Raw genomic sequence first — 116,568 nt, 5'->3', positions numbered from 1 at the left:
AACATAGAATTTCTACCCAAAATACCAATCTTAAATTTTTCAAAAAATGTTTATTTATTTCTGAGACAGAGACAGAGCATGAGGTGGGGAGGGGTAGAGAGAGAGGGAGACACAGAATCTGAAGCAGGCTCCAGGCTCTGAGCCGTCAGCACAGAGCCCAAAGTGGGGCTCAAACTCACAAACCGTGAGATCGTGACCTGAGCCACCCAGGAGCCCCCAATCTTAAAATTTAATTTTGAACTTTAAGTGGACAGTAAAATAAATTGAAATGTCCATTAATGTTGGACTGACTGACTACATTGTGGTATATCCACACAAGGTACTATGCAGGTGTAAAAAAATTTAAAAAAAGAAACGAGAAATATCTTTATACACTGCAGGGTGTATTGAGCGGGGAAAAGATGGTAATATACTATTATTTACCCAGGAAAGAGGATATATATGTTATTTTACAAATAGAATAACATTTAAAATGATTATCTATAGGGGGGAAGAGGGAATATGGGTATAGGGACAAAGAAAATAACTTCCCTAGATGTACATTATATAGAAGTGGCTTTAGAATCATGTGAATATTTTACATTATGAAACAAAATTAAAATTTTTAAAAGTAATCCTTCAAAATTACAAGTAAAATGAAACTAAGTGAATTTAAACACTGTCCAGTTGTGCTGTAGTCCACAAGGAAGGGACTATCCCAAGTGACTTTGAAACATAGTACATCCCAGTAGATGTACCCTCAGGATTAAAAGAATTTTAAAATCATAAACTGTTTTCATGAACTCAATTGTTGGTGGGAATATTGGTTAGGATAAACCAAATAGAAATAATTAAGACAGTATCTTGGAAGGTGAATTTTTTGACATGTGGTATAGATGTAAGCCTGATAAGGTTATATAAAAATCCTGTAGTTACGAATTTGGAGGTGATAATATAAATTAACATACTTTATTACTGAAAACAAATCTCTCCTCCATCATCCATTGAAAAGGCCTATAAACAACCAACTCTGTAGCAAGAAGCACCTGTTGTACCCAGAATGTGATCTCTGCAAACCTCTTCTCATTAAAAGGAACATGGGTTCCAAAGAAAAATGGATCATCTTAGATGTGGGGCAGGAAATGTACAAGAAGCTGAAAGATCTTACATGAGAGGGCAGGGAAGTAATTAAAGTTTATAAGGGCCATATCAAAAGGACTCAGGAACCAATTTAAAAAGGCTCCCTCTGGCCAAAGACAGAAGAATTTAAATCATCAATAAAGGTAACTGTAATGGATTAAAGCATCTATAAATATTATACTCAAAAAGTTCCAACCAATCAACCAAATACATAAGCCAAAACCTCACTGTTCATCTCTGATGGCAGAAGGGAACCAACTCTTCATGTGAAAACTGGTAAATGAAGTAAACAAATCAAACATATTTATCCCATCTTTCCTATATGAGTCATGCATGCTGCACGTAATCAAATGATGAGGTACTTTTTACAGAAACTTTCCATACTTAAATATGATAATCAAATCATATGTCTGAAACTTGCTTCAAAATAGTGTGGATTGAGGGGCACCTGGGTGGCTCAGTTGATTAAGCGCCCGACTTCAGCTCAGGTCATGATCTCGCGGTTTGGGAGTTCGAGCCCCGCATCAGGCTCTGTGCTGACAGCTTGGAGCCTGGAGCCTGCTTCAGATTCTGTGTCTCCCTCTCTCTCTGTCCCTCCCCTGCTCACAGTCTCTCTCTCTCTCAAAAATAAACATTAAAATTTTTTTATAAAGTGTGGATTGAGATGAAGCACACATGGACTATAAATGAAACAAAATGGGCCATGAACTGTTGAACCCTGTTAAAGAGTATGTTAGCGAGTGTCTGGGGATTCATAATCTGTTCTCTCATTTGTACAGGTTTGAAATTTTATATAATTTTTATAGTGCATTGCAATTTTATTATATGTTTTAAGCTTGCTACACACATAGCGACACTTGGCTGGCTCAGTGTCAGCAAAATGCTGAACTATGAGCATACAGCTGATTGGCTCTCTGATACATCCAGCTGCTTTAAACTGTAATTCAAAGGCTGAAGTTTTAAGTGAAGTTTTGACAAAAGTTGGTCTTATGCTAAAGTGATCTATATGCTTATGGTTTTACAGAAAAGGAGAAAGACACTGCACTTAATGGTTCAGAGCATGCTCTCTGGAGCTGAACAGCACAAATGAGAACCGCATCATTGCCACTTACTTGCCATATGAACCTAAGCAAGTAGACCATTCTTCATTTTAAAAATGGACCATTTGCAACTCCGTGGATGGGACTGGAGGGTATTATGCTAAGTGAAATTAGTCAGAGAAAAACAAATATCATATGACTTCACTCATATGAGGACTTTAAGAGACAAAACAGATGAACATAAGGGAAGGGAAACAAAAATAATATAAAAACAGGGATGGGGACAAAACAGAAGTAGACTCATAAATATGGAGAACAAACTGAGGGTTAGTGGAGAGATTGTGGGGGGGGGGATGGGCTAAATGGATAAGGGGCATCAAGGAATCTACTCCTGAAATCATTGTTGCACTATATGCTAATTTGAATGTAAATTTAAAAAAAATAAAATAAAAATAAATGGAAATAATGGTATGGACTTTAAAGGCTGATCTGAAGATAACAGTGTAGGTAGGTATACAATCCCTCTTCCAAAATCCTTGGAACCATATGTGTTCCTGAATTTTTTTTGGAAAGAATAGGGTGTTGCACACAGTTTACTACTTAACACCTTCACTGTGCCCTGGCTTAACACCCCATAATCCCACACAGTTCTGCACAAAATATATGATTACTCACACCGAATGAGATAAAGCCTCTAAATAGCCCCATGTCAGTAAAGGTCAGGCTTTACCACCAAAGCAGATCTGGTAATAAACTTATAAAAATACCAATTAGTTTTCAGAGTTTTCTAGACTTCAAAACAGTGGATAAGGGATTATGAGCATATTTCAGTTAATTCTTTCCACAGTAACAAAGTAAGTAAGCAGTGTGTTTGCCATAATCAACATGACCACAGATTTGTGAACAGTATGTATTTTTTAAAATGAAGACTGAAATTTCAGGAGACAAATGGGCATGGCGTTGTAAAAAACTGAAAGAACACCTCTGTTCGTCACTACATGTAACAGCAACAAGAGAGCTCAATATTAAGCAAACAGCAACACCTCTTAATACCCCTTTGCTTAGTATTATTTGAAGTTTCTAAATTTAAACTTAGCTTAGTTAGAAGCAGGGCAGAATGGGGAATAAATTCTGGATAGCACCAATAGCAAATTCTGTGCCGCAATCGTGGACCACTGAAGAATTTGGGGCTTTTTTATTTGTTTTGAGAAGTATTTAGTATTAAGAAGAAAAAACCACTAATTTCCCTTCTGTCTTATTAAAAGATCTTGATTTGCTAAAGTTAGAATGGATAGATGTTAGGGCAAAAGCTTGTATTTCTAAGAATCAAAGTTGCAAAGTTCAATAGTACAAACAGTATGAACTCAGGGTAGGTAACTCAGGAAGACAGGACAACTTATTTTATCTACTATTATTTCAATACATAACTGTTTTAAGACTTTTAGAAGAATATCCCGACAGTGTGATTTTTAAAAGACTAATTATCCTTACAGTAATTTAGTGGCAAAAGGAAATTCTCAGAATTGTTTTCCAAAAACATATCTTCATTAGAAAAACTATCCTTAATACTATTAACAGTCTTCACAATATAAGTTACAATATAAGTTGGGCTTATCCTCATTTTAAAATATGTATTTTAGGGGTACTTAGGTGACTCAGTCAGCTAAGTGTCTGACTCTTGGTTTTGGCCAGGTTATGACCTCAAGGTTCAGGAGTTCAAGCCCCAAGTCAGCTCCACATGGACAGGCCTGAACCTGCTTGGGATTCTGCCTCCCCCTCTCTCTCTGCCCCTCCCCCACTCTCTCTCTCTCTCTCTCTCTCTCTCCCCCTCTCTCTGTCTCAAAATAGATAAAAATAAACTTAAAAAAAACGAACTCCAAAGTTATACAAGTTATATTATCTTCATAAAACAATACTATTAGTCATTGGCCAGTCTAAATTACGTTAACAATGAAATAAATTATTAATATTTTAAAATCTTTATTAAAATCAGATCCATGCTTATTTACATTACCTTTCATTTAGAATTAAAATATTATGTCAATCTGTAGTTTAAATCATACTTTTAGCCCTTTACAAAATATGAAATTAAAGTTGCAGTGTAAAACTGAATGAAATACGGGCGATTAGATTTTTAAAGGAAAATAAAAAATTATGATACACTAGAAAAAAATGTATATATACTAGACAAATAGTAAAACAAGATAAAGATATCTATAGTCACTTTCTTTTTTTTCTTGTGGATATTTTCTAAATACTACAAATCATATACTTTTAATACACATCTGCAGAAATTTTCAATTAAGAAATCAAATGCCAATTGAGGGATCATGCGAAAAAAAAATTCACTTAATTAACTCCAAAAACTCATGTTTCCCCAGGTCAGAAGTTATTCATATTCAGAATACTTCAAATCATAATACAGATACATTCGGTACATTCCCATATGCTAAGGAGTATACAACTGGAACTTCTCAAAAAAGAGGAAATGAAAAAGAAAGAAATGGTAGTCATCAATTTAGCTTCCCAGGAGTTGGAAAAACACCTAGTCTGTATTCAGCTGTCTACATATCAACAAGGTTCACACCTCTTCTACTCTTTTTTTATATTGTTGAAATTATTATCATTTGTAATATCTATTTTCTTTCAAGATTAGAAACATCTGATTGCAAACTATTATAAACATTACCTTACTAGAATATGGATGGAGAAGTTTTAATGACACACAGCAAAATACAGCAACCAAAATTCTATAGGTGTTCTGCCACTTAGTGGAATTTTTCAAGAAACTCATTCCCTACACCTTCTCAACTTATAAAAATGTACTGAGACATCTAAGTGTATAATAAAATACGTATGACTATTCATTATTAATTTTTGGATAAAGAACATAAGGTAATATATAGCCAAGGCTTTAAACAAATGCTTATCATTTTTGAGTTAAATAAATTGAAAACACTTTTAAAATTTTAAGTTGAATTGATTTTATTAATGTTAATAAGAATTAAGAAAAGAGAATGTTTACTACTTTGAAATTGAAAGGTATAGGTTTTATTTCAATCTTTTCTCCACAACTGAAGACTTTATTTTCTCACTAATAGATATTTTAAAAGAATAGTTTTGTAATTTCTAAACTTCTAGTTTCAAATGCTTGACAGAATTTTGCAACTTAAGTTTCCTATATTTTCTAATTCTGTACATTTTTTTATTGCTATCAGTCTTGTCATTCCTTGTCAGCCCCTGAATATTAAAAAACAAAAAAAAAAAACAAAAAAAAAAAAATCCAAGCTGACAAAAAGCTATTACACTGCTTCTTACCACTAATATATAGAAAATTAATTGTATGAGTTTGGTTCACACTGAAAGAGTATTTATTAGTGCTACAAATCAGAGATCCATGACAGAAACACTGTCTGGAATACAAAAAGAATAAAAATGAGGTCACTTGAATTGCCCTGAAAAGCATTCCAAATTCTTCAACATGGCTTGCTTGTAGCTATACTCCCAAGTTCTAGTGTTTAAAATTAAACTAAATTTTAAATGCGAGTTTTTATTCCCACCTAAAGGCAGCTAAATGACTTTGAGTAATAAAATGTATCAAAATATATCACAAATCTAAAACACAGCCTAGTTAACTTTTAAACAAAATAACATTTGAAAGAAAGCATAGCTGTTTTTAAAGCTTTTTCCACACTATTTTTGTGTTTAAATTAAGTTTTGAGAAAAAGTAAAATGATAAATTACACAGAACTGCAAAATGCCAAATTTAAATTAACTCCTATAACCTCTCTATTTTGTTATGAATATTCTGTAATATCAAACATTGATTTTTAATGTGCCAAAAAATAAGGCTTTACAAAATGTGAACAATTAATTTTTAAGAGAAAATTATGTTATTATTTTATCACTTTTGATTCATTTTATAGGGTAGTAAAACAATACTTCAAAATCACTTAAATGTCACTGATACCATCAAAAAATCATTGTAAGTAAAATTTTTCCACTATCCAATCATGTCTATATAACTAACTGAATAGGTATAGCTTTTACCAGAGAGGTAAACTTTTCACAGACTTAATTATAGAATTTGGGTGAAATAATTTCACGGGCCACAAAAATTTTTAAGTTTAAATCATTCACCCTTTAAACTTCAGACAGTGTCAGCATGACTTCTACTTAAAAAAAAAAATTAGCTCAAAATTTAGTAATTGCAGGTTTAATATTTTTTTTTACCTGAAGACTAAATGTTCATTTTCAGCAAGTAATAATTAGACATGTTGAATTGTGGAAGATTTCAAAGTTTTAGTATGTTAATACCACTCTTTAAATGTCCTTAATATATACAAACACATATAAATTAGAGAGACAATTAATTATATATTTACAATACCACATATGAACACCATATGAACACCATTCTCTTTCCCTAACCATACTGATATGAGGAAAAGTAGTTAATCTCTGTGCTTTCAAGACAAAAAAAAAAAAAAAAAAAGAAAGAAAAAAAAAGGTGCTTTAAAAAATAAATCTTTAAAGAATAGTTTCAAAAATAAAGTTCAAATATTGCACAAAATAATTTAATTGCAATTATTACTATATACTATAAAACAAATTTTTTTCAGTTTTTGAACTCTACAGTAAATTCCACTTTCTAATTCTATAAAAGAATTTATTGGAAGTCTACATTTTAGATATTAAATGTTTACATTCAGTTTGATGGGAATGTAATTTTTAGAAGTTAACTGAGTCTTTGTCTTAAAAGTTCATCTATTTGAGTCTTATACATATTTTTTACATCTTCAAGATCTAATCGAAGTTCTTCTGCCTCTTCTGCTTTCTCTCCATACATCTGCAGAATAGTGTTGTATCTCTGATCCAAATCCTACAAAAAATGTGTTCACAATTTTTAAAATAACTTCATAAAACATCTTTAATATTATATTTTTATTATAAATGAGTCACCAGTTGACCAGTAAACACATTACAATCTAAATAAAGGTATATTGTGATCTCTTATAAAAATTAAACTGATACTCCAACCCATTGGAATAAACAGCAAGTAAAGGAATTAAAAAAAGGAAAGAAAAAAACCTAAGCCAAATGGCTATCAATTTTGCCATATATCTCCACCATTCTATAATTCTCCCTATATAAAGCTTAATCTGTCTTTTCTCCCATTAACATACATGTGATCAAATTTTAGTCTTTCTGGTTCATTGCAGTTTAATTATTACCTGGCATTTACCCCACAAAAAAAGCTGAAAGAAAATATATTCTCATCTATGGCCTAACTGTGACCCCTTATGCCAAATATGCAAATTGCAATGATACACATAACATCAATGAACAAAATACTAGTAAGATCTTGTAAAAGAGCTATATTATAAATGAGCCATGGTCAAATAAAATCTAGTTATTTTCCTATATTAGGGCTACACATGATTATGAAAAATACTTTGTGTAATGTGACAAGCTAGAAGATTCTTTAAACTTCTTTACTGAAATATTAATACCAGTTTTTAAACAAATCATTAACTTATACATATGCATTTTATGTAAGCTAAAAATATGAGATTTAGTACAACTGGATAAAAATATCTTAGACTTATCCCTAAGTGAAGAATACTTACTCTTAGCTGAGTTCGAAGTTTGGGTATCTCCTTCACTTTCTCTTCAAGTTCATCATTTTGATTAGTTAATTTAACCAGCTCTTCAGCCATTATTGAGCGGGTTTTTTCTAGATTGCCAATTTCCAGCTGAGAAACATCACCAGAAACAAATTTAAATAAATATATATCTTGTCTAATAGTCCCACTAATATAAACAAATTCAATATTATTTTTGAAAAAATAGACATGTCAACAAATAACCATGAAATAACACTTTCTTAAGGAAATGGTGGCAAAAATAAGGCTTTCTGCTTTCCTCAGAGATAACCATCTACAGGGCTCACTATGAAAGAAAAAGAACTAAAGAAAATTCACTGTTTGAAATATGCAGCCCTATATTTTTCTCTAGAAAAGCAGCATGTATTTCAGTTATTCTAAATTACTACAGAAACTCAGAGAAATAAAAACATACTTTAATGCAGGCCCAGCTGTGCAGGTCATATTGAAAGAATCTATCATCACTACCAAAGAAGTTAATATGGGCCCTCAAGCATAACACACTGGGCTACCCAAATATAACATGTATTAAAATTATTCTGATTTTTCCCCCCAATTCAAACACTTCTTCTTTAATGGAGTAATACTTTCAACTACCTAAAAGTATATAATGAAAATAAAAGAGGAAAGATTTACTTCTGAGTGTATTAAGTTTAACACTGAAATCAGATACATCTCTCACTATATTCAATTTTTAAAAAGCAAGGTAAGATGGGAGGGTGCTCCTTCCCTACTCATGACGTTTCCTTTCATGTGCAGGTGTTATAGTTCTCATCTCGCTCATATTCTCTACTCCTTCCTCACAAAGGGGAGCGATTAAACTAAATGGTAAATTTGGGAAGAATAAAATGACGATGTTCAGATAAGCAACTTCCCTCTTTTTAATGTTTGGAAAAAGGTGCCTGCAGGGAGCTCTCTGCTCTCCTAGATGCTTCCAAGTCTTAGCTACAGCAAGCTACAGCACAGGGGGAGGCCCACTACAGTCCAGCACTGGCTGTGCTATGTGGAGCAGGTCAGCATTCCTAATTCTGGCAGTCCATTAGCAGGCTCATTCGGCTCTTATCCTTGGCTAATTTCTCCAGTCTGTATTATAGATATATGTGATACATTTTAAACTTCATATGCAACCATTTCACTTTATATCTCAATTTGCTTAGACTTGAGGTGGAAACGAAGGGTGCTATTTATTGGGCCCCAAAATTTCATTGACTTCAGTAGCACATTTAATTTTTCCAATACCTGTAAATGAGTAATTTCTCCTTCCCTCAGCTTTAGCTGAGACTGTAGATTTTCAATAATGCTGGATCCTGCTCCCATTCTTACAGCATCATAAAGATTGTTTCCATTTGCTGATACAGACATTGGTCCAAATGAATGATCATGAGGCTCATCCTATATTAAACGAACCATATACAGTTTTTCAGTTACTACAGACTGAGTTCCAAAACAAAATGGTTGTTAATTCTTGCTTTAAAATGTCTGTAACTTTTTCAAAGTCAGAAAATCATCTACAGTTCCTCAGTCCAATTAGAACTTCTTCAAGAATATTCACATGAGTTGCCTATGGAATGGCAAGGTCATAGTTGATAGCCAAAATGCTACCTGAATTTCCTTTACCATCATTCAGTTTATTTATTTTTTTAAATTGTATTATTTCTTTTGAGAGGGGGAGGGGGAGAGGGGGAGAGAGACAAAGACAGAGAAAGCTGGGGGAGAGCCAGAGAGAGAGAGTCCCAAAGAGCCTCCACAGTGTCAGTGTGGAGCTCACATGGGGCTCAAACCCACAAACTCTGAGATCACGACCTGAGTCAAAACTAAGAATTGGACGCTCAACCAACTGAGCCACCCAGGAATCCCATCATCGTTCAGTTTAACAACTAGGCACATGTAAGAAATAAAATACCACCTGAGACAGAAAAGATGTCTGTAGCCCTGCCATATCAACTCCACTTATTGAACTTGATCGTGACATTGTGGGAGTGCTAGAAACAGAAAATGGCTTCCGTTCCTTAGGGAGTAAAAAAAAAATTCAGATCACATTAAAGACTAAAATGGTAAAAAAAACTAGTAAACTTTTTTAGGATAAATGACAACAAAGACTCATTCTTATTTCCTCATAAAATGTTACAGATAGGATATCTGAAGTCTTTAATAAAGGCACAAATACTTAGTAACTTAAAAACTAGACAGACTTGGTCAAATCATCTAAGGAACCATTTATATTACAACATAATTTACTTTTAATGGAATGAGAATGTTTTTGTTCTAGCAAGTATATGAACTAACTTCTTCATATGATTATACATTATGTGTATAACATAACCACCAATTAAACCTAATTCTTTAGAATCAGGTTGCTAATGAGTGTTACAAACCACAAATTTTCTGGCTTATCCATTTTATTTTTTTTAATGATTATTTATTTTGACAGGGAAAGAGAGGGAGAGTGCAAGCAGGGAAGGGGCAGCGAAAGAGGGAGAGTAAGAATCTCAAGCAGGCTCTATGTTGTCCGCGCAGAGCCCAATGCAAGGCTCAAACTCACGATTGGGGTTAAGACCATGACCCAAGCCGAAATCAGGAGTCAGTCGCTCAACTGAATGAGTCACCCAGTTCCTCCCCATTTTATTTTTACTATGTATTTTTAAAATTCCAAATAAATTTGGGGCACCTGGGTGGCTCAGTTGGTTAAGCATCCGACTTTGGCTCAGGTCATGATCTCACGGTTTGAGAGTCTGAGCCCCGTGTCGGGTTCTGTGCTGACATCTCAGAGCCTGGAGCCTTCTTCAGATTCTCTCTCTCTCTCTCTCTCTCTCTCTCTCTCTCTCTCTCTCTCTCTCTCTCTCTCCTCCTCCTCCTCCTCCTCCTCCTCCTCCTCCTCCCCCACTCATGCTCTGTCTCTCTCTCTCTCTCTCTCTCTCTCAAAAACAAACATAAAAAAAAAAAAATTTGAAATAAATAAATAAATAAATAAAATTCCAAATAAATTCAAAAGGTAATCTCCATATACATGTAGGTAGTTTTAACATATCATGCTATCTATCAAGTATAGTCTAATCCTATACAGGAAACTCATTTTAAAAAATTGCTTTCATTAACCAGAAATAAAGAGAATAAACTAGTTTTATTCCCACAGTGCCTAGGGGCCTAATGAGGTATATTAGTTTCAGTGAGAGAACACAAAATTCATTTAAAAATGGGCAAGAGGTTCTGTGATTCAAATCCTAGAAATCACAGATCTCTTTGGATAAACTTAAGTTACTTTGGATCTACCCTGACAGGCTACTGAATATTAGAATTTATCACTCTATTGATGTTAGACATTAGAAATGGTATTTATAAAGTATAACTAAAATTATATAACAACGTTTAATAACAACACCACTAACTGGTTACCCCAAAAACAAAACAAAAACCAAAATTCAATACCTTTTCTTTTACTGCTTCTTGGGTGAAAACTGCTTTCTTCCTTTCTTGTTCAACTTTCATTTTCTCCATTTCTAACTGACTATTCAATAGTGTCTAATGGAGAAAAATATAGTTAGGTAATTTCTGTGAAGCTAAATCATCATTGTAAGTCAACTTTAAAGTCAAGAACATAAAACATATATTCCCATTTGTTTTACTACTAAAGACCAAGTTCCAAAAGTAGTCTTATCACCCATTTCATCATGGCATCTCATTAGTTCATTACCATCCCCAACTATTCTCGGGTGGAAGCCCTAGAAGTGAGCAAACATTGGTTTTTTTCTTTTTTTTTTTTTCTTGAGCAAACATAGTTAAATACCTTTTCTTTCCTTGTCTCTTCAAGTGTTCTTACATATTCATCTTTTAGGTTTTCTAATTCAACCTGGTACCTAGTAAGCCAGAGAGAAGTAAACAAAAAAAAGGAGATGATAGTACGGACTACTGAAAACTCACTACTTTATTAACTCTTTAATAGTAATTTCTATTTCCAGCTTGATTTCCCAACCATATTTTCCAGATGATGTGGGTTTTACATTCAGAAGCTAAGCTACTACTTCTGTGCATTTTAGTGTATTGCTGCTCTATGCTAGGATTTAATTAAAAAAAAAAAGAATTTTGAATACCACCAGTCTATAACAGGTTCAGATTCTGCAAAAGCTTCTTAGGGAGTTCTTTGAAAATGTTTATAGATGTTCAGGTATTTTATTTCATAAATCATTTTTACTTCACCACTTTTTTCTAATTAAAATCTCTAAGGAAAAAAAGAGTAAAACCACACTAATCACAGTCTTAATAAAAATTCAGAGAGATGGCTTTTATAGCTTATGGTTCCAAAGAAGCCAGACATTTATTTAGAAAGACTGGAATACTGCTAAGACCCTTGTAAAATATAAAACTATAAAAGTAACTCCAATGAGTGGTCTCCAAACTATTTTGCACTTACAGATTCCTTTAAAAAAACCGATTAATGAATCCTTCCCCTGGAAAATGCAAATACACACAGAACATGCCACACAATTTCATGAACCTATCTATGTAAAGTTCAGTGAATCCCCAAACCACCTGGCTACAATATTCTATTACTAATGATTCTGACTTGAAACACTTTAACATTCTTTTTACATGCTTTAATATGGCACAAAATACCAAGAATAACACTCAAGAAACATGCTCACCTACTATTTTCATCCTCCAGTTTTCTTAGCTTATTTTTCTCTGATTCTAGCTGGGCCTGAAATCTACTATTTTCCTGCCTTAAGAGAGAATTCTGTGACTCCATGGAAGACATTTGAATTTTGTTGGCAAGGAGTTCTTCTGTAGCTGCACGTTCTCTTTCAACTGCTGCTGCCAACAAGGTCTGGGATTCACCTGATGGTAGGGTAAAAAAGAAAAATCACATATATCAAGAGGCCAAAATATCAAGTAGATTCTGACTTCAAACTGTTAATGATTCAAGGAGCCATACTGAAATCAGTTTATTGCCAAAAGCAGGACTGCCTCCAACAAACAAAAGAACAAATCTGCTTCTATCTGCTTTATTACTTTTTCCCAAAATATTTCAATTTGTATGTGGAGTCACATATTTTAAAATATCAACAAATGGTGCTGGAGCAACTGGATATCCACAGGCAAAAAGGAAAAAAAAGGAACCTCAAACTAAACTTCTACCATAAATGAAAATTAACTCAAAATGGATCATAAACTTAAACGTAAAACAAAACTGTAAAACAATAAAAAAAAAGACTACAGGAGAAATCTTCAACATCTAGGGACAGGCAAGGAATATTTGTTAGACACCAAAAGCAGAGCCATTAAAGAAAAACAGATAAATTGGACACCTTCAAAATTTTAAACTTTTGCTTTTGCGAATAGGATAAAAAGACAAGCTACGGAGTTGGAGGGAAAAAATGCAAAACACATTATCTAAGTCTAGTGTCTAGAATATATAAAAAAAAGTCTCAAAACTCAGTAGCGAAAATAAAGAATCCAGTTAGAAAATAGGCAAGACATGAAAAGTTATTTCACTCAAGAGGCTATAGGAATGAAAAATAAGCACATGAAATATATTCAACATTAGTCATTAGGGAAATGAAAATGAAAATCACAGTCAGATATCACTACACACCTGTCTGAACCACTATTAAGAAAAAACAGGGAAAAGACAACATCCTTGCTGGCAAGGATATGGAGCGACTAGATTCCTGTCACACCTACAGCCACTTTGGAAAAACAGTTTGGCATTTTTTTAAAAAACTAAACACACAACTACCCACACAACCCAGTAAGTGAACACTTAAGCATTCACCAGAGAAATGAAAACATGTTCACTCTAAAACCTGGACAAGAATGTTCACCAGAGCTTTATTTGTGTGAAAAAATCTAGAATGAGCCCAGATATCCTTCATTAGGTAGATGGTTAAAGAAAATGTGCTACGCACATACCATGGAAACACAATGAGCAATGAAAAGACTAAATCACTGATACACACAGTAACTTAAACAAACTTCCCGGGAATTATGCTGCAAGAGAAAAAAAAAAAAGCCAATCCCAAATTGTCACACAGTATGTAATTCTATTGCTGTAACATTTTGAAATTCCATAATTTTAGACAGAGGACAGATTAGTGATTGCCAAGATTTGAGACAGGTGAGAAAGGCCACGAGGATGGCAAAGTGAGGTTTTAAAAGGACAACGTAAAGGATCTTTGTGGTGCTAGAAGTGTTCAACATCTTGAGTGCAGAGATGGGGACATGAACACACACAAATGACAAAATTGTGCAGTACTTAATACAGACACACACAAATGAGTACCATTAGAACTGGGAAAATCTGATTAAAATCAGTAGATTGTATCAAGTCAACGTAATGGTTGTGATATTATATTTTAATTTTGCAGTGTTAACATTTGGGGATGTTGGATAAAGCATGCAAAGTACCAACTGTATTATTTCTTATAACTGCAAGTGAATCTACAATTATCTCAATCAAAATTTTCAATTAAAAAAAGATTAGTGCATACAACTCAAGATTTAACCGAAAATTCTACTTCTCCCCCCCACCAAAATAGACTTAACACCATCTCTATTTTTCACTTTATATTGTTACATACTGTATCTGTGCTATTTTCTTTCTTTTTTTTTTTTTTTTTAATTTGAGAGAGATAGACTGAGAGGGGTAGATGGGCTGAGGGAGAGAGAGAGAACCTTAAGCAAGCTCCAAGCTCAGTGCAGAGCCGGTCATGGGGCTCGATCCCACAACCCTGGGATCATGACCTGAGCTAAAATCAAGAGTTGGATGCTCAACCAACTGAGCCACCCAGGTGGCCCTCTGTGCTCCTATTAAAAATACTATTTACGGGGCGCCTGGGTGGCTCAGTCGGTTAAGCGTCCGACTTCGGCTCAGGTCACGATCTGATGGTCCATGAGTTCGAGCCCCGCATCAGGCTCTGTGCTGACAGCTCTGAGCCTGGAGCCTGATTCGGATTCTGTGTCTCCCTCTCTCTCTCTACTGTCCCCCGTTCATGTTCTGTCTCTGTCTCAAAAATAAACATTTAAAAAAAAAAAATACTATTTACTACATCTGTCCCTTGGCTTTGCCTACATTCCAGCACAATACCACATACCCTCGAGTGTATGTAGACTCCAGTTTAAAAACCACAAAAATTAACAGCTTCTACTTTTCATTTATTGCAAAATAATTATTCTTTTCATGAGGTGTCATTTTCAGATGTCTTATTTTCATAACAAATGGGTCTCAATAACAATTGATGGACCCCAAAACTTACACCTACAAATTACACAACATATAAGGGTTCATTAAGTTCAGTGATTTAAGCAGATGAATCTTTTTCCAGACATCATCTCACATGGAACTCAAAAAAAAAAAAAAAGACAAAAGAGGAACTACTCTCATTACAGCAGCCTAGAGAGATACATCGAGCACCTCTCATTATAGAGCTTCCCTCTCACCATGAGAGCTAGTCCTAAGACATCTAAGGGATCTAGCAAATACTGTTTGAAAACCACTAATCTAGTTTACCCCTCATGGCTTACAAGGACACCCATTCAGGCCTGCTTTTATCACTAGACCACAGTGTCTCAAATGACAGTTATATTTAGGCACAGAATGGGACACATGAATTTTTCATGAACTTGCCAGCTTCTGGGATATCTAATATATGTATATGTATACCCATGTACATATATATGCATATGTACTAGTCTATGCTTGCAAAAACATCTTAGTATAATTTTCTTAATAACATCACAGAAGGGCAACCTGGGGCATTTCTATAAAAAAGACTCTAAAGACTCCGCATCATCTGTCTAGTAGAGTTTGATCGGGATCCTCCTTAGATCTATCTCTGCTCCTGGAATTCTACCAACAACTAGAATCCTGATTTCTACATCCTACATTATTGCAGACAAGCTAGAAAGGGGTCAGATTTAGCAAGAGACAAGGAAAAGAATGAGTGCAGCAGTCTGTAAAAATGAAAGGATGGCATGCTAGTATTTGGGACAGTATCTGACACACTGTGTAAGGGAAAACAAGTGGTTTGAAAGGGTCAATTAGGATATTAGAAAATAAATGTAAAAAAACAGAAGAGGTAAAAATCTACAACTTAGACATAAGATATAACTATCAGATCAAGAATTTCAATTTTATGCCATTATTCTAATTCTATAAACAAGCTTCTACACTGAGCTTAAGAACTAAAGAAATCAGTTACCAAGCCTATCAGAAAGATTCTTCTCTAACTTCTCCCACGATGATGTCTGGGACCCTAGAGTTGCTTGCAAATTTTCTATCTGTCGAAGCAATGGTCTTGTTGTTGATGAAACACTTTGACTCAGCTCTTGGTTTCGATTCTCTGCTTCCTGAAGTCTCTGAATGGTGAAATTCTTAAGTCATTACCACTAACAGCAATAAAAGCTCTGAAAACACTAGCAACAAACTTCATGAGAGATTTCTGGACAATATTGTTTTCCCAAGAAAAAATTATTTACATTATTTTCCAATTATTCAATCTTTAAATTAGAGTTACGAAGCATAATAGTATGTAAATAAGTGCTTCTGTATAAGGTTTTCAAACATAAAGATAGCTTTTGATTACCTGAAGGTAAAAGAGACTATCATCCAAACCTCCCAGCAATTGTCTCATCACCCAAATATTTCTAAGTATTTATAAAAACAGAAAGATCAATCTGAGTTGCATTTTCTCTCCCTTTTCCCATTCATGTTCGCTTATTGAAAATTAACAGAGTGGTCTCCTATCTACCTAACAGTAATCAAAGACTGATAATAATAAACTAGTTATAACAAACGAAAAGACAATGCTGAGAAATAAATCTATCACAAATTATTTTCCATAAAAAAACCTAGGGCTTTTCATGTTTCTTTTTTTTAAGGTGCCCCCTCTGATTTTATTCATATAAGGCACAAAACAATACAGCAAATAAATGCTAAGTATGGTAGTAATCATCTCAATTCCATGAACAGTATCCCCACCGAGCCATTTTTTATTTCTAGGAAAACACATCTTGGATTTGTGTTTAGGGAAACTGTGACAGTACCTGCTGGAGTTCACCGATCTCATGGCGCAAATAATCCTCTCTTCTGGCAGCCGCTTGCTCTGCACGTTGCAGTGCCAGCCTGAGGTCTCCCACCTGTATGAGAACCCGTACACACTAGCACAGATGGTAACAAAACATTACCCGCAACTTCCTACCTGCATACTGTGCTGTGCGCACTTGCTGTTTATGTAGAATACTTCTACTATCCAATGAGCTTTTTCACATGGTTAGCACACAACCCATTCATCAAGCAATTCTAAACTGTATATGTACCCAATATATACTCAGAAAACCACTGTTAGGCCAAAAAAAAGTATATAAATAGGTACAAGGCACAGCCACTGTACAATACAGAAGGAGAGACAATGCATCTATAAATATTCGCAATGTAAAGCAGAATGTGATAGCTATAAAAGCAAGCTGCTATTCCTAATACACAACTGCAGATGTAAACCACTACAGTGTTTCTGTAAAACATTATGAAGACATGTTTAAAGGATCATAAAATTTTTCATCTTTTTCACTTGGTCATCCTAGTCTTGAGAATTGACTCAACAAAAGCAGATATAAATATAAAAGATACTCCCCACTATGCTGTTAGCTAGACTAGCAAAAATAGACAAAACAGGAAATATTCCACATATCCACCAGTAATCTATTTTTGCAAAGTTTGATACATGAATATAATATTCCCATTAAAAATTATGATGAATGTGGGCGCCGGGGTGGTTTAGTCAGTTAAGCATCCGACTCTTGATTCTGGCCCAGGTCATGATCTCACAGTTCCATGAGACTGAGCTTGTGTCAGGCTCTGAGCTGACAGCATACATTCTCTCTCCCTCTCTGCCTCTTTCCCACATACGTGTGTGGGCATACTCTCTCTCTCTCAAAATAAATAAACTTAGAAAAAATTATGATGAATGTGAAGAATATGTAAAAATTTATAATTAAATCTTAAATGAAAAAACTAATATACATGGTATCAATTACTTAAAAATACATAGAAAGGTAAGAAGTTAATACACAAAACTGATGTTACTTACAAAAGGTGATAATTTTATAAATAGTACCACCATATGCTCTCTGTCTCCCATTCCCCTACTTTTTGTTATTATGCTAGTGTATATGCAGAGGTATATAGGTAAATTTATAGACCTGTATATTTTCTTTCATTTACAAACAGAAACACTGAAAAAACAAACCAAACACTAGTAAAATGGCTACTTATAGGCAAAGAAAGGGGACGGGGAGGAGCTAAGTTGGAAGCAAATGTTGTCTCGATATACGGTTATACAGTTCTCACTTTGGAATCATGTAAATTTTCTACATATTTATGTAAAATTAAATCAAAATTGCACTGCGCTCAATGAGGAAAGAATGATCTTTTCAATAAATGGTCCTGTGACAGCTGGACATCCATGTGCAAAAAACCTAAATGCAAGAGCTAAAACTATAAAATTCTTAGAAGGAAACAGGGGAACACCTGCATGACCTTGGACTAAGCAATGGTGTCTTAAATACGATGCCTGAAGCACAGGCAACAAAAGAAAAAATAAAGAAGATGGACTTCACCAAAATTTAAAAAACCTATACATCAAAGGACACTATTGAGAAAATGAAAGACAACCTATAAAATGGGAAAAAATATTTGCAAATCCTACCTTTGATAAAGACCTAATATGCAGAACACATAAACAACTCTCACAACTCAACAATTTAAAAATGAGCAAAGGATATGAGTGTTTGAATAAATTTCTCCAAAGAAGATGCAAAAATATATATATGGCCAGTAAGCACATAAAAAGATGCTCAACATCATTAGTCATTAAGGAAATATAAACAAATACACCACAATCAGATACCATTTCATACCCACTAAAAGGGCTATTAAAAAAAAAAAAGAAGGGGCGCCTGGGTGGCTCAGTCGGTTAAGCGGCCGACTTCGGCTCAGGTCATAATCTCACGGTCCGTGAGTTCGAGCCCTGCGTCGGGCTCTGTGCTGACAGCTCAGAGCCTGGAGCCTGTTTCAGATTCTGTGTCTCCCTCTCTCTGACCCTCCCCCGTTCATGCTCTGTCTCTCTCTGTCTCAAAAATAAACGTTAAAAAAAAAAATTATGTTTTTAAATAAAAATAAAAAAAAAAAGGTAACAAACACTGGCAAAAGATAGAAACTAAAACCCTCACATATTGCTGATGAGACTGTAAAATGGTGTAGGTGTTGTGGAAAGTCTGGCAGCTCTTCACAAAGTTATATATAGGATTACCAAACTAACCTAAGGATATATGTCAAAGAGAATTTTTTTTAATAATTTTTTTTAATGTTTATTTATTTTTGAGAAAGAGACAGAGCACAGGGAATGAAGCCATCAGAGACAGAGGGAGACACAGAATCCAAAGCAGGCTTCAGGCTCTGAGCTGTCAGCACAGAGCCCGACACGGGCCTTAAACCCACGAACTGCAAGATCATGACCTGAGCCGAAGTCAGACGCTTAACCGAATGAGCCACCCAGGTGCCCTATGTCTAAGAGAATTTAAAATAAATGTTTACACAAAAATGTGTACATGAATGTTTATAGTAGTATTATTTGTAATAACCAAAAGTGAAAATAACCCAAGTATCCATCAACTGATGATTTTGTAAGACAAAGCCTGACAAATTTTGGTTTTCCTCCCTTATCTGAACTGTATGGACTCCCCCAGTTGTTATGAATAAGCTCAGGAGTTATATGGATTCTCCTAAAATTATACACAATGTCTAGTATTTATCTGCATAGGTGCAGTAACACAGTCTGCCTTTCACAATATTCTGTAGTAAGTCTGAAATTCACCAAAAATAAGCAGTACTAGAATAACGCAGGTATCACTTTAACAATGGTTTAAAAAAAACACAATGTTAAAAAAAAATTAAAAAAAAAAAAAAGGGGGGGCGCGCCTGGGTGGCTCAGTCGGTTAAACGGCCGACTTCGGCTCAGGTCATGATCTCACGGTCCGTGGGTTCAAGCCCCACGTCCGGCTCTGTGCTGATAGCTCAGAGCCTGGAGCCTGTTTCAGATTCTGTGTCTCCTTCTTTCTCTGACCCTCCCCTGTTCATGCTGTCTCAAAAATAAATAAATGTTAAAAAAAAAATTTTAAAAAAACCAAAAAACACAAGACTGGCACAATACAGTAGTCTTAGAAAAAAGTGTCCAACAAGATTAGAAACAAAATATAACACCTGTATGTACCACTACATAAAGTTTGACTCAAACCAGCTAACGTATTCTTTAATTTGTAAAAGCACAAAGTTTTTAAAGACTAATTTAATTATTATCTCTTGCTTACTTGAATCGCTAATGTTTCTTGCTGCTGACGGGCTTCTTCTTGGGCCTTCTCTAGTGCTGCAGAAAGTTCTTCTTTGGCTTTCATTTCACGACTCAGAGCAGCTTCCTGTGCCTCGCTATCTTTTGCAGCATTGGCTTTGTGGAGATCAGTAAGTTCTCTTAAAAAATTGGATTGATAATTTTTATTTAAAATAGTTAATTACATGATCAAGTTAAGGAAGTTTGCATATAGATTTCCCTAGGAGCTACACAATAAGGGAGAGTTCACCCCATAATAAACACTGACCATAGTAAGGACTCTCTGTTGAACTTGCTCTGACCAACTACAAGTCCATATATAGCCAAGTTTATAAATATTGTTAGTGATCAAATAACAGAAGAAGTATTTCTTCAACATCCTGTTCTGATAATTGATTTTAAATGAGTTGTATATTTGTTCATTTTCTTACTTGTATGCACTATCCAGAGCAGCTTGAATACTTCGGTTCTTTTCTTCAAGTTCATCCATGTCTACCTGAAGTCGGCCAAGATCCTTCTCTTGGCGTTCTACCACAGAATTTAGTTTTTTAATGTTTTCTCTATGTTGTTTCTCAACCTCTTCTTTGCCATCAAGGACCTATAAAACAGACAAAAGTATTTTTCAATTAATAACACCATGGTAAATAATTGTATTCCAGGAATCTTGAGTGTTACAGTAATGAAGAAAAATCTTAACTATCATCTATTAAATTGCTTGACAAATTCTTCCCATGATATATCCCAATAAATTATTCTAAATGTTTTATAAACCATGGCGAATTGTTCATATAGGAAGTAATAACAATATATATATTTAGATAATAGTTAATATTCACCTGTTTTAAATGTTGCAACTCTTCTTCTAGCTCTTTAACTTTTTTGTTCAGTTTTGCAATAATATTTTCATTTTCTTTGTCTTTAGCTCTTAATTTCTTAATAATGTTAGAATTATGCAGCTGCTGTTTTGAAAGTTTTTCTCCTAGCAATGGCAAAAAAAAAAAATTTTTCAAATAATGATTCCTTAAGAATCTGGATAGTGTATTGGATCTAACCAGTGACATAAAATGATAGAGTATTTTTAAAATCACAATATTATAACCATGAACATTAAATTGATTGGGACAACCATCAATAAATGCTAAAATTACTAGATGGAAGGGTGATAGGTAACAGAATATTCTTAGCCTTAAGAAATCATTCCCACAGGCAAACCATAAGAGACTCTTACATAACAGAGAACAAACTGAGGGTTGCTAGCAGGGAGGTAAATGGGGGGAAGGGCTAAATGGGTGATGGGCATTAAGGACGGCACTTGTTGGGATGAGCACTGGGTGTTATATGTAAGTAATGAATCACTGGGTTCTACTCCTGAAACCAATACTACAATGTATGTTAACTAACTTGAATTTAAATACATAATTTTTTTAAAATTCATTCCCACATATTGCTTACGAATTACAAATGTAAAAATCTACTTGTAATACAATGGAGAAATCTGGCTATTACCATCTTAACCATTTAGTTAGTCACCAGTGATCTTTCTTACCAGAAATTTTATCTGAATCTAATCATGAGAAGGACAAATTCCTGAACATGGGGCATACTATAGGAAAATTGGCCTGGATTCTACAAAGTCTTTAAAGTCATGAAGAGAGACCTATCGCTAGACTGATGAAAGACCAAAAAGACATAATGGCCAAATGCAATATACAAACTTTGACTGGATCTTGGGGCAGGACAAATATCAGGTATAAAAGTCCTTTTTAGAGACAATGGGATGATGAAATATATGTTGGAGTATACTTCGGAATAAATACTGATTTTCTTAGGTATGGTTATGATGTTGTGCTTGTGAAGCAAAATGTACTTGCTACTGGGAAATGGAGCCTCATGAATTTAGGAGCGGACTACATATTCAATGCAATATCTAACAAAAGTCCAATGGCAAATTTCACAAAGTTTTTTAAAAATCCTAAAACTCATATGGAACCACAGAAGACCTCAAATAGCCAAAGGAATCCTGAGCAAGAACAAAGCTGAAAGTATCATATTTCCTCATTTTAAGACATGATACAAAGCTAGAGTTATCAAAACAGTATGGTACTAGCATAAAAACAGTAGACCAGGGGCGCCTGGGTGGCTCGGTCGGTTAAGCATCCGACTTCGGCTCAGGTCATGATCTCACGGTCTGTGAGTTCGAGCCCTGCATCGGTCTCTGTGCTGACAGCTCAGAGCCTGGAGCCCGTTTTGGATTCTGTATCTCCCTCTCTCTCTCTGCCCCTCCCCTGTGCATGCTCTCTGTCTCAAAAATAAATAAACGTTAAAAGAAAAAAACCAAAAACATAGTAGACCAGCAGAGCAAAACAGCCTAGAAAATCCACACAGAATTCAGAAATACATTTACAGCCAAGTGATCTTCAAAAAAGAGACCAAGAACACACTATGGGGAAAGGGAAGTCTCATCAATAAATTATACCAGGAAAACTGAATAATCATAGGCAGAATGAAATAGGACCACACACCAAATACAAAAGTCAACTCAAAATAAACACTTAATATACCTGAAAGTGTAAAATTACTAGGAAAAAAAAATAGGGAAAAAAAAACTGACATTGGTATTGGCAATGATTTTTTGGGTATGGATTCCAAAAGCACAGACTACAAAAGCAAAAATAGACAACTGGGATTACATCAAACTAAAAACTACTGCATAGCAAAGGAAACAAATCAACAGACTGAAGAGATAATCTGCAGAATGGAGGAAAATATTTGCAAGCCATGTATTTGATAAGGGATTAATATCCAAAATAAACAAAGAACTCCAATAACTCAACAGCAAAAAACAAGCCAATTAAGAAATGGGTAAAAGATGTGAGGGGCTCCTGGGTGGCTCAGTCGGTTAAGTGTCTAGCTTCAGCTCAGGTCATGATCTCATGGTTGGTGAGTTCGAGCCCCACTTTGGGTCTGTGCTGACAGCTCAGAGCCTGGAGCATGCTTTGGATTCTGTGTCTCCTTCTCTCTCTCTGCCCCTCCCCCACTCACTCTCTGTCTCTCACAAATGAATAAACATTAAAAAAAATTTTTTTTAAAAAAAGATGTGAATAGACTTTCTCAAAAGAAGACAAAGAATGGCCAATAAGTATACAAAAAGGTACTCAATATCACTAATCATCAGAAAAATGCGTATCAAAACTATATGAGATATCACCTCACAGCTGTCAGGATACCTATTATCAACAAGCAAAAGATAAGAATTGGCAAGGATGTAGTGAAAAGGGAACCTTGGTATATACTATTGGCAGAAGTGTAAACTGGTACAGCCATTATGGAAAACAGCATGGAGATTCCCAAAAAATTAAAGATAGAACTACTATATGATCCAACAGTCCCACTTCTAGGTATACATCCAAAGGAAATAAAATCAGTACCTCAGAGACATGTGCATTTCCACGTGTACTGCAACATTATTCACAAAAGTCAAGTTATGCAAATAACCTAAGTGTCCATCAATGGATAAATGGATAAAGAAAATGTGGTGTGCACAGAAATGCAAAGAATTTTAAGAGAATACTATGATGATTATATATGTGAACTGGACAACCTAGAAAAAAAATGGATAAATTCCTAGAAACAATCTCCCAGAACTAAATCAGAAAGAACAAGAAAATTTGAACAGATCGATTACTAGTAACAAAATTGAATCAGTAATCAAGACTCCTCATCTCAAACAAAAGCCCAGGACCAGATGGCTTCACAGGTGAATTCTACCATTTAAAGAAGAGTTAATACCTATTCTTCTCAAACTGGTCCACAAATAGAAAAAAACTTTTTCAAATTTATCCTATAAGACTGGTATTGCCCTGACACCAAAACCAAAGACCCTTAAAAAAAGAAAGACAACGAGAGGCCAATATCCCTGGTAAACACAGGTGTAAAAATATTCAACAAAATATTAGCAAACTGAATTCAACAATACATTAAAAGGATCATTCACCACGATCAAGTGAGATTTATTCCAAGGACACAAACGTGGTTCAATATTTGCAAATCAATCAACATGAAACATCACATTAATAAAAGGATAAAAACCATAAGTCAACTCAATAGAAGCAGAAAAAGCATTTTTATATAAAATACTGTATCTGGGCATGATAAAAATTTCAAAGTGGGCTAGAAGGGAACATAACATAATAAAGGCAACACAGAAAAAATTCTTAGCTTAACATCATATTTGATGGTAAAATAGTGCAAGCTTTTCGTCTAAGACCAGGAAGAAGACAAAGATGTGCACTCTAACCTCTTTAATATAATATTGTAGTGAAGACCAACTACAGCAAATGGACAAGAAAAATAAATAAAAGGCACCCAAAGTAGTAAGGAAGAAGTAAAATTGTCACTATTTAGAGATGATATAATACCATAGCTAGAAAAGCCTGAAGACTCCATCCAAAGAACTATTAGAATAAGTGAATTCAGTAAAATTGCAGGATACAAAATATACAGAAATCTGTTGCATTTCCATATGCTAATAATAAAATAGTAGGAAGTACAATTAAGAAATAATCCCATTTACAAGTGCACCAATAAAATAAATAAAATAAAATACTTAGGAATAAATTTAACCAAGAAAATCAAAGACCTATACTCTGATACTAATGAAAAAAATTGAAAACAACACAAATGGAGAGATATACCATGCTCATGAACTGGAAGAATTAATATTGTTAAAATGTCCATACTACCCAAAGCAATCTACAGATTCAATGCAATCCCTATCAAAATACCAAGAGCATTTTTCACACAACTAGAAACAGTAAGCCTAAAATTTTCATGGAAACACAAAGACCCCAAATAGCCAAAGCAATCTTGAGAAGGAAAAACAAAGCTTGAAGGTATCATAATCCTAGATTACAGCTACAGTAATCAAAATAGTAGGATACTGGCACAAAAACAGACACATAGATCAATAAAACAGGATAGAGAGCCCAGAAATAAACCCATACTTATACGGTCAAATAACTGATGACAAAGGAGGCAAGAATATATAATGGGGAAAAGATATTCTTTTCGTTAAGTGGTGTTGGGAAAACTGGACAGCTACATGAACAAGAATGAAACCGGACCACTTTCTTACACCATACACAAAAATAAATTCAAAATGGATTAAAGACCAAAATGTGAGATGTGAAATTATAAAACTCTTAAAAGAAAACATAGGCAGCAGGGCCCCTGGGTGGCTCAGTTGGTTAAGCATCCGACTTCGGTTAAACATCCGACTTCAGCTCAAGTCATGATCTCATGGTTTGTGGGTTCGAGTCCCACATTGGGTTCTGTGCTGACAGCTCAGAGACTGGAGCCTGCTTCGGATTCTGTGTCTCCTGCTCTCTCTGCCCCTCCCCCGCACGCACACACACACTCCCTACTCTCTCTCTCTCAAAAATAAACATTAAAAAAAATTTTTTTTTAAGAAAGAAAACACAGGCAGTAATCCCCTGAACATCAGCCTTAGAATATATTTATGAATATGTCTCCTCAGGCAAGAAAAACAAAAGCAAAAATAAACTATTGGGACTACAACAAAATAAAAACCTTTTGTACAGCAAAGGAAACCATCAACAAAACAAGAAGACAGTCTACTGAATTGAAGACATATTTTAATGACATAGCCAATAAGAGGTGAATGTCCAAAATATATAAAGAACTCATACAATTCAACCCTTCCCCCAAAAGCAATCTGATTAAAAAAATGGAAAAAGGACATGAATAAACATTTTCCCAAAGAAGACATATAGAGGGCCAACCGAAACGTAAAAAGGTCACTAACCATCACTAATCATCATTACTAATCATCAGGGAAATGCAAATGAAAACCACCTTGAGATATTACCTCACACGGCAGAATGGCTATTATCAAAAAGACAAGAAATTTTAAGTATTAAAAACTCCAGTAACATGGAGCTTCTCCAAAAATTTAAAAGCAGAAATATGATGTGTTCCAGCAATCCCCCTACAAGGTATCTACCCAAAGAAAAAGAAAACACTAATTCTAAGAAATATAATGCTCTATCTATATTGCAGCATTATTTACAACAGCCAAGATATGGAAACAATCTAAGCATACAATGATAAATGGACAAAGCAAATACGGAGTGTGTGTATATACACACATACATACAATGGAATACTACTCAGCCATAATAAAGAATGAGATCTTGCCGTTTGTGACAACATAGATAGACCTAGAAGGTATTATGCTAAGTGAAATAAATCAGAAAAAGAAAGGGATATACCATATGATTTCACTAATATGTGGAATCTAAAACACAAAACAAACAAGAAAATAAAAACACACTCTTAAATACAGAAAGAAAATGGTGGTTGCCAAAGATGACATGGGGAGAGTGTGAGGGGTGAAATAGGTGAAGAGGATTAAAAGGTGTAAATTTCCAGTGATAAAATAAGTCACAGGGATAAAAATTACAATATAGTATATATAGTCAATAATATAGTAATAATGTTGTATGGTGACTGTATTCATGGTGAGCACTGAATAATATACAGAATTTTTGAATCACTACACAGCTTGTACCCCTGGAATATAACATTGTATGCAATTATACTTCAATAAAAAATATTGTATATACAAATGTGTAATTTATTTTTGCTATCTAAAATTGTGAATATTTTCCCAATTCATTAAAAATTCTAAAAAAGAAGGGGTGTCTGGATGGCTCAGTTGGTTAAGCATCCAACTTCAGCTCTGGTCATGATCTCATGGTTTGTGGGCTCAAGCCCGACATCGGGTTCTATGCTGACAGCTCGGAGCCTGGAGCCTGCTTTAGATTCTGTGTCTCCCTCTCTCTCTGCTCCTCCCCCACTGTACTCTGTCTCTCTCTCAAAAATAAATAAACATTACAAAAATTTAAAAATTTTTCAAGAAGAAAAAAGTAGCATGCTATATATTATTTAGCCTTGAAAAAGGAAATCCTGCCATTTGTAAGAACACGGATGAACCTGGAGGCTGAAATAAGTCAGATTCAGATACTACATACATGATCTCACTCTGATGTGGAATATAAAAAAGTTGAATTTATAGAAGTACAGAGCACAATGCTAGTTACCAGGGGAAATATGGAGATAAAGGGGACCAAGTTTCAGTTACAGAGGTAAGTTCTTCAGACATAATGTAAAAAATGTAAAAAAAAAAAGAAAAAAGTTAAGTACATGAGGTGATTGATATGTTAATTAGCTTGACTGTGGTAAACATTTCACAATATATATGTTATCCAAAAAATCACATTGTGCACCTTAAATACATACAATTTTTATTAGCCAATTATACCTCAATAAAACTGAGGAAAAAAAGAATTTATGAGTGGACTCATATCTGTCACCTACATTCAAATGCTTTGGCAAAAGGGAAGTATATGTGTGTGCAGAAAGCTATGAATCAGGTGTGCCTAGATGTTAATAAATGACGAAGTGAAGTAATAATGTAATCTGCTATTTACTGTAGTGTGCTTTCAGCTTTGAGTCTTTCAGCTTTTTAGCTGTGAATTTAAAAATACCTCTGGAAGAAACAGAAGCAGTGAATAAATGATCCCATATGAAATCATTCTATTTTCAGTATAAAGAATTTCATTAAGCAAAAGAAAACATCAACCCACCCCCTCAATAAATTAATAAAACCCAAACAGTGACATCTGATAGAAATATTTTTATTTTTTTATTTTTTTAGAGAGAGAGAGAAAACAAGCAGGGGAGGGTGTGGAAGAAAGAGAATCTTAAGCAGGCTCCATGATCAACATAGAGCCCGACGCAGGACTCAATCCCACAACCCTAAGATCATGACCTGAGCTGAAATCAAGAGTCAGACACTCAACCAACTGAGCCACCCAAATGCCCCTTGATATAAATATTTAAGATAATTTTTTAAAATTATGAAACCATGCACACAGCCTTTCCCTCAATCTCTAGTGCTGTAATAAAGGCAGTTCATGACCTCAAGATGATTTGACATAATGATTATGTGATTTATCAATTCTCCATTTTCTATTGTAGTGCTTAGACTGTGTTTTACAATTATCTGAGTACTTCTATTTCCTTTTCACTGAACTGTAAGCTCCTAAAGGATAGGGAGCATGTCAAATTTATTACTATACTAAATATAGTATCTGACACACTGTTAAAAATTAGCTGAATAAATGAAAAATAAAAACTGGATAAAACTAATTTTTTGAAATGAAGTGACTGTTCCATGTTGTTTACCAGCCCTCTGGAAATCCTCTTAAGTTCAATGATTTAAGTACAGAAATGTTCATCCCACCATTTACAATATTAACATTTTAGAAATAAATGCACAATATGAGGAAAACAGTAAAATAAGTAGTGGTATATATAGCCATATAATGGACTTTAAACTTTTTTTTTTTTTTTTTTTAATTTATTTGAGGGAGAGAAAGGGGCAGAGAGAGGAGACAAAGAATCCCAAGCAGGGTTTGCACTATCAGTGTGGAACCGGATACAAGGCTCGAATTCACAAACTATGAGATCATGACCTGAGCCAAAGTGAAGAGTTGGATGCTTAACCAACTGAACCACCCAGGTGCCCCTATAAGGGACTTTAATACGGCCATTAATAATGCTAGCAAAATTATTTAGTAGCAAGGGAATTGTAAAAGAAGGAAAATTACAAATAAAGTATGTGACCTTAATTATGCTTAACAATGTATTAAAAATGCACTAAAAAAGGACTAGAAGAAATTAACAGTTTCTTGTAAAAGTCGATTAGGATGTATTTTTTCTTCCTACACCTACCAAAACTTCAAAAATTTCTGCAAGTAGCAAGTCTAATTTTACAACTAGAAAAATTTTAATTAAGAGGAGAAGAGGGGTGCCTGGGTGGCTCTGTAGGTTGAGTCTACAACTCTTGGTTTAGGCTCAGGTCATGATCTTGCAGCTTCGTGGGATGGAGTCACGCATGGGACTCTGTGCTGGCAGCATGGAACCTACTTGGGTTTTGCTTGCGCACGCGCTCTCTCTCTGCCCCTCCCCCACTTGCACTGTCTCTCTCTCTCTCTCTCTCTCTCTCAAAAATAAAATACAAATATATAAATTAAAGAGGAAAAAAATTCATTTAATCCCCTTTTCAAAAACTACCTCTTTCCTATGAAATTACAGAAAGAAATTAGTCCAGTGTCAATTTGTAATAACTTATCTAATGAAAAATATTTATTTCTATAAGCCTGCTAATAAGTTTTTTCATAGAGTACTTAATAACTGAAAAATTAAAATAATAATATAATGAAAAATTCACTATCAAATGCCCAAATAATATGATGATACCAGAGAGTACCCAAGCTAGAGACTGAGATACTATATAAACTCCAAAATAATAACCTCAAATATCTTGGTTTAAATGACAGGCTGTAAAATCTGTTAAAAACTTTTTTATGGAAGCACAAACATTTATTTTTCAGCAAGTTATTTTAGCAAGTACGTGTATGTAGTGTAAAAGGCTACATGCAAATGTCTCTGCCTCTATACATATTACTCCCCAGTTTTCCATAAATTATCACCTACCATTTCTGAGGTTTAAGCACAAAGCCTTCTTGCTTCCAATATTTTTTACTGGGAAGCAGTAGCTAATCATGTGGCAAGCATTTTTCCTGTGTTGACAGTATTTTTCATAATCAACTAAATATTTTACATACCTTCTTCCATTAACCCTCGGATCTGCTCATCTTTCTCTTTCAAAAGTTCTGAAGTTTCACTACTATTTAATCTAGTAGCAAGTTCTTCTTTTATACTTTTGATTTCCTAATTAAAAAAAAAAAAAAAAAAAAAGGAATGTGAATACCATAACGAATTACTTTCATTCTGGGCATATTTTTCAATTTTTTCCATATTCAAAGTCAATAATCAAATTCTCAATAAAGATCCTTAAGTTGTATTGTTAACCTGTGTTTACTACCTCAGTTAATTAAGTAAACAGCTTTGAAACAACATAAAAAACCTGAATTCAGAAATAAAGAGGTTTTAATATGGTAATACAAGTGAGAATAAGTTAACTTTCAATACCTTTCTTTCTTTTTTTTTTTTTTTTTTAAATTTTTTTTTTCAACGTTTATTTATTTTTGGGACAGAGAGAGACAGAGCATGAATGGGGGAGGGGTAGAGAGAGAGGGAGACATAGAATCGGAAACAGGCTCCAGGCTCTGAGCCATCAGCCCAGAGCCTGACGCGGGGCTCGAACTCACAGACCGCGAGATCGTGACCTGGCTGAAGCCGGACGCTTAACCGACTGCGCCACCCAGGCGCCCCACAATACCTTTCTTTCTTATCTCTATACACATTTTCTTCAGATCAAGTATTTTATTTGGAACATTTCAAACAATACATGTCTCCATTTTTCATTTTATTTCCATTCCTCATCTAAAACTTGCTGCACTTGCTAGTGCATTGTGAAATGAATAAAAGCATGATTATATAAGGTTCAATCTACTTTAATAAAGCAGAGATTCAGCAGAAATATGTCAAGACAGTTATCCTTTAAAACCACAATGGAGAAGTATGGTGATGTGAAAAGTGCTCTAGGATTTAAAATTTGGTTTTAAGCAATGATCTGAAACAAGAGCTAAAAACAACTAACATTAGGTATTTAAACTATGCTTTGTATCCATTATAATTTTATTTTCACAACAATCCTATGAAGGAGGTACTTTATTTAACTACACAATTAAAGACTGAATAAACTTTGAAGGTCAGAGACCTACTAAGTGATGGAGTTTAACTTGAAAACCAGGTTTATGAGTACCCAAAGCCCATACACTGAGCCATCCACAACATTACTCTGCATCTTCCAACTGTCAAAACTTGATTCATCCATCAAGGCCCAATAAGACCATCCTGCCTTCCATGAAACTTTCCTCAATTCCCCTGGTCAGAATTCATCCTCTATGATACCATTCCAAACTGCTTATTCGTCTTGATCTGTAATTTACTTCATTCTGCCTTGTACTATATAGGTGTTGACATTATCTATCTTCCATCACTAGAAAAGCAAACTCTTAAGGTTAATCCAATTTGCTTTGAATTTCCTGTGGATCCCAACTTCATATGTACTAGTACACATTAAAAAACTTAGGGTCCAAGCTTTTTCCACCTATAGTTAATAATTTGGGTCTATTTTAGATCTATAATTCAAATTATATTACAGAAAATAAACATTACATTACTTAAAATCTAATTTCTCAATTAAACTTGTCCAGATAGAATACAGTAGGGACAAGAAGAGGTAAATTGGTTAGGTAGTCTGAGGTTATTGTTAGTGTCTGAAATGAGCTAGCTAATTAAAGCAAACAAGCAAAGGAAGTATATGACTTATTTCTCCTCTTTAACAGTATACCAAAAAATAAAGACTAACATTAACACTGGTCAAGAAGACCAACCTAACTGAGAAGGGCAAATGCTGAGAGACATTATTAATAATAGTTTAGATAGAATTACTAACCTTAGTTGGTTACCAATTTCTAAAATACCCAATTGCTACAAATTATAAGAATTAGAACAATGGTTCCCAACCAGGAGTGATCTTGCTCCCAAGGGGACATTTGGCAATGTCTGCCAACATTTTTAATTATCACAACTCGAGGAATGGGGTGGTGGGTGCAGAGTGGGAGATAGGGAGATAACGCTGACAGTGGTGTCTTGTAGGTAGGGGCCCAGATAGTGGTAAACATCTCACAACGCAGAGTACAATCCCATACAACATAAAATTATGCAGCCCAAAATGTGAAACATGCTAAGAAATCCTATATTAGAATAAATCAATGTTATGTCTCACAAGACTTGCTAACCATTACAATATTTTATTTTACTTAAATGTTTATTTTGAGAGAGACAGAGCAAGCAGGGGAGGAGGAGAGAGATAGGGAGAAAGAGAATCTCAAGCAGGCCTCACACCATCAGTGTGGAGAAGGATGAGGGGCTTGAACTCACAATCCTGTGAGATCATGACCTGAGCCAAAATCAGGAGTCAGGCGTTTAACCAACTGAGCCGCTCAAGTGACCCTACAATTTTTTATTTTAAAATCACTCTGACTTGAAAAGGTACATATAGTATGTTTGAAGTGGCTGGAAAGTAACAAATGAAGGTAATAATACTTCAAAAAAAATGTATACAGTGTCATTTAGATTTTTTTAAAGTTTATTTTATTTATTTATTTAGTATGAGTGGAAGAGGTGGAGGGAGGGAGAGGGGGAGAGAATCCCAAGCTCAGCATAGAGCCTCACGTGGGGCTGGAACTCACAAACCATGCAATCACGACCTGAACAGAAACCAAGAGTCAGAGGCTTAAGCCACCCAGGCGCCCCAAGTGCCATTTAGATTTAATTGTTATTTATTTTGACAAAATTTTCATTTATGAAATTACTCTAATGATCCTTGCTATGTATCTTACAAGGACTTATAGATAAATTATACAAATATATGCTTAGTTTTTTTTTAAGCTTCAAAAATCTAAGTCTAAAGGTATTAAATAAAAGTCTATAATTTAAGTGTTAATATACTATATGGTATCCTTTTTATTTTTGAGAAAGAGAGAAAGAGTTGTTTGAGAGAGCACACAAGTGGGGGAGAGGGGCAGAGGGAGAGAATCTTAAGCAGGCTCCACGCCCAGCACAGGGCCCCCACGTGGGGCTCCATCTGATGACCCTGAGTTCATGACCTGAGCTGAAATCAAAAGTCAGAAGTTCAACCAACTGAGCCACCCAGGCGCCCCTACTGTATGGTATCCTTTAATGTTACTTCTCTTTTTTTCCATACCAAAATATTATGAATACATTCCTCAAAATCTATGTCTGTATAGAACTTAAGTAATATTATTTTTAATTTCCATTACCTTTTTAGCAGCATCTCTCTCTTTACAGGCTAGCTGAACTTTCTTTTCTGCTTCTGCAATTCTTTGAGTAAATTCATCTTTCAAGGAAGAAATGCTGCTGCTTTCTTCTTTCACTCTAAACATTTCACTAAATTAAAAATAAGAGAGGTACTTATTTACATGTTCCTAGGGTAACAAGAGGAGTTCAGCTTGCAAAAGGAAAATAACATTGTCTTCAACACATAACTCACTAAAATTGGTTAGTTTTATGCCTGTTAACATTTAAAAGAAAAATTACAGGCTTAATTTATTTTAAAACACCTCAGTGACAACCAATTAAAAATCGAAAATGTCACCCCTATTTGATGTATAAAAATAACAGTAAAATTTTTAAATTTTGAATCTGTGTTACATTTTACGAATCACCTCCTTAAAGGAAACAAATATTGTCGGGGTTTTTTTTTGATATCATAGTTTTCTTTAAATATATGTTTTAAATATCTAATACTAAAAGGGAAAAGGTTTTTTGTTTTGTTTTTGCAAAACAACTCTCTTCAAATGCCAAAGGTAATATGGTACAGATAATTTGAGGAAAAAATCTCTACATTTATAACTGAAATGCTATTCCATTTTCAATTATTGTAAACAAGTTAAATTTTAGACATTTTAGTTGAAAAAAAAATTCTTAAATAATAACCATTTGGGCCTCTACAAAACATACAATTATTCACATTTGTAAAATACTTACTCTTTCAGATTATCATAGGCTTCTTCTAGAAGTGCTTTTTCTTTACTAAGAGATAATAACTGAGCCTCCCTTTTATCCAGTTTCTCATTCAGAAATTCGACTCTCTGAATAACAAGAATACACAAAGTCAAACATTTAACTGAAAAGACCATTTTTACATGCAGGTGATGAATTGTAAAGGTAATTTAATCAATATAGTAACTAAAACAGCATTACCTCATAAAAAGACTTAGCAACAATGAGAACATAGTGGATTCAGAACAAGAACTCATACATAGCTGGTAGAAGAGTATAAATCAGTACAACCACAGAGTTGGTGGGAGTATAAATTAGTAAGCCACTTTAATAACTAGTTGAAAATCTACACACCATTGAATGCAGAAAATTATTTTAGATATACTTTAGAGGAGAAAACTCCTGCATTACTATACAAGGATATTTACAGCAGTTTGTTATAGCAAAATCTAAAAAAAGGTGTGCATGGAGACAAAGAAAAATTTTAAAAAGGTCACAGGGGCTTCAAAGCCTTTAGTAATATCCTGTATCTTCACTGGGTAATAGATACGCAAGTGTCCCTTTTTCCATATTATTCTTTAATCCAAATATGTAGCATGTAACTATTTTTAGTATGATACATTGCATTCAAAAAATAAAAACATTTAAAAAAAACTCATATGCATGTAACTTTAAAATCTCCAGGATTTATCAGTGTAAAGCTAAACAAAAAGGAATGATAACAGTATCTTACTCCTTAGGCCTTGCTGAAGCAGTGAAAAACTTGTGTATCAGGGGAGGAATGATGCTGTTTGCACTTAAAAAAAAAAAGTCTTACCTGATTGAGGTTTAGATTAATTTAGATATCACTTACCTTCTGAAAGTAGCTCAAAAATATCTTACTGATACGAAACAGTGCTGATTTCAGCAATTCAAAGTGCTATTATAACTATAGCATGGCATTTTTGTGTGTGTGAATAATATTAAACCTAGGTAACAGAATCTGGAACTTTTTTTTTTTTTACATTAAATAATTCAACACATGGCACTTACAGGACATTTCTTCAAGACATCCTATATCTCAGGAGTCTATTAAAGATGCCAAATCCAACTCAATTTCTATATCTAAAAATCATAGGAAAAATCAAAACCGTGACTTAATGTTAAAGAATTTACACCACTTTCCTTTTATATGTATTAGATAGAAGCAATTTGTCATTCCTAAGCAATGCCTTTGTTCCTTGGACATTTCCCATTCTTATTCATGTTAAGACAGCTAGCAGGGAAACATCAAAATAACATAAAAGAGAAAACAAACAAGTAATTAATAACAACAGAAAGACATCAATAATTAAAGACTAAATTTTTCATTTAGGATTTGCTACAAATAATGTGAACATGCAAAACAAATTTTGATATAAAAAACCCATATAGTGTTTATATTCGTTTCAGCACCTTTACCTGCAAAGGCTTTGAAGACGTATGTTACCATAAGCCAATCCTTTGCAAAAAGACAAATGAGCACAGCATACAAGAACTGTAAGGTGAAAGGACTCAAAAGTAACGACGCGAGGTAACCTTTTCATTCTTAGTTATGCTGAAATATCAACTTATGTTATCACAGATGTCTCAGAGGAACTTCAAGTAATTTAATATCAATAATTCAATTTTAAAATCCTAAAGGCCAAAATGCTTGCCTTTTTTAATCAGCACAAATCATTATGCAATATGGAATGTTAAAAATAAACAATAAACAATGATTTCATTTCTGAAAAGCATATCCAAAAATCCCCTTGCGGTTTCTAGATTTACCTTGCAAACATCTTCCTTCTCAGAATGTGCTTCTGGCTTACTTTCAGCAGTTTCGTGCGGCTCGGCCACTTTGTCTGAGACAGTATGTCCTTCACTTACTGGTGTAGAAGAAACCAAGATATCAGGCTGTTCACAATTAACAGGTGTTGCACTTCGTCCACTTTCTTCCATTTCTGTTTCTTCAGTGGGTATAATTAATGTTTCATTTACTTCTTCTTCAGATTTTCCTTCAACAGATTCAATTACTTTAGTCTTTGGAGTTGAAGGATTAACTATAATAGGTACTAAAGCATATCCCTTGCCTGACAGTTCATCATCTGAATTGATTTCACTTACACTACGACTATCTAACGACTGCACACTAAACGAGTCTATTCTTTCAAAAGCATCAGATGAACAGCAACTCTCAGTGAGTTTCTGGAAATCATCTAAACGATTATATTCAGGACAAGCAGATGCTGAGAGAAGCTGAAAAGATGTCTGCATCAAGTGAAGACCTGATTTTGAATCTGTAGTCTCTTGTCTCGAACTTGCTGAGCTCTCACTTATTACACTTTCATGATCTAAAACTTCAATGTCACTGGTGGTAGAAGTACCAGACGAGAAGGTACTAACTGGAGGAGAAGGTGTGTTACTCTGTCTGTCTTCATGTTTTTGTTCCTTAGGTTCCAAAGCCACGTCCTTTGTTTCTGCATTCGACATATTAGGTATGTTTTCCCTAGTTGTTTTCACATTAATTACATTTTCGGATACCTTCAAACGTACAGTTGATACCTTCGTATCAGATTCTTTATTAACAGTTTCTTCATGCTTGCCCTCAGTGTTTGGCGACGGAGTATCTACTGCCAGAGTTTCCCCTGATACACATGGAGTAGAGTCTTTCACTTTTGACTCAGTTGTTTCCGAGGTTCTTGACTGTCCAGTGGGCAAGGATTCCTGTAAAGTGCTTTTTACTTCTTCTTCTGGTCGTTGTGATTTAGCTGGTGGTTTTGATACCACTGGACTCTTCTGAATGGTCTGGACATCCGTTGGAGAGAGAAAGGCACTGAAGAAATTTTCAGATTCATCTACCACAGTTCTCCGAACTGGCTTTGTTATTGCTTTAGGAGAAGCTACAGGCTGACTCTGAGGTTCACTGTTTGATTTTAACCCCCAGGTTGAAGTATCCCATCCTCCACTGACAGGGGGATTTATTCCTTTGACAAAAAAAAAAAAAAATATATATATATATATATATACGTATATATATATATATACACACACACACATACATACATATATATATATATGTTACAAAAGAAAAAATATATTCGTTTTATGTTAATATTACAATCGTTATAAGTCAATACATAGTTTAAAAACAGGAAACCTATAGAATACGACCTATAACTTGCATCTATTAGGCTACCTGCTTATTATATGATTAATTAGTTCACTGTAGAACTTTAGGCCTTAAAGAGGAAAACTGGTACGGATCTGTCCAAACTAGGAACCAGGAACAAAGGTAAGAGATCAAAATGGGCCTGGCCTACCAGAAGCAAATATGTTACTCCCTCCCACAACAAATTAAGAAAGTAATGGTATATGTTACATAACATGCTCAGTCTAAGATACACATCTCACAACATGTTGTGATGCATCTCACAACAAGAGGCAGTACCCTCACTTACAGATCATGTGCAGTCACAGCAAACTAACCTGGCCTTCTGTTCAGTTTCTTATTAATTATTCTCGTCATAATATCAGTAATAAAACATAGTTACGAGCCGGAAAGAGGGTAACACTCAAAAACTGAACCCAGCATACTGGCAACAAATGTCCTTTTCCAAAGATCAAAGTAAACTGATGGGAACAGTAACTTCTAAAGGACACATTCATTTTCATGCACTTAATGACAAGTTCATTCTCCAAGAGTCATTATCCAAACCCACTCTATAAGAAAGTTTTGTTCCCTTCCTAAATTACAAATTATGTCAGCAATTAGAAGGTCATATGAAATTCACGGGTGCCTGGCTGGCTCAGTCACTGGAGCATGTACCTCTTGGCCTCAAGGTTGTGGGTTCAAGCTCCATGTTGGGTAGAGATTACTTAAAAATAAAATCTAGGGGCACCTGGGTGGCTCATTCAGTTGAGCATCTGACTTCGGCTTGGGTCATGATCCAGCAGTATGTGAGCTCTAGCCCCACGTGGGGCTCTGTGCTGACAGCTCAGAACCTGGAGCCTCCTTCGCATTCTGTGTCTCCTCCTCTCTCTGCCCCTCCCATGCTCAAGCTCTGTCTCTGTCTCTCAATAATAAGTAAACATTAAAAAAAATTTTTTTAATAAAATAAAATATAAAATTTTTAAAAAGTGCTATGAATTTCAAAGATGGGCATTTTTAAAGAATTATTGTGTTTTTATACCGATGGTAGTTTACACTAGGCCTTTTTAAAAACACCAAAGAGAAAATAACTATCTTCTGGGTAAAAAAGGTAATTTAGTCACAGAAACACATGATACTAAAAAACCCAATGATAAACAAAAAAATGGGCTATTTGCTAAAATATTAAAGCATTTCTTTAAAAAAAAATTTCCTTTTCTAAACTCAAAAGTGGCTGAGCAGAACCATCACAAATTCTGCGCAATTACGCAGATAGGGATGGGAGCACCTGGTTAGCTCAGTCAGTTAAGCCTCTGACTGTTCATCTCAGCTCAGGTCTTGATTTCAGGGTCTTGAGTTCAAGCGCAGTGTTGGGCTTCATGCCCAGGGTGAAGGCTACTTTAACAAAAGCAAACAAACAAACAAACAAACAAAGTTGGTGGGGCGAGAACAAGCACCTAAAAGCTCCTAAAAACTACCTAGCCCTCTACTGAAGTCTATTCTATAATATGACTTGAGAAGTATGTAGAACACTTCAGTTTGGGGGCACAGTTGTGTATCTATCGGTTCAGTATATAAAAACAATGAAAAAAGGAGAAAACCAGAAGAACAAATGAACAAGCAAGATTAAGTCCGCTAATTAGTTGAATTTAGTAGGTCTCCTTAATGAATGACAGAAGTCAAATGTCCCTCTAGAAGAAACTGAAGAATGTTTTACACAAATCCCAAGGCTATGTGATAACTCCCTCAACTGCTCCATTCTAAAGGCTGGTCACCTTCGAGGGAGGCAATGTAAAACAAAGGCAATCAATAAATACTCAGTAAGTAAATATTTCACTAATCTGTCTATTCTGGATAACCTATCTTAAAAAATTATATACATGACTCAAGCCCCAAACTTCAAAAAACGAGTATCCTTATGTTTAAAATTTATCTGCTGTCTCCTCTAGGTTTAGTAATTCAAAATGTGGGGTATCTAAGAAAAAGGAAGTTCAGCTACTCCCACAAGGTCACCACAGCATCTTGTAAAAAGTACTAAGATCCTGACACACAGGCCTGGGCCAGAAATATCTGAAAATGAAGTACCTCAAACTTAGGTCCTTTTCAAAGATGTAAAATTTAAAACAAGAAACCAGACTGAAGTAGGCAAGAATAACTTCCTTCTTTTTTGCACATAAATTCAGAGCTCCCAAATAGACAAATTTTTACCCCTCGCACTAAAATGCTCAACTGTTTCCTTAGGCTTAGAGCCAAAGCAAGATCCCTGAAAAGATCGGGCTCCAGGAAACCGAGAGAGAGACGCAGCTCTCTGAAAACACAACGTGATGCAACCCCAAACTCCTGGGCCGGGTTCCACGGGTGGTATCTCCAACATATTCCACCCCTCACCTGCGGGATGGCCCAGAGGAAGCTACCCGGCCTCGATTTCCCCTTCTGTAAAAGGGCGACAACAAGAAACCTAACTCGAGGAGGTGTCTGGGAGATGAGAAAGCCGTAAAAAAGCACATTCCGCGCTGCCGAGCACGGAGCTCTCGTTAAGCGTTGGGCACGGTGCCTCCCGTCCCTGCTGATTTCCTTCACGTCGCGGCTCCCCAGTGCCCGGAGCGCGCAGCAATCCCAGTTTTCTGGACTGCTCGTGGTTGCAGCTAGCTACGTCGAGCGAGGGCGGAGAACAAGCCCAACAAATCGCCACCCGCGCCTCCGAGGCCGGCAGGACCCGCACCCGGGGCCCCGGGCACGGAAGAACCGGGGCTGGGATCTCCCTCCGGAAAACAACAGAGACCCACTTGGAGACAAACGAGCATTCGTGGACGGGCTAGGGAGAGAAAACTCGCTCAGAACGCCGTGGGCGGGGAAGGAGCGCTGCCTACACCTCTTCGTCCGTTCGCCTGCCACAGGAGAGAAGCCTCCGCGAGCCCAGGTCCCCCGGGACCCCCCCGCCCCTCTCTCCCTTACCCGGCTCTCCGTACGGAATGGTCTCGGCCCAGGCGCTCGGCTCCTCTTCCTGGATATCCAGGACCCTGTCGATAGACTTCTGGGCCTGGGACAGGGCCTGCTTCGCGAAGCTGGAAAGCTGGGAGGCGTTGAACCAACTCATCTCCCCTCCTCAGCCGGCAGTGGCGGCGGCAGCACCAAGCGGGAAGGCGGAGGGCCAGTCCGACCAGCCTGAGGCCCCGGGAGGGGTGCTGCGGAACGGCCTCGCCCCCTTCCTCAAACGGCGGGCCCGGTCAGCGGCGGGCCATGACTCTAACAATCCCCCCCCAGCCCGGGACGTTACCCTCAGCCCTTCGCGCACAGCTGAGACGAAAAGGCTCGAGCCGCGCATGCGCGGGCTTCTTCCACGTACACAACCACCAAATCCGGGAGCCCAGAGTTCCGTCAATAGACGGAAGAAAAGGAGGAACTTAGACGTCACATCCGGTACCCGAAGCTTCCCTTTAGTTACGGAGAACGCGGAACTATTTCTGTTGATAGTGCTTATGAGCGTAAGGCGCAAATCCTAAGCCACCAGCAGCTCTGTGGCTGCTAGCAGAGGTAGCTTCTTCCGGGAGGAAAAGCTACTTTTCACGTGGCTTCCCTCCTAGAAAATAGCTCAGGTACTAAAAGCGTCTTGCCAGTAAGGATTGCAAACAGGGGCTCCTGAGTGGCTCAGTAGGTTGAGCAACCAACTTCTGTTCAGGTCATGATTTCTAGGCTAGTGGGTTCCAGACCTGCCCGGGGCGCTGTGCTGACAGTTCAGAGCCTGGAGCCCGCTTTGGATTCTGTATCTCCCTCTCTCTCTCTCTGCCCCTCCCCCGCTTGCGCTGTCTCTCAAAAATGAATAAACCGTTAAAAAAAAAAAACAAACTGCAAACAAAACTTTGGCTCTCGCCTTTCTATTAGCGCTTTGTCTCAGATATTTAATCAGTCCTGTGTTAACCTGGACCTGAGAAACCCTGGGTTTGGGTTTGCCTGAAAATACTCGACTTTGTATAAAAGGCCTGGTCCAGCCCACCTGATGACGTAAGTAAAAAGCTATCATCTGCAAGGTGTTACAAGTCTGAATTTCTGAGGCACAACTTCCCCTTCACAAGTACGCACTTCGCCCCATTCAAAACAAACCTGAAAAGCACTAAAACTATTACTCTGTTAACGTGTGTTGTGCATACTATTTAAAATACAACTTTTTCTGCATTCACTCTTCAAACATTTCGTTATGAGAAAAAATGAAACTGGTGGCCTACCTAATCCGGTCAGTGGCTAAGGGATTTAGACTCCATAATGTTAAACGCAAAATTCTGTCAACATTTGAAGCCAGATTCCATACAAAAATTCCGATTTCCAGATGACTTTGAAAAATATGGATACCGGAACTGGAGAGTGTGATGCTAAGTGAAATGAGCCATACAGAGAAAGACAGATACCATACGGTTTCACTCTTATGTGGATCCTGAGAAACTTAACAGGAACCCATGGGGGAGGGGAAGGAAAAAAAAGAGGTTAGAGTGGGAGAGAGCCAAAGCATAAGAGACTGTTGAGAACTGAGAGCAAACTGAGGGTTGATGGGGGGTGGGAGGGAGGAGAGGGTGGGTGATGGGTATTGAGGAGGGCACCTGTTGGGATGAGCACTGGGTGTTGTATGGAAACCAATTTGACAATAAATTTCATATATAAATAAAAAAAAATATATATGGATACCAACAGTGAACAGTGAGCTGAGGTACTTGCCACTTTACAAAAGTAATTTTCACTCCAATTTGCCACAAATCTATTAAACCTCTTCCATCTCCCTGCTGTGGTTATTTAGGCTTCCCGCCTACATTTTATCCCACTGCAAGCAACTATGTCCTAAAGCCATTTTTTAATTTAAAACAAAATTAAACTTTGCCCTTGAAAAGTTATTTATGATTTTCCAATAGTTTCATCTAACCAGTAAAAATTTACATGTTAAAACTCGTAATATTTAGTGATCTACACAAGTAGTACTAAGTAATTCAGGTAACTAACTTAAAACAGCTTAAACAAGTAGACTGAGAAGGAGGTTGGGGGCAGACTGGTGTTGGAATCCCTGTTCCAAGGTTCCTAATTGTACAATTTGGGATAAATGATGTAAACTTTCTAAAAGGATTGAGCTCTCTGATGGAGATATGAACACATTCTCACACAAGGCTACTCTGAGAATTATTAGAGCACCCGTGTAAAGGAGGTGCTAAATGTTAGCGCCTTCATATTCCAAAATTCAAACTTTATCTGTAACTTTCTAAATTTTTAAAAAAATGTTTATTTCTGCCAGCACAGAGCCCGATGTGGGGCTCAAACTCAGGAACCGTGAGATCATGACCTGAGCCGAAATCAGATGCTTTAAGTGACTGAGCCACCCAAGTACCCCTGAATCTGTAACTTTTTAAGTACCGATAACTATGTATCTCATTATATGATTTTATAATGAAACAAACGTTGGTATGGAGCTAAAAAGAATAAATAAAAATTTAACCTAGTGACATGTAATCATAAAGCTTTTGAATAGAACACTGCCATCTAAGTGAAAAACACATAGTGCATGTTCCCACATTGAGACACTAAAACTAATTTTTCAATACTTACACTTAATTTAGTCTAAAGGCTTAATTTTTTAGGGAAGAAAAAGGCATTTTAAGGACAATATAAAAAGATTCCATTTCATTACATTATTATGTGAGAGCAAATTAAATCAGTAGCTATTTCTTGTGGTACCATAAAAGTTTTGTATTAGTAATCCTGCTACACATTTAAAAATTATTCCAATGTACATTACTATGGAACTTACTATCCTTAATATACCTTAAAAATTTTCAGTGAGAAAAGTAGACAATATATGATTTTATTAATAAATAGTGTGAAAGCATCAGTGATAACTGTTTGAACATTAGATTCTTTTAAACATCCATGTCTTGGCTTTAATATTGTGCATATTGGCCTCTATGGCACTACAAGTAAACATGAAAATAGTTCCCATTTCCATGCACAGGTATTCAGCTATAACACCATTTACAAATTATTATGGACACGGTAACCTTTGCAATAATTAATATTCATTTGGACAACCACAATTAAATGAATATTAAATCAAGCAAGAAGTAGGCTATGTTCAATATGCTCTAGATGTCAGGTTGTAATGTTTAATGTTATTTAAAACTTTATTTTCTAATTTTCTTTAAAGGGGTATCTTTTCTATATGTGGGTGCTCAAATGAAAACTGAGGAATGCGTTCTGTGACCATAATAACAGAAGTCACACATCAGAGTGTTTGCCTCCTCCTCTAAAGAAACACATTTGCTCATTATTTCTGTCTCCAGATATCATTTGCCGTATTATTAATGAAAATGCTTACAAATACCAACCCCAAAATTCTGTCTTCAAGGTAAGTTAAAAATTTAAAAAAAGAGTGGTTCTTTATATAAAAAAGTCAAATTCTAGCAACACTAACGCTAAAAATGACATTAAATTTCTTAGCATACACGTAATATATAATATTTCCATCAGTTTTCTATTATGTGCAGATTTATTTTCCTTAAGAAGTAAAATGAAGTTTGAATAGTACAGTCTGTGGTGTGGTGACATCAGCAACTGCCAGTTCTTGCCCATCAACGAGTCCCAATTCTATAATAGAAAAAGTATAATTAACCCAAGCAAAAAAATCTCAACAGAAGCAAAACACACACACACATACAAAGTACACATTTAAGGTCTAGATAAACATCAAAATCCAATTCTCTTTAATCAAGGTGATACTATCTTTGATTTCTTTGAGTTTTTTAATATTCTACTGAAAGAACAATTCTATTATCATTTCTAAAGATATAATTATAATGAAATCATCATTTAAAGGCATTACCTAGAATAAGGATTCATTACTTTTACCAAGAGAAAAAAAGAAGAAAATGATTAGTAAATATATTCATTTAAAATAGCTTTCATTCATTTAAAATAAACCACTTGGGTGGTTCAGTTGGTTAAGCGACAGACTCTTGATTTAGTTTCAGGTCATCTCATAGTTCGTAAGTTGGAGCCCATTGGGCTCTGTGCTGACAGCACGGAGCCTGCTTCAGATTTTCTCTCTCCCTCTCTCTCTGTCCCTCCCCTGCTCATGTATTCTCTCTCTCTCAAAACAAATAAACATTTTCTTTTTTTAATCTTTAAAATACCTTTCAATGTCTTGGAGAGATTTGGCCTTGTTCGTTCTTCAATAGAAGTTACTGACTAGAAAACAAAATTATTTTAATGTAAAGCACATTAAGTGAAATTGAACTTGTAATATAATGAGAAAAAAGACTTGTAATATAGTTTTGTGAAAAACAAAAAAAACAAAACAAAAAAACAACCAAACACTGATTACCTGTAAGTAAAGTGTTCTATTTCTTCCCTCTAATGTAGCTGTGATGGCTGGAGATTTCATCTGCCTAAATTATGATAGGGAAAACAAAATAAAATTAAAAAATCAAAGATCACTTCTTAAAAAACAATTCTAGTTTTTAAAGTTTTAAAATCAGAAAAATTATTTCTACAATAAAATAAAATCCAGAATACTTACAGAGATGCACTATTGGTTAAATAATCCAAAACCTCCTGCAATTTAGCAGATGGAGAAAACTGAATATTTTGAGGAAGCTGGCTACATGCTGGGCAGTTCTCCTACACACATAAAACACAATATATAATAGTGGCATACACACCAATAATAGTCTATAAATATGAAATGAAAATCAACTTGTTTTATAATCGTATTTCCTACAAATAAATTTTCATGCTTTAAAATCTGCTTTTCATAATAGACCTGTTTTCCTAAATTATTTTGCTACACAGTATTTATTTTGGGCTACACTGCAAAAGATATATAGTAAGTAGGTTTCTGGAAGTTAAAGAATACATAGGATGTGGGCAATTTCACTCATATTTCTAACCAGTAATTAATACGTAAAAATCAAACTATGCATGATCAAACAAGTTTTCATTAGTGTAATAGTACTTACCTTTCTCTCTGCTTCAAATGTATACGTGTACAGTCCATCTACATCATTGAATACCAAGTAATTATTAAGAGGAATATATGCACTGTAATGAAAAAATGTTCATCTTTATACAATTGAGCCAAGTCAAAACACAGATTTACATAGATACTAAAAAATGAAATCCATTACCTTGTAGCTATTTTAAAAACCTCAGTGGCACACACAGCTGAAGAGGGGAGAAAATAAAGGTGCCTCAACTCAATGAAAATTAGACATTTAAAATTACAAGTTTTTTAAAAAGTCAGTTATAAATCAGAACAGATAAACTTTTAAGGCTATTGATTAAAAAACAGATATAGATTTATACACACACACACTCTTTAAAACACTGAGAAAGTAACAAATTTTGTATTTGTTTTATATAATCCGAGTAAGAGAGTAGCATTGCATGTTTTCCTTCCTCTTCTTTAGATTAATGAGCAATCTGTTACACTGATTAAAAGGAAAAGGTATATAGGGGGCCTGGGTGGCTCAGTCGGTTGAGTGTCCAGCTTCGGCTCAGGTCATGATCTCACAGCTGGTTTGTTTGAGCCCCGCGATGGGCTCTGTGCTGACAGCTCAGAGCCTGGAGCCTGCTTCGGATTCTGTGTCTCCCTCTCTCTCTGCCCCTAACCCACTCGCATTCTGTCTCTGTCTCTCTCAAAAATAAATTAACATTAAAAAATAATAATAAAATTTTTAAAAAAAAAGGAAAGGTATATAATGTCCCCTTACTACAGAGCACTTTATGACATAATTTAAAACAAAATATATACAGATCCAATAGCTTGTTCTTTTTTGCAGTTTTGTTACACCCTCCCCACCTAGGAAGATACCAAATTTCTCGAACACTAGTTTTCTGAAATCAAGCAGCTGCAAAAATGTCAATTCAATGAATCAAAACTAAAGGAGAGAAAACAAAATTAAGTACGGCCATTTTCCCCTACCTGCAATGACTGCATTTGTAGAAGCTACTGCAGGAATGATTCGTTTTACAACTCCTGAAAAATATATTGATTAAAAGACGGTCATTTCTTCTAAAAAGTGTCTTAGACTATCTGATTATTAAATATCATTTTCCACAACTTGATTTTTCAGGAGTTCAAGTCAGAAAATAGACTTAAGGTTAACAATGAAATGATCTTTCACATTCCCATCACTTTGTTGTATGTTCAGAATCTTAAACCAGTTACAGTATCAAAGAAAACTCTTTACTAAGCTTCAAATAAAAGAGACAATATAATACAGCTCACAATTAGAGTGTTTATTGTATTCCAGGTACAGTATGAAGATTAAGATACGACAGAATTTTCATAACATCCCTGTTAGTCTTATCACTCTGATTTTAAAGGTAAGGAAAATGAAGTTGAGACAAATATCCACAACTATACATCTAATAAAGTGATACGAGTGGCATATGAACCTATATCTGCTCCCAAGTGCATAATCTTAACTGCTACAGTTTACTATACTATCCTCAGTGAAGTGTGAATAAAGTATAAAGAATAATAGTTAACTAATTTTTCCTCATATAATAGTTTTAATGATTCCCCGAAACTTACAACAAACAGAAAAACTGCCCCTCATCGTCTCATTTCCCTCTATAATATGGACTATTCAAAATATTTCACTGTACTCTATTTCTATCTCATGTTTTGCATATCAGTATTCACAGATTAGGAATGAACAAAGCCCCACCCTCCACCATCTTTTTAAGTACAAAATGAATATTCCCTAACTATATCTGAATTGTTCATTTTGGAACACAAAAACTTCAGAAAAAAGTAGCCATATTATCTTGGGAGTTGAGGGAGAATTTAAAAACGTGTTCCCAGACTTTAGGTGAAGGCAGGTTTCAAAAAACTGAGAAAAAGGCCAAATAATCTAAGAAGACATGGAACAAAGACAGTGAAAAAGTTTGGAAACCTGTTTTAAAAAGTTAATTCTGGGGGCACCTGGGTGGCTCAATCAGTTAAGTGACCAACTCTTGGTTTCAGCGCAGGTCATGATCTCACGGTTTGTGAGACTGAGCCCCACATCAGGTTCTGTGCTGACAGTGTAAAGCCTGCTTGGGATCTGGTGTCTCCTCTCTCTCTGCCTCTCCCTGACTCACACGTTCTCCCCGTCACTCTCAAAATAAATAAACAGCTAAACTTAGGGTGCCTGGGTGGCTCAGCTAGTTAAGTGACTGACTCTTAGTTCCGATTCAGGTCACGATCTCATGGTTCATGAGTTCAAGCCCCACAGCAGGCTCTTTGCTGTGAGCGCAGAGCCTGCGTGGGGTTCTCTCTCTCCCCCTCTCGGCCTCTCCTGTGCTGTTTCTCTCTCATTCAAAATAAATAAACTTTTAAAAAGAAATAAATTTAAAATTAATTAATTAATTAATTTTTAAAAAGCTAACTCTGACTGTATGAATACATATAATTTCAGAGAAGGGGAAGTAGGGAGGAACTAACTTCATGATGGTTAAACTAGAAGCTCTCCAGTGAACCACACACAGCAGCATGTACTGAAAGGAAGAACAGGTAGTCGCAGTGAGGAATGTAAGACACATTGCCCAGTAAGAGCCAAAATGATAAAGACTTCTCATCGCCCACTCCTCACTTCTTGTCCCCACCCCCTTTACTTCCAATTTTGATTCTGTACTTTGTCAAGGCTCTCAATCATCAGGCTCAAAAGCACACACCAAGCCTTGCTAAATATGGAAGGATGAAAGAGGCTGCATATTGAAGAGTTTACAGTTCCTGATCGGGACAAAATTAAGTCATTTAATTCAAACTGTTGCCAAATGTGCACTATATGCCAGACACCGTTCTACGCGAGTAGCAGTGAAAACATGTATTTGCTTTTACAGAGTTTCCTTCTGCTTTCATATACTGAAGAGCTTTATAAAGAAAGTAAAACAAGGTATATGGTAGAGTTCACAATGGTGGAAGAGGTCCACTAAAGTGGATGATCAGGGATGACCTCCTCAGGAAGGTGATAATGTGAGCTGAAACCTAAAGCATGAGCAAGATCTAGCTATGCAATGACCTGGGGAAAGAGCATTTTCATAAACAGTAAGGGCAAAGGCTCCAGGGCAAGGATGTATCAAAGTGTTAAGTATGAAATATTCTTTGCATAGGAAAACAAGGCTACCATTATTTCTGAGAAATTATATGAACATTGATAGTGAATGGCTCCGAAGTCATTATCAGTTGAATGAAAGAGTAAACTGGTTAAGTTGGTACCTGAGGGATAAGCAGCCAACCTTAACGAGATCCAAAGAACATTCCTGGTATAAGAATCAGGAGTATTTAAAAAAAAAAAAAAAAAGAAAAGAAAAGAAAAAAAAAGAATTAGGAGTATTAAAGCTCCAGGGTGGGAATGAGTTGGGTGTGTTCAAGAACACAAAGCAGGGACGCCTGGGGGGCTCAGGTGAAGATCTCATGGTTCGTGGGTTCGAGCCCCATGTCAGGCTCTGTACTGATAGCTGAGAGCCAGGAGGCAGCTTCAGATTCTGTGTCTTCCTCTCTCTCTGACCCTCCCACCACATGCACTTTGTCTCTGCTTCTCAAAAATAAATAAATGTTAAAAATTTTTTTTTAAAAAGAACACAAAGCAGGTTGGAATGGTTAGAGTAGGGGGAGTACAGGAAGCACTAAGGAGCATGTAAGAATAGAATTTTTAAATGACATTACCAGGACATCAGTAAATACAAGGAAATAATCACAGAAGAGAAACAGCAGATTTTCAAAAAGATGGCAAAGCCTTTTTTCTAGTGAACTAAGTGATGAACTTGGAACAAAATTCTGGAAGGATGAACTGTGAGTACCTACATTAGGAAGCATTGATCACTAGACTGAGCATTAAGATTGTTCACCGAGTTAAGTCATGTTGGACTCAGTTACTGTGACGAGTAACTAGGTAACCCAGGGAAACATGGAAGATAGTATATCCAGGATTCGGCAGAGCAGTTGGAAAGGTCTTTCATGACATCCTTGTGAATAAGACAAAGAAATAACAAGTACTCAAGAAAGCCTGATCAAAAGAATGAGATAAACCTAAAAGGGCCTAACCAGAAGTATGATTCAAATGTCTGTTCTCAGCTACTTGAGCCTTGTTAAAAACAATTTTTTTTTTAATTTACATCCAAGTCAGTTAGCATATAGCACAATGATTTCAGTAGATTCCAGTGATTCATCCCCTATGTATAACACCCAGTGCTCATCCCAACAAGTGTCTTAATGTCCCCCCACCCACAACCCCTCCTGCAACCCTCAGTTTGTTCTCTGTATTTAAGAGTGTCTTATGTTTTGTCCCCCCTCCCTGTTATTTTTGCTTCCCTTCCCTTATGTTCATCTGTTTCGTATCTTAAAGTCCTCTTACGAGTGAAATCATATGATATTTGTCTTTCTCTAATTTCACTTAGCATAATACCCTCTACTTCCATCCACATTGCTGCAAATGGCAAGATTTCATTCTTTCTGATTGCCGAGTAATACTCCATCGTATATATATGCCACATGTGCTTTATCCATTCATCGTTGATGGACATTTGGGCTCTTTCCATACTTGGCTATTGTCAACAGTGATGCTATAAACATTGGGGTCCATGTGCCCCTTCGAAACATCACACGTGTATCCCTTGGATAAATACCTAGTAGCACAATTCATTGCTGGGTCATAGGGTAGTTCTATTTTTAACTTTTTCAGGAAACTCCATACTGTTTTCCAGAGTGGCTGCACCAGTTTGCATTCCCACAGCAGTGCAAAAGAGATCCTCTTTCTCTGCATCCTTGCCAACATCTGTTGTCTGAGTTGTTAATCTGACCCATTCTGACAGGTGTGAGGTGGTATCTCATTGTGGTTTTGATTTGTATTTCCCTGATGATGGGTAATGTGGAGGATTTAATGTGGTGTCTTTTAGCCACCTGGATGTCTTAAGTCTTGTAAAAATTTTTAACTATTTGGAAAAGAGATAGAGCATTGATTATCAAAACAACAGATGAAAAGATGCTGGAAAAAAAGAGAAAACCTGGCAGGCATAAAAGCACATATAGAGAGGTAACAGCAGGTTTAAGAATAAACTTCTAAAGGGGTGCCTGGGTGGCTCAGTAGATTAAGCACCTGACTTCAGCTCAGGTCATGATCTCATGATTCATGAGCTTGAGCCCCATGTCGGGCTCTGTGCTGACAGCTCAGAGCCTGGAGCCTACCTCAGATTCTGTGTCTCTCTCTCCCTGTCTGCTCTTCCCCTGCTCATGCTCTGTCTCTCTTTCAAAAATAAATAAACATTAAGAAAATTTTTTAAAGAATAGACTTGTAAAGACTTATACTTGAGTATTAAGATACAAAACTACCACCCCAAAAAACTGCCAAACCAGTAGTAGGAAGATGGGGCTTAGCAACTCCATGTAGGAAAACTTTCAGATTTTAGTAGACAGTAACCTTAAAGAACCAGAAGTATACCATTAACATAAATAAAAAGCAAAGAAATAACAAAAAACCCTGCTCTCCTCTAAGACTGCACCAATTATCACAAGTTTATTATAAGACCAAACCTAGAATGCTGCATTCTACCCTAGATAGTTAAGAGAAATATGGACAACTGGAACATGGTTAGAAAAAAACAACATGATGGGAACTTAACATCAGGCAACATGTCAAAGCTTTGAAGGAACTAGAAAGGCTGATGATAGTGATTTGCAGGCAATATGATAACTGTTGTCAATATGTTAAAGGCTATTACTCAAAAGGGAACTGATTTATCTATGGTGTATGCTGGGGCAATACTCAGACCAAACTAAAGATGGAGATTTCTGCTCAGTACACAAAATAATTGTCTTGACCGTCTTATCCAAATGTGCAATAGATGGTCCCAGGACGTGACACATTCCTCTTCAGTGAAAGATAAAATGAATGGTTCAAATTGGATGATGCAGGGCCTCTTCCAATTCCAGTAAGATTTTATTAAATTCCTCTAGCTAAGAAGTAGTATGGATTCTGTCAAACTCTGTTCCCTCCAACCAAATTTGGAACACCTGGAAACTATTATTTCCATGGTACTTTGAGCCGCAAATGGCTGGTACTATCTGAAATCATTTATCCATTATTTCTTTCAGAGCATTCCAACCCTTGAAAATGGGATCATCCCCAGGTTATAATTCATGACAATTCACTGACTTACCTTGAGTGAGTCTATAGGTAACACCCCTAATATTATATTGTGATGCTCTCTCGAGGGATTTTTGGAAAATCCACTGAATATGATCAGGATCATCTCCATCTAATGGAACTCCTTCTGTTAGGGGGGAAAAAAAAGAAAGAAAAGAAAAGAAAAAAAAGAAAATAAGCAGGAGAGGAAGACGGAAACATGTAAACTTAAATCAACTTGTTTTTAATGTAATTACACAAACGGATAATATAAACAAATATATATCTTACATAATTCCAGATTATGAAATTCAGTTTATTACCTCCAAAAGGCTGCTCCTTAGGCCACTGTAATATCCTTACATACTCAATACAGTGTTCTGGTAGCCTGGGCATAGATGCAATGGTGCACATGGGAAAATTAACCTGAAAGCACAGTTTACCTTTTTTAGTGGATTTTAAACAATGAATTATTTTAAAATGTAACTTCTAATTAGGACTGCTCCCTAAAAGTAGATAGTAGGTTTTAATTCATCTTAGCTTTCCTCTTATAAAAACAAAACATTTTATACCACTAATAATTCTAAAACTAAAAGAGCATCTGAATCACCTGCCTTAGATTCATCTTCCTATAACAATAGGTTTGCCCTACATGTACAAAATTTAAGCTTTGTTAGATCATGAGAAGAAAACTGCCAAGTAATTTCTCAAATATGAGCACTTCATTATGTTTGCCTATTTAAATATGATGGTATAAAACAAACCAAAACAAAAGCAAATTCACAGAGTTGAATCAATCCCAAGTAAACACTAATAAAATTCTTTCTTTTTGTTTTTTAACCTTTATTTTAAGTAGGCTCTACACCCAACATGGGGCTGGAACTCACGGCCCTGAGATCAAGAGTCACAGGCTCTGCTGACTGAGTCAGCCAGGTGCCCCTAAAATCATTTTTACTTTTAAATCAAAATTCTAACTGTTCCTTAAAGTGGGTATGTAGCTTAAAGAGGCCCATCTTTGGAAGGATCATTCTCATCCCTGGTATCTTTATTTCCCCAAAACAATCACAGGCAAAAACCAAAGAAAATACAGTATAGCTCTATCCCACATATAACTTTAGAATTGGCCTTTGATCCCTACTCTCCAAAAGAAAAAATGAATACAAAGGAATTATGAAAAGAGAATAGTATCATACTGTGATATTTGGTTCCTATGTTTCCAGAAATAGACCATAATTTCTTATCTTTCTTCTTAGCATGATTTTTAAAATATGGTTACCTGTAATTAAAAATCCTAAATACTGAACTAGATTTAATAATTAATCCTAACTCTACCCCCCAAGAGACTATAACACAAACGCAAATGCAGGTGTTTTGATTACCTGTGGAGGATACAGTTCTAGTGTGCATTCAATACAAGCAGTCATTCCAGGCAGAATCACCCTGGCATTTCCTTTAAAACCTTCTGTCCCCCCATCTATCAAAGGGACAATGGAGCTTGGATCTAATACGCCATCTTCATAATTTAGAAGAGATATCTAGGAAAATTATTTGAAGGTAGGAGAGGGGAATAACAATTAAAAAAAAAAATAACATGCTGTCAAGTAATTTCACAAGTCAATCACATTACTGAGTACTAGATTATCAAATCAAGGGATTATGATATTAGCAATTTATATTCTCACCTGAAAATTAATGACTGGCAATAAATAATGAAGCACAACTACTTGAGTGAAAATTAAAATGATTTTTCAAAAATATGATATGGTATTCTAATTTTTGGTATGTTAGAAGCAGCAGCAAGAACTTCCAAGAATCATAACAACACTAAAGTTTTTACCAGCATGCCATTTATCCATCTTCTGGCTATGATAGAGTCCAGTCCACATACAATTATATGAAATTCTATGGAAGAAAAAGCAAGTTTAGCTTTTAAAAATGCCATTGCACAAAATAATTCACACTTTCTAAGAAACAAAAAAGCCCCACCTTTTATTACAACACAAACACACACAGCTCCTAATTCTTGAGTAATCTTTACTCAGGACAACAAATAAAAATGCAGCTAATGAGATCAAGTAAGAACTACAACAGTGGCATTCTCTGTTCAGTCAACCTTACTGAAAAGCAAACACCAAGAGATGAAAACAAATGAAGAAAACAGCCATCAAATAGCTAGCAACCTTCAAATAGATAGCAATAAAATACAGGAAGAATTTAGTGAGAATTTAATTTCAAGTGGACAACTTACGTCGATAGAAAGTGTCATTAAAATCTTGAATCTTGTTGAAATGTCTGGATATAAGTAAAGGAACTTAAGCTGTTAAGTTTTTAATTTATAAAGTGAATTTAACAATGCCATAAGGAACAAATTAAAATGTATTTAACAAGACATAAGTCTTCAGTGTTCCAGGGAATGTGACAAAATGAACACAATCCTAATTCATGACAACACCTCTTTTCTAAACACTCCTCTCCTTAACTACTTAGTTCTCTCATCTCTGAACTCCCATATTATATTTATGTCTCTGTTATACTCTCTACTAGACTTCAGTTTTAATATCAAACCATACATCCTGGGAAAGCAGACTGTGTGCTTTAGCCCTAAGCACATCATTAGCCCTAAGCAAAGAGGCAATATGGATTTTAGTGAAGGAAACACGCATTACAGTTCCCACTGAGGCACACGATTACAAGACTTAGGACAAATGAACACCTTGTACACCTTGAATTTATACGAAGTTATATATCAAACATTTTCCATTAAAAATAGGAATTACTGCTGCGAAGCTAATTTTAAAAAACCAGGTTTCCAATAGCTTTTTCAGGTACTAATGTGATTTGTTATTTTGGGAGTAAGTGGGGCAGGGGAGGAGGGAGGAACAAATCCTTGTTCTTCTCTCATTTAAGTCAGTTTTCCAAGTCTCTCTCTTTTTTACCCTACAAAATTCTATCAGCAGTCTTTCCCTGTCTGGATGCTGCAAAGAGAACCCCATTCAAAAATGGCTGTTGGTGTTAATCAATCATAGTAGGTAGCATTTTAACAGCACACGTGTACAAAATATTTTAATTTTTCTAATGGAGCAATTTTCTATTTAATAATATATATTATACTTCTCTAAATTATAATCATCCATCATATATTTTTAAAAAGCAAAATAGAGAAAAACGGGACAATATAAATTATGTTTGTCCTAGATTTTTTATTCTGGACTATACATAAAGCTATAAAAAACAAATTCAATTCTAGCCCTCACCCATTCAGGCCTCTATTCCTTCTAAATGCTCGGCAAACAGGAGGCATAAACTGCAGCTAGCACAGGGAGGTCATAAGAGAACCAGAGCACACACTGGAGAAACAGCAACAGGGGGACCCAGGATCCACACTAAGAAATTCTATGCCCTAGATTTCTACAAAATACTCAAAGTTCACAGATCTAACAGTATGCATATTCTTCTTCATCCTTTTCCCTATAGGGGCCTGTATTTGCCTTTTTAAACTTTTTATTTTGAAATACTACAGATCCACAGAATGTTGCAAAGCTAGTACAAAGAGGTCCCGTATGTTTTTCATCCAGTTTCCCCTAGTGGTTACCTCTTAGAGACTATAGCATAGTATCCAAACCAAAAACACGACATTGATAAAAATGAGTATGTACAGCTGTCATTCAAACACGTGTAGATTTGTGGAACTGCCACCATAAAGACATGTGACTATTCCATCAAGGCAATGCTCTACCTTCTGCTAACCGTTTAGTCACTCCAATCCGTGTCTAATCCCTGGCAATCAGGAATTTGTTCTTCATTTCTGTAGTTTTGTCATTTGAAGAATGTTATTTAAAAAAAATTTTTTTTTCAACATTTATTTATTTTTGGGACAGAGAGAGACAGAGCATGAACGGGGGAGGGGCAGAGAGAGAGGGAGACACAGAATCGGAAACAGGCTCCAGGCTCTGAGCCATCAGCCCAGAGCCCGACACGGGGCTCGAACCCACGGACCGCGAGATCGTGACCTGGCTGAAGTCGGACGCTTAACCGACTGCGCCACCCAGGCGCCCCGAAGAATGTTATTTAAATGGAAACATACAATATATGATGTTTTGAGATTGGCATGTTTCATTCACCAGGTCTTTTTTTTTTTTTTTGAGAGAAGGTGCGCATGAGAGAGCAGGGGAGAAGCAGAGAGAGGGAGAGAGAGAATTCCAAGCAGGCTCTTTGCTGTCAGCACAGAGCCTGACGCAGGGCTTGATCTCACAAACTGCGAAATCATGAGCTGAACCGAAATCAGGAGTTGATGCTCAACCAACTGAGCCTCCAGGTGCCCCTCAGCTTACTGCCTTTGATATCCACCTAACTTGCTGCATGTTTCCTTAATTCCTTTTTATTGCTCAGTATTACTCCACGGCATGGTTATACCAGTATTAACAATTGACCTATTGACAGATGTTTGGATTGTTTCCAGTTTTTGGAGACTGCAGATAAAGATGCTATGAACATCCGAGAATAATTTTTACGTAGACCTAAGTATTTGTCTCTCTAGGGTAAATGCTGAGGAATGAAATTACTGAGTTATATGGAAAGTATATATTCACATTTTTAAGAAACAGCCTATTTTCCAGATGGCTATACCATTTTACATTTCCCACCAGCAACGTATCTGTGATCCAATTTTTCTGTAGCTTTGCCAGGATTTGATTTTATTATTTTCTCCTTTGGCTATGTCAAGTACGTAGTAATATTTCATTGGGGTCATAATTTGGATTTCTCTTATAGCTAGCAACGATGAACATACTCTCGTGTGCTTTTTGCACTATCTTCTTTAGTTAAATGTCCCTTCACATTTTTTGTCCATTTCCGAATTGCATGGTTTTTTTACTGCTGAATTTTCAGAGTTCTTTATTTATTCTGGACAAGTCCTTTGTCAGATACTTATTTCATAATTATATCCCATTCTCATAATTACATCTCATTTTCTTAACAGGGCCCTTCACAAAACAAAGTTTTTAATTTTGATATAGTTCAAATTTTTTTCTTTTATGGATCACACTTTTTTGATGTGGTCTAAGGCCTCTTCACCAAGTCCTACATCACAAAGACTTTCTCGTACACTGCCATCAAAGTTTTAGTTTTACATTGTATACTTAAACCTATGATGCATCTTGAGTTATTTTTTTCAATTTTGAGGTTTGAGTTGAGATTCATTTTTTTGCATACGGTTATCAAAAGTCTCCACAACTTGTTGAAAAGATTATCCTTTCCTCCACTAAACTAGTTTTGCACTTTTGTCAAATACCAATTGGCCGTATTTGCCTCTGGCTATTACTGGTTTCTGTGTTCTACTAATGTGTGTCTCTCTCTGCTAACACCACAAAGTCTTGATTATTGTAGCTGTATTGAGTCTTGAAATGATACAGTGATTCCTCACACTGTATTCTTTCTCAAAATTGTTTTAAGTGTCCCGTCACCTGTGCATATACATTTTAGAATCTCGTCTGTATCAACAACGACATCCAACAATACAGGATTTTGATAGAAATTGTATTAAACTTGTGTACATATGTAGGGTGACATGACACCCTTACTCTGTCAAATCACCCAATTCTAGAAAAAGGAACACCTTTCCTTTCATTTAGACCTTTGATTTCTTTCATCAGCATTTTGCAGTATTCAGCATATAAGTCACATACTTATTTTATTAGACTTATATTTCTTCCTTCTTTTGAGTGACTATAAATGGTATTCACTGTATTTTAAATTTCACTTTCTACATTTTCACTGCTAGTATAGAGAAACAGATTTGGTTTTTTTGTTTGTTTTGTATCCTGTGGCATTTCTCAAATAGCAAAGCTCACCTCCTGAATTTCTATAAAATACTGAACGTTCCCCAAACCTACAGAACACTACTTTTTTAAAAGATATTTCTTCTAAGAATGAATTTACTCCGACACACCTTCCATTTGGTTAATAATACAGTGACTGTCTATTCAGCCTGCTACTCTAGGGAGACATAAACATTAACTATAGCCAGACAAGGACTTACAGTCTAGCAAAAGAGATATGTAATTCAAACTGAAATCAAGGGCAATAATGCAAAACAAACAATGGCACTGGCTGTGAAAGCTTAATTTAAAAATTAGGGCAAAAAATATTTATATAACCTTAAAGAAAAGATTGGAAGCAATATAAAACAAAACGTCACCAGCAGATACCTCAGTAATAAACTTACTGCTGATTTTTTTTTTTTTTTTTTTTTTTGCTTATCTGTATTCTCTATGTTAAACATCTCTTTTATAATAAAAAACAAATGCTTTTGAAAGTTAACTTTTTTGTCAAAAGGATACGGAACTACATTGCAATTAGGAACTCTGTCATTAAGAAATTCTGCAGCAACTTCAGCCTTAGGTCTTCCAACATCTTTAGGCCTACAGGAAAAATTATATTTAAATTATCATTCATCATATAAATCTAGATGATCTATATAATTTACTTTCAGACATAAAAAATATTCATGGTGAGTTTATTTAGAGGATATTTAGAAGGAATACTTTTATCGAAGTACTTTTGATGAGTGATTAGGCACTCAACACTAACACCAAATGGCAACACTTGCTGATGTTCCAAATTGTATTTACAATACAACTGTAAAACTGTAAAATTCACAAGCACTGACAAGTCTAATCAAATATTTCTTAAATGAAAATAGAAAGTGTTTGTTTTTTATTTTTGTTTTTTCCATATAAAGCATAACAATGGCATGTTTCCTGGCCACTTTTCACTCTGGCATTTCCTAATGTAAAATATTATCCCACACTCAGAGCATTCCAAATCCTCCCTGAACCCCAGAACCTCAAGGTGCTACTATGGAGGTGGTGGCTGAAATATACATGAGATTTATTCTGGGGATACAAGAACCTTCATTTATCCCCTTCTTCCCATGTGTGTTGATTAAATAGTAAATTTTATGTCGCATAAGAAGTCATATGCATGTGTTCGAAGAAGAGACAATGCCAAAGCCATTATCTAAAATTGCCAATATTGCCAACATTTTTAAGAAGCTAAAAACAGAAGATCTAAAAAGGTCACTCCTAGTTAAGAACCATAGCTATAGATAGAAAAGGACACAAAGAATTCTCTCTTCTAATCTCAGTATGAATGGTATTTTCTTTCTTACTACTTCCTTATTCTCCTCAAAGACATAAATCACTCCCTCACACATACATAGTAAGAGCTTCGTTTCTACTTTTTCACAACATATTTTTCATTATACACAGAAATCTATCATACCCATTAGACTATGAACACCTGGAAGAAAGAGACCATATTCTTCTATCTTTGTATTCCTTCATATATAAGCACAGAATACTTTAAAAATAAATGAAAATTTAAAAATCAATGTTCCTAATAAAAATTACGTTTTATTATTTACTTTTTAGAAGTCTAAATTTTTCATGTTTATTTATTTTTGAGAGAGAACACAAGTGGGGGAGGGACAGAGAAAGAGAGTGAGAGAAAAAGTCCTAAGCAGACTCCATGCTGACCCCAATGCAGGGCTCAATCTCACAAACCCTAACATCATGACCTGAGCCCAAATAAAGAGTCAGACGCTTAGCTGACTGAGCCACCCAGGTGCCCCTAAAATGGGAATTTTAAAGAAAAATAATTTAACAGGCCAATTTTTTCCTCTCCAATAAAGCAGTGTGCTTTTCTTGATTCAAAACTTCTAATAAGAGTTTTATTCTGACTTTGTCCTAGAACTAGACTGTACAAATCAAGGAACCTGATTTCAGTACTGTATTCAACTACTCTGGACAGAGCTCTTTAGATAAAAGGGATAAAGGAGGCTTGATTCTTTAATGTTGTGGATTATATGCGCTTCCACAGTAGAACCCAAATAAAAAAACTCCTAGACAGTTTCTGTAGAAACTGCTAATTGACCTTTCCAGAATTAGGGGATCAGATCGCTCCACCTAAAAACTGCCCTCTGAACAAAAAGGCTTTATACAGGTTATCAACTTTGCAGGACACCCTGGCCTAATTGCTTATTCTGGAAAACAATGACCTGCCCTGAGGGCTGCTCTGAGATTAAAGGAGGTAATATAAAGACTTTAGAAAGTGTTTACTACATCTTAAGTACTCAACAAATGTTAACTACCATTATGATTTTCAATCATTATTTTAGCTACAAACTAAAGGGCATGGCCTATCATCATTAACCAACGAATTCAATGGGATCTTTCTTAGAGCATTTATGTACTAACAATGTGTCACACAGGAAGGATCCACAAAGTTTTCTGTGAAGAAGGATAATTTCAAGGGCTAAATAAATAAACAAAAAGATAAGGCCTAAAAGTTAAATGTAGAGTTCACGTCGCAATTACAGCACTTCCTTAACTTGACTTTAACCCATCCCTCAATCTCTTTAATATCTTCCACAAAGAGAGAGGTTTTATGCCTATCCAAAAATTTAATTTTACCTTCTCTGCTAACCTAACCTTATATGGCATAAAGTATTTACTTCCAGTTTTTAAAGTCATTTCTAACAATCCATTTCTGGACACTTTCTGTATTTCATGTTTGTCGAAGGTAATTATCCCTTTGTTCCTGGGTCTTCTCTCCTTAACTGTCCATTTTCTTTTTCTTTCTATTAACAAAGTTCCAACTCTTTCACAACTTCATTGCCCCAGAGTCACCATACAACTCTTGGCTTATAAATTCCCACCAATGTACGTCATTAGGGCCTAATATTCCGGCTACTATTCTCTCATGAAATCAACAGGAGGAAAAAGGCTGCACTCCACGTCTTCAGAACACAATCACCTCCCGAATCACATAAACCATTTGGAAATCTCTTAGAAAAGCACAACAAAATCATGTATTTGTTTAAAAAACTAGTTTCACCAGAATGCTCAAATTTTCTTGCAAAATTTTACCTAAAAAGGGAGTGGTAGTTATTTTTTAAATAAAATGAGTGTTACCCTCTCATAGTTTTTAAAGATGATTAAACTGTAATGTACTCAAGTTCAAGTGATTATCAGCATTTTAAACTAAGATCTTAAAACTTACCTAAATAAAAACTGCCTATTTAGATTGGAAACATCTATAGTGTCCATGTCTATAACATGAATCTGTCTAAAACCAGACAATGCCTGTGGGAATAAAAAAAATCCAATTAAGCAGAAATTTCCTCACATTTGAAATTTTAAGATTTGTTTTCATGTAGTTCTAAATTTATAAATGCTCAATAATAAATTCTACATAATTGTATTCAGTGGTTAAAGAGTCTTACAAGGTACATAAAACTCAGAGTTCTTCTAAAGGTCAAAAATGTGTAACTACTCAACTTTAAATAGTCTACAACCAAAAGAGAACAACTCGACATTTCTGTAGCGGTTTTATAATCCCGTAAACACATTTGTAAAGTTTGTTGCTTTGCTGCTGTTGCCAGCTATTTTAATTTTACTAGTCTTACTAATTAACTGAATTTGCTGTTCTTTTTCAGAATATTGTTAATATTCCTACAAGCTTTATCTTAGTTTACATAACATTAAGTATGTCGTGCTTCAGAAATAACTATTACACAGTTATATATTACCAACACACATACGTACACAGCACATGTCAAAGGAGTGTCCTTAAAGTATTGAGTCAAGAACAAGCAATCAAAAAAGCTAAGGAAAAGCAACAAATGGTTGCATTTCAATAAGGCCACATATTCTAACAGTACAACCACTGCTCAAATTTATCAGCAGAAGCAACAGAATGAAAAAACCAAGTCTCAATAATTAACCATGCTTTTCTGGTCTTGGTCAGTGAAACAGATTAAATCAGGTGTCAATAATTCTCCTACTTTTGGGCCCCTCCTTAGATAGCAAGATGTCCTCCAGGGCTGTCCATACTTGCTTTCTCATAGTCCTGTCTCACACTTATACTAAACAAGCTTTCACTACCACCACTTCACAGAAAACTGCCCTTGTCAAGGTAACCAGTGACTCCTATGTCGCTACCTCCAATGACAATTTTCAGTCTCTCTAATCGTACCCACCTGAGATATGTGACCGGGTATGGACCAATTCCTCCTCTTTAAAATACGTTCTGCACTTGGTTGCTACACTCATGAGAAATTTGAACACTAAAAACTGGTTTCCAGTTCATCTCACTCAGGAGCTTTCCCCCTACTTTACTGGCCAGAAGGTGGAGTGCCCTTGTGCTTACTTCTCGTTAGTGCTTGTGATCCCAGGCAATTCTGGAAGATAAAGCATCATCTGACAGACCTGTCAAACTTAAGAGTTTCCAAAACCAAACTCATTCATCCTTGCTCACCAACACCACTAAATCTATTCTTTTCCCAGTGTCTTCCATTTCAGTGAATGCAAACTCCATCCTCCCAGTTGCTCAGGAGAAAAAGCTTTTCATGTCATCCTTCACTCTCCTTTACTCATGTCCCCAAACTAATCCACTAGCAAACTCTGTTGACTCCAATCTCAAAACATATTCATCATCCTGACCACCTCTTACCACTCCCAATGCTACCATCTTGTTCCAAGTCATTGTCATCTCTTGCCTAGGTGACTCCAACAACCTTCTAACCAGCCTCTCAGCTTCCTGCTCTGTTCTTCCTTGAGCTTTTTTCTCTGTATATCAGACACAGTGAACCAGGTTAAAAGTCAGATCAAGTCAACTCATCTGCTTAAATCCATCCACTGACTTCCTGACGCATAGTAAGAGGCAAAGTTCTTACAGTAGCCTGTAAAGCCTTTTGTAATATTCACTCTGAGCTCCTCCACCTCCCACTACCTCTCTGATACCCTGTGGGAAAATGCTCCCCCTTTTCCACTTCTGATTTAGCTATAATGACCTCCTGGCTGTCCTAAAAAGTAACGGTCATGCTCCCACTTGACAGATTTTGCACCAAATGTTCTCTCTGCCTAAAGAATTCTTGCTCACCCCTTTGCTCAAATAACACCTTTTTGTAAACCACTTCCATTCTCTCCAGGCTATCTACCAAGCTATCAATCTTGCATTCCTCCTTTCCCCACAGCTTTTATTACCATCTGATATATTATGTATTTTACTTGTCTTTTTCCTTCCGCTAAAACATAGGCCCCACAAATACAAACACCCGTCAGTACTATTCAAGGCTGTATCTTTAGCTTCCAAAATGATGCCTGGCATATGAGGGTGAAGAGGTTAAATAACTATTGATCAATCATTACTATTAATGTCATGGCCCTTTTTTTAGAATGAGTCTTTAGGGGGCTTATAGTCAAAAAAATCAGGTATACCTCTTAGGTATTTATGTCTGAAATAAGCAAAGTAACAAGTGGTAATTGAAAAGCTTTAGTTTTCTTCTATTAAGAGGTTATTACAACAATAAATTATAAGGCATCAAAGTTGTTTGGTGACTTCCTTAGATCTAATCTCCAATTAATTTACATTTAAAATTACCATATACCACATTTGCAGGTAATAGCTTCATTAGAGAAAAAGTTAAGCATTAGGAGATTTTTGCATACAATGCCTACCAAAACCACTACCCATCCTCCATAAATCCTTCCTGTCTAGAACTCCTTGGTACTGCAATAGGGTTTTTATGTTTAAGAAAGTACCGTCATTTTGGCACCACATCACATAGTATATCATACACAATGCTATTTATTTTGTGTACGACTTGTACCTCCAATGAAATTTCAAATTCATTAGGGACATAGACCATGATGACCCACAATCCCTTCAGAACTGAGCACAGGAGTAAGTACCATGAAGCGCATTGAGTTTCTGCAGTTCCACTAGGAGTGACATTAGTGTTTTCTTAGCAAAATGTATGTGGCTGTTTACATTTAAACTGTAGCTCCAAGACCAACTTTTTAAGTCCTTCATCTGGCCAGTGAATGTGACTTTACTCATTGTCTAAGAGTTTGTTCTAGCACTTCCAATTTTCGACACACCAACGAACACCTGACATACAACACCTTTAAATCAATTCTTCCCCTCACCATTTTTGTTAAATAAGCCAATAAGGCCTTATAAAAAGCTACTTTGTGGTTATTAAAAGTCAACGAAACTCTTAAGTCACATATTATGGATTTCAAACCAGTATACAGAAATAGCTTCACTACAGAGTACCCTCTTTTAAGATGATACTGTGAAAACAAATTGACAAAAAAAAAAAAAAAAAAAGGCTTAGCTCTCTGAAATTTCATGAGTTTACTATTTTATGGCCATCACAAATTACTGTTTAAGTCCTGTAATGACCTAATGGCTCAGTGAAAAGCACACTTCACTAAGATTTAATGACCTGGATTAGGTTCCAAGCACATCACTATTCTTCAGAAAAACTTGGGCAATTCATTTACCATCTCTGAACCTCAGTGTCTCCCTATATGTAAAATGGGACAATATCCTATCCACCTAACTGGGTTATTTTGAGGAACAGAAGAAATAATTCTTTGAAATTACATGTTAAAATAGGAATTACCAGTTTTGATATTTACTTCACTGAAATTAATGACTGCTATGCAAGAGGAAGCACAAAGATTTATTTAATAAAGACCAGAGAAGAAAACAGAAGAATTTCTATCAACAACTTTACAGTTGAAAACTTTAGACTGTAAAAAGTTCCACAGTTATATCATCATTTTAATTACTATCTCTAATCTGACCTGCTAAATTTATCTAACAAAGTCTCAGGAGAAAAGATTAACAATCATAATAAAGAAATTTTCTAGTAATAGAACAGAAAAAGAAAAAGGACTAATTATCACAAGGAGGAAAAAAATACATTATATATATATATATATACATATATACATACATATATGTATAAATTACCAGATTTTTCAGGAGCTCACATCCTAAGCCGCCAGCTCCAATGACTAGAACTTTACATGTATCTAACAAAAACTGGAGAGACTGTAAAGAATGAAAAGGCATTATTAAAATCTGGTTGATAATAACCGTAAGTACCATCAATAAAGCAATCGCCATAAAAGTTTCTAATGTTTCCGTGAAAAAAGCAATTGAAGATAAAGAGCAGACTTTGTATGCAATGAATAATTTTAAATTTATGAACAAGGTAGAACCAGAAATTCTATAATCCCAATGATTTCAGCGGGTTTCAATTTTAGTGTTTTTAAATTCATTTTCATTTTATGAAATTAAAAGTTCATGTCCAACAAGAAAAACTACTATACCTAGTTAATTAAGACTCATCTTTTTTTTTTTTTAACTCTGAAAGGGGATGGAAAACAGCAAATTTACTTATTTAACTGACTTCCTAAGAAGAGAAAAGTTTGTAAAAACTTTAACAGAGGATCAAGCACTGCACAAGGTGTTTAAAGGTCTTAAAAAGGTAAGAACAACAATAATGGCATTTATAAAACAAGAGAAAACAGAAAGAAAAAAATGGACAAAACTCTTAGAAAACTGTACATGAGGAGAAATACAATTTAAAACAATCATTTGACACCAGTATCTTAAATTATCAGGCAAAAAAATAAAAGGTAGATTATCCAAAGAAATTCAAAATACTTGCAATTCTGTCCAAGACGAAAGGAGAGAAAATTTATACTGAAACCCAAGAGTCTGTACCTTAATTTTAGGAATAGCATAATATTTCTATTTCAACAACATCTCTTTATAAACACAAAGGACATAAACACTAACTATGGAGAAGATATCCTCTACCTTGTAGTAAAAAATAAGTTGTATCTAATTGAACACTTGCCTTAAGTTAAACACTCCCAGTCCAAAACTCTATTCCTCTACTATAGAGCAGTCATAATTTTTAACATACAATTATACTCAATTCTAAGATGCGCATTTCAACTAAATTTCAAAACTTAAGCAAGTACATGTATATCTCTATCAAATTTAATTCCTCAGAGTAGGGCTAAAATGGGGAATGTGTCTCAGAAGTCATTTTAAACTGTAATTTTAAGTGAAGTATAACTTAGAATCTTAATTCAGATTATAAAGTTATTTTATTCTTGAGAATTCTCAACACATTACATGAGAAATGTGAAAACTACTAAATATTTGTCATTCAAATAAAATCAGTTGCAAATATTCAATTTAGTATTTCAAGATAACTTACACAACTGTATTAGTATTTTTTAATTAAAGAGCAAATTAGAAAGAAAGCATTTTATTATTTTTGAAACATAAAACTATTAGAGGAGTTATTTAAAAATAAACGTTTCTCACTTCAGTGCTCGGTTCGAAATCAGGGTGTGTGAAGGGTCCAGATCGCTCGAGGAACTTCTTTACATGGTTCCAGCGACCTTCCCAGTCTCCAGTGTCCCCACACCCACCATCAACAGCCATTCTGCACAGAACACAGTAAATTCAGCTGCAAAGATCAGTAGGAAAAAGCCACACCTACAACTATTATGGTTTCCCCAAATGAAAAAGTAACCACACCAGACCTGCTCAAATAAAAAGGGAAGTATCAGTATGATTAGGCTTATGCTTTTAAATTTTCCCTTGGCTATTATATAGTTTATTTCAAGTTAGGAACAGCACGTTTGACGAGATGTATCATTCTACGTGCTTCTGGGATCCTAAAGCAAACCAAGATCAAATTTGGGATTTTGGTCAATTGGTGAGAAATGGGCTTTTCTACATTTGGAATTTATAAAAGATTACTGCAAACCCAAGTCTGTTCCATCAACACACTTATACCAGGAAAATGAAAAACAAAAAACAAAAAAACTCCACTTTCAGATGTGTGATGCTCCAAATCTAATTCATGTGTCATTTCCAAGTTTGAAAGGTGTGATTTAATGATTATTTCTGATGAGAGGAACTGTTACACATTTTTGTCTGAAAGAGGTCCCAATTTTCAAGAAAGAATCTCTTAACTATGAGGTGTTGTTTCCACTCAACACAAATAAAGTTTGGGGTTACAACTATACTACAGATATGCATTACTATCTAAAAACTTTTTAGAACATACAACTGAGTAGAGAGAGACTCCTCTAACAAAATACAAAATGTGTTTCCTATTCTATGCAAGATACATGTTTGGTTTTGATTATTTTTAATTTTCAAATTTCCTATAAACCCACAGTTGCTACCTTCAAATGTATTAGTAATACCCCATTTTTACGAAGGGACAAATAAGTACTGCCTAACAATAAAGCCCACAGGTTTTGATGTCACAGCTCAGCTGGGTCTGGTTCCACAACATTGTGACCTTCAGCAGATTACCTAACAGCCATAAACCTCATGTGTAGGTGGTAGCTACATCTTAAGGTCAGAACGAGGATAAAGAGATAATCCACATATAGGACTTAGTAAAATGCATGGCATATAGTAAGCATTCAAATCTTAACTGTCATTTTAAACAAAAGTGGAAAGGAAATGAAAGATGGGAAGGAATGTGAAATTAAGCTGGATATTCCAGTCCTCTTGCAATTGCAATTAAACTCTCCGAAGGAGATTCGTAGATTCTAAAGCACTGCTACCGGGAACTGGCACAGAAATTACTAACTCACCACACCCACTGCAAGAGTACGTTCCTCCCCTCCCGTGTAGGGAGATGAAACATTAAGTGGTGTGGGCCAGGGTGGAAAACATTTTGTTTAAATCTGTCTCATCAGCACAGAATTAAGTATCTGATAAAAACTTATCAGGGGAAAATAAACTCTTTGGAATCAACACTCTCCTTTTAGAACCAATTATTCTGCAAAAATGATTGAAGTGCTTACTGCAATACCTTATGCAGAAAGTTCTCATAAAAAGTTTGCAATTAATACTACTGTCTCAGTGTTTACGAAAGGCCAAACAGGCCTACGGTCCGTTTCACGTGTTTAAGAAAGATTCCCTTTTCACAAGGTCACGGCTCTGACAATTGGGGTGGAGGAGGGGTTGGGGCTCAAGGGTCCTTCCGCAAGACTTTTGGTCAAGTACCAGCCCGGCGGGCCGGTGCAGGACCTGCTGCGGTAGACCCCGGGCCCGGCGCCCGCCCGAGACTGAGACGAGGAGCGGCCCGCCAGGCCCCTGGGGCTGCGGGATGGGGGTCAGGGGATGAGGCCGCGCGGCCTGCGCTCCGGGTGCCCCCCTCCCAGCCCCCCGGGCCCGCTGCGGCTGGTCCCCTAGGCCTGGGGTCGGGGGAGGCGGGGGTCCCCGGAGAGGGCCCCGGCCTCCCGGCAGCACTAACTTCTCAGCCAGCAGCTCCTCTATTCTCCTTCTTTTCTTCTCCCTAAAAGAAAGAGAGAATAAAAGAAGGGTCAGCATCACGCTACACATTGGGCGCCGCGAGGGGATGGGGGGGCGAGGGGACGGGGCGGGGGGCTGGGGGACCCCGGGTGGCGGCGGTGACCGCCCACCGCCGCGCTCTCTCACAACCCAGCCCGGCCCGGCACGCCTGCTGAGCCCGAGTACTTACGGCTCCTCGCCATCCGCCATATTGTTCTCCGCCTCTTCCCAGGTGCCCCCACGGCGGGCGGGGCGCAGGGGCGGGACGACGCGAAGGGGCGGGGTCAACGGGGTCGAACGAAATGGGGCGGAAAGGAGCACTGGGGCGGGGCCAGAGGAAGGGGTGGGGCTGACTGCGCGGAGGCTACGATGGGTTTTAAAGCCTTTCTTGTAATTATAATCTTGATTAACTACACTTAATTACATAAATCTTACCTAGAGTGTAATGTGATGCTGAGTAAAAATATACATATAATACATTATATGTTTGTACAATTTATGTTAACAATTATATAAAATGATATATTCTATGAAAAAACTCTTTGAAAGAGCCATCTTCATACGCCTGACCTTTTCCCTGACGCAAAGCATCAGAGTAATTTTCACTTTTTACTTTTCAGGAAACATTTTTGCATAAGGGTACTCACTGTAAGAATAAAACGTATCTAAATCGGTTTATAGTGGTGGGATGGAGAGATTATTTTCTTCCTTTGTGAATATCAGTGGTAATCTTTTAATGTCACATCATTCTGTCAGATAAGAAGTTAAGCGGAAATGGAACTGAATTGAAAAACACTTTTTTGGGGGAAAATATATATATTTAGGCAAAAGAAAAGTACAAAGGAAAAAAACCACAAAATTAATGAATACTGTGGAACACCCATAATCTCATCACCTGAAGATAAACGGTAATAACATTTGGGGCTATTTTCTTCCACAGTCGGACATACACTGATAGATGGATAGATACATTTGTGTGTGTGTGCGCGCGCGCGCACGCGCACGCGTGTGTGTGCACGCACGCACATGTGTGTTTGAATGACAATACAAAAATATTATATTAAAATATACATACATGTATGTATATGTACATACATGTATGTGTATGCATATACATACATGCATGTACATATACATACATATATGTATCCTTTCTTGGAGCGGAAGGTTGGAAAAATGAGATATAGACTCAGGAATACAGTTTAAATCGTTAACTCTCAGGGTTCCTGGGTGGCTCAGTCAATTGAGCTCAGGTCATGATCTCAGGGTTGTGAGGTCCAACCCTGCCTTGGGCTGTGTGCTGACAGCTCAGAGCCTGGAGCCTGCTTGGGATTGTGTCCCCCCTCTCTCTGCTTCTTCCCTGCTTGCACTCTATTTCTCTGTCAAAAATAAATAAACATTTAAAAAATAATAAATCCTTAACTCTTCACTTATGAACTATGAGACCTTCGGCACTTCTGGGTCTTTATTTGTAAAATATTTACTTTGTAAGACTGAGAATTGGATAAAACACAATGGTTCTCAAAATATAATCTCTGATCAGGCATATTAGCATCACTTGGGAATTTGTTACAAATGCAAGTTCTCACACCCACCCCCAACCTTCTGCAAGGCCCTGAATGATTCTATTCAAAATAAAGTTTGAGAACTACTGACGTGAAATACATATAGCCTAATGGGTACTCAGTAAATGTAGCTGCTGTTAATAAATTATGATATTGTCTTCTCTTTGTCCTTTATTATTCCCCAATCAGGTTGAGTTTAATAGCATTCATTGAGCTGAAAATTAGTGCCAGGCAGTAAATGGGAGAGGACAGAGTTCACAGTCCACAGTCAGTAGCAGGAGATACCAGCCACTTTCCCAGGTCAGGTGTCTCAACATCAACCCAGAAAGCTCTTTTTTTCCCCCTCCAGACTACTCTACAGGTAGAAACCACTGAGATTAAACCAGTGCTTTTCAAAACAGGCTCATGTGGGCTGGACCCCAGCAATGCTACTTTCAGGAGATCTTTTGATTAGTGGCAGCAAGCACCACAGCCCCCTCAGATGATAGAAACCAACAGGTGCCTTGGAAATCACCTAGTCCAAACCTACCTATTTCACAGGGAGGAAGCTGAGGTCCAGGAACAGGGTGCTGCTGGATGGAGAAGAGGTCTGCAGAGGCATCTAGCCCTGCATCTGTGTGCCTTGGATCTAACACCTAGACTCCTGTGGTGGTGTTTTGGTAGATGACACCAGGCACTCCCACTGGCTCAGACTGACCAATTAGAGACAGCCAGCAATGAAAGTAACAGACATGCAACAGATTTTTTTTCTTTGGAATGGAATATATCATAAACTATTAGACTATCCACTGTGGTTTGTATACAGACAGATAAATACTCAGGTGGCCCTGTCTAGAAGCATAAGTGTGGACATAAGGGCCCCAGGAAAACCTTTACATTGAATTTGACCCCCTGAATGAAATGTGGCAAAAAGCTGCTACTAATAGCATTTCAAATAGTACCTGACATAAAGTAAGGATTCCACATGTGTCCATTTTTATTTGAAATGATTTTGACAAAGGTAGAAATGTGTAGTGGAAAAAAAATTCTCTCATCTGCAGCCGGAGAGAGAAGCATGATTAATATCTTATGAGAGAGGGAGAAGGAAATCATGGTAAATACAGTTATATCCAGCTTTTTTTGTTGATGTTTATTTATTTTTGGGACAGAGAGAGACAGAGCATGAACGGGGGAGGGTCAGAGAGAGAGGGAGACACAGAATCGGAAACAGGCTCCAGGCTCTGAGCCATCAGCCCAGAGCCTGACGCGGGGCTCGAACTCACGGACCGCGAGATCGTGACCTGGCTGAAGTCGGACGCTTAACCGACTGCGCCACCCAGGCGCCCCTGTTGATGTTTATTTTTAAACCTCTTTGGAGGTTTAAACAAACAAATTCTTTTTTTTTTTTTTTTTTAAAGTAAGCTCCATGCTTGGGGCGCCAGGGTGGCTCAGTCGGTTAAGAGTCCGACTTTGGCTCAGGTCATGGTCTCACGGTTAGTGAGTTTGAGCCCCGTGTCGTCTGTCGTCGGGCTCTGTGCTGACAGCTTAGAGCCTGGAGCCTGCTTCGGATTCTGTGCCTCCCTCGTTCTCTGCCCCCTCCCACTCGCACTGTGTCTCTTTCTCTCTCTCTCAAAAATAAATAAACCTTAAAAAATTAAAAAAATAAATAAATAAAGTAAGCTCCATGCCCAATGTGGGGGGGGGAGGGGGGAGGGGGTTGAACTAAAGACCCTGAGATTAAGAGTCACAGGCTCCACCAACTGAGTCAGCCAGGTGCCCCTAAACAAATAAATAAATATATGCTGAACAAACGTTTACTGCATATCAATTGCCTATGATCAATGAGGAATCATACTATTACTAAAAGACATGTGACAGCTTATGGTCATGCAGTCCTGAGCAGTTGGAAGGGTCTTGGTCACAGCTCCTAATGCTCACTGATCTCTCCAACAGGTGCAGGGTCCTAATGGGGCTGGTATGCTGGTCACGACCAAGATCATTTTTTCAGCTAGCCCACAGTGCTGCCTCTTGAAATTCTTAAGCCCCAGGGAATTCCTCCACACCCTCCTACTTCCTGTAACTGATCACCAAGGTCTGGCACATCTCTCCGGAGCACTCCTCTTACTGTAATATATTTAAGTTAGTTTCCACTGCATTGCAAGATCCCTGAAGGCAGGGCAAGGCTGAATTCTTCTTACCTTTTTAAAAATCCCCACAGTGTTTTTATAGTGCCTTGAAAGGACTTAAAATATCTGTTGGCATCCTACTGAAGTTTTCAAACTTTTAGTGCCCTATCAAGCCTACTCAGATACAGCCACACCAATAAAACTGCAAGATAGAGAAAAATCAGAGGATGTTCATAATAAAGCACCGAGAATAAATCAGGTTAAAGCACTATTAATACCATACATATGAATCATGGCCTGTGCTATTATTAATAACAATAGCAGTAATATCTAATTGTAAGCAATTACTGTACACTATTGGTCACTGCAGACCATTGTTTGCTTTCAAATGTGAATGACCTCCCAGCTCAAGGCTGATGTGACTCGAGTGACTGCAGTATCAGAATAGCACAGTAGTTCAATAATTTTGTCCGGAAAAGACAGAGTTGCAGAAGAGAGAGAAGTGAAAAAACAAGCCAGCCTTTCCATTCTACACGTCCTTCTTTCCCATTTTGCCAATCTGATTTCACTCAGTGACTCATGGTGAAACAGAAAGCATGAGAATTGCATTCAGATGTGCAGAGGTTAGTAACTAGTTAGTTTTCAAAAACAGCTCATCTTCAGTAACACTATAGTTGCCTTCCATTCCATTTCTCTTAGACTGGCATCTGAACAGCTGCAAAAAATTTCCTTAAAGTCTAGAACATTCTTAGGTTAAAGACTCAAAAGGGATATTTTAAAGGAGGCTGTGTGTATTCAGACTGGTAGGGAAGTCATTGCCATCTCGCTTCAGCCTGGGGACTTCCGCTGGTTTCTTTCTATCATTTCATCTCTATTTTGCACTCTGCCCCTGGCTATGCCGCGAGGCCCCACTTTTCCTGTAACCAACCTCTCAGAGCCAATCAAGAAGTAAAGAAGAGGAAAAACACCCGCCCGCTCCCAATTTCTTTCGCTCCGCTGCTCACCAACCTCAGAGCCGACTGAGCCAGAGCGGCTGTCAACTCCAACCCAGCTCAGCTGATCGGTTGCCGCCGCCGCCGCCGCCAGATTCCAGAGGGGGAAGAACAAGAAGCTGAGAGACCAGACATGGACGTGAATTTCGCTCCGCTCCGTGCCTGGGACGATTTCTTCCCTGGCTCTGACCGCTTTGCCCGGCCGGACTTCAGGGACATTTCCAAATGGAACAACCGCGTGGTGAGCAACCTGCTGTATTATCAGACCAACTACCTGGTGGTGGCTGCCATGATGATTTCCGTTGTGGGGTAAGTGGGGTCCCCCTCCGGGGCGCCGATCGAGGGCGGTACTGTGGGGCTCCGGTGCACAAGATCCCGGGATGTGGAAAAGCTCTCCACACCCAGCCTCCGCCCTGGCAAGTGCAAGCGGTCAAGCCAGTGGAAACTTGTCAGGGCGAGGCCGCAGCCGTCTTGTGGTCCCCTTTTCCATCCCGCGCCTCGGGCCCAGAAGTGGGGGGATTCCCAGGGGTGAGGACATTTTGCCAGCTTCGGACAAGAAAAATGACTTTTTTTTCCCCCTCTCTGTGCCCTGATTAGGCACTTGCTGAAGGAGATGTTCGCAGTGCCCCTGTCTTGTAAAAATAAGAAGAAAGAGGGAGGTGGTGAAACCCTATCCTGGGGCTGGCGGGAATGGGCGCCGCCCTGGGAGACTTGGGCGACGGGGTGTGGATCCGGATTCTGCATTCTGGGGTGTTAGTGTAAAAAGGGTACCTAAGGAGGGACGTGTTTTGTCGATCTCTCTGCGTAGTGCCCTCCACACTGTACAAGGAATCTGAGCTTGGGAGCAAGAGGGTGGGTGTTCCCTGGTGACGCATCTCCCGGTGTGGGGTGACGGCTGCGCTGACCCCAGGAATGGGGTTCTCTTGCTTTTTCATCCAGGAGTTGTCAGACGTGGTTACTCTTTCTGCTTTCACTTCCTGGTGTCGGTATATTCAAGGCCTTTTCAGTGCCTGATCTGAAAGTGTTCTGTGTTACATAGGACTCCACCGCTTCCAGCAGACGCACCTGCTTTACTAGAAACCACGTTTTCTTGTAGTTTACCCCTTAAGAAATGCTTCTCTTACTTTTGCAGGATGGTGATATTCTAGATCTGGCCGATTCTACGCCCCTCTAAAGAAAGAGGCAGCCTCAGACTTTATAAAGGAACGCGCTTGCCATTACAGAGGGGAAGTGCAAGCTGGCCTGGAAGAAAGAGGAGAGAGCCAAACTTGGAGGGGGTGGGAAAGGCCAAAGAGGGTGGTTTCTTGAGTTGCTTTGCTGGTCTTTGGCTTATTGAGTCACTTCTCTGTGCCAGGCTCGGAACACAACAAGATCAATCAGACATGAATTCTAGCCGATGGACAGGTGGCAGTTGTTGGGAAGCCGTAGGACCAAGTACCCAGCACAGAGGAGAGAGAGAGTTCGCAATTTCCAGATGTGGTTCAGAGTAGTTGCCCCCATGCGGAAGAGAACGCTCATTGGTGGGATTTGGTAGACAGTGACACAGGCCCTCATTCTGTGTTGCTTGAGGAATCACCAACTCTGAGAATGGCTCAGTGTGTGGAGGGCACAGGTTCTGAGCCCTCTTTGAGGGAGGGTGGCTGCCAAGAGGCCTGAGGCAGCTGCCTCCAGAACCTTCCCCTAACCTTATGCTTGAGGCTCCTTTGCCAGAATGCTAAAAAAATGTCTTTAAAACAAAAACCAAGTAGTATATAGGATTGTATCCGTTGGTTTGCTTTCTTTTTCTTTGATCCCCCTTGGGAAAGAAGCAATCCAGACATTTTGTCTGGTGATCTAGAGGTGAGGCTTTTTTGAGGTAGCCCCCCCAACTTCGTTAATCGGCAAAGTTTGACCCAGACCCATCAAATGTTCAAGGAAACGGTTGCTTTTCAGAGAGGTGTACTGCCCACACCAGACACAGGCTTTGATGGAATCCATTTTTCACTGTGAAGGTCAGGGTCCAGCCCCCTGGCTAAATATAGCTCCCTCATTATGGTGCCTTAGCCTACTAATTCAGGCAGTTTGGAGTGTTGGCCTTCCCATTCTCCTTTTCAAATAGGAAATGTTGGTTGGCAGTGACATTTTTGAAGATAAAAGTGAAAAAGAGCCATCTTTATTTTTTATTGACCTTATTTTTAAAGCCATACAAAAGATACAGGCCAGAAGTAAATTGTTTTGAAAATTACATGCGTGTAAAATAGGAGATTTCCTCCATACTGCAGTGAGGATTTGGTATATGATCCTTGTTTTCTGTGTCCACAAACACACATTCGGTAATGTTTCCACAAATGACTTTTTTCTTTCTTTATAATCTAATAACAACAAAAGCAATCATTTATCAAGGTCTCCGTGTACCAGGTACTTTGTTCAGTAATTTACCTGTATTACTTTGTACAACCCAATGAGGTGAGATGACATATTATCATCATTGTTATTATTATTGTTGCTGAGGCTCAAAGAGTATAAATGACTTGCTTAAAGTCACAGACCCAGTCTTGTGCTCTTAACTACTATGCCATCTTCTTATGAGTCATGAGGTTTAGAATTATAATCTCTTAAACCTGGAAGAAACCAAGTATCTTCAGGGTCAGAGAGCTTAGTTGATTTTGGAACATTTCTCATTCTAAAGAGAACTCTCCTCTCTTGATGATGTCAGTAGATGGGTGGGTCAGAGCAGTATTAGAAGCTGTTTATCTGGATCCTCTACAGGCATCTGATAGTTTCCTATGACATCTTGGTACGGTGTGTGTGAAAATGTCGCCTGGGTGTTTACTGGATAAGGAACCGTGTTCAAAGGGTGTTCTGTCCCCTAATAGTAAGGAGGGGCCTCCAGGGCATTGTTAGAAGGCTCCAGCCTCAACTGTGAATGCTCCTGTGTTGAAAACTGGCTTGGGTGAGGATGGAGAGAGCCCGTTCTTGCGGATTGCAGAAAGGAAGAAGGAAAACCAAACACCTATTCATCTAGTTCCAAAGAAGACACAAAGGGCTGCCTTGGTAAAAATGGACAGTAAGAGGGATTAGGATAGAGATAAATCTGTACATGAGGGCTGATCAGGCAGGGCCTCATAATCCATGGGTAGAAGTTTGGTCTTCACGCTCAGTTCAGTAACATATATACTAAAATGGGAATGATATGTAGATTAGCATAGCTCCTGTGCAAGGACGACATGCAAATTTGTTAAGTGTTCCATATGAAAAAAAAAAAAAAAGAATAAGGTCGGTCTTCATTCTAAAAGCAGGGTTTACCAGGCATGTGACTTCCTCTCAGTAGGTCTACTCTAGCACTAAGCTAGCACATTAGTTTTGAGTAAGTTTCTTAGCTAACAGCCCTTGTTGAAGGCGTCCTATCTCCTGCTCTTCAAATAGTAGAAAGTAGTGGTTAAGAGTGCAAGCAACAGAGCCATATTAAGTGAATTTTAAATCCCAGCTGCCAGTCATTAGCTCTGTAAGCATGGACTTGAACTACGCCTGGTCCTCAGCCTCCTCATCTATCAATGAGACTAATTATAATACCCGCCCTCATGGAGCTTTTATGAAGATTACCTGAGTTAATACAAATAAGGTTCTTAGAATAGTGTCCGGCTCTTAGTTTTTGTTCCACAAATGTTACTTATTATTTTTTTCATCATTTGGTATGATCATGGAGATTACTGAAAAACGTAGACAGCATCTTTACCCCAGCAGCTGTATCCACCCAAGCTCCAGCTGCCAACTTACCTACTCCTGTTTTTCCTTCAAGATGCAGGGTTGGTACCATGTCTTTGAGGAAACATTTTCCCTTTTCCCCTCACTCTCTTATGTTAATTGGGCCACACACGTGTGCCTTTATCTTTCCTGGTAGTTACCTCACAGGCTTTTAAGTTGTCTGTTTCCTTGTCTCTACTCTGGACTATAAATTCCTTGAGGTCAGAGACCGTGGGTTTAGTGTGTGATTATTTCTTCTTTTTCTTGTTGTGGTTATCATTATTTTTATTCACTGTATCCCTGAGGCCTACTATATAGCAGATGCTTAGTTGGTGAATGCAAATGTAAATAAATGAACAGAAGGCCTCAACGTAATCACGGGGGCAGCTTTTAACCTACCTAATGGAACAAATTATTTTGAAGCACACAGCAGCACGTTAGTTAGTACATAGCAAGGAGATGCTCCTAAAGTGATTCCAACTGGGTCGTTGCTGACAGCACTTGCTACCCGTTGGTCAGGATTACTGCCTGTAAAACATTCAATTTAGAAAAGATCAGAAGTCAAGCTCTTCACTAATTCCTATTGCCCTTGTCGAATTTCGGTGAAATACTCTCCTGCAAGTTTTCTCAACATCAGCACTGTGACAATTTGGATCATATAATTCTGTGTTGTAGAGAGCTGTCCTGTGTATTGTAGGACAGTTAGCAACATCCCTGCTGTCTACCTTCTGAATGACACCAGCAACCAGGCTCTCAGCTGTGACAGTCACAAATGCCTCCAGACATTCCAGGTGTCCCCTGGGGGTCAAAATCACCTCTGGTTGAAATCACAGGGGTGGTAACCTTGGCTTTGAACTACACCTGCTCAAGTTTCTGTAGCCAGGAAAATCATGATAATTTAGTGATCACCTTCACTAAATAAGTTGGTTTATAACAAGTTACAAAAACAGAGTTCTTGGCAGTTACTTAGCAAAACAGTTTGGTTTTAGCTCCCAGCTTCTGACTTTTCAAACCTAAGAATGGAGCAGATTTGAAACTTACACAGCTTTGATGATTATCCTTGATTTATTAAATTTGTTATGCGATCATTCTTTTATTAATCTGCCTGGAAGACTGTACTGATTCCACCGACTCAGACTTTTTATTTTTTGACAGAATTCTGGCAGTTGCTTTTTTAGTTTTCTGCTCAAAAGTTCACTTGCTCTGGAATTCCTATAAAATAGGAATTGTATGGGGCGCCTGGGTGGCGCAGTCGGTTAAGCGTCCGACTTCAACCAGGTCACGATCTCACGGTCCGTGAGTTCGAGCCCCGCGTCGGGCTCTGGGCTGATGGCTCAGAGCCTGGAGCCTGTTTCCGATTCTGTGTCTCCCTCTCTCTCTGCCCCTTGCCCGTTCATGCTCTGTCTCTCTCTGTCCCAAAAATAAAATAAAAACGTTGAAAAAAAAAATTAAAAAAAAAAATAAAATAAAATAAAATAGGAATTGTATGACTTTAGTTAATATAAAGTACATTAAGACCTAGCAAGTGATAACAATTCAACATTAGCTGCTGTTATTATATTAAATTCTAGGTTACAGGTATACTTGAAATTCTAACAACTTGTGTATTCTCTTAGAAGTATTAGAGGATGAATACACTTCAGTGGTTTTGCCATAATTGCAACTTGTGCTTCTTGTAAACACTTGGGTTGCTTTCCTTGAAGACTTCAGTTTCCTTTTGAGATTCAGGCATCACTTCAGAAGAGGTTAAAAGGAATAGCGTAAATAACAAGCTGGGAAATGTGTGTCTTGCTGAAAGTGGCTTTGCATGTTCAAAATCAAGATTGAAGAGGACCTAACTTACCGTCTCCATCCTTGACACGATACGTCTTGGCACTAAATATTCTTTTTTTTTTTTTTTTAAGTAATCTCTATGCTCAAGATGGGGCTCAAACTCACAATCCCAAGATCAAGAGTCAAGTGCCGCACTGACAGAGCCAGCCAGGAACCCCTAGATACTCTTGTTACCTCACACACAGCAATACAAGTCTCTGCCTCTATTTTCAAAGTGAAACACAAAGGCAACACCTAACTACACTTGAAGTTTAAATGCTCAGTATGGGATACAGTCTGATTGTGGATGGAAATTGCTTTGTGCTTAATAGAATGCCAAAAGAGTGGAGCTGGAGAAATCTAAATCTGTTCCGGGCCATGGAACAGCAGCCTCTCTCACCCTGGGAGTTTGGAAATGCAGAATTTCAGGCCTCTTCCCAGCTGCTGGGACCTACTGAGTCAGAGCCAGCTTTTTGACAAGACTCCCAGATGATTCATAGGCACATTAAAATTTAAGAAGCACTGGTCTGGTCTGGTTCAAAAGAAACATTGAGAAAATTTAAATAAATGTACCCATATGTGCAGGTGTTAACTTCAGAAATTCTACATACATCATTTTTGGAATGGTCCAGGATCTTAACTCCCCAAGTAGTTTCTGATATACATCCCCAAGTGGAAGTTGAGAAGTACTGATCCCATCGAACCCCCAATTTCACAAATGTAAAGGCTGGAGTTCGTGTGGCTACTTAGAACCAAAAACTGCTATTAAATAGTAGCTTCTTTTATTGATATGAAGTACTTTTTTTGTTAAATCATCCTGCAAATATTCTGCATCTCCTATTTAACCTAATTCATCTGAACAGCCGACTCTCATACATTTGTAATTATTGGCCCGTCTTATTCTCACAAATTCCCCCCTGCCATCGGGACTCTTATTTCCTGGCATGGCATCAGAAGCGCCAACCACACACAGAATTTTCAAACATATAAATGACTCCAGTGCATCTGTAGCCAACAGGCTCATTTATTTTCATTTGTGTATGTTCAGGCCTCCCCTTTAAGACAGCACCGTGTAGCCGCTGAACAAATGAGCCTGTATTTTCTTGGAGCACCTCTCCACCATGTGGCCTGTGGAGGTGTTACCAGAGGGTGAAACCTGCAGCTGCCACTTTATGCTACCTGTTGTTTGAAATGGCAAGGGATTTCTGGAAGGCTGGTACTTCTGTTTGAAAAGAGCATTGCTTTAATCTCTTCGGAATGAGTGTGGTCCTATAATACGTTCTAAGCCTTCTGGCTACAGCCTTTGGTATTAAAAAATGGCCAGATGGATTATACCTTTTAATGCTGCAAGGATGAAAACCCCAAGTTTCTAGATGGTAAAGGAAGAGCAGGGTAAGAGAGCCCTGGGATGCTCTGAGTCGGAATGTATTAAAACATTTGTAGATGAAATCAATTGCAGTGCTTTTATGCCAAAACCTAGTGGAAAGGTTTTTGAGATTAATCAGCTTCAACACCAATGCTACAATATTACTCTTAGTTTTGTTGTTTTATCCATTCACTCCACAGAGTATGAAGCATTTACTGACTTCTCAGGCACTGTGCTAGGAGATACAGTGCAGAATAAGAATCTGTGATCCCTACCTTCATCATGCGTAGTATCTAGAGGCTACAAGATGAAACTACACACATAATAATTAATATTTATACAAGCATAGCAAGTGTGCAGAAATACCTACACAAACATATTCTTTCCTTTTTTTTTTTTTCTTTTTTTAATGTTTATTTTTGAGAGAGCACGAGTGGGAGAGGGACAGAGAGAGATAGGGAGACACAGAATCCGAAGCAGGCTCCAGGCTGTCAGCACAGAGCCCGACCCGGGGCTCGAACTCACAAACTGCGAGATCATGACCTGAGCTGAAGTCAGAAGCTTAACCTCCTGAGCCACCGAGGTGCCCCAAACAGATTCTTTTCATCCCGACTTATCTCATTTCTCCTGTACATTATGATGCCAAATTTCAAAACTCAGGTATTAAAAATGGGGAAGGCTGGGGCGCCTGGGTGGCGCAGTCGGTTAAGCGTCTGACTTCAGCCAGGTCACGATCTCGCGGTCCGTGAGTTCGAGCCCCGCGTCGGGCTCTGGGCTGATGGCTCAGAGCCTGGAGCCTGTTTCCGATTCTGTGTCTCCCTCTCTCTCTGCCCCTCCCCCGTTCATGCTCTGTCTCTCTCTGTCCCAAAAATAAATAAACGTTGAAAAAAAATTTTTTTAAATAAAAAAAAAAAAATGGGGAAGGCATTGAGTATGTAGACAGAGGAAAGGGTAATTATAATTTTCTCTTCCTCACCTGCAGCCGACATGTCTTTTACTCAGTTCAACGAGTATTTACTGAGCACCTACTCCGTGTCATACAGTGTCTAGGCCCTGAGGATATGAGCAGGAATACAACTCCACCCTGCCTTCTTAATCCTCCCAGAATTCATCTTCTCCTGCTCTCCCATACCTCTTTATCTACACTTGAGGTATGCACATGCAATGTTGGCATGTCTTTCCCTGACGGGTGATGTGCTTCTTATGAGTACAGAACTTTACGAGGTCTGTCAACACCCAATAAAATTTTAATCTCAAAATTCTTCATCTAATAAGGGTTGTCTTTCATTAAATCCTTGGACACCATTTATGCAACCTTGTTCTTGGCTTCTCCCCACACACTTTTTAAAAAAAACACTCCCGCCACCATCAGTCGGGGGTTGGTTGTTTCTGTCTCCTTTTCCTACTTTAGGATTTACAGTGATTCTGGGTAAGTGTGCAAATGAGCATATTTGGGATTCCTGGCCCCTTTTGTAGAAGGCAAAAGCTCTCAATCTACTTAGTAGGGGCCAAGACCTCTGTATAAGAAATTGAGTTCTAAAAGATGAACTTGACCTATCCACTTAATACCAGATTTGTGCAGCACTATTGGGAATTTCTTATTGTTTTTCTTTTGGGCAAATGAATTCTCTCCTTTATCACTCAGCTTCAGAATACATACCCATAAGATCCTCCTCTGTCTGTTGCGTTGGGCTTGTTCTCTTACTTCAGAGAACACTTTCAAGCCTGTGATCTTGGACAAAAGCTGCAGGCTGCCTCTCTGTTCTGCAAGTGTTTACCATAAATAGGATTTCCCATCCTGCTCTTAGATGGAGCCTTCACTAACGGGGACACCGAGATGGCAGAAAGTCCATCCGGAGTGGGAAACTGAGGCTTAGGTTCCTGCTTCTACTTGTTTGCTTCAGTGTGCCGTGAGTGTGGCTCGTCCCTCAGAGAAACAGAAGGGAAGGCAGAAATTGGGTGTTGGTGGGAGGTGGACAGGAGCCTACTTGTAAGATGGAAGATTATGTGTCACCAGGCTCATTTGCATTTGCCCAACCCCAGCCTCCTCAGCCAGCGCTGTAAGAACCTGCCATGTGAAGGCGATTTAATTTACTTTACTAAAAGGATTCAGAAAGAACAGTTTGTAAACAAATATCTCTCTACTGCAGCTTAAAAGCATTATTTGTTGTGAGGGTAACCATAGGTTCCTAATTGCTGAAAGCAATGATTAGTATACACGAGAGTCCATTATACTATTCTCTTTACCATTGTATATGTTAGAAATTTGCCGTGATGCAACGTTTAAAAGGGATTAGTTGTCATCTAATCAGAGCCTTGTACGCTGTTATTTGAAGCTGCATCACTGAGGGAAGTATGAGATGTATGGCTTCTAAACCAGGCCCAATTTATTATTTATTAAAAATAAAAGAAGCCATTACCTTCATAAACACAAAAGAAAACATGGAGGTTCATAAGATATGTCTTATTGTGAATACTTTTGACCTGCCAACTGCTGCAAAGACGATGGATCATTTGGATGTGAATGTTTAGTTTCATGTTGCCAAGTACCCAGGATGCAATAGCTATACATACACAGCAAGAATGCAATAAATACTATGGGTCTTCCTACTTCAGTTGCTTAAGAAAATCTCAACGTTAGGTTACTATGCCCTTTCTGTGACAAAAGAGGCTCCCATCCCACTTTCAGTGCCGTGAAGGCTCCTTTGCCTGGTGATTATTAGGCCTAGGCGACACTGATCGTGTTGACTCGAAACTGATTTGTACCTTTCCATTTATACTTTATAGTCAGAAATATTTCCTGCCAAGATGGAAGCCAGGTAGGGAAGCTAAAGCAACCATGGGAGACCCTCGGGGTTATCAGAGGAGTCACAGAGCAAGAGGGGCCTATATAGACAGGTGTGCAGGAGTACAAGTCTCCCGCTGCGCCACCCCACTCTCCCTCCTGGCCCCCAGCCATACTCGTGGCAAGACTTACCAAGTTCCTCCTGCCAGCCAGCCAAAGGGCCCTTTCACCCCATCCGAACATGTCATGGTCATTCGAACTCCCATCTGCACGGGCATTGACATAAAGTTTCCTGTTTTTCTTTTTCCTCTGTTTGTTTCATCACAACTCTGTGAAGGTACAAAGACAGGGACTATTTCTCCAGTGATATTTACTGTACAATGAGAGTAAGAGTGACTCGTCCAAGACAAATCTCCCATCGCTTCACTCGTGGCCATGGAAAGTTCCTGGGCTTCTTTTAAATAACATGAAAGTACGCTAGATCCTTACTTACCTTTCTTCTTTCTTTCAACAAACACGTATTGAATACCTACTGTATGCCAGGCCCTGTACCAGGTGCCAGGGAGACAATGTTACAGTCCCGGCCGTCAGAGAGCTTCATCTCTAGTGCGAGACAGACATTCATCCAACACTCAGTCAGGTAAATGTAAAACCACCTCTGTGATCAGGGCAATGAAAGTGAGGCCTATGGTGCTATCACGTGGTCAGAGAGATGGATTAGGCTGGGAGTTGAAGGCAGTAGGAGTGACTCAGGCAAAGAATGGCTTGTGTGCAGGCCTGTGGGGGCCAGACCCAGGGCGAGTTCTAGAAACCCCAGAGGACGGGGTGTGGAATCAGGAGGCCGTGTACGTGGAGAGCACAGACTGGGCTACCAGCCCTTGGTCCCCTCATACTTATTATTAAAAACACCCCTTTCTCCTGGCAGATGCAGTCTAAGCTAGATTATGTAGTGAGTGAACTGTGGCCTGGACTGGCGCCCGCCCCCCCCCCCCCTTACCTCAGCTGGGCCTCCGCCTCCGTGTCCTGGGTTCAAACTACACAACTGTTTGTAGCAGCCCTGGAGGTACAGGCAGGCAGGAGCCAGACCCTGTGGGGCCGTGGAGAATGTGTAACGAATTGTGTTTTTATTCTAAGAGCAAGGAGAAGCAAGAGAATGGATGGGTGGATTCATATTTGCAGTGACTCCTCTGGCTGTTTCAGGACTACAGCAAAACATCACCAATTTAGACAGATCCACTGTGAGTAAATTGTTCCCTCCCTTTCTTGGTGAGTCAGGCTTCCTCAGGAAGCAAACTACAAAAATAGCTTTTTGGGTTAGAAAATTGGAACTCGATGCGAAGCTCCTTCCCCTGCCCAGAAAGTGTTTCAGTGCCTTTTTGACTCTTGTTGGCATTGTAGTGTGACAGGAGTTACCAGGTGTGCCCTTGACTTGATCTGAGAACCTCTGTTTTGGTAAACTTTTATCGCCAACTCTATAGTTGATGGCTTTGAGGACGTACTTACTAACCTGTCCGTTCGTTAGCTTGTTTATATGTAGAATGAGATGCATTTTTCAAGATGTGTCCTAGCTCTGAAGTTCTGTGACCAGCCAAGATTTTTCTTCCCCCTTCAGGGACTTGTGCTAAAACCATAGCTATAGCTACCCGACTCATGTTGGTACATTCAGGATATGTGTCCACATCTGCTTACAGCAACCTTCTTTCAGAGAGAAGTGAGAATGCCACGGGATTTCCCAGAACGATGCTTCATTGCTGACCCCAACTGGAAGAATACTGAGAAGGCATGGGGGAGGTTCCTGAAGCTGCTCAACAATGCACAACGGGTTATAGTATGAATTGCTATCACACTTACATCAGCTGGCACCCTTTTCTCTCCCCTAGACCCCTAGAAATAGGTTTCTTCGCTTCTCTGGGCCTTGGTTTATTCATCTGTGCAACGGGACTGAACTGATTTATTTTTGAATGCGCTGCTACAGGATTCTGTGATGGGACTGTAAACCTCTTTACAACCGTGGATGTTTCCACTAGAATTTTTAACCATTACATTTATTTATTTATTTACTGACTTACTTACGGAATAGGATGTGTATGCATATAGGTATATATTTTTATCCCACAAGAGGAAAACATACTGAATGCTTTTGACTTGTTAAACTAGGTCCCATTTCCACCAAGGACAGAAAGTTACATTTGTCCTCTCCCTTTGTCCTCTCCACTCCTCTCTGCCCTTCTCCCTCCCTTCTACCGCTCTGCCTTCCTTCCTCCCTCCCTTCCTCCTTCAGGGATTACCTGTAAGTGAAACTCCACCATCAGAGCCCAGTGGCAATTGTGCCCACGAAAGCTGGGGTAGCATATTTATGGAAGTTTTTTTTCCTAAAGGTTCTTGGGCTTTCTTGTGGGTTGCTGTGACTAAGAGCCCCGCTGTTGACTAAAAGCTTTGCTCATCTCAGACAAGAACTGGCTCCCCAGTTCCTGCACTCATTGGAAAATGAAATTAAACTCTAGAGGGTGGTGTAGGTGTTTTATTTTCCTCCAAGTGCAGGAAGGCGCCAAGGCATTAGAGCGGTACAAATTTTACTCTTTGTTAGAATGGAATGGCACTTCAGAAGAAGGGGGGACATCGTTTCTGCTCCGAGTAATTTTGTTCATTTTTTTCCAGCTTGGAAACTTGGTTACTTTCTAATTATAGACTGTGTGGCTGGGCGTGTTGTAAGCTAAAACCAGTTCTATAGGGCTCTGTGCTCTGTTCTTTTCCCTTGACTATGAAGAACAGGAACAGGTGACAAGCAGATTTGGAATTGCTTGAGTCAGGCTTGGATTTTTTGTTGTTCTTTGTCCTGGGTTTTATTTAGACATTCAGCATAGATGCCTATTTTACTTCAACAGAGAAAAATAGACAAAGCTTGGCATACTCTTGATTTTATGCTTCACCTCATGAATCATTTTAATAGCTGTTCTGTAAAGAACTGAGTAGGATACCTTTGCTACTTTGCTACCAACCATCCAACCATCCATCTTTTATTTGCACTTTATGCAAAGTGTTTCCTTTAACTTGAACCCTCCACTGTAGTTTTTTGAGTTAATGTAGATTTTTGCTTTTCTTTACAGCTGAAAAATATTTGGGTGAAACTAATAAACAACTAGGGGTAAGCTACCCATGATGCTACTACCCCTGTATAACCAATGTAGTCTTTCAGGATAATTTCTTCTGGAATCTCTTGAGAGCTAGGAATGAGATTTATTAATCGGTGACAGTTCCTGGGCCTCTCCACTCCATTTCCTCACCGCCTGCTGAAAAAGATTTTATTTTTGTCCTAATTCTTCCTTTCTCCAGGCCTATAATTGTCTTTCCCAGATTCTGGGCTTAAATCAGCGGATAGGGCATAACCCAGATAAAATTTTAAAAGAGAGAAAAGTACAGAGTGACTTGTGGCCCCCAGATGATAAAGAAGTGGTGAAGGACAGACAGAATAGTTCATGTTCTGCGTACTGGAAAAGCCTGGAGGAGTGGGGTGGTGAACCCTGGCTAGAAGAAGATCTGCAGAATGAGTAGGGAACCAAGGTTTGGGTCAGAGAAGGAACAGCTTCGCTATGAAGTATGAATTGAAATTGCATTCATGTTATTGGAGAGATGACGGAAGTAAAGATAGGCTGTTGTAGCAAGCCTGTGCCAAGCCTGGGTTGGGATCAGGGAGCAGTTGCTTTTATATTTTTATATTTTCCTTTGTTGCATGTTCATTTTATTTCTAATTACAAAATAATATACTAATTGTGAAGCTTTCTACTTCTGAGCTATACTATATGTATATACATGCATACATATATATATACACATATATATATACACACATATATATGTATATATATCTATCGCATGTATATATCTATATATGTATATATCTATCTATCACATGTATATATCTATCTCCACCTAAAAGAATTACAGTTGCTTTTGCCCACTCAATATATTATTAGTGTCTTCTTTTATTATTAAGTATTTAAAATAGCTGTATATACCACCTCTAGGCAATTGTTGGCCATACACATTATTTTTAAAACTTTTTAATCATATGCCACTCATGTGAATATTGTTACAACTCAATCTTGGCATTTTTGTTTATTTCTGTAGACTCTATTCTGAGGAAGAGATTTATGTCCTGTAGGAGGATAAGTATTTGCAAGAGTTTTGAATGAAATAAGCAACTTACTATTATGGGATTTAACTTTAAATTATGTACTCCTATACTACTCTTACCATTGTTTAATAGCATGCATTTTAATAGACCTTTTTAACTTTTCCAAAGCACTTTCACATTGATTATACACCCAATTTCACCCATTAAGGCATGTGATACTTTTACTCTTATCTGAAACTATTTCAGATAGCTTTTATGTTTCAGAAGGTAGAATCAGAGCTACAATTTAAAGGGATTAAAAAAAAAAAAAAAGAATCTTAGTTATCCTGAATATGAATCCTGCTCTGAGTATGAATCCTTCGTCTGTTTTATTTCAGTGAAAGTAAGCTCTTGGCTTCACTTTCCATTGCCCCGTTTGCTTCTGTCCCTCATTTCCAAATCTGTTATGTTGATATTCAGAGCATGATGAAAACACACTGACCCTCATTGTCCTTCCCAAGTAAAATACGCGTCAAGCCTATTGTGAGGGTAAGAAGTTAGTAGCTCATGGGACTTGCTGATCACAAATGTCACATTCAGGGTTCTTTATTCACTGTGGGTTTGGGTAAGAGTGGGGGCTGTAACACCCAGTCATTCTCTCTTATGAAGTACTGGATCTAAGTTTTCTTCTTTATTATCAACAGTAATGTAACCTTTGACTCCCGTAACAATGAAGCCAGAGGCTCTGTGCTTGGAAATCTCCACTGATAACCCATCCCCTAATGATACTCCCAGCCCTTTTAAAGAGTTATAATGGATTCTCTCTGCCAAGAGTCATATACTCAAATGCCTCCATGGGCCAGGCAGGTTATGTAAGAGAGAATGCAGGGCAGCTGTTAGAAAAACAACGATCAATGGCAGCTCAATGGGGGCCTCTGTGTCAGAGATGCAGGAGATGGTGGGAGGACAAGAGCTAATTGGAGAGCATTTGTTCTATCTGAAAGAGAAGGTGCTCCAGCCAGTGGCTGACATGTGGAAAAGTGGGCCTACTGTTGTTAGATTTTCTTGTTTATGGGAGAAGTTAGAAATCCCAAGTTTTATGGACTTTCTAAACACAGCGCGATTCAAATAAAAGTTCTGTAAACACCATCCAATGCAAGCATATATGTGACAGTAGGCTGGATCTGGCCCACGGAGGCCGTCACGTGACTTGCATCTGTCGTGGCAACTCCTGTGAGGATTTGAATAAGCCTGCAGAGCTCAGAAAATATGTGAGCACTGTACTGGATGTGCACCAGAGCCCAGGAGATAATGAAAGTGAAACAGCCCCTTCAAAAGAGGCGGTCTCTATGGGGCGCCTGGGTGGCGCAGTCGGTTAAGCGTCCGACTTCAGCCAGGTCACGATCTCGCGGTCCGTGAGTTCGAGCCCCGCGTCGGGCTCTGGGCTGATGACTCAGAGCCTGGAGCCTGTTTCCGATTCTGTGTCTCCCTCTCTCTCTGCCCCTCGCCCGTTCATGCTCTGTCTCTCTCTGTCCCAAAAATAAATAAACGTTGAAAAAAAAAAAAAAATTTAAAAAAAAAAAAAAAAAAGAGGCGGTCTCTTTTAAATTTTAAGAGGCCTTTTAGCTCTTCGCTACCATTACTATAAGAATGAGGACCACTCTCGGCCATAGGACTGTTGACGTTTCAGAAAATGTCAACATCACACTGCAGGGACATACAGCGTGTCCTCAGACTTGTCTGTGATATTTTACAGATGCAATAAAAGCCATGTATGGATTTGGGGCCGGCGGGGGCGGGGGGGGGGAATTTGAAAATTGTGGACCTCTAATGAGACGGACTGACCGCTTTGGTGGGAGTCAAACTACCCTAGTGTGAATCTTGGCTCCACCGTTTTCTCACCTCTGTGCCTCACTTTCTTCATTTGAGAAATACATTAATAGCATCTGCCTCATCGGGTTATGAGGATTAAATGAGCCAGTTTAGATAGAATGCCGAGTAAGTACTCAACACCTGATTTGCTCTTCCTTACCTTTCTGATCTTCCCTTCCTGCTCCTACTACTGCTGACCCAGGCTCCCTCGTTTTTCCGCATTCCAGGTTCCTGAGCCCCTTCAACATGATCCTTGGAGGCATTGTAGTGGTGCTGGTGTTCACGGGGTTTGTGTGGGCAGCACACAACAAAGACATCCTCCGCCGGATGAAGAAGCAGTACCCCACAGCATTTGTCATGGTGGTCATGTTGGCCAGCTACTTCCTCATATCCATGTTCGGGGGAGTCATGGTCTTTGTGTTTGGCATCACTTTTCCTTTGTTGCGTAAGTGAACCTCAGTCTTCTTGTGCCTTAAAAAAAAATGTAGGAGCAATTGTTCACTGGGAATATCCTACCCTGTTTCTTCCATATGTTGACATGTCTGCAAAATTATCACAAGTTTCTGAAACAGCAGATCAAGGCTAATGGTGCAGTAAGTCCATAGATTTAGGTCTACTGGGTGCCTGCTCTGTGCCAGACACTCTTCTGGGGCTACAACAATAAACAAAAGAAGTACAAATCCCAAGTCGCACAGCAAGAAAGTTGTACAGCCTGCACTGGCCTCCAGATTGGTCTGATATTCAAGTCCGTCTCAATCTTTAAGTGCCATTCATACTGATGCATTCATACTGATGCAAGAATGAATGTATTTCATTGGGAAGTAAACTAGTTACTCTCTAGTTACTCAGCATATCGTGTTTAGTGTCCAACTTTCCTAAGTCTGTAAGAATAATTGGCCCAGAATATAGTTACCAAGTACTCCAGTTCTGGTGAAGAGAACTAGATATTTTCTAAATTTTACATGCATTGTTTGCTGAGATCCCAAACACTTGAAACCTGAAATAGAGAACAGATATAGTTCCAGTCTCATCAGCAGAAATCTACTTAAAATTCGATTATATTAAGTGACAGGAACAGTCTTTTAACTTATTAATAGCATTTCACATGTGTATTTTTTCCATTAAATAAAATCAGTTGCTTGTTTGGGGATATGTGAGATTAAGCCCAGAATATTTATAGATGGATCCCACACCTTGTTGGACAACATATTTCAATCAGCAAAGTCAAGACTTTTAAATATTTTCCTCACATTTACCCTATATACTAGAGGCTCAGTATTTCAAAGATTCTGCTTTGACACACAGCTTGTTAACTTCAGTGCCTTTCTACATCAGGGCCTGAGACAGGCCAGTGTAATGAAATGTATCATAGGTAGAGATCAAGGGTCCAGATTTTTCTTCCTAGACATGCTGGAAACCAGCCCTGTGCTTTGGACCAGGTATCCTATATGGGCTGTCGTTCACTCATCTATAAAATAAGGAAGTTAGACAAGATTAGTGACTCCCAGACCTTGATGATTTTGAGAATCATGTAGGACACTTGTAGAAAGCACAAATTTCCCAGCCATATCCCTTAGAGATCTTGAGTCTGTGAGTTGACATTGCTCCTCCCCAAAACCTGTATTTTTAGGAAGCTCCTCAAATGTTTCCAATGGCCAGTCTAGATTGGGAGCCTCCAGATAAAATGCACACCAGTGTTTCTTAAAATGATGGTCCAAGATCACCTATATGAGGTTCATCCAGAGTGAATATTAGCATTTTACATTGTGGAAACCTACCTCAGTCTTACTGGTCTGAATTTTGGGTGGTGGAGACCTAGGATTTGCCTATGTAACAGCTCTGCAGGCAATTTATATATACACCGCAGTTTGAAAAATCGCTCCTGGTAGATCACGTGGGATGCCTATTTAAAATATAGATCCCAGGCCCATCCCTCTAAGGTTCTGGTTCAGGAGGTCCAGGAGAGGGGCCAGGGAATATTTCTCAATAAACAACGTGAGTAATTCTAAATGATCAAGCAAATTCGGGAAACTTTAGGGTAACTGACGTGTAAAACCTTTAGTTTTTATCTATACATCTATATCCATCACTTTGGAAAAATGCCTCAGGAGGTGCCTCCAAGGAGGACTTCACCTGATCATCCCTGATAATCCCTGAATTGAGCATGAATTCCTTTCTGGAAAACTTTGTGTAAGGTTTTTATGTAAGTTGGAATCACACGGATTCACTTTGAATTTCAAGCCATTTAAGTGGCAGCTAAAAAGGTAACAATATCAACGTGAAAAAGAGAAGGTGTGGTTGGCAGATGACAGTCCTGCCTGCTGTGTTTTCCTTCACACACAAAGGACACTTAATATATGACTTAAACAGCTTTATATCAAGTCCAAGGATCCATGTGAGGACTTGGGTAAATTAGAGAACCAGACTGGACTACAGCTAACCGTGGCAGTTGACCCAAAGTGTGAAGATGGGGAGCCTAAGGCTGCAATGGGCAAAGAGCCATTGCTTCCGTGCTAACCACGTTTCTCTTTTCCGTAGTGATGTTCATCCACGCGTCATTGAGACTTCGGAACCTCAAGAACAAACTGGAGAATAAAATGGAGGGAATAGGCCTGAAGAGGACACCAATGGGCATTGTCCTAGATGCCCTAGAACAGCAGGAAGAAAATGTCTCCAAATTCGCTGACTATATCAGCAAAGTGAAGGAATAAATATAAGGGCTGCCACGGACATCCAGGTGTGGTTTGTCCTCATGCAGACCTAGTTTCCATTTGTGTTCTTGAAATAGGAGGTGCCTGTACCACCCAACTATCTCTGGCAGCATGCATGTATAGGCCAAGCTGTTAACATCTCTGATGTGACAGAGGGAAGCCCTCAGAAACCGAAAGAAACTACCCTCCTATTATGCCTGAAGTTTCAAGTGTGTTTATGCAACTGATAGGAAATGGATCACACTTACTTCTTTAGAGAAATAAAAACAATTATGGATTGTACAGCAACAGTACTGTTAACTTGTAGGAAAAAAATAATTGTAAAGTATCAAGGCAATATGAGTAAATGAAAAAAGACTGTTAAAATAGATGTCATGTGTTAGCCTGTTTTAAGCACCACCCTCCCCCCCACCCCCCCCCCCCCGCCCCCACCCGCATCATTCTCCTCCAAAAATATTCCCTGGGACTGTAATATGTGGAGTCTAATTTAGTTTAGCTTTTATTATTCTTCTTTTAAAATCAAAGATGATCTGTATCACTTTACCACCCGTTTGACGTGCAGTGAAAACTGGATAAACCAGTTGTTTTTATTTTGTTTACAAATAGAAAGATTGCTGTTTAGGAGATATTTTGTCAAGTTTTTACAAATTTTTAAAATGCTAGTAATGCCTTTTCGCTAGCAGGTATTTGTTGCAAATTAAATGTCATCTTCTTTAAGGAGGTTAGAGCTACGGAACCTGTATTATTCTTGACAGTCTTGTTAAAAAAAGCAACAACAAAAAAATAAAACTTGAGTTCTGTTTATATTGCATATTTCTTGCTGTTATGGCAAAAAGGTGTCCAAGATAATGTTTCTTGTATTTTTTTCACTATTTGGCTTTTAACTGGAGCATTGAGAAGGAAGGAAATCAATGTGCATTTTATTAATTCCTTAGGGGCACAAAGAGAACAATAATGGCTAATCTTTTGAAATCTGAAAAGCATCTTTAGATGACCAAGCAAACAGACATGAACGTGGGAGTGATCAGCGGCTTCTGCAAATCATGAAAATTTTAGATAGCAATTGTTACGACCACATGTTTTTACAGATAGGCATTAGAATTACTACAGCGTGAGTTTATATATCCTTTTCCTTTCTTCCTTTTATTTCTCATGTATTTAGAAATAGGTTATACAAAGACGTTTTGCTTGCCGACTGGGTGATTTCATAGATGAGTAGAAAACACTTGGGTTTCCCTAACACTGAATTATGAAGACAACTGGAGTGGTACTTACCGGAGAGACTCTCTGTACATCCTAAAATAAGAAGCAACTGCATATGCCACTCCCATCTTTCTTGCGTTTTTATTCCTCAGCCAACCCGCAGCCATCATCTCTAGCACAGCGTTACCACCGTGACTTCACAGCCACGGTCTAGAGTTTGTACCCTTACCCAAATACGGAGAATAAAACCTATCAAAGATTTTCTGTGTGTGAGAGACGTTGTTTATTGATGCACATCTGTGCTGAATATCTGGGAGACTCGGTGACAACCCTTTAAACAACGAGGATGTGCTATACTGCACGACCCGCTCTGCTCGTGTTTCAAATACACTAGGTCCCCCCACCACACGTCAGTTACCTGCTGTCAGCCTCAGTCCAGAAGCAGATGATCCTCCTTGTGACACATCGTCAGGAGGTCCACAGTAGCTAAACACTACACATCAGAGCGCCTACAACATTCCCTCACTTCATCTCATCGCGTAGAATATTTCTCATCCCACGTCATCACAGAGGAGGGGTGAGTATGTACAATAAGGTAATTTTGATAGACAGACTGCATTCACCTAACTTTTATTACAGCATCATTGTTCTAGTTTATGATTTTTGTAGTTAATCTCTGTGCCTGGTTTAGAAGCTAAACATTCTCCTACTATGTACAGGAGAAAAACAGTATATATAGGGGGTTCTGTACTATCTGTGGTTTCAGGCATCCAAGGGGGGTCTTAGGACATATCCCCACTGGATTAGGTGGGGACTATGGTACTGTTTAACAAAACTTCAACATTTTATTAATTTCCAGCCGAATAACATTGAATTCCAATGGGTTCCTGTTCTAAACCTGACACACTTTAGCCCCTTCCACTTTCTACATGAATCCTGTAAAAAGAATGCAATCTATTTGGAAAAAGTGACAACTTAAATAAAAACTATACTCATTACAATTACTAACAGTTGGTCGTCAATTCTAGAATAATAACGATATACACATGTAGCATGTAAGTGCTATATATTATTGCATTTTAAAAACAAATTAAAGGGGTGCCTGGGTGGCTCAGTCGGTTAAGCGTCCGACTTCGGCTCAGGTCATGATCTCACAGTCCGTGAGTTCGAGCCCCGTGTCGGGCTCTGTGCTGACAGCTCGAAGCCTGGAGCCTGCTTTGGATTCTGTGTCTCCCTCTCTCTCTGACCCTCCCCCTTTCATGCTCTGTCTCTCTCTGTCTCAAAAATAAATAAAACGTTAGGGGCGCCTGGGTGGCGCAGTCGGTTAAGCGTCCGACTTCAGCCAGGTCACGATCTCACGGTCCGTGAGTTCGAGCCCCGCGTCGGGCTCTGGGCTGATGGCTCAGAGCCTGGAGCCTGTTTCTGATTCTGTGTCTCCCTCTCTCTCTGCCCCTCGCCCGTTCATGCTCTGTCTCTCTCTGTCCTAAAAATAAATAAACATTGAAAAAAAAATTTTTTTTTAAAAAAATAAATAAAACGTTAAAAAAAAATAAAATAAAAACAAGTTAAGGGGTACCTGGCTGGCTCTGTTGGTAGACCATGCCACTCTTGATCTCAAGGTTGTGAGTTCAAGCCCGACATTGGGTGGAGAGATTATTTAAAAATAAAATCTTAGAAATTGAAAAAACCAAGTTTCAAGTGATGTTACATCTTAGGAGGGTGACTTATCTATGTGCATATGTTCCAGAGGACACTGAAGAAGTTAAAATCTTCACCTAATTTTTAGGGTAGGAGTCGGTTGATGGAAAAAGCCTAAGTAAGCTGCTTTACCTGTCTCTTGACAAAATCTGTGCACTAAAGCAGTAAGCTATGAATTTGAATCCTCTTTTCCCTTTGCACATCTAAGAATAAATACCTCTTTTAGGACTATTAGCATTCGTTTAAATTCCTGACTTTATTAATACTGTGGCTATACAAACAAAGGCACCGGGCTTTCAAGAGCTTCAACTACTAACAGTAAGCTTTTAAACATGTTTAGAGCACTTTGCCTAACAGCATTTAGCCTCTCGATGTAGAATATGCTAGACACAAAGTTTTATTTACAGCAGCCCTTTCTTAACCTGCTTTGCATGCAAGGATGTTTTATAGAAACAGTAACATTGGAGGAAAAAACCTCTCAGCCACTGGCTATTGTAAAACCTGATTGAAACTACAGCTATTCAAATGTGGATACTTTTGCACACACTAAACTATCTTTAAAAAATGTAAACACCATATTTCTTTCCCATGGTCTGTCCTTCTAAATAATGTATTTTTTAACTTTCCCAATTAGGCCTATTCTCTCCTAGCCTGTTTTGCTTGTTATGGACCACCTATGATTATATAAAAGGAGAAAGAAGGCAGGCACAACTAACTACTCACTTGGGTAAAGAAGAGAGAAAAGGCGTCAATGTGTGGTTTTCTAATTTCTAATGTTCACGCCACTTCTATATAAAAGATTCTAAGGGTGCCTGGGTGGCTCAGTTGTTTGAGGGTCTGACTTCAGCTCAGGTAATGATCTCATGGTTGGTGGGTTTGAGCCCTGCATGGGGATCTGTGCTGACAGCTCAGAGCCTGGAGCATGCTTCGGGTTCTGTGTCTCCCTCTCTCTCTGCCCCTCCCCCCCCACCTTCAAAAAATAAAAAAACATTAAAAAAATGTTTTGAAGTCAGATTCTATGCATCTAGTGACTAGAATGGATAATTAAGGGCTCTAGGAACTTGGAAAGAGGAAAGAACACTGGGTTTGGAGTTGTCTGGAAGATTTTTATGGAGGATTATGACCTGATCTGGTCTTTAAAGATGGGTAGGCCTTTTGTAATGGAGAGCAGGAGGGAAGTGTTTTGAAGGTGTTCTACAGAAGGGCTAACAAGAGCAAAGGCATAGGCTGTGCATGAGGATGTCTTATCAAGAGGAGCATAAAGAATCTGTGGCAAATGTGACTAAATCGGAAACAGACAGTGGAGGGCCTTGACTAAAACAGTAAGAAATTAAAAGCTAACCCTGTAGCAAATTTCCTTTAGAAGACTTTTGAGGAGAGCAACAAGATCAAATTAGATGCATAGACTAAACACATATATGTGTGTGTGTATATATGTATATGTTTTATATATATTAGCTAAAACTAAAAATTTGTCAATAATTATTTATACAAAACTTTTAACAAAACAAAATTAACATGCTCTCTGCCTTTCTCCCTCTATATATGGAAACGGAAGTATATGCGTGTATGAGTATGTATATGTATATGTATATGTATGTGTGTGTATACATATACGGTTTGTTTTTCCCATTGCTTTCCCTGGAAACACTATTTTCTCCATGTCCTGTGCCTTAACTGCTCTGCTCCTCACAGATAAACACACACACACATACACACACACACACACACACACACACACACACACACCCCTTTCTGAAGTACGATCCACCAGGGGAATGACCAAGAGAGCAAGCTAAACAGGGCTGGGGACTGAAAATCCTCACATGAGTCTCCAGAGAAGAGCTCATTCACCATTCTTCCATTTCAAAGCATCAGCAGGTCCTGGAGCCCAATTCACCCTTCACATATCCAGAGAGTGAAACATGATTTGTGCCCTTTAAGATACCATGCAATGAATTACAGCAGGAGATGGAGGGAGAAATACTTAACACTTCTATAGTATTTATTGTTATTTTCCAGAAGAAAGCAAAACAAACGTTTACGAAAACAAAAATCTCTTTGAAACTTCTGTTGCTGGAAGCGTGACTGCATTTTTATCTCAGTCACGCAAACTGATTGGACATAGAGAATGGTGTCCCAGAATAGTAATTTTTTTTACCTCCTCCTCCCTTTTCAGCCCCTATTTTGCCTCTGCCTTTACAAAATGCTCCTATCAGATGTCAGCCCGTTCCCGCTTCCACCACCTGGCTCCAGAAGTATGCTGCTCAAAGAGTCTCCGAGCTCTGATACAAGAGTCATTATCTCAGATCCTTGCTCTTCTAGATGATTCTGTTGCCACTTATGCCAGCTCTTTTGGCAGTTGCACCTGTGGATTGAAGTAGTTGAAGAAAAGGGAAAAAAATTAATCTTGGAAATTCAAGAGTTTTACAGCAAAAATGACAAAAACTTACTATGTGTCTGAAAAGTTACAGAATGGATGAGAAATTGGGGCCAGAGAGCCACTCAAATTATAATAAAACAACAGTAACAACCACAATCACCATTCAGTGGGCATTTACTGATACCAGGGACTGATCTAAGGGCTTGAAGCACATGGTGAAGCATATTATAAAAACAAAAGGGCAGATGTTGGAATCCGCCTGGTTCAAATCCTGATACTGGCACTCCTAGCTGTGTGGTGCTAAACATCAGTTTTCTCCACTGTAAAACGACAGTAACAGTATGTGTCTAACAGACAAGGCTATTTTAAGGATGAAGTGATATAATACAAGCTAGCAGTCTAGATCAACACTTCAAAAGCAAGGCTATCATACAATAGCCTTGTAAGGAGGGAACAGGCTCAGAGAGGAGAAACAATTTGCCTCGCAGCTAGTAAGTGACAGAGCAGGATTTGAATCGAGATCTGCCTGATATCAGTACCCAAGCCTTAACCACAAAAAAATACCACCACAAAAGTATAAAACATATATTCTTTTAAAAACTGGTCTTTCTGGGGCGCCTGGATGGCTCAGTCAGTTAGGCATCCGGCTTTGGCTCAGGTCATGATCTTGCGGTTCACAGGTTCAAGCCCTGAATCGGGCTCTGTGCTGACAGCTTACAGCCTGGAGCCTGCTTCAGATTCTGTGTCTCCCTCTCTCTCTGCCCCTACGCCACTGGCACTCTGTCTCTGTCTCTCTCTCAAAAGTAAATAACATTTAAAAAAATCTAATAGAAAATAATAAAGACTGGTCTTTCCTTCTTGAAATGCATTTCTAATTTGAAGCTCAATTAAATTTTAAAAATAAAACATCACTGGGAGAAGCCCTAAGGCAAAAAAAAAAAAAAATTACAAAAGAGTAGCAAAAGTCTGACTGCTATTTTAGTTTTGCTTCATAGGAACAACTTAAATATAAGGCAAGTTGTTAAACACTTTCAAGTGGTGTTACATCTTCGGAGGGTGATTTACCTCACATGCATGTACCTTCCAGAGGACACTCAGAGTTTGTACAATAATGACTAAGAATGTTCCTCCTCCTATTCCCCATGTCCACCTGCCAGCGTGATGAGCCATCTTGGCCATCTGCTATGGCCCCTCCTACAGGCAGTTCTCTGCCCATGACCTTTGGCTGGAAATTTCCCAACATCCTGCCTCCTGGGGAGACTTCTGATGGGTTGCTGCTGCCTGCCCAGCCTTCAAACCAAGGGGTTCTCCATGTGCTTTGGCCCTCTCCCTCCTGGTGTCAGACTTTCAGGATGCGACAGCTGTGACAGCACTTTGGTAGGACTCAACCATGGAGACACCGACAGTAAACACCAGTGAGCAGAAAATGCACTGCCCAGTATTTAAAGCGACTACAAAGTTGCAACAAATAACTAGAACAGTGTGTTCTTTGTATTGTTGAATGGAAAAAATCATTTTACATAATGTTATTATTTACATAATGTTATATAATGTTATGCATGGGAGGGTTCCAAATTAATAAAAATATTTTAAAAAGCAGAATGTGGCACTGGCCCAACAGAGTAAACCCAGATACATATTGATATATTTAAAATATGACCACGTTGGCAATTCACTGTGAAAAAGAATGAGTCATTGGTTAGCTGTCATTGGTCAGCTCTTTGGAAAAGAAATAACAAAGGAGGCTTTTTGCTTTCTATTTACTTCTAAAATTTAACCCTTTAACTCATCTGTAATATGGAATCTTTTTTTAAAACGAAAAACTACACGGGCAGCTGGGTGGCTCAGCCGGTTAAGCGTCTGACTTTGACTCAGGGCATGATCTTGCCGTCTATGGGCTCAAGCCCTGCGTCAGCTCTGTGCTGACAGCTCAGAGCCTGGAGCCCACTTCAGAATCTGTGTCTCCCTCTCTCTTTGCCCCCCCCCCCCATCTCACGCGCACACGTGCTCTCTCTCTCTCCCTCAAAAATAAATATTAGAAAATTTAAAAAAAATCAACTACAAATGCAGGAATAAAAGATGGGCAAGTATCTTAGTAATCTCCAAAAGAAGCCATTTCTAAGCAGAACACAAAAGACAGAAACTGTAAAGGAAAAGATAGCTAGCCTCGCTGTTATAAATACCTAAAACTTACAAACACATGAGAATCAGCGTGCGGTACTGTTAGGGGTCCTGTTCCCCTCTTTACTTGTTGGTTAAAACTAGTTTAAGAAAAGTATGTGTGGAGAGCATTACATAAGGCACACACATACATACACTCACAGAGACTGGGCCGGGAAGAGAAGATCCATCTCGGTAGGGGTTATTTAACTTGGCATGTGGATGTGAATTCCTGCTCTCAGTCAACACCTCAGTGGGTATCCAGGACAGAGAAGAGGAAAGGCTAGTTTGAGGAATTCACAGTCCCCTAGGAGACCTACACTGTACCCTTAAGAGGGCTGAGCCTGAAGCAGAATGTGGGAGATTCAGTAAGAGAGGTGCCGATTAAGCATAATGGAAATAGAAAGGGAAAGTATTCACTACTGGTAACTTGTTGGGTTTCTTTTGTTGTAAGAAGTCGTATTTGAGTCAAGCCTGTTGGGATAGATTTCAACAGATAGAAATAGAATTAAAGGTCATTTGAGTAGAGGGTATAGAGGCAAGGAAGGAAGTTCCTTTAGGGGAACTGTTAAAAGATGTGGTTTGTCGTGGAGGTCACGGAGTTGTGACCATCAAAGTGTGGCGTCCAAAAAAGTAGCATCGGCATCGCCAAGGAAGTTGACAGAAACGCAAATTCTCAGGCACCATCTAAAACCTATGGAATGGGGCATTCTAGAGGTGGGCTCAGCCATCCGTATTTAGCCTTCTAGGTGATTCTGATGCATGCTAAAATTTAAGAATCACTATCACAGACTTCAGAAACGTTGTATACCATAGATTCTTTTCTACACTAGGTATTAGGAAATGGCAGCTCTTAGACTAAGTAATTCCGTAAGCATAGGCTCTTTCTAGGGGAGTTTGAGACGTGACATAGCTTTTTCCTATAGAGAGATATCCTCTAAAGGAGCAAAAACAATAAGGCAGGAAAAAAGTTGTTGAAGATAATGCTGGGGCTTTAGACCTGAACGCGTGAGAGAAGGAAGAGAGCATGGAACACTAAACTCAAGAGCTTGGCTTGAGGACAAATTGAACGAAGTAGTCAAGAAAACCCCAGTGATCTAAGGGGAAAGAGAAATCCATGGAGTGTCCCAGATTATGTGACAATTGAAACAAAGGGAAAAGATAAAAATAGGAAGGAGAAAATTGTGAAAGGAGAGAATCCAGAAATCCTAAAGAGAAAGAAGATCTTGTTAATGAGGCAAAGAAGAAATGGCTAGAAATAAAGATAAAGACTCAAGAGTCTATAATGTTGCATCTTATAATCACAACAACTGCCAATGCGTCATGGAGACTTTTGGCTAACCAAGGCTGCTTAGGATATTATTAAACTGAAGTCTTTCCAAAGGAGAAATTTAGCTGTGTTTTTAGGCAATTGAGTGGAAGCAATCCAGGAATACATAGGTGAGCCCAAAGCGAAACTGAGTTAATGTTAAAACGCCTTTTCTGATTGGCACTGAAGCTTGTGTAAGATATAAATGCATTTAGCCTCGGTGAATTAAATTGTTGTCGCAGATGGAATTTTATTTCAGGGAGAAGTACAAAGACCCATCTGGGATGGTAGGCAGTGAGTGGTCCACAAAATTTTCAAGATGAAAAAAAAAAAAAAAAATCATACATTTGCCAGGGAAGGATAAGCCTGTATAAGCCTAACATCTTTGTTTTGGGCTGGTATCACACTGACTAGTTATTAACTTATAGGGAAAGGAATTAGTGATTATCGAATAAATTCACTTTGCTAGACAAGACAGAGAGTTTAAAAGCACAGCTAAAAACAAGAAGAGAAGAACCTAAAAAACTCTACTGGAGCCAACTAAGTCATGCAAATGAGTGGAACAGGCCAGGTATTAGGCGGTAGGGCATGGTGGAGACAGAAAGACTCAAGAGTCCATCATCTATCTCAAGGGAGAAGCCAATCCCAGATCCACCTGATTAGTACATGCAAATGCGAGCCCACTGTGGCCAGATCTGATGTTTCCATGGGTGCCAGAGGTCTCGATATTATTACGTGGTATTTTAAATTTTGTACAACAATACTCAAGCCAAACAATATAGGCCTGGAGGCTTGGCTGGCAATCTGTCAGTTCTCCATCCCTGGCCCACAGAATACATACATTCCTCTTAAGCTGAATTAAACGGGCGGCTTCTTGGAGGAGGTAGCATTTGAGCTGAGCAAGGGTACAGGTTTTCTTTTATTCTTTGCTAGCAACTTCATTTCAAAGTTCCCAGGCCAGAAGCAAGCATGGGAACAGAATAGGCATTGGAAATGAAAAAAATACGATTAAAAAATACAAACTGACTACTTGATGAGATCTCCTCTGGCAAATGCAAAAAGAGGATTTCCAAGTCCACGAGAGGAAAAGAGCTAGTCTTGTTTTTCCCTTTCAAGTTTCCTAAATAATAATACTAAATAATTTGTACATATGCTTTTGGACACTCAAGATTCCAGTGAGGAACACGGGGAAAAAAAATCACATTTCAAAATTATTCTTTCATCTTAACCTCCTATTTGAAAACCCAGGGGTTTGGAGGGCATCTCTGTCTACCAACGCAAGCGTGGGGAGAAAAACCTAAAAACCTTTAGTTTAAGCTCTCCAAAATGAATGCTGTGATGTCTCCTTTGGCTGGCTAAAAAGATCCCTTTCTGCTCAGATTTTGTGATACCATCACCAGGGGCGTTTTCAGTGACATTTCCACAGTCCCCAGACCAGAAAGCGTCTTGCATGCCATGATGTTTTACAATAGCTGGTTGCACAGGCAAGCACGAACACACCATGGCCTTGAACCCTATTAGCGCTTCCATTAACTACACGGGCTGGCTGGGTTAGTAGAGCATGCGACTCTTGATCTCTGGGTCGCGAGTTCAAGCCCCACACTGGGTGGGGAGCCTAGTCTAAACAAAAGACTGTTTGGGCGTGCTTGGCTGGCTCAGTGGGGATAGCAAGCAACTCTTGATCTCGAGGTCATGGGCCCAAGCCCCACATTGGGTGTAGATTACCCAAATGAAACTTAATAAATAGAGTAGCTTTTGAAGAATGTCAAAGTTGACAAAATGCGATGGGTATGTACCAGTTCTTTGCAGTATTTTTGAGCTTCCGCAAGCCTAAAATGATTTCAAAATGACAAGAATAGCTTTTAAGATCACGCTATGATTCATCATGAAAGCAGAGACTTATCGTGCATGTAGCAAAGCACAAAATTTGATCAGCGGGGAGCAAAGGGACATTAGTGGAGTGAAGGTTTGTCAGTGGAATGATGCATTTTCACATATCTGCAGAGCATTTTCCAGGACTATGTGGATGAAGTTGCGTGACATTCTATATCTTAAATATATGCAAAGAGATACCTATTGCTGGCCAAACCAGGCAGCGGAAAGCAGGCGGAATTGCCAATCTGTTGGAGCAGATAAAAGACATTTCAAAGCAGAGGCCAATGTGCAAGGGCATCATTCAAAAATCACGTCAGAGTTTACTTTGAAGCATGTTTCCTTCTCAGTGGACCATAAAAACAAAACACAGCTTAAAACTGGTAACTTCCTCGAATTGATCAAAAGGGGAAAATGTAGTACTTAGCAGGACTTTGCACTTTTATAAGTATCCTTGGGAATTTATTTTATTGCCCTCTGTTCTGGAATCTGAACTCAGAGTTGAAATGGTTTCAACTGACCAAAAGGCAGAGTGTCCTGACTATGGAAATTACAAAACCAAGACCCTTAGCTCCATGAGGCCAAGACTGCACCTGTCTTATTCACCACAGTACTCTTGACCCCTCGGATAGTGCCTGACATGTAAAAAGTACTATGTAAATATGTGTAGCATTAATGAATAAGTGAATGGGTACAATGAAACAGACTCTAGGAAAAGCAGACTCGCTCACTACAACACTCCCTGGGAAGGCAGGGAATTGGGTCAGATGATCATCTGAACTTGTTTATCTCTTCTACTCTGAATCCACAGGCCACCTGTAATGTAGATTGTAAAAAGACTTCCCTTCACTCTTTTTAGACTGTTATTTTCCGATGGTACAGCCTCCCAGACAGCTCCCAGATGCTTTACCAATGATTGGTTGCACAGTAACAGAGCTAGTTTCTCTCAAAACAACAGCCCAATCCACCCCCTACAGAGGTCTGGCTGCCGGGGAGAGGAGCAGGTGCAGCAAGTCGATGTAGTACCCAAGGGCAGGCAAAGAACTCTTGCCTGACCTCATGGGACCTCTAGTGTTCTCACCCTGGCTTCTGCCCTAGGAAGAACCAGAATCCTACCACACACAGGAAAGTCATCTTTGATTTGGAGGAATGGAATGTTGTCAATTCTGTATTACTAGCAGATGGGAATAAGGAACATACATATGTAGAACGCATCTTGAAAAAATTGAGGCTCCCTATGATGAAATCATGTACAGACGATTCTGCCTGAATTACACACTAGGATTTGAAACTGGGGCACCTGGGTGGCTCAGTCGGTGAAGCGACCGACTTAAGTTCATGTCATGATCTCACGGTTTGTGAGTTCGAGCCCCATGTTGGGCTCTGCGCTGACAGCTCAGAGCCTGGAGCGCATTTCTGATTCTGTGTCTTCCTCTCTCTCTGCCCCTCCCCCACCCACACTCTGCCTCTTTCCTTCAAAAATAAACAAACATTAAAAAAAAAGAAAAATTTTGGGGCGTCTGGGTGGCTCAGTCGGTGAAGCGTCCGACTTCGGCTCAGGTCATGATCTCACGGTTCGTGGGTTCAAGCCCCGCGTCGGACTCTGTGCTGACAGCTCGGAGCCTGGAGCCTGCTTTGGTTTCTGTGTGTGTGTCTCTCTCTCTGCCCCTCCCCTGTTCATGCTCTGTTTCTCACTCTCAAATATAAATAAACATTAAAAAAAATTTAAAAAAATTTTTTAAATAATACAGTTAATTATCAGCTACCTGTGACCTTGGGACACACACCTTTCAGATTCCATAAATGCTATCATAGTAATGACCAAAAAAAATTATTTCCTCAACTTAACCTGCAAGGAATAAAATACTTTCATGTATCAGCAGCAGCAATAGTGAATCATTGTAAATATTAAAACTGAAATAGTAGTTAAAACTCCATTAATTCATGGAGACACTAACTTGAAGTTTGCCATTTGTCTGGCTGTCTAAAAAGTGAAGAATATATAAATGCAATTGTACGTAGTCTCTCTTCATCTACTAAAAAAGTACCAACTATCTTTAAACATTTTGGAAGCCCTCAGTTATTTACAAATAAGGGGCCTGATTTAGGCTTCATTCTTACTTATTCCTGCAACAGGTTCCTCAAGATCTCTGAAGGTCCGCTTTATGGCTGGGGCAAATAAAAGCTTGATCCTCAACTTGGAACTGAGCGTCCGAGTCAATTCTACCACTTTCTACCTGTATCTCCTATACTTGGTATTTAACTTCTCTAAGCCTCAGTTTCTTTTTAATAACATGTGGAGACTAATAACACCTTATAGGGTTGCTAGCCCTATAAGATAATTCATATCATCAATCTGGCCCATAGTAAGTACCTAATAAATGTTAGCTGTTAGTATTATTATTACTAAGGTGTACAGGTGTATGTATGCCCAAGAGGACAACTAGTAATTTAGGTCCCCTGGTAATGTTGATGGGCTTCTTCCAGTTAGTCACACTTACGAAAATGTCCTCGCATTAAAACAAGCAGGGAGGGGCGCCTGGGTGGCTCAGTCGGTTAAGTGTTTGACTTTGGCTCAGGTCATGATCTCATGTTTCATGAGTTCGAGCCCCACATTGGGCTATGTGCTGGCAGCTCAGAGCCTGGAGCCTGCTTCGGATTCTGCGTCTCCCTCTCTCCCTGCCCCTCCCCTCCCCTACTCACACTCTGTCTCTCTCTCAAAAAATAAACATTAAAAACAAAAACAAAAACGAACAGGGAATAGAGGTGGGATACACTGGCTGGTGCTTGCTCCCCATTTCTCTTTCCCTCTACTTACGGGTTTAAGGTAGGCGACATTGCTGTGACGAATGTCATTCAAGAGCTGATCTCTGGGAGTGATTTCCACCAACGGGGGCGGCCTATTTCTCGGCACTGGCTTCAGTGTTCTGATGACGTCTTTGAGGTTGGTTTTCTCGGGGGGTTCTCTGGCCTCTGGCATCCGAGATTTGCGCTGGATTCTCTTCAGCTTCACCACCCGGAAGGAGTCAGGGTCCGTCCTGTACTTCGGAGGCTGTGATGGCTTCTTCATCATTTCGTTCTGCCGACTGAAGGGGACTGCCTGGGGGTTGGGAGGCTGAGGAGGAGGTTGGAGGAACTCCTGCATCCTGGCATCCGGCATGGGTCCTCCCAACTTCTCCCACATTCCAGGAGGTAGCCCCAACCCGTTCTCCAGCATGGCTATCAACTTCCTCTGCTCTTTCAGTTGCTGTTGTCTTTGCTCCTCTTGTCTTTTCTGCCTTTGTTTATCCTGATTCCTGGTGAGCAGGTTGGTTACCACCATTCTGGGGCCCGGGAGCTCAAAATGGTAGCCCATCTTCAGGAGGGTGGTGTTGGCCTTCAACAGTCTGGATATTTCCATTTCGGCATGGTGGCCCAGCATTTGCCTTTGATTGTGAAACCGAAGTTCAGTGAGCGTCTCGTTGAACTGGAGACACCTCATGATGGCCACAATTCCTTTACCTGTGATGAAGTTGGACTCGATGTTGAGAGTGGTGATGCTCCTATTTTCCCGCAACATGTTAGCCAAGGCAAACGCGATGTTCTCATCGGCGCCCACGTTTGCTAAACTGAAGGTTTTGACGTGTTTGTTTTTCTTCATTGCGTTGACAAAGTCCAGTAACATTTCCTTGGGGATGTTTTCAATGTTGTTCAAATTGAGCTCCTTCATATCGGGATCATTCTGTCTAACTCTCCGCAAGCTCCCATCCAGGTCCGTCTGGTTTCCTGAAGGCCTTGCACTTACCTTTAAAAAACTGGTGTCTAGAGCTAACTTCTTAGGATCTAATTTTGATACTTTCTTCTCGCTCTTTTCTTGGACCTCTGGCCTGTCTTTCTGTTCTTCGAATGCTTTCTTAGCTACTTGCGGGGAGCTGCTCTCACCGTTTCTGATTTGCTCCTTTCCCTCACCTTCCTCTCCTCTTTGCGGCTTTTTATCTTCCCTGCCATCTTCATCCTCATCATCTTCATCCTCATCCTCCTCATCCTCCTCATCATCTTCATCATCTTCATCTCCTTCATCTTCTTCACCGTCCTCCTCATCTGGTTCTTGGACATCGTCGCTGCCTTTCGATTCTCTTTTATTGGCTGTGATTTCATTGTTGAGCTTTTCTTTTAAATAGTGGGACACGTGTCTATTACCTGTGCCTCTTTCTTCATGCTGCTCTTGAGTGCCCACCTAAAAGAGAGTTTTAGGAGGGTTAGAACACAGGACAGTGGAGAGATATGAAGCAGAGCAGTAGCTACTAGAAATAAGAAAAAGGTTTATTATGAAGTGGGGAAAAAAAAAAGGAACTGTATGTAGAGCATTCCGTTTATATGTGTATACGTATATAAACACATATACAACATATCAAGTTTATAAAATATTGGGGAAAAAAGTCTCTTGTAATGTTTACCAAATTAGTAGTTATCTCTTAGAAAGAGAGCTAACTGGGAAGGGAAGAGCACCTGGCTGGTTCATCAAGGGTGGGGTACAGGACTCCTGACCTCAGAGTTGTGAGTTCGAGCCCCACATTGGATGTAGAGACTGCTTAAACAATAAAATATTTTTTTAATGTTTTTATTTTATTTTTGAAAAAGAAAGAGCACTAGCAGGGGAAGGGCAGACAGAGAAGACACAGAATCTGAAGCAGGCTCCAGGCTCTGAGCTGTCTGCACAGAGCCTGATGTGGGGCTCGAACCCATGACCAGTGAGATCATGACCTGAGCTAATGTCGGACACCTAACCAGCTGAGCCACCCAGGTGCCCCAAACAATAAAATCTTAAAAAAAAAAAAAAAAAAAAAAAAAAAAAAGAAAAAGATAACTGGGGACGGGACACATGGGTGTCTCAGCTGGTTAAGCGTCCAACTTTGGCTCAGGTCATGATCTCGTGGTTTGTGAGTTCAAGCCCTGCGTCAAGCTCTGTGCTGACAGCTCAGAGCCTGGAGCCTGCTCCGGACTCTGTCTCCCTTTCTCTCTGCCCCTCCCCAACTCACACTCTGTCTCTGTCTCTCTCAAAAATAAATAAACATTTAAAAAAATTAAAAAAAAAGATAACTGGGGAAGGGAAGCATTTGGGGGATTTTTACTTTTTACATTCTATAATTCTCAAGTGTTTGAGTGGTTTCCTTTTTAAAACAAAGTATGCATACTCATTTTGTAAGCAAATATAACCTAAATAAAGATGAATTTTTATAGCCATACTACACATACAAACACACATTTTTTTCGGTTGTGTTTATCTCATCCCATATATTAAACTGAAACCTAATTTTGTTTTCAGATTCTGTATTGTTTTTTAAAATGGTATTCAATTCTGGAAGTGACCCAAAAATGATTTGCTGTGAAAACCTCACAGGCTTATCTATCAATACATTGAACTCTTGGTTTTATATATAGCTGAATAGGCATTTTTGTACTCATAGTCCCGGGTTACAGAATAATTTACTTATTGCCTTCAACAAAATTTGCATTCCTTAAATTCTTGCTAACCTAATGTAATGTGTACATCACGGTACTTATCCTGAAAATGTAACATATTGTGGGGAAAATGAGAGCACCTTGGTATTTTGAAATATATCAAAGACCTAGACTTGGGTTTTTTGTTTTTTGTTTTTTTTCTTTTTTGGTCTCCTCAGCTCTGTAACTGCCCTGGCAACTCCAAGGACAGGCGTGCTAGTCAGTTTCTTTTGAAACAAAGTATCTAGAGACAGAGCCAGCTACAAAAGAGGACAGGATTATTTATTTAGCAACAATTGCTTAATGTAGAAAAGAAAATGGCAGCCTTTAATCAATAATGTTTATTAGATTCTTGCCCAACAATCAGGGTGCTTTCCTATACCACATGTGTAACTCGTTGGTGTCATTTCAAAAGCTCATGTAGCATTTTCAAGCAGTAACTTTCTTATCGCTTCTAACATATTGTAGGTTGGAAGTCACAGTTGACAACAGTTATCCTAAAACTACCTAAAGCCTTCACCATTGCATTTCTCATCTGTCCCAGGAGGGGGAGCCAATCATCAAGCTGTTTAAATTATACCAAGGGAACAAAGTGTTCAAAGTACTCAATTATTTTTCTTTTTCTGAAATTCACATTCATATAGAATTGTCTTCTAGTCCAGTTGTAAAATATCTGGAGATTATACCTGAAACTGGAATCTGATCAAGCAAGCAATTTATTGTCTTAAGTTTAGTACATGTTTAAACTCTCCTAACCATGAAGATAGTTTATAACTTTCCTTAATTACAGCCTGCATAAGAGCAGTGAGACAAGATATCTATATAAGCAGGCATAACAAAAAGAGACTTTACCCGCGGGGATCTCTGTCTTCTTCTTTCTATGTCATTTGTAAGTGGAACATTTAAAAAAGTATGCTAATACACAATCGTCTCATAGATTCGACCATAAATTCTAGTTTTCATATAAAAAACATATTTAAGAAAGAACCATCCTTAAAACAACTCTTTCATAGCTATCAGCCTCTAAACTTATTACTGATAGCCAATAAGCTGTGTTAATATTGAATTTTTAGTTATGTAACTTGGTTAACTGTAAGTTGTGTGGTGGGTCTTCAGAGGGGTTTAAGACCTTGGCCGTTGTACGTGAAATACTGCATATGGATGCATATGCAGAAGGAGGGGTACAGAGTTTTCATCAGCTTCTTAAAACAGCTTCTGAGCCAAAAAAAAAAAGAGTCAAGGACAAATGCTTCTGGGTTATGAGTTAATTCATTAAGTATCATGTCTGCAGAATACAGGCTTTCCTACACGGTGAACCCCATAGTAATTTTTTTAAAAAAAGAGACATTGACAAGCAATTACCACTGTTTCTTCCCAATTCTACCATGTAAGTGTTTCAGGAAGTTTCAATCTGGCATCTGATTAAACATTATGGATTTAACCTAGAAGAGGCAACACAACAAGAGAAAACTATGGAGTCTTGAGAAATGACAGTCGCAACACGGACACCTGTCGCTCAGGCCCAGGCAGCCGTTTCTCTGTTATACACAAATCCCTGGTTACCTGGGATGGCACAAAGGTGACAGGGACACGTTCGTCTTCCAGCATGCGTCTTGATGCCTTTTGCCAATACATATAATCCATAAGAGATTTATGGTCAAAGTTTCCCGTGGGTGGCTTGTCGGTCTGATCCTTCTGAATCATTCCCACAGGAAGCCTGGGGTCAGGGGCCATGACTTCCATTTCCGACTGCAGTTTCTTTAGCTCTTCAGGGGACAAGTTGGCCAAGATTTCATCTTCATCAATCTCCTCATCAAACAGTTCCTCTTGATCTGAATTCCTGCTGTGTTCTGACATGATTGTTTTTCTCGATATTTCTCTGTGTTACTAGAGAAGGAGAAATAACCAAAGACTCTCAAAATCATCGACTCTCAAGGAGTTCCCCCAGTGAACAAGCAATCCAGGTTAACGCTGCTTTGAGAGATTTTTTTCCCCCCTGAGAATCCCAGCACCGTGTGCTGAGCAGCTAGGGGTGACTGGAGCTACGCTTATGCCGTATCTATATTAAGCAGGGCTTGACTGGATAGGGTCAGTTTATGGAACTACTCTGCCGCTCTCATTTTGGCAACTTGAGTCAGCTGTGCAAATCCAGCTGACATTTCAGTGCAGCTGCTTAGGTTTGCCAGTGAGTAACCGGTCTAGACAACCTCTACAGGAATCAAATTAGCGCTCTTCCCGTGTGCTCTTACACGGTCATACCCAAACGCACACCAGCCCATAAACACATACCCCAACCCCACAGGGGGAGACCGCTTCTTTGTATTTAGAGGATGAAAGCAACTTACGGTATTTTGGAAGGAAGATCCAACCAGCGACTTGAGTTCTGCTGAAGTGAAAAGTTCACTTGAAGGTGGAACGGGAGCTCTCGGGGTTTCCCTCTTCGCTACAGTGTGACTCTGGATGCAACCCTGCACACAGCAGAGAAGAGGTCTGGCTGTGTTACTTGTTCCCTGCGTAAGCTGAACCTTCGCAAGCTGTCCTTGTTTGCATCTAGATCCTGTGATCAAACAGATGGGGGCAACCGGCACTTGAATTTCCACCTCTAGGCGAGGAGTTTAATATTTTACATGATTTGTTTTTCTTACTAAGTATCCATCAAGCCGGGATAAATTAAAGTGGATCACAAATGAAAGACAAAGCAAAACGAACAAAAAACAAAAACAACACCCAAACCATTCCAGTACTGGAAGAAACGATGAAACGATTTTTTGTTTTTAAATCTCAGAGGGCAATATGGCAATAGTTACCCAAATGACAAATGCACATTTTTTTGACTCGGCAATTCCACTCTTGGGAGTTGTATCCTACACATAGACTGTAGATGTGGGTGAAGTGACAGGTGCACAGACTTACTTAATATAGCAAAGTACAGAACTTTTGTATACTGTTATTTGTATGATAAAGGGTAAAAAAAAAAAAAGTATGCATACATACACATTTTATCACCATAACAGATCCTTGGAAAGATACACAAGAAACCATTACCCTCCATACTTTTGGAGAGAGGAGCTCCTTGTCTGGGAGACAGGGCTAGGAAAGACTTTGCTACTGTATACCCTTCTATAATCACCAACTTTGGGACTTTATGAATGGAATCCTTAGTCAAGCATTTAATGCTTATTTTAATGCTTATTTGTTGCTTATTTGTGCATTTATTGTACAAAAGTTAAGATGACACAGGGAAGGATAAAGAAAATAAAATTTTCCCTTAGGGCATCACTAAGAGCTACCACTATTAACATTTTGGTTCATCATCCCACTCCTTTCTTCCAGGCATATGAACTAAATAATCTTTTGTCATCTTTTTTTTTTAACCTACAAAATCAGGATTTCTTCCATAGGATTTTTTCTACTACTATTACTACTTTATTTATCTATTTATGTATTTAGTGCATGGGAGTGGGAGAGAGAGCCAGAGGGAATCTTAAGCAGGCTCCATGCCCAACAGGAGGCTCAATCCCACGACCCTGAGATCATGACCGGAGACGAAATCAAGACTCAGATGCTCAACTGACTGAACCACCTACATGCTACCATAATTTTGAATAGCAGTCTGTTAAGACTTTTTATATGGATATACCATACTTTATGTAACCTATCCCCACCTGTCGAATATTTGGGCTGTTTTCTTTTCTTTTTCAAGTTTATTTATTTATTTTTGAGAGAGAGTAAGCACAAGCAGGGGAGGAGCAGAGACAGAGACACACACAGAATCTGAAACAGGCTCCAGGCTCTGAGCTATCAGCACAGAGCCTGGCGCAGGGCTGGAACCCATGAATCATGAGATCACGACCTGAGCTTACGTTGGGCACTTAACCGATCGAGCCACCCAGGCACCACTGTTTGGATTGTTTTCAGTGCTCACAGCACAGGAGTTCTTTAGTAAACATCTCATATAGTTAAATCATTACACACATGTAAGTTTATTTCTTTAGGATAAGGTGAATCCATTCTAAGAAATGAAATGGCTGGGTCCAAGAATACGAAGAAATGAAAGGCTTTTCATATGACTAAGTGATCTGCTCAATAATTTTTCAAATTATCTCCAGTACATATATATATTCCATTATTTGCCAGTTATATATATTACTATTCTAATATATCATTTATAGATATTAGATTTATAATATATATGATTATTCTTTAAAAATTTTTTTTAAATTTTTTTATTTTTTTTTCAATATATGAAATTTATTGTCAAATTGGTTTCCATACAACACCCAGTGCTCGTCCCAAAAGGTGCCCTCCTCCATCACCCACCCTTCCCTCCCTCCCACCCCCCAACAACCCTCATTTTGTTCTCAGTTTTTAAGAGTCTCTTATGCTTTGGCTCTCTCCCACTCTAACCTCCTTTTAAGGAAAAAAAAAATTTTAACATTTATTTATTTTTGAGACAGAGAGAGACAGAGCACGAAAGGGGGAGGGTCAGAGAGAGAGGAGACACAGAATCTGAAACAGGCTCCAGGCTCTGAGCAGTCAGCACAGAGCCCGACGCAGGGCTCGAAACCACGGACCGCAAGATTATGACCTGAGCTGCAGTCGGACGCTCAACCGACTGAGCCACCCAGGCACCCCTGATTAAATATGCTTAAATATAAATATATATATTTATCATATTTCTAAATCTTGATTTTTGGCATGTTTCATGTATATAATATACATACAAAGACATATACATATATACACACATGCACACACATATACAACTATTTAACAAAACATATGCACAAAAGGCAAACATGAGAAGTTTTAAATAGATGTTCTAATGTTTTCTTCCCATCCCAGGGATTTATTTTGAAATCCCCAAGGTTGAGAAGCTTTTCATAGACGTGGCTATATTACTCCCAAGAAAGGTATTACCAATTTACTGGAATGATCACTTGTAAAGTCAAAAACACAGGCACATAGTGGCAACACACTGTTGGCCTCTTGCCTGCAGGTCTTCCCATCATCCCTATAAAAGGGACCAATACATTTAGCTTAAGTGGGCAGGGAAGTAGACCAGCTTCCACATAACTGATTTGCAAACCATTATTTCATAGGCTTAGTTTGACAGTGGTCTAAAGACACTTGACCCAGAAGAGTTTTGTGCTCAAGGAAGTTTGGGAAATGTGAAATTCTGCTTTTGCCTTTTAGAGATTTGTACAGCACCCGAGTTTTTAAAGCCTCGGAGAAATCACACACAAAATAAACCAATTTGTTTAACCCAGTATTTCCCAACCTAATTCATGCTACCACCCCAAGCATCATTTATTAATATCCTGTGCAAATAACTTTCTAAAATGCATACTTTGGGGAATACTGGTCTAAATATGAAAGAGGAAGATCTGGCAACAGCCTGCTGGATTCACATTCCAGCTGAACTCTTTAGTAACGATGTGCTCTTGGACAACTTCCTTAGCCCAATTGCCTCATCATATAAAAAGGATCTGAGGGGCATCTGGGTGGCTCAGTTGGTTGAGTTCCAACTCTTGGTTTTGGCTCAGGTCATGATCTCGCGGTCCATGAGATCAAGCCCAGCATGGGGCTCTGAGCTGATGGCACAGAGCCTGCTTGGGATTCTCTCTCTCCTCTCTCTCTCCTCTCTCTCTCTCTGCCCTTCCCTTCTGCTCGCTTGTGTGCTGTCACTCTCTGTCTCTCTCAAAATAAATAAATAAACATTAAGAAAAGGATCTGAAAATAGTTACCATATGCAATTATTGAGAGAAACAAATGAGATTAAATACGGATACATAAATTAAGTAGGATTGTCCATGGTACAGAGCAAGCCCTCAACAAGTGTTAAATATTACTAGTCTCATCTTTCATGGATCACCACAGAAACATTTAAAGAAAAACAAAGGCAATTATAAGTTTAATCCATTTTATAAACCATTTCCATGACAGAAACCATTATATTAACGGCAATAAACAAAAGGGCTTTAAAACATCTTGTTGCTTTTACAGAAAGCAAAGGGCTTTTAGATGGGATTGTGTATAAGGAAAATAGAAAAACACCATCTGCATGTAAATATAAAGCTCTCCCAAGGAAAACGATCTGAAATTGTGGCGTATAAGCTCTCAGATGGAAATTCCGTTCTGGTGACCGAACGTTTTTGATGATCAAAAGCAGATTTAGGAACTGCTGTAAAGGGTACTGTTTCAGCTACCTTCAGTCTCGCTGAATGAGTTTAGGAAGTGAGTACATCCTTCCCAGCTGCTTCCAGTGTGCATTTTACTCACATGCTGACTGAGAGGGTTTCGCTGGTGTAATTAGCCTCATTTGACACACAGATGATTTAGCCGCGCTTTCTCTTAATGATGTGGCCCGGCTGCCACCTCAGCAGCTTCTCACATCAGAATCCAACCACCATACCAAAAGCGAGCAGCCAGCTGTGCCACAACTCAGTTTTATCGTCAGGTAGGGCATCGGAGATCAGAATCTCTGGCAGAGGTTATTAACTGCACTGACGCCCTGTGGCCCGCAGAGAAGCTACTGATTCAGACTTGTCTGGTTTGGGTTCAGGAATCGGTATTTTTTGAAAGCTCTCCAGGTGAATGTGATGTGTCAATAAGCCTGGGAATCACGGTGCTACTGCAAGCCACCCATTTTACAGATCAGGCTCAGAGAGCTTAAGAAACTGCATTCGATGAAGTTCACAACGCACTACCCCAAAACACAGCACCTGGGAATATGGAATAGTTTAACCTGAAGGTGCTTGCGAAAAGGCAGGGGTAGGAGGGACTCTCTGACCTCCTCCCTGCCCCCAACAGGTCAGAAGTCCCTCCCATGAGAGGTGATCTCCCTTTACCCAAAGGGAAGGAGCACCCTTCTCTCAGAAGACAGAAGGACTCCAAGAGGAATCCAAACTGACAAGACTTGCTAGATTTCCCCCAGTTTACTACCTTGAGCTCATATCCTTTGGTCGGGTGATGTTTTTCCCTCATTTTCTACTCTTCATTAAACTTAACATAAAATCGCTCAGGTTTAATGTTTCTTGGGGTCTTCATTTCCGTTTGTAGGCTCGTCATGTAAAACTTATATTCAGTACATTTGTATGCTTTTCTTTTGTTAATCTGTCTTTTGTCAGTTTACAAGGTGGTAGCTGGAGAACCTTGAAAGTAGGAAGAAAATATTTTTTTCCTCACTTACACTGGTCATGTCGGCTCTATGCTTCAGGTTTTTTTTCTCTTTTTTTAATGTTTTTTGTTTATTGGAGAGAGAGAGAGAGAGAGAGAGCGCGCGCACAAGTGGGGGAGGGGCAGAGAGAGAGGGAAACACAGAACGTGAAGCAGGATCCAGGCTCCAAGCTGTCAGCACAGAGCCCGATGCGGGGCTCGAACTCACGAGCCATGAGATCATGACCTGAGCGGAAGTTGGATGCTTAACCAACTGAGCCACCCAGGGGCCACTGTGCTTCAGTTATTTCATCTGTAAAAGTGGGATAATATAAGGTACCTACTTTAGGATTTTTGAAAAACCTGAAAGACACAATCCGTGGTAAACACTTAACATTAGTTATGATTACATTTTCACAAATAAATTGTATGGATTTTTTTTTCTGCCTAGAAAGTGCCCAATCCCTAAGAAATATTGTTCAAGACTGAGAAATAAATGGCTTTCAGTTTTATTCTTTCCAAACAGTATATAGAATACCTGTAAAAGAAAGATGTAGGGGTGTCGGGATGGCTGAGTTAAGTGTCTGACAATGGATCTCACTGTTTGTGGGTTCGAGCCCCGCATGGCTCTGTGCTGACAGCTCAGAGCCTGGAGCCTGCTTCGGATTCTGTGTCTCCCTTTCTCTCTCTGTCCTTCCCCTGTTTGTGCTTGCTCTCTTGCTCTCTCTCCCTCTCTCAAAAATAAATGAAAATATTAAAAAATTAAAAAAAAAAAGAAAGATGTAAAGCTGGATACATTTATGAAAAGTCCTGATGGTAAGAGGAAGCACTTCCTCTGATCCATTTATTTTTCCATCCCACATTCATTGGGGATGGGGAACACTGTGGATAAGGCGCATCCTCCCACAGCCCCGGGCCCTAGGTGTCAATGAACCTGACTTCTATAAATGGTTTCCAAATGTTACTAAATAAATCAGTTCTGTCCTGTTTGTGGCATGCTATTCTCTTGTGCAATTTCATCTGGATCGCCAACATTCTGCTCGCTGGCTGCAAATTGCCCGAAGATTTTGCGAGTGCGAAATAAATGGCTGGCTCTCTCCTCAAATTGCCCTGACCCACGGTTGCATTGTCTCAGGATGGACTGAGATTCGGGAGGCCCTTGTTTCTCTACAGCCAAAATACCCAGCCTGCCTTGCTTTTTACCAGTTCCCAGAGTTGCTCGAGTGACGGGAGGGTATTTACTATTTTATCTTAATTGTTTTTATAAGCCATCTCAAAATTGTGAAATTAAATTCATCGGATTTCGGTTTAATTTCAGTAATGACTTAATTCTATCTCTGAAGGGTGTGAGGACATGATTCCTACTAATACTGCAAGATGGATACTTTTGTGAATCTTATTTTACGAATATTGAAACCGAGGCATAGGCACTTGAGCTAAAGACTGACTGCCTCTCAACTCGGGACTCTTAAGCAGTGTGTCCTCTGGTACTCTGTTACTTCCTTATTCAGTCCCGCAGAAGTGACATCTCATGGTAGACTGCAGTCACACAGCACAGACAGCAATTGTTCTGCTTGTTGGTGCAAATTAAAAATGGCGACCACTTGTCCATTCCAAGTCATATAACCATCAACGGCAGTGCTATCATCATCAACCCAAACGCTTATTCAGAATGTTGACTTTGTAAGATTTCCTGGATCAAATTGGTCTGGAGAAGGCTGGGTTAAAGAAAGCCAGAGGGATTACTTAGCCCCAAAGTTGTTCCCTAATGGGAATTGTGAATCTCTCGACTGAGAAGGTATTTGTCTTTTCTGAACTGATGACCACAAAAAACTTTGTAACACAGGACATATTATAAGAGTAATATTCCTCAGAATTCATTTTGTGACATGTTGATCTAACCAGGTCACATAAAATAAAGAAAACAGGATATACGTGTTTCCATAGGAAAACAGGCAGGAAAAAAATTCTTTAAAATGTTCCAACTCCAAGAGGAGGCATTACCAATGCTTTTTACTTTGTTTCATTTTTTAAAAAATATCTATTTTTGAGACAGAGATAGAGTGCACACATGCTACAGCACACATGCACTTGAGCAGGAGAGGGGCAGAGACAGAGGGAGAGAGAATCCCAAGCCGACTCTGTGCTGACTCGGGGCTGAATCTCAGGAACTGTGAGATCATGACATGAGCCGAAATCAAGAGTCAGAAGCTTAACCGTCTGAGCCCCCCAGGTGCCCATGTTTCATTTTTTGATCCAGCCTTTTCCACATTTCCAGAATAACAAATAAATGGCTGCATTTACATTTTAAACACAGGGAATAACCCCAGATAATCTTTAAGTCAGTTTCAGAACAACTGCCTTAGTCTTCTAATTTGGGCCATGAGTATCCTGTTAAAACAGGGAAAAAATAAATGCAGGTCTGATCAGACATGCAGAACAAAATACTTTAACCCTTCAATCATCAGTGTCTTTTAAAACAACCCATTCATACTTTTCTATGGCATGTGTAAATGCAACAGGCAATGTCAAGATTTTCTTTTTGGATGCTTCACCGACATGACATTCCCCAACTCCTTTGATTAAAGTCCACATTCTCAAAGGCAGAGTTACTAAAAAAAAAAAAAAAAAAAAAAAAAAAAAAAATTAAAAACTGAGAGCAAGCTCAAGATTTCTTTTGGGTTGTTTTGTTTTTTAGAGTGAGAGAGAGTACAAGCAGTAGAGGGAGAGAGACAGAATCTTAAGCAGGCTGTATGCCCACCACAGCCTGCGTAGGACTCAGTCTCGTGACCCTGAGATCATGACCTGAGCCAAAACCAAGAGTCAGTCACTTGACCCACTAAGCCACCCAGGGGCCCCAGGCTTAAGATTTCTTGATAGATGTCTACAACACATTTTGCCGTAAAAAGATTTCTCCCATCAAGCTG

At 38.5% G+C, this 116,568-nt stretch overlaps 4 protein-coding genes and 1 non-coding gene across 6 annotated transcripts; 2 read left to right on the top strand and 3 right to left on the bottom strand.

Annotated features, from left to right (window-relative positions):
- Positions 1-4,115: 4,115 nt before the first annotated feature.
- Positions 4,116-40,368, bottom strand: TMF1 (TATA element modulatory factor 1). Its single transcript, XM_025916127.2, has 17 exons — positions 39,953-40,368; positions 35,638-36,833; positions 33,832-33,935; positions 33,105-33,231; positions 29,916-30,021; positions 21,039-21,181; positions 20,634-20,800; positions 20,186-20,342; positions 16,865-16,957; positions 16,021-16,177; positions 12,466-12,658; positions 11,610-11,679; positions 11,252-11,344; positions 9,732-9,833; positions 9,065-9,217; positions 7,790-7,915; positions 4,116-7,041 (listed from the first exon to the last, which is right to left on the bottom strand). The coding sequence occupies exons 1-17, from the start codon at positions 40,092-40,094 to the stop codon at positions 6,898-6,900; spliced, it is 3,273 nt and encodes a 1,090-aa protein (XP_025771912.1). The 5' UTR covers positions 40,095-40,368; the 3' UTR covers positions 4,116-6,897.
- A 2,452-nt stretch (positions 40,369-42,820) lies between these two features.
- UBA3 (ubiquitin like modifier activating enzyme 3) lies at positions 42,821-67,635 on the bottom strand. 2 transcript variants are annotated; one of them, XM_025916629.2, is made up of 18 exons: positions 67,523-67,618; positions 67,295-67,336; positions 65,338-65,458; positions 63,964-64,044; positions 60,199-60,281; positions 57,477-57,557; positions 53,387-53,430; positions 52,976-53,040; positions 52,518-52,673; positions 51,462-51,564; positions 51,173-51,286; positions 45,951-46,004; positions 45,154-45,190; positions 44,986-45,067; positions 44,547-44,647; positions 44,352-44,415; positions 44,161-44,215; positions 42,821-43,615 (listed from the first exon to the last, which is right to left on the bottom strand). In XM_025916629.2, exons 1-18 carry the CDS (start codon positions 67,540-67,542, stop codon positions 43,527-43,529), a joined length of 1,392 nt encoding a protein of 463 aa, XP_025772414.1. In that variant the 5' UTR covers positions 67,543-67,618; the 3' UTR covers positions 42,821-43,526. The 2 variants fall into 2 exon arrangements, with proteins under 2 accessions (XP_025772414.1, XP_025772415.1); XM_025916630.2 differs by lacking the exon at positions 67,295-67,336 and having other exon boundaries at positions 67,523-67,635.
- Positions 67,636-71,842: 4,207 nt separating this feature from the next.
- ARL6IP5 (ARF like GTPase 6 interacting protein 5) lies at positions 71,843-91,842 on the top strand. The gene is made up of 3 exons (XM_025916176.2): positions 71,843-72,303; positions 87,894-88,111; positions 90,205-91,842. The coding sequence occupies exons 1-3, from the start codon at positions 72,128-72,130 to the stop codon at positions 90,375-90,377; spliced, it is 567 nt and encodes a 188-aa protein (XP_025771961.1). The 5' UTR covers positions 71,843-72,127; the 3' UTR covers positions 90,378-91,842.
- On the top strand, positions 75,127-75,230 carry LOC112853082 (U6 spliceosomal RNA). The gene has a single exon (XR_003222887.1). It is a non-coding gene; the product is annotated as a U6 spliceosomal RNA (small nuclear RNA).
- Positions 91,843-95,262: 3,420 nt separating the features above from the next.
- Positions 95,263-108,997, bottom strand: LMOD3 (leiomodin 3). The gene is made up of 4 exons (XM_025916596.2): positions 108,829-108,997; positions 108,047-108,370; positions 103,821-105,218; positions 95,263-95,646 (listed from the first exon to the last, which is right to left on the bottom strand). Exons 2-4 carry the CDS (start codon positions 108,338-108,340, stop codon positions 95,620-95,622), a joined length of 1,719 nt encoding a protein of 572 aa, XP_025772381.2. The 5' UTR covers positions 108,341-108,370; positions 108,829-108,997; the 3' UTR covers positions 95,263-95,619.
- Between the last annotated feature and the right edge of the window lie 7,571 nt (positions 108,998-116,568).

The sequence above is a fragment of the Puma concolor genome, chromosome A2, assembly GCF_028749965.1.
Source record: "Puma concolor isolate L17-30 chromosome A2, mPumCon1.1.hap2, whole genome shotgun sequence".
NCBI classification, from domain to species: domain Eukaryota; kingdom Metazoa; phylum Chordata; class Mammalia; order Carnivora; family Felidae; genus Puma; species Puma concolor.
Note: the sequence above shows the minus strand (reverse complement) of the source record. Positions and strands in the feature narration are given on the sequence as shown.

Coding starts and splice junctions, on each gene's coding strand:
- TMF1 (XM_025916127.2), bottom strand. CDS start 40,094: ATGAGTTGGTTCAACGCCTCCCAGCTTTCCAGCTTCGCGAAGCAGGCC. Junction 36,834..39,952: donor CATTCCGTACGGAGAGCCGG/GTAAGGGAGAGA, acceptor TTTTTGTCAAAG/GAATAAATCCCCCTGTCAGT. Junction 20,343..20,633: donor GCTCTGGATAGTGCATACAA/GTAAGAAAATGA, acceptor CAATTTTTTAAG/AGAACTTACTGATCTCCACA.
- UBA3 (XM_025916629.2), bottom strand. CDS start 67,542: ATGGCGGATGGCGAGGAGCC. Junction 52,674..52,975: donor GATGGATAAATGGCATGCTG/GTAAAAACTTTA, acceptor TAATTTTCCTAG/ATATCTCTTCTAAATTATGA. Junction 44,648..44,985: donor CATTTGAAGCAGAGAGAAAG/GTAAGTACTATT, acceptor TTATGTGTGTAG/GAGAACTGCCCAGCATGTAG.
- ARL6IP5 (XM_025916176.2), top strand. CDS start 72,128: ATGGACGTGAATTTCGCTCCGCTCCGTGCCTGGGACGATTTCTTCCCT. Junction 72,304..87,893: donor ATGATGATTTCCGTTGTGGG/GTAAGTGGGGTC, acceptor TCCGCATTCCAG/GTTCCTGAGCCCCTTCAACA. Junction 88,112..90,204: donor CATCACTTTTCCTTTGTTGC/GTAAGTGAACCT, acceptor TCTTTTCCGTAG/TGATGTTCATCCACGCGTCA.
- LMOD3 (XM_025916596.2), bottom strand. CDS start 108,340: ATGTCAGAACACAGCAGGAATTCAGATCAAGAGGAACTGTTTGATGAG. Junction 105,219..108,046: donor TCACCTTTGTGCCATCCCAG/GTAACCAGGGAT, acceptor ACTCTCTTTTAG/GTGGGCACTCAAGAGCAGCA. Junction 95,647..103,820: donor ATGTCGCCTACCTTAAACCC/GTAAGTAGAGGG, acceptor TTCAATCCACAG/GTGCAACTGCCAAAAGAGCT.